Consider the following 144,179-nt stretch of genomic DNA (forward strand, 5'->3'; position numbering starts at 1 on the left):
TACGATCTGGTGTTCACCCCCCATGAGCGGTACAGCGTGCCCGTATCCCGAAGTGCCAACGTGCAGGGGTATAGAAATGGTTCTGATGGGGATCCACAACGTTCAACACCAGCTCCAAATAATTCGTGACTTAGCACTGGAGGGCGACGTGGCGCTGTCCAAAAGAATTTTGTTTGGAAGACACGAAAATCGGAGCCAACTCAATGTTTAAAGCAACAGGGAGCCATACAAGGCAACGCAATGGGCAACGCAGTGGATGTTCTTTAAAGGTGCCATGAAGACAAAATACAAGTTTGTTTTAGTCAAAAGATTTTCTGTTTTATGTGTCCCCAGCGCTTTTCCGGATGCAAATGATGTTTTATTCACTGGGAAATTAATCAATTTACGTTAAAATTTTGATTTTCCCGCTAAATCGTGTGTTTCCGTGGTCTGAAATGACATCACAGGAACCGAACGCTCTGCATCCGATTGGAAAGCCTTGTTTACCCTTACTGAACTTAGCGCCACATGCCGTAAGATGACATGTCATCACCCCGATACAAAGGGGAAACCAAAAGAAATCATCATCATCATCATCAAGCCTTTTTCTGCTTCTGGTTTGTTTTTGACCGTATTTGAACCTGGCTTGTTTTTGTTGAGGGAGAAAATAATCATTTCGTGAAACAGAATGCTCGCTCAACAAACATGGCCACGTAATACACCGTTGCTTGCGTCAATCGGCAAGTGTCGTCTAAAACTACCCCAAAGCCCCGCAGTCCTGTGCACCTAAACCAAGCATAGTTCGCGCAGTACCAAGAGCAGTACGCATCGGTACTTCTATGTTTACGTGTGCTTTTGTACCTTCCACTGTCGGTCCCATCATTCTTACTGCTTTAAAAAGAATGTGGCCTAAATTTAAGCGCAAATAGCCCGTTCGGCAAGCTTATAAGGTCTGCCTAATTTGCGTTTGCTTTTGCCGGCCTCTGCCAATCGCAGAGCTGGCTGGTATGACATCATAGGTTCTGTTCCGGGAAATGAGCAAGTGGGTCGCGTGGCCTTTCCCTTTTGTCCTAATTATACAGCTTATTTGAGCAAAGTTTACGTTGAACGTGGTGTCAGTATGATTGTAACGAGGCAATCTTTTGAATGCACCAAACTTGTGTTTTGTTTTCATGGAATGTTTAGACATGTTGCAAGAGCGGTGCTACAACTGTATTCACGCTTGAATTACTTGAAGAGATTGCTGAAGTTCAAGCCTTCACCCCACCCCGTCTAGACACATCTGGCAGTGGTCACTATTCAAGATAAGAATGGCGCCTCCCTCAACACCCCCTCCACCTGGATCGCCGAAGAGTTCGCTATGGATCTGGAAATTTCCCAAACAATGTCCTCGATTACAACCATGGATTCCTAGCCTGCCTGTCGTAGCTTCTTGTCGGGTAAGGTGGCTCCCGCAGCCCTCTGGGTACTCAGCGATCATCACCCACCCGGAACATTGGCTTTGTCTGGACTCCAGCTCACTCATCAATGGCGGGCAACAACTATGCCCACCACAAGACTGCACCGTTTTTTCCAGGTCCCCGAGGACGTTTTGGACATTCCGACTGAGTCCACCCCTCGTCGCCTTCCAAGACATGACGCAGCATTACCGCGATCTTAGACAATCCCCCCGCCACCTCATACTAATCTACTGAAACACGAAGAAACTACTCTCCGTCGAATTCACACGAGCAGTTCACCTCACCCCCCAACCCCGGCTACACCTCCTCTATCCTATCAAATACTCCGCAGAATGCAGAAATTGTTCTCAACCGGGCACCGTAACCCACACCACCATCGGGTGTGCTTACAACCCAGCTCTCCCACCTGTTTCCTCCCCTCTTCCCGTTCCCGAGCTGTGGGTGAACCTGATGACCAGCGCTAACCTGGACGCCTAGAAACTACTGGCCTCCAGGGCAGAGATCGCCGAATCGTCACGTGGGCTCCTGTCCTGAGGAACCACACCCATTTTTCTGCGATATAAAGTTCTCTACTACTACTACTACTACTACTACTACTACTACTGCTACTACTACTACTACTACTACAACCACACTACTACTGCTACTATGGAACAACAGCAACTACTACTACTACTACTACTACTACTACTACTACTACTACTATATACTACTACTACTACTGCTACTGCTACTATCAGGCAACAACAACAACAACAACAACAACTACTACTACTACTACTACTACTACCACTACTACTACTACTACTACTACTACTACTACTACCTGTATAATAATCCACGGCGACAGGTATCGATCGAAGGGTACTTTCCTCCAAACGTGCTGACTCCTTAGTTTTTGGTTGCAAAGTAAAAATAACCGCGGTCATCGGCAGTTGGAGTTGGAATGACCGGATTACAGAGTAATGCCTTCACTATGCAGTACTAGTATAAAAGGGAATGGCGGATTGGTGCCCGAAGCAGTTAGTCCTAAACACTGATATATGCCGTCGTTTGAACGCACTGAAATGCAGCACTAGTCATTTATGCACTTACTTTAGCCCTGTGACCCACATGAAATCAATTTGATCATAGTTCTGCATTTTCCAGGCAGGCACAATGGGCCTTAGACGTGTACATGCGGTGCGGACAACTTAAACACATCTCAGCGCGCAAGAATGATCGATCTCCTTTTGAAAGAAGTCTTCCGTTAAAGCCCGGCTCACATTCACGGTACATCACCAGGAAGGTTCACGCCTACTTCCTGTGCCCTGCGGCTGAATTTCAAGCAAAACTGTATATACAAGTCTCATTATCTTCGACGCAGAGCCACGGTCCCTGCTTTATCATACCGGCATGTTCAAAGAGCGGACCATTATTGGATTTGCGGAAGTATCCACCTGCAGTGCTCACCGCGACGGCGTTCGTGACTGCGCCGCGATTATAACCGATGCGTACCTCTTTGGGGGTCAGGTACGCTCGCCCACGGGAGGTAGAAGAAAGAGGGAGCTGCACTCGTGACTTCATGACCTCTGCTTCCGAGCACATGTCCGTGACAGGTCGGAACCGACCACCTCCGATGATTCGAACGGATAAGGCCGAGGCACTGCTGTCGTGGACGGTGCCTATACTAAATAGCAGCACCACAACTAATTTGCTGCTGCGACAGAAATTCGCGCGTGGTGTTCGGACCAAGGGACGTGTGTTCATTGAGTCTGGGTAAAGTTCCTTGAATTCTTTTGATGCCTGAAGAAAAGAATGGGATAAGGGGGAATGAAATTAAGGCAGGGATAAGCAGGAGTGTAAGGACTAGAAGAAGGCGCTTCATGTTCCCTTTAATTTTTTCATGATAGGAACGTACTAATCAATTTTTGTGTGGTCACAGGCGCAATTAGATGGTAGATTCATGCATTGTCTGATTTGTGGTTGAGGCTATAGACTTTTCGATGTGTTATGTCATACATCCTGATGAAGTGCAGCGTCATCACAAGCAAATTCTTATATAAATAATCGAAACTCTCCTCTTGATGTCCGAGGAACGAAAGTCAAGCATCATCGTCCTCGTGCAGTTCTTAATTGTCATTGACGTTAGTCACTACCGCAACTTTTTTGCCTTCCTTCAGCCGGTCTCCTCAGGATCTCTTGCATTTGCAACGTAACGAGCATTGAGATAAGCAGCTGGCTTCACGTGCTTTGGCCTAACCTACAAGAAGTAAGCTTTCGATACCAGGTTTCCTTGTCCAAGCTCACCTCAGCATTTTTTGCATACCATAGACCTCGGCTGACTAAGCCCGAACCTAGCCCTCAGACACGCCCAAACCAGAAGTGCAGAAGCAGCTGCCTGTGCTAACCATCCGCGTTTCACTTAACATTCAGTTCCCCCTCAACTTCAAGCCCATGAACCGCTATGAGCTGCAAACATTGCATAATCATCGTACCACATTAAACTTTAGATCACGTGGGCCACCCTTTGCGTTTGTTCAGCCATCTTGCACGCATTTATTTGGCGAGTAAAAGGGCGTTCGATAATGCCTTTCCCCTAGGGCTATCTTCCCCACCAGTTTGCGGGCCTAGATTGTGGCTATGCAATGGCAAGTTCACTGGACTAAAGTTCTGTGACTGCGAGACCGCTTAACTGTGTATGTCTTTATTTTCTTGTTTTGAAATTGTCCCCGTTCTTTGCACCCTTTTCTTAAAATTTTGACTCAACATTTCCATCTCCTAGAGTTTTGTATATAAAATTTTCTTGCGTCTCTTTACAAATGTTTTCTTTTTTGTTTTCTCTTTACTGATTTTCTAGGATTCTTTACATTCACCCCACATCACTGTAACAATCCCCATCAGGCATAGGAAGCCCTCCCCCCAGCAGGGCTGACCTCACCCGTTCCCATTAAAGACCTCTCGATCTCTTTGTGCACATATTCAGTGTCAAGGGAAAAAAAATGCCGCAGCTTGCACTAGTGGTGCAAGGCTGGAGAAACAGCGGAGCTGTCGGCCCCTCTCCCTTCATCGGAGACCCGGCTGTTGCACTTCACATGGATTTCCCAACTTGCCGCTGAAAGTTCTCCATCACTGGCATGCCCGGATCGTTTTGTCCGCAGGCTGTCACTTCTCTTCCAAAGCGGACCGAGTTAGCACGCGCTAGAACCTGCGGCAACCGGCTTCACGAGCTCGGCGTCTGTGCTCCCCACTTCATTTCGCGAACGCACGTGAGCCGGCGAGGAAAATAGTACGCGAGACATCACGCCGCAAACTCTGGGCAGAGTGTTCTCGAATCTCGAGCTGGCCGACACTGGGTGCTCCTCACGATGCGCACGCTTACGTGCGCTTGGTATTGTCCTTCGTTATTTTTTGCGAGCTCCTCACGCGGCGCAAGCCCACGCGAAAGCCTGGACGCCGCTGGGTGCTCCTCACGAGGCACAGGCTTACGTGCGCTCGGTCTTTTACGGTATGTTTTTTAATGCGAATGCATTTATTAGTCCGGGGTTGTCTTGCGTCCATCGAGCGGCGTGCGCCTGCATTCCTCCAGCGCGAGCGCACGTGAGCGCGCGCCTCGTAGTTCTGCCTTCGTCGTCATCGTCGTCGTAAATGCGAATGCATTTCTTAGTCGGGGGGTTGTCGTGCTCCGTCGGCGTGCGCCCGCAGGTGTTATCTCTCCGCGCTCAATGCCGAGCGCATGCGCTTGAAGCGAGCTGTACTAGTTTGCTCGAAGCGGCAAGGACGGCGAGTACTGCGGTGTTAGTCTCGTGTCTAACGTGTATGGGAACTTGATATCGCACGCCGTTGCCACGTCTCCCGTTCGAGACACGTCTCCGTACAAGGACTTGTACACCCTTGCCTACACCGGAGACGGAGTCTTTGTGGTGACCGTGTACCTCGCGGCTCGCGCCCAACCTCGCTCGAGACGCCGTTGCCGCGCAGCTGGACGCGGCTATGGAAAGTGTGCGCGTGCGCTCCAAACCCTCTGACCCCATAGTCTTGGTTGGCGACTTCAACGTTGACGTGCGCAAGAAGAGTGGCGAGTGGCTGGTCGAGTACATGCAGACCAGGCACTCTATGCATTGTCTCTCTGCCGGCTTCGACACGTGCCCCAGTACCATTCACGGGAGTTGCATTGATCTGGTCTTTACGCGAAACTGTGACGCGCGTATGCTTCTCAAAGACCCTTTGACCGTGCACTTTAGCGATCACAAGGCAGTGATTGTGGCCGTCAGGTACAACGATAACACAAACAGGTGCTGATGAATAAATGATTACGTTCACACTCTCGTCATTAATTACGCCATTACTCGCAACACACTCATCGGTGCACCCAATGCGTTCGCATTTCTGGGCGATTCCCTTCGGGGAGGTGCGGGGGAATTTTTTCTTTTCTTGTAACGCTCGACGGCATAACTAAAAGCTTAAACAGCTCTGCTATGAAAAGCCTATTGTAACCACGCAATTGGTGAAAATGAAAATTCGGAAGGCTACGCGTACGACAGCATGAAGCAGCATTGTTATCCACAGTGACGTCATTGCGGTAACTGGAGCTTCAGCCGCCCACGGCGCATATCTACCCACCGCGCCTCCCAGGTAAACTAAGGCTGTGTAAAGGTTTGCTGACGGGCCAGTAGGTACGTTGTATTGCGAATAAAAACAGCGCAAAAGACCGGAGGAAGAATGGAGCCACAAACCACAGGCGCTGCCTTACAACCTTTTGGCTATAGCGATCACCATCCACCCAGAATGTCGATTTTTCTGGACTCCAACTCGCTCATCACTGCAAACATTATCCACAAACGCGTGTGGTTTGTGGTTCCTTTCTTCGTCCTGTCTTGCGCACTGTTTCTCTTCTTTACTTTCCCTAAACCGTTAAATAATGAAGCGAACTACACAGCAAAGCCGCAATTATAAGAACGACAAATTATCCTCAGTGTACCGTTAGACTGAGCCTAATTTATCGCTCATTAATCTGTTTGAATCTGCTCATTCTGTACACAACGAAGGGGGAAAGAATATAATGACTGGCTGGGTTAACCTCTCTTCGTACCGATGACTCCAGCACAGTTTTTCAACATTTTAAACGCGCAAGCATTTCTTTGCGCTGTCAATGAGGAGAACAGTCTAAAACGCTTGATCCCACCTCACTCACTAACAGTTCGCCGTCCGAAACCCCACTTTATATGACTTTATATGATGAGATTCGGGTCGTCATTTAAAGAAGGTGTCTTGGGCGTCTTGGAACACAGAAGGCTTGGTGAAAGTCAGCTACGCCGCGGGCCCGCATGGTTGACCCGTATTTAAAAGCATTAACAAAATCACGCTTTACGAGATTGCATATAGACCAGCGTTGAATAAGATTAATACAGGCGATTCAGGCTATTTTTTAATGTGGAGGAACTTAACTACGACGAGATAAACATCTCCCTCTATTCTACATTTATTGCGATTTCGTTCCGGGCATCGAGGGAGCAGGTACCTCGATTCATAAATTGCTTAATTTTGGGGGAGTACAAAAGTGGTTAGCGCATTCAGCTTTCTGAAGCACCGCTGAAATTGCTTCTTTTACGTTTACATGCTCCTAACTGTTGACTGTAAGAAAAGCAGCTGCACAGACAAATCCGATCCCGTTATTCATTCTACATCGCCTGTATAGGATTGGCGCTTCCTGAGCGATCGTTAAGCGCACGCAGGAATACGCGCATAGCGTAAGGGCAGCTCCGGATGCGGGCACAGGCACCATGACACCATCTACAACACGCACGGAGCTCAACGCCTTCAACGATATAAAGCCTCTGCACTGTTTTGTCCCGGTGCGACAACTAAAGAAGCATTGCCACCTTCCGATGGTCTATGCCCGCTAGACGCCACTGAAATTACAAGGTATATGTGGCCTTGCAACAACAACAACAACAACAACAACAACAAAAACTATGCGGAATGGACTACGCGCAAACTGTTTTAACCTTGGTGGTGTCGTTGGTGCCGTGCGTGGCGTAGTACACACCGAGGGCCACACACGCGCCACAATGGGGAGACCGCCGTACTGTACAGCGTCGGCGCTGGGGCGCAGCGCCGGACACTTGTCGTCGTCTCGCGCGATGCTAAATAAGGATCGGGCCGCGAGAAGAAGACAAGGGGGGGGGGGGGGGGGGAGGTCACGAGCGTTCAAGGGTCGTCCTCTGCTGCCGAGGTCACGGGGATAATGTCGAGGGCCCGACCGGCCACAGCCGCCCGCAGGTGCGCTGCTGCATGCATGGGCGCCGAGGCAATGTGGCACCGTCGTCGTCGTCGTAGTTCGCCGAACCGACTCGGCATGCGCTAACTGGCAGAAGGGGGGGGACTGCAGCAGCGCTCCGGGCGAAAGCAGGGACGCTGCGACCAAGTCATTAGCTCGTCGAATCTGGTCCATCCGCGAGGCTGACCTACGAAAGGGGCGGCGGGGAGAGGTGATTAATTTCGATGCACGGGGTGCGCGGGCGGCGCGCTGTGTGCTGGCGTTCCTTATGCGGCCACGGTGAACTTAGAGGTGGGGATAATGATGATCGCAGGGAGACCCCGTATAGGGCACGCGGCGCTCGTAGCCCCACTCATTTCATCGCAGTAGAGTTCAGGCCGAGTACTGACTTTTAAGTGAGCTCTACACTGACCTTGAACATGCCACAGTAATATCCAGCGTGGAACACTTCCAGTGTTGGGTGCGTGGTGCCGAGTTTATGGACGAAAACGAAGCCAGCGTGGTAAAAGTGCGATCACCGAGTCGCGTCGCCACGCGTGGCTGGAAAGAGGAAAGCGACATTTCGAAATTGTAGCGGAACCATATAGGACAGTCTCAATTGGTGTTTCAAACACTAATTCCAATGTGGGTTAGGCGCGTTGAAGAAACAAGGTCTATAGCTGAACATGAAGAGATGTGATTCAATTTCTACCCCTTCGGTCATTCAGCGTACTCCGCAATCTCTCCCACGCGGGAGTCGCGTGTGTGAGTGGTCATTCTGCTGACGAGAACTTCATTGTCAGGAGAGAAATTTTGCCAATAAGTTGGGACTTTTACTTACTCTGCTATTGGGGATATTCGCTGCCGCTCTTGGCAGCCTAGTTGAACCATTTAATGGGGACCATATCTTGAATTCAGCTAGCCTATGCCTTTAATATCAACTCAGTGGTAGAGCTTAGCTGAGATCCGCAATGTTCTTTTATTGTCATTATTCGTCAACAGCTGCTGCCCAAATGGCCACACCTGATGGTTCAGGGGCTCCATTTGGACGTGGCATTACATCGTCACGACTGCAGCTACTACGTAGGAAGTGCCGATCAGAAGTCAAATCAAAATCAAATCAAATCTTTTTATTTCCAGAATGAATTCTGGACGGTTCCCTGACTAAAAGCTGTGAATCAGCTTGACGAAGGCCAGGGAACCGTTCCATTACATAGCGGCCAGCGTGAACACTACAGTGTACAGTGTTTGATAGCAGGTCGCCAGAGAAACACAGAGGAAAAAGGAAAAAAAAAAGGTAAGAGTTTGTAATAAAAACGAAAATAAAAAAAAATCACTCAGTAAACATAGTTTAAACATGAGTTAAAATATATACATATACATATATATACTCATATACACATATATTACACACAGACGCATATATATGTGCGCTTGTAATGGCATATCAACAATACACAGTTATTCACAATAGGAACACAGCTTAACACAATGCTAGAGAAAAGTACACAACGATATGTAATACTATCATCCATATAATGTATCATGCCATATATTATATAATGCCATAAAACTTCAGATAATGCCGTATATATAATACCATAATGCCATAAAACTGCAGATGCGCAAAAGTAGTTTTTTTTTGCAATAAAATAGTTGGATGTAAACATACGAAAAATGCGGTATTTATATTTTACAGAACAGCGAAGTAAGCTCACCTTTGCTGTATCTGATTGTGTGATTGTATCTGTTTAATATGCTCGGTACGTTATGAACCAGGGACTGTAATTTTTAATTGTTATGGAAATATGGCACAAATCACATATCCCTGTTTTTGGCCTGTATAGAAACTTCACGACAATTTAGTGAAGCAAGTTGCTTTATGAATGTGGTGACAGCAGGTGGTGAAAAATACATTGTATGTAAAAGTCTGTAGTCAAAGGTGCGGTCCAGGCGGATAACAAAACAGACGGAAAATACCTCCTTTGTGTTCACAATTGTCTGTTCATTCTATTTCCCATCGTTCGCTGATCTAACAGGGCTATCTCATGCCTAACGATGATACTGTGGCCGAAAGCCCCTTAAGATATAAATTAACCACACCTTGCAGTCCTTCAAGCGGCTCTAGACGGATCATGGTTATGTTCTGAAAACAGCACTTTCTTGCAACACCAAAGATAAACGCGGAGCGGGCTCATAACACAGTTTACGGGGTATGTCTGTACGTGCCTTTTGCGTTTTCATCCTTAACTTTGAAGTAACGTTACCTGTTGGTGATGAACGCAATCTGAAACCGCAATAACCACATTTTCTAAATGCTTTTGATGCGTTGGCTATTGCAGGGGAGATGTTGGCACGGTGGGAAGTAGTCAGGTTCGTTAAAGGAATTCTCGTGAAGTTCTCTCTCTCTCCCTCTCTTACCGTTTAGCTTAACGGCGTTCCAAGCAACGTCAAGCTCATTGTACGTTGGGTTGTGTGTTGTACCTCTGGTCGACGTTTTCCAAGTCGAAGGTGGCAACGTATAGACCAGTGGTTCTCAACCATGAGTGTACCGAGGACCCCTTTGGGGCTTCCAATGTGATGGAGGACCCCACGAGGATGGTGCAGCTGGAAATATTTTTCGGGGGAAGGTGGTTAGACCACCGGTAAAGTAAAACTAAAAAGAAAGAGAGCCTGTCGCAAACATTGTCTCAGTAATTTTTTAGTTTATCCTTGTCATTTTTATTTTCGTTTTTACGTATTATTATATCGATTCAGCGTGTAAATATGGACGAAAAAGACTGAAAGGGGGAAATTCGGCGATTAGAAAATTTCGAGCGGTGTTCTGAACAGATGCACCCCCTCCACGGGGGGGGGGGGGGGGGGGGGGGGCACGGAGCCGTAGGGGTTTAATTTCGAGAGCTCCCGGGTTGCATTCCCATCCCGACTTAAAATGTGCTTGACTTTCCTTTCAAACCAGACACTTTACTTTTATGTGGAGCATTAAATTGCCTATCGAGAGGAAAAGCCGGAGTCCAGCTTTGACGTTCGTCGCAGCGATGCGGCTCCTGAAGTGGCCGACGGCGCAGAGAAAATAGAAACAAAGAAATCGAGTCCAACAGAAAACCACGTAAATGTCGTCTGTATGCGAACCAAACCCAGGCCCCTAGAATGTGAGTTCACCACGCATCCCCCATTAGTTCGATTACTAAAGGCAGGCTTAAGAAAGGCAGGCCTGATGAATGCGTTGTGCACTTCGACTTCGAAAACGTCGAAAGCCGGCTCATGAAACCCGGCGCATAAGAAATCTGACACTTCGCTAGGGTAAAGATTAGGCAACCGCACCTTGAACCTGAGCATAGGCATAACAACATCACGCGCTTAGTTGTGACAGAATTGGTTCTGTCATACGGCATAAGACAAGGAAACGGCATAAGACAAGGAAAAAAACATCAAATGTCCTGCCGGGGTTCGGTGAGATATGCTTGGCATATAAAACAGCATCTACTTATGTACACGTGCTGAGGACCTCTTTAGCTGTTTTCTGAAACCGCTTATCGTAGATGCAAAGTGGACCTGCAGGGACGACACGTTGGTTTTTCCTTTTTCTTTCGAGTTCATCCATAGCTCGCTTCTACGCTTCCGCGTGACTCGCTTTACGACACATATCGCGCCTGCTTCGTTTAGCCATTCGTTATCCCTTGGCGGCTGCGATGCGCGAGGCCACGAGAACTTGCCCATTAATGTCTTCCGCACGGTTACCACGCTGGTTTCGACTTGTGCTCTTATCGGTGCCACAGTTGCAATAGGGCCGGTACGATGGCGCGAGAGTCCGCGGGTGGTCAGTGCGAGCGTCATGACACCGACAGCGCGTGCGGCGGTTTGGTTAAAGAGTCAAGCACTACCACGAATACTTCCGGAGATTAGCCCGCAACTGTTTGCGGCGATCGGAGGAATCCGTGGCATTATAAACAGCGTTTGGCCTCATCGGATTACCATGCAGTTAACCCTTGTATTTGTGTCCGAGTCTGCGGCGCAGCTTTTCTTTTTGTTTTGTTCCTTGTGTCTTGAGATTTGTCCCGAAGCAAAACCTGTACAGTGCTTTCTTTCCCTCTTCTCCTCTAACTTGTGTTTTGGTAAAAGCAGTGCAGCAGCTTATGGTCGGAGCAGCTCGATCTCACAACAGTATGTTCAGTTTTATGTAACCTGTTGATGTAGTTGACGGCGAAAGCAGGTCTTTAGAAAGAAGCGTAAAGCCATGATGGGGGTTTGGGCTGCAAATGGATAGCTTCATTAAAAGGGGGCGTTTATCATGTCGTATCAATTGCTGATGGCCCTGAGGCCCAGCGGGAGTTAGGCTACGAAAAAGCAACTTCATTAAATGCGGATGGTAATCACGTGGTACTAGGCGCTCGCACATCGTACTCAGGCGCCAGATGGTTTTAGTCGTGCGAATTTCGAATGCCTAAAATCAACTTCGCCACCCTGAGTAAAAAAAAAAAAAGTGTTATTTCACGGCGGCCAATAAAAGTCAAGCTTCCTAAAAATGCCTGGGCAAGACAGGGACAAAAAAAAATGGCTGGCGATTATGATACCCCCTAATGCGATATATGGGTGCAGCGGCAGTGCGCTGAGGCAGCACTCACTCGTGGGTCCTCCCGACGGCAGCGATGATGAGCCTCTGTTTCGGCGGCGCAAAGTGCATCTCAGGAAGGGACCGCTACCCGTGTATTAGGCAGGAAACGCACATCATTGTCACGTGCACGCCCCACTCACGTTTTCGCCAGCGTCGCGCAGACGAGTGTCTCGTTCGGCCACAGTATACTGCCTCCCCCCTCCCCCACCGCACACTTTCGGAAAGCGCTGGTGCCGCCACGGCGAACCACCCTCCCCTCACAAGTTCGCGACACTCTCATCCTTTGCTTTCTTCCACTATTCGGTCTTACCATCATTCGCTCGGTTACGCCGACAACGCGGCTCAGCCCAGAGACGGCCACCAAAGGGCTGCTCCCTAAATTGAGACTGGCTTACAGTGCAAAGATGACTTGAGAAGAGAGAGAGGGCTTCAAACAAGTACATTTAACCATTGCAAGACGGACATGGATATGCAACAAAATGAGATATAATTAGCCTGACGTGGCAATCATACATCTACAAGCACGTACGCTGTAAAATTATTTACAGCCTTAATGGTGTGGATCACTCTCTATAACTAGCACCCTTGCACCCTAGCAGAAAAAAACAAAATACCAGACAAAATAAAAAGTATATCTTCCATCAGGGTGGACTTAATAATTAAAGGGAAGGTGAAGCGGTTTTAGAATTAAAAGAAAAGTTGACTAGCAGCAAGTACACATTGAATAGTTCATGTGTACGGAATATTTTCGCAATACATGCAATAGAAGCGGCGCAATGAGCAAACAAAAGTGGCCCGATGCCCCGCCCCCATCTCGCCGCGCGATGCCGGAAGACCGAATTCGAGCGCGGGCGAAAACCGGCTGAAAAACGTCATACCTGGACTTCCGGCCGGATCGGCCGCCTCGGCCATGCTCTTTTCGCCGTGTGTCCTTGTGAATGATACTTGTTGTTGTGGTTGATAGCACTCATTTCAAAAGTATGCACGAACGCCAAACGAGGCATACGTTATCATGCCGTATTCCTAAGCAGAATAATGCCACGCCGGGATGCTTGATAACATACGGAAGCGACAGCCGAGGTGGCTGTGCTTGATGACAGAGAATATACTACACTACGTTAAATACTTTGTAAACCGCTCCAATGCGGTTTTTTTTTATGCGACGGTCGTGAATGTTCACATTAGATTCGAGATTTAGGAAGGATGGGGAATACTGCTGTACTTTGGCCGGGGATGTTTCGCTCCATTCCAGAAACCAAGTCACATTTGTTCAGGAAATACTTGTTTCGTTAAACGCATCGGTTTTCTTTCCCTATGGGCTCAGGACAGTGTTCAAAAAAACAATTTTTTGGCTAAACTAAAACAAGGGGCCAATCCTGATAGAAGTTCTCTCCCGGCTAAGAGGTAAACAGTATTCCTACAAAGTAAAAGAACCAAGACAACCAGATTACTTATTTTGCAAGTATACATGTCACGATAAGGTGATGTTTGTCTGGAATTAAAAAAAAAACCACTCCGAACCACCACCGTGCCATAATTTGTGTTGACTGCGGGGGCCTAATTTTTTGCCCAAGATTCCGTGTGGCATGCATATTATAACCTGGCAAGCACTTGTTGTCACTGAACCTCAAGTGGGATCCAATGATAGTCGGTGATATATATATATATATATATATATATATATATATATATATATATATATATATATATATATATATATATATATATATATATATATATATATATATATATAATGATGATACTAAAAAAATTAGGAGCGAAGAGTAAATATACGGCCTCTGTCCGACTAGCGCGGTAAATGCTTAAATCTAGAAATGCTGAAACAGGCCAACGATTCATTATCACAAACGTTTGGTGATTGTTACCTTAAGTAACGGAACTACAACGTAACTGCCTTGTCCGACTGGTCTGTTAATTATAACGAGTTGGCCGTAATATTTCAGCAGAATGCGCAACGCACAAGCGAAAATCAAGCCCTACTACAGCCAATAATGCTGAGCAGGAACTAGTATGCTGCAGTGTTTTCAGAATAAATGCATGTGAAGCAGTAAGACGCCACTTATCGAAGTGCAGCTAGCCATCGCGGAGGCGCCGTAGCGCCGCTGCCGAAATGGCGCGCGCGTGTGAGTCTGTGTACGGGGATGAGTAAGGGGGCTGGGGTGGGCGACAACGAACAAAGGAAATGCGGAAGCAGAGTCTGCTTGTTGGTTTATGCGTGTACCGGCAAGATGTGTCTCGCATATATGTTTACAGCGCATGAACGTTATTTTTTCGCGCAGTGCACGTACGTGCTTTTCGTTGGTAGATTGTTTATAAAACGCCCATTAACCTTCGGCATAAATGGTTTTGTGTATAATAAGAAACAGTTAAGGCAGTACCTAATATTAACATAAGGCATAAAATCCCCCTATGCTGGTTGCCTTATTCAAAAATATTTTGATGGAACCCACTAATCGACGTCACAGTCACTGCTTTGGGGTTCTCTGTCGTGTAAAGCAAATTTAAGCTCCAAGATAATTGAACCAACAGCACAGGAAATTATAAAACAAACTTCCAGTCATGTGCGAAAATTAAACTGCAAGCTAAATTGCCGCAGAGGCAACCGTGCGATCGTTCGCAATGCTTCCGACAACCCGCGCGGCCGAAGGGTGTCCTCCTTTGACGTCATGACGGGCGCAACCAATCAGGGGCGTCAAAAGACGAAAAGCGCGCGTCTTTCAAACGGGGCCGCGCTTTTTGCAAGATAAATGCCACTTGGACTCGTGTACGATAAATTTCAATGTGATATTCGGAATCAGCGCGCAAGAAACTATATAACTGTTAATCTAACTCAAATTTTTTGGAAAGCGCTTCAGCTTCCCTTTAAGGTTCAAAATACGCAAGCTCTTTGGAGAAAAATGGCAGATGTGAGCACAGTGGCATGAAACCAGCAATTAGAAAGAGCTGTTTTTTTTTATCTTCCTTGTCTCTGGGCACGTGGTTCCACTTGTCAATCGTGGTCTGCACCAAGTTTTTTTTTTGTTCGGCAGCAGGCGGTTGTCCTCGATGTGCTTCAAGATCTCGGTCGCGGCGCAAAAAGGATCGGGCGGTGAACCGAGAGCAGACGGAGTGCACCACGCAAACGACACGTTCACCACGCCGGCGGACAGGCCCGTGTTCTCCGTGGTAGATAACAGCCAACGTGACCTTCCGAGATGGTCAATCTGCATCTCGCATATTTTCCTAGTTTCTCGTTTGTTGTCCTGATCTCCCGCCAGGAGGGAAGGCTTTTTTTGGTGATCGGACAACCTTTTGGCCGATGCGACGCACGTACAGCACACAATCTTTACCGAATTGAGCGTTTAACAGCTTGTCGTAAAAGCAACCAGTCGAGAACCAAGCCGCTTGCGGAATGCACACGCCACAGTCAGACAGAAAAGGGCCCACTGCAGTGTTTACTCAGTCGCCTCTGTAAAATCTACCTAGGTTTCTCGTACAGCGACAAAGTCCGGGTGATTGAAAGAAAATAGTCGCCTAAGCTCTGTCTGTTTTTGGCGATATCTAAACCCACAAACGCCCCAGGCTGCAAAGTTCAGTTGCTGAAAAACACCATGGGCTAAGCACTCTCACAAAGTCATGAATTCAAGCTCAGAGTGCAGCGATGATAGCTTGTATGAGGTGGCACCGGAGAGCACATGGCGATACCACCGAGTCGTTCCTGATGCTTGAATGTCTTCGCGCGAAGACATTGACTGGAGCTTGGATTTGCAGACCCTTGTCCGTTAAGTGCTCAGAGCTGCATTGCGGAAGACTTTTTTTTTGGGGGGGGGGGGGGGGGGGCGGGGGCGGCTGCAGTATGAAGAATGCTCATCTGAAAAGATGAAGTCCAAACTTCATAAACTTCGCCAGCAGAAGTAGGAAGGGCTCCAGAACTAAAGAAGAACGTGTGGTGAATTACATGGGTAGCGCAAACAGGTTGACTTGGAGCAAACCCAACGGTCTGCTCGAGGCATGGCTCCAAGGACTTCACTGACTTCACAGGCGAGCTTTTTCCCCACAGCTACAGTGAACTCCACAGCTGATACGTTTCATGTCTGTTCCTTGCAAAAGGGCGACGAAACGACATTTCTGGCTAGAAGGTTCTGTGCCTTGACAAGAAGCTCTCGCAACGACGAACTCCGTGGCATCCACGAGGTGCTCCAACAACGAGGTGCCCCAAGGTATGTGCCACATCGGAACTTGTACACGTTCTCCAGCAGTGACCCCATTACGACGGAACTCTTCACATCAAGCGTAGGGCAATGGGGACGAATGAACCCTACTACGCTGCACCGCAGGAACATCGGTTGCACCGCAGGCACGGAAGCAGTGCTGAGGTGACGACAATGTGCTGTATTCTGCAAACGTACAGCAGGGACGGTGTTCTGTGCAACGCCATCAGCGAGCATCAGCACAACGTCGCTGTTCAGCGAGTACATGTTTCCACTCTGGATCCAGGAATCATCCGTTTCTCCATAGACGTAGATAGCCCTGTACCATAAGGTTGAAACGCCTCGTGAATGCAAACCACCCCGGTGGCCAGCAAAGCTTCATGGGGACCTAATTTGGCTCGTGTGAGCGAACAAGCAACCGGGCTCTTTACCAGAAACTTGCCACACTGCAGCTCACCAGCTTCCCTTAGTTGCAGCAAGTCAACATGCACGCGGGCGACATTAGAAACTGTTCATTGAGATTATGACCATCAGATAACCGATACTTTTAAAGGCATCTCTCAAGTCGCGGGTGAAGTAAGGGTGGCTACGAATGACAGCATCCAACAAGCTTACACGTTCGCAAAAACGAAAGGAAAGTACGGTAACAGCTACCGCCAGGTGATGTGCCTTGGCTCTAACTCGGCTAGCATCTGGCTTATTTATTTCATTGAAAGAAACTCCGAGGAATCCCAAGCACTTCTTTTTAGCTGTGAATGCGAAAGATGTAATGGCCAGCTAATTGCTGCAGAGTGCTCCTTCGCGTGGGGCTGGTGTCGAACTGATAGGAAGTAGTGAGTAGGCCTTGAGCCTGTAAAGGCAGCTGTCATCGTAACTGGGAGAGAGAGAGAGAGAGAGAGAGAGAGAGAGAGAGAGAGAGGGAGAGAGAGAGAGAGAGAGAATAAATTTAGCGGAAAACGGCGATGTTAGCCGAGCCACCGCGCTGTCTTGCTACGCCAGATGATGTGGGAAAAATAATAATTATAAAAATGGAAAGATGTCGGATGATGGGCACGAAATGCTCAGTCCCATACAAAAATAAGTTTTTCACAAACCTCTGTCCAGTTCTCTGCTCTGAAGAAACACCAGGAGAGCTTTGGTTGCACGTGCAGCCTGACTGTGACCCGACCTATAGGGGAAAAAAAAAGCCATCAACTCAAGTCCCGAATCAAGCGGCCTATACGAAGATAATATGAGTTTCTGCCGGTGCACGATACACTTTGAACACACGCACATAACACGATGGATGTCTTTTCGTGTGTCACATGTGGAGAAAAAGGTGAAGATGCCTGATGAATTTTATAGAGGTAATGCCATGTGTAAGCCACATTCAAGCACACACTGGGCAGAATTCGGTCTTGCTAAGCCCTGGTGTTATCCTGAAGGTGCACTTGGGATCAATCAGGTGAAAGGGTGCGTATTGCTGCTTTGCGTCAGTCCAGACAGGCGTGTCCGTTTTCCACGTGCTCAATGATGCGATTTTTGCCGCATCTTTTCTCGTGAATGGGATCGGCAGAGCTTGAGTACAAATACTTTGGGCAGATGAGGCGCCTTGGTCAGCTGTGGCGTTGCCGGCAACTCTGCAGTGTGCAGGGAGCCACTGCAGTTATACGCTGATCCCCCTTTGTATTTCTTGTAGGTGCAAACGATTGACTTCTCAGGCCAGGTGTTCTTTTCGGAGGGATTTTAAGCCCTCAAGTGCTGACTTGGAGTCTGCAAAGGCTGTGCCAATCGTAGAATTTCGAGCGAAATCAGCTGACATTCCTGTTTAAAAAGCGGTGTACAATGCCTCACTCTGAGTATGTTACCGTCTGTGTCGATGGAACGCTATGGTAGGCTTCAGAGCGCGCACATTAGATTCATGCAGTGCAAGGGTAGGGACCTCTTGCTGTTGAAACCCGTAGTGCCTGCGCTTGAAGTAACTCATCGATGGGTTTATTGATTGCCTTATAAAGCGCTTTCGTATGCACCACTGCGGGTATGTGCTGTTCTTTGGGTGAACATCACATGGCTCTGACTTTTGCGCAGGATTTTATGAATGGAATTTAGAATGGCCTGAGCCCTGTCTACAACATGCTTATTTGCCTGTTATGCCTGGTGGTCTGCTTGGTCGTTGCCTGAAACAAAAAGGCAGTTTTCGAGCACATCTACGCTTGCGTGACGTAAGATGTGGGCGCGAAAGCGCTATCATCATCATTCGCTGTGGCGTTTTCTTCTCCGCGACTAGAGAAATGACTGTTTTCCTATTGCGAGACCTACATGAACGCAAGGTGTAAATGGCCGCGTTTTTTGCTCTGACGAACGCACACTCGCCGACAATTTAGCATTTTTGAGCCACCGTGGTTCCACTGTCTACTGCGGTTTACGCGTGCCTCGGGGTCTGCCGCGTTTGCCGGAATTTTCGACCTCCACACCCGTTGTCACGTCCTCCCATCGCAGCGTCGCTTCAAAGGGCGTCCTTAGCCGTGACTGGTGTCTGTATACGTACCTGGTGTCGGGTGCACGCTGATCAATGAGGGCGTACCCCGAGATGAGGCCTCGTGCTGACTCTCGCCATTCTCCCGAATTGGGTGATTGGGGCACGAAATTTTTGGTAGTGGGGGGAGAGCCTGCTGCTTTCCCCCTGCCCCTATACAATCCAAAGTCAGGTCGATGCTCAGTGGACAGTTCCCCCTCGTCCTAACGCCAGGGTGGTTCTGACCTCGCTTGCCCCTTGAGGGGTTTCCATGCCGCAGTATCAGGTTGGTTTAATTTCGACCCCCCTGGCGCCTATACGCATGACCTTTCCAGGTCGATGACGTTAGACCCAGAAGCGGCAAGTTTGGACAAACGTCCAGCGCGTACCCGGCGGTCTGCTGCTGTTGCATATCCCTAAATTTAAGCTTAACGGTGTGTCAAGCACTGTTGCTGCTTCACTTGTCGCCTCCGCTTTTGTGTGATGGCCTCAGTTGCGGGCACGGCTGGCGAACACGCTGAAATGTCGCGAGGCTAGCGTAGTAACGCCGTAGCGTTAAAGACCGTCAGCTCGGAGCTCATTGAAATAACGACATGATTGAAAGTCTGCGGCATAGCCATTATCGTGTTCAACCTGGATGCGTTCAGCTGCCGCTACAGCTCTTTTCAGTACGGTACACAGCGTCAACAGCACGGTACACAGCGTCAACCACCGCTGATGTGTTGCATCTATAACACCAACAAAAAAATTCCCTCGCACTTCCCCGAGGGGGAGAGTGTGTAAGTGCGAATGCCCGGTTGTTGATTGTTGAATGCACGGTTGATTGCGCGATTACGGTGGATATCGTGATCTTGGAGTGGAGAGGAGGCGCCCAACACCCACAGTCACTGAGCGGAGAGAGGAGGAGGAGAGTAGCGCCCGCCGTTACGGCGAGGGCTACACGAGCGCCCTCACGCGTCGGAATGCGGAGCGCCCGCTACGCGAGCGAGAGCTCTCCCGCCCGAAGTGGAGAGGAGGCGCCCAACGGAGGAGGCGCCCCATAGCGGAGAGAGGAGGAGAGTAGCGCGCGCCCATCTCCTCCCGTTGCTAGGGAAGACGAGGAGGAAGACGAGGAGCGCGCGCACCCGCAGCTGTTGCTATGCGGACGACGGCGGCGGACGATTCAGGCTCGCTTAAGAAGTGCATTCGCACTTAAAATTAGCAGTGGCGTAGCTCGGCTATGCCAGGAGATACGTAGCGTGAGCTAACGTTCAGCTGGTTATTCTTAGGTTTCCTGGTTGTCCAGGATTAGCTGATTATCATGCTTACTGTTGCTAAATCAATTTCCAAACCAATCTAATCCAATCCAATCCAATCCAATCCAGTCCAGTCACTGGTCCTCGCGCATGGCTCCTCCCGCAGCACGGCTCTCCAGGAGCCACGCGAAACGGCTATCAAGCGGCTCCGGCGCAGCGTCGGACTTGGCTACTGCGCAACGGAGGCGCACAGCTAGGCATGCGCCGGCGCCAGTGCGTCTGCCGCGGCTAGGACGTCACTCCTCTGGAATGCGCAGACCAGCGAATGGGCAGACTCAATTCTCTACACACCCGTACGCCAATTGGATTGGGTTTCAATCCAACACTATCCAATTTATTCCAATCCTAGCCAAGCCAAGCCAAGCCAAGCCAAGCCAAGCCAATTCAATCCAATCCAATCCGATCCGATCCAAACCAATCCAATGCTCCTCGCGCTTGCGCAGAACGGCCCTTCAAGCCCCACGCGAAATTGCTCAACCTCGGCCAGTGTAGCTTACGCTACGATATAGAGCTCTGGCAGGAGTCGGAGAGTAAAGTCGAATATGCCCTACGCCCACAGGCAAGCTCTATGCTAGTTACTCGGTGAACAAGACGCCCCACCTGGAACGTCACCTAAATAATACCGCTGAGACATATGCCATGAAAACATGCCAGGAGGAGGAGGAATAAATGTTTATTTCTCGAGCGCTGGTGATGCTGTTGGGGCACCTGCCCGGTGGGGGGCGTCCATAGTCCAGGATGCCCTGCCCTTGACTGGCAGTCCAGGCCCTCTTCACCAGTATGCGTTGGGTCCCGGGGTTCGGATTTTTCAGGCAGGCCACCCACTGCTCGTAAGAGGGGGAAGGATTGGGGGGTAGGCCTGGTGTTTATCCGCACTCCCATACTTGATGGTATAGGGTGCCGGGTAAGGGACAGAAATTACAGGTGGCCGGGTATATGGTGGGGCAGATGGCGTGGAGAAGGGTGCGATAACGATAGGAGTTTGTATTCTTCTCAGGCTGGGGGCTTCTTGTCTCTATAACTCAGGATGTGGAGCCGGGAATATTCGTCTGCTCTGGCGATTGTGGGCCAGAATATCTCCATATTTTACAAGAGGTTCTGTTTCGGAAGCGACAGGCGATGTTTGTCCCTCGTAGAAAATGGCCCGGTGTACGCGCAGGAAAAAAAAATTAAGAAATGGTGGCATGTTTCCTCGCTGTCGCAGAACCAACCCAGGAGGTTGACGTGCTTCCCTGAAGATTATAAAGTGCTCCCCTCAGGAGCTCCAGGAGAGAGGACTCTGTGCGGGCAATCAATGAAATTTTCGCTATCAAGAAGCCGCGAGCTGCTGAATAAATGGTTCTGCAGATATACAAGTGTCATCGATCTGGAGCCACTTGTAGAGACCGCAAAGCATCAGATGAACCTTCCCATTGGTAGCCAAACTTCTGTTTCCATCTCTTGCACCTCATTATACATGGTTACCCGGTCGGTAGGTGAGGTTACAACGTCAAAGAACGATATCAACGCTTACAACGTCAGAGAACGATGTCAACGGATGGTGCAGACCTTCTAGGCGTTCGTTGGCACCACTTAAATGCTTAAAAGGAAAGAAGGGGCGTTTGGTGTTGCTTTCACAATCGTCGGTACTTACAGGAGCCATGAAGAGAAAATACAACTTCGTTTAATTTGAAAGAACTAGGATTCAGTATCTCACTCAGCTCCATTACAGCCAAAAAAAGATGTTTTTTAACGAAAAAAAGCAAGAATTATTTAAAAACTTTCAAATTTTGCGCAACAGTGACGTGTTATGAGCAAGAATGACGTCATACGTGCCAACAATAAAACATAATTTTCGTGCGTTAATTGCACGTTAGCATTCAAGTGATGCGGTCAAATGGAACTAGAGGCCCCATTACAGACGTCCAGTCATGTGTCGTCGCTACAGGTGAGTTAGACGGCTGCCAATCGCACAAACAAGGTTCCGTGACGTCATAAAAAAGTTGCGGGAAATCGGCTAGGGTGTCGCGACTGCTTCACACGTTTTCTTTAATATCTCCGTTATTTGTTCGAAGATTGCAATGATATTGGTATCATTGTTATCAGGACTAAGCAGTCTTTCTAATAAACCCAACTTGTATTTTGTCTTCATGGCTTCTTTAACGAAATCGCCGATTTTCAAGAATGCATGCTGCATGCCGGCATGCGTCCGACGGACAGCCGCGCCTCCAGCGGTCGAAGAGAGCAGCATTGCACATAAACACTGCTCCTTGCCGTGCTTCTTATACCATATGACTGCACTATCGGTGTCTTCTTTTCAAAGACGCGAAAAGAGAACAGCTTGGACCCGCTGTAGTTAGATGCTGTACGGGTCGGCACAGTACTGGATATAGGCAACGTGCCCTTGAAGAAAGAAGTGAACCGCACACAAGTTCAAGAAAAAACAAGGTCCACCGCACAGAAGGCTCTCAATCACACTGATGTCCAGGTCACAAGGTTCACTCACCGGAGTTATCACGTGGAAATCAACGTAAACGTCACAACAGTTCATACACGTCAGTTCATATCTAGGACTATACTTGGAGGCATGTTCATCCAAACTGCCCAGGCTGCGCTGTGGCTTCTGAACGTACTATTTTCCTCGCAGGGAAACACACAAGTGTTACAACTTAATAAGGAACTACACACCATTGCTCGGTGTTATTGGTGACCTTGATGAAATGAGTCGACCAACGCAGGAGGAAAGCTTCTTCCCCAGCGCCACCAGCTCATTCTGCAGGCGCTCTATGGCCATTTTACGAACGCGCCAGAGGGGTACATCGCACGCTGCTTTCATGCCTGCAAGGCGGCCACACCTCGCTGGCGCCAAACAACACAGGCACCCACACACAGCAGAAAGCTGACGCATGGATCTCTCGATTTTGTCTCGGCTCCCAGCCTAAGCTCAGACATTCTGCTGAGTAAAACCCAGAATGTGGCGGCCACACCGCACTCGAAGACAGCATGCTCTAGATGCTCAGTGCGTCCGCATTGCGGGCACCGAGCAGAGCGAAGACGACGGACTCTCCAGAGATACCAAAACAAAATATTTCGGTCTGTCTACTTCAACCACCCAGTGAAAAAACACGTGAAGATTACTTGAACACGCAGTATATGTACACAAGAGCGTTCCAAACTAGTAGATGGCTCACAGATGCCCACATTAATATAAATGTGTAACCGGGACAGCCAGCTTTCTTTCAATTAAGAATACACGTCGATTTGTTTTACGATAGCAAAAAAACCAGTTGAAAACTGAGTTTAAAAGAGGCTGGTTAGAAGCAAACACAAACAGAAAGATGTCGGCTCGAGCTTTTCCAAGCGCAATAGAAGCAAAAAGCCCCAACGGATGGCGCACTAGCTGTTCGAACGCGGGAAAATTGAATTGACCAAGCGTCAGTTGCGCTTGCATATTCGGCACAAAATAGCTCAATTCCAGCATCGACAGTAACTGTAAACTTGTATTACGCTGCCGTTTATTCGCGATGCCAATGCATTTTCTGATATTCCTATGGTGTAGCGGGGACCGAATTCAGTGCCATGGCCGCAACACTTAAGCGGAGTAGTCGAACTATTCTAAAAGAAGAAAAAGCAAGGCAAAAGTAACAGGTTACTTCACCTTCCGAAGGATTTGGTAAGAACATAAAACACAGTGTCAAACGAGGGTTGTGCTAACACATTCTCTTGTCAGTCTTGGTACGTGGGAAGCACTTTAATGTCTCCGATTCTTATTAACTGGATGACAAGTAGGGATCATAGCATGTCATTCTACGTTACCACACTGCAATGATGACATTATCGTTCTACAGTACTGTCAACTCATCCGCCATTGTCTGTCACATGAAGGAGTCGGACCGTGGTGATAGTAACAATGACGGGGAGTCACGACGTGCATACACTTAAGTGCGGACATATTTTGGCATAGAAGCAGTGTTTTGCATTTTTTCCTTATGACAACTGAACAAAAAAAAAACGGTGTTCTGTGAAGCACCGGTGCCTATCCAGACGCCGAACGCCGCGAGCGTAGGCAAGCAAGGTATGTCTTGTCGAATACCCCAGAAGGCGAGAGTGCCTCGCCCGAAAAGTAAACAGTTTCGCAATTCACCCGTGCCAGACACTAGGTATTAGGCGGCAACTTTCTCAAGCGGCCGTCTTCTTATCCCTTTGAAGATGACCGAGTAAAGCCTCCTGATAAGCATCTGAAAGATTTATTGCCCCCGATACCGGAATGCGCGTAGCTACGAACTCGGGCATCATTGTTGGACGCGTGAGGAACAAATGCGCCCGCTCACGCCTTGCACGTTCCCCTCAAGGCGGCGGAGGAGGCAGGACCTTGCATCTCCGTGAGCCCGCTCTATATCTACGTTCGCTCGCGGCGCCTTTGAATCGTGACGTCACGGGGCAAGCCTCAGCATTTTCGCATGCACGACTAGCCGGTCGGAGTCACGGCTGGGCTGCCATCCCATCAATGGAAGAAGAAGGGACGTGGCCCGAGGAGAAGGTAAGAAGAAGGCAGTGTCTCCAGGCCCCCTTCTCCGGCTTATTAAAACCTGCCCGATGGCGCGTTTTTAAGTGGAGGAGGAGGGGACGGCCCGCCGCCGCGCTGTCTCGCGCCGAAAAGGCAGCGTGCCGTCGTCGTCTGGCGGGCCGACTGCTAGCAAGGTGGTGCCGCGACGCACCACCGACTCTCTCGCCGCTGCTCTTGCCGCCACGGCTTCCAATAGGCGACCGCCCTCGACGACGCAACCTGGTTCCCCCCTCTCGCCGTTCCTTCTTCGCTTGCGCTCGCCGGCCTGAACAGCTTATTCACGCCGGACCAGATTTCCGTTCGCCGGCCGTCTCAGAGCACTGTGGCCGCGGCGTGGGGTAGCCGGCGGCTGACGACAGCACTTTCGGCGCTCCGCGAACGAGATCGCCTGACTGACCGGTGAAGTGGGTGAAGCTTTCCTCTCCGGCGTGGTGTGATGTGCTGTTCCCGAGGATACTTCAGACGACAGCTTCAACGGGACCCGTCAATCTTGTTGTAGTCTGCTGCTTGCGCCACTGCCGACCGACGTCTTCGGTTCCGTGTCCTTTTCTGTGCTGGAAAATGAGTGTCCCGGAGCTGACGACGCTTGTCGGTGCAGTTGACAGCTGAGTTGCACGAGCCTATCACGTCTTTCCTGTGGTAAGTGCCTGTTATGTGTTGGTGTACCTTCGAGGGATCAACCTAAGTCGGAGCGGATGATGCCGCTATCGAGCTTAAATGTAACTACATTGTTATGGGTGAGCTTTCTGTTTCAAGGATTGCTTTAAAACTGCGAGTACAATGGTTCTAGACCGTGGAGCTTATTGCTGGAATTCCTTTGCATATCTTACAGACTCAGGGGGATGAGAAGTCGTTACCGCTATACCGGACGGTTCGTTTTGGTTTTCAGGATACTATTTGTCTTTTGGCACAGTGATGCTAACAGGCTGGCGCTAATGCACGACCATTTAGGTGAATTTATGACAAGCTTATGTTAGAGGGTTCTGCTGCTGCCAGATAGGATCATTCTTTAGCTCCCCGTTGACAGAGCGGATGCAAGACACGTTAATCTTTTACGGTTTCGATTATGGCTGTAGCGTAAACGTGGGGTAACAAATACAAACGTCACTCTCTCATCTCACAGAAGGTAACGCTAGTTACCTTTTTCAGAGTTCTGTTTGAAGCGTTTCATTTCCCGCCGTTCACAAACATGGAGAAAGTTTTTTTCCCGCGCAAAGTTGTCTCCTGGGGACAGCTCGTCAGTTTGTGTACTGGGATATTGAAACAGGACGGATGAATCGTACCATGAATAGTAAGTACATATCTATGGTGATATTCATCTAAATAATTGATGACTTTGGTTCGCCAGATCTTGAAAGAGTTACTAGTACGGTGTCAAGGATGGAAGTGTTACCATTCCCCACCATAAGAAATGTCATTATCAGCTTGTTGATTACCTGGAGCCATCGTCCGATCTCATCTTTGCCTTAAGATCTGTGTCTCTCTCTACTTGTCACACCGTCCTTCGCTGGCCAATTAGGTTACATGACTAGCCTAGAGCCACTAGTTAAATGACACTATAATAGCCATCTCACCGTCCACCATAGCTCACGTCAGGCGAGAACTCAAACGCACAAGCCACCGCGGTCTAAACCTCCTTTTCATCCACAGCATCGATGGAAGTGGGTTTGAGCTGGGTTAAAAACGGACCCTATAATTTCTGAGTTGCCGCCAACACCGCCGCTACCAGTGGACGGGGCAGGAAGGGACTTCACCGATGTCTCGTTGGCTGAATATCTCCAGCTATCGTTCGTATATGCGAAGCAGTCGTGAAAGGGAACTGTGATGCATCGGGAGAAAATGCCTTTGTTCGCGCACGGTCGGGGCGAACCGCGCCGGGAAAGTTTCGGTCGCTGCTGCTCTCGTGACGCTAATGTATAGCCGTCGCGTGAAATCTGCGCTGCAGCCGTCATGCCTCGAGCGTGGATGTATGCGAACTCATTGTACCGCGGTGCGTGTCATTGCACGGGGACTCTCGCTCGCTATTGTGTCCTGGAAGCTTAACGTGTCCAGCGGCCAGGTTGAGCTGAGAGACGTGCTTGGTCCGTCGTGGTCGCACCCGTAACTATGGCAGGCGGCTGCGACGGAGGCCTCTGTTATTACCTGCCTGTACGGAGCACAAAACATGATCACGATTTCTCAACAAACATTGCGTGCGTGCGCGTGTGTGTGTGCGTATGTGTGCGTGCGTGCGCGCTTTTCACGTTTTCTTCGCTCGATTCCGAGATCGGATGTGGGTGGTACGTACACCTATAGATACACGGTTATTATAGGAAGTAAGAACTACCAATAATTAAGGACAGTATGCTGAAGCGAATTTCGACCACCTGACTCAATGTTGATTCCGCTCACTCGAGGTTGATTCCTCACTCACTCACTCACTCACTCACTCACTCACTCACTCACTCACTCACTCACTCACTCACTCACTCACTCACTCACTCACTCACTCACTCACTCACTCACTCACTCACTCACTCACTCACTCACTCACTCACTCACTCACTCACTCACTCACTCACTCACTCACTCACTCACTCACTCACTCACTCACTCACTCACTCACTCACTCACTCACTCACTCACTCACTCACTCACTCACTCACTCACTCACTCACTCAGAGCCTCACATGAAGGCGAAGGTTCACAACATTTGCGAGAAGACTCCTGCGGAATGCTTATGGCGACACCCTTCCTTGATTGAGTCCTTTGGTCCCCTGCATTACAGGTCCAAGCACGGGGGTGGAGGGAAACATGGGAAGGGGTCTCTAAGAGGACATAAAACGAGAAAAGGTTCCTGCTGGAGAGACGGGCCATACCCTGAGAAATAAGGGCGAATCTAGGAAACAAATACGGCCGATGAACCACTAAATGTGGTTGTATAAGCAACGCGTGTTCACCGTGGTGGCTGAGGTGCTCATTTTGTTGTGCCTCTGAAAACCGTGGTTGTGGGTTTGATTTCCCCACCCGCAGCAGCTGTCTTTCTGGTGGAGGCGAAAACAAAACCGCTCGTTCTTCGGAGCTTTCGTCACGCGTCAGGTGGTCTGCATTGAACTCATGCTCAGCGCAGCCCAGCACGTGTTACGATGCTATCAAGGCTTAAACAATGAGAAGGTGTATACACGCTGGATTTCAGTTTAGCGGCGCACTATATAGGCAAAACCGAAACTTCGATGATCAAAGACACGTACGCGCTTTGAGTAAAAACACTGGGTAGGAGGAGGAAAAGATGGAACAGGAACGTGGCGGTGAGCACTTGGACTTCCGGGTGCATGTCCTGTTGGCCAGGGTGCTTTTTTGGGGCCGCAAGATCAACCACACTATTGAGTTATTCTTTTCATCATGACGTGCGCCTCCGCATCTTGCAGCTTGAATGTTTCCAACTCAATGACTTCAACGCCGGGGCCTTGCCACGGCGCGGTCCGCAGGTGTTCAAAGGAAGGATGCTGGGAACCGTGGAGGAAAAAAAAAAACTGGAAAAGAAAAAAAAAAGAGGAAGGAAGACGTTGCCGGAACGAAAGGATGCACTTAAGGGCAGGAAATTGTCCAGAGCTCGCTCGCAGCGATTCCGCCTCACAGCCCATGAGAAAACTCCGCGCGAGTGAGCAAACGAAACTCCAAACCTCCAAAAGTCGGGAGAAGAAACGGCCCGAGTCGAGCGCGTGTGTTCGTGCAGTTTGTGCGGAGGAGGAAGCGTGTGTATACAGACAGGGCCAGCTCGACGAGCAAAGGGAGTTTGTTGGCGCGAGAAACGACACGCCCGCTGGAGGCGCGCCTAATTACGCCTGTCGACGCCGCTGCGTTCCGACGGTTGCGTCGGCGGCATCAACGGGGAAGGAGTCGGAGGCGCGTGGTACAAGAACGGACGCGTCTGTCTGCCCCCCACGAGTGCGCTTGGCCCCGATGCGCCTCCGTCCCTGAGAGCCACCCGGCGGAAACAGCGCGTTGCCCCGATGGTTTCTTTGCGCGGCAATAACGTCGTTACGGGCTCGACGGCGGCGCGAGTTTCCTTATAGTTTAGGATTCCCTCGAACGGCGTGCAGACGCATTGGTTTAATGGCTTGGCAGTGGGCGGAAGGCGCAAGTTTTGTTGCGGCGAAATTTGCTGGCTCTTCTAATGGAAGTTGTGGAAGGGATGAGCCCGTAGGTCATCATCGTTACCTTGACGATTCAAATTGTATTCTGGGAATCAAAATTCATTCAGAAGGAAAACCAGGTGCTGCGTTTTGGGTTTACATACAGGGATGCCGTAAACGCGAGTATCGAAGCAGGGTTCCCGGAGGGCGGTATGTTATATTTTGCGGTTTCATAATAGCATGTCGTGAGGATCAGCGCAGCGGCGTCGAGGTCGTTACACGTTCCGGACTCAGCGATTGAAGCAAATAAACAAACAAAGAGCGGCAACTGTCCTGGCCACAGGAACAAAAAAGCGTAAAGAATGATCCGGCTCTCGGGAGGAAAAGACGGACCGAAAAGGGGATACGAGGACTGGCGGAGATTTTGCAATTGAAGTGGTTTTCTTCCTATTAACGTGGTCACGGGGAAAAAGAGCTAGGTGAGATATTACGCCGAACAGAATAAGAAAACTTTCCGGGCCCTAACCATTCGGAAAGTATCACGCTGTACATTAAGCATCCTAAGCATAAACCGGAACAGTTTAACAGAGCGGCAATGTCTTGGAGGGCCATACAGGCCTTTGGCGCGCTGCGTACGTTATTTCTGGATAGTAAATAGACCAAGCTGTTGGTGAGAGGTCTGTGAGAGGTCTGTAATAGTGGTGACACATTGCTTCGCTTATACTCGGTTGCCACATTCCCCCGAACTTTGAGATTACCTCAAAACACCTTTATCGTGTAAAGTTTTTCAGATAGAGTAGAACAATTTAGATCTGGGTAACAGCAATGAAAAAAGTGCCGTTGGCGTAATAACTTCCTTATTAAATTCACCGAACACAACTAATTTGTAAGCACCAACACTGGTTTACCTCCCTTTCATAGGCGAGGCCGTAAGAAGAAAGTCGATGACGTCTTGGGCGGCTCCAGCGACGCCGGCACTCTTGTTAGCGAAATATACGAGATTTTGATTGAGGAAGAAACGCGAAGGTAAAAAAAATGAAGAAAAGGAAGGCGAGATGAGGGAAGAAAGATGCCGGAAATATTCTCATTTTTCTCCGTCTAAAGTGAGGCTTACGGGGTAATTGTACGCCGCGCATACAGGCAGTCGACGTCCGCGAACGACAACAACAAAAAAATACAGTGGTTCGTTTGTGCAGCTAGTCAGCCTCGTTGAGAACGGGAGAATAAGTTGGTTCCGTGAGAGACCGGAAGAAGTGGACGGCGGGAGGACGCGGAAGCAAGGGCGCCCGTTTCCCAAGGGCGGTCTTTTCTCCCGCTGTTCGCTGCGGACGCGTGCGAGGAAAGCTTGCGGCGAGGCGGTTGGAGCTGAGATTGGCGGAGAGGAATGGGTTGACGGATGAGCGCCTGGTTATTTGTCCTATGTACGTCCTTCATCTCACAACTTCTTACGTCTTTCAACACGGTGCGTTGTTTTTCCTCTGTTAGGGGAGGTTTTAAATGGTACATGGAAAGTATTGTTCGCCCAAATAGCGGTACACAGAGGGAGCGGGGAACTTGTACAACTCTTCGCATAATATGCACAGTTTAATTACAGATTAATTGTGAGGTAACATGGCCGTGGGGCTAAATATGAATAAATAATATAAAATAAATATCAATAAATCTAAAGTAATGAGGAATAAACATGCCAAAAACGTCCCCTTAAGCAAACGAAACGCTAGAAGAGGTAAAAGATTATAACTACCTCAGACAGAAGGTTAGTGATGACCCCATCCACGAGAGAGAAATCCGGCGCAGAACACGTAAGGGCCGGAGAGCACTCGGCCAGCACTCCCAAATAATAAAAATTATATGCTATCTCTTTCGCTCAAAAGAAACATCTACAACCAGTGCATACTGCTGGGGATGACATACGGAGCTGAAGCTCGGCGCCTTACCAAAGAACTGGAAAGCAAACTTAGGTTTGGTCAGCGGGCCATGGAACGAATAATGTTAGGAGTAACTATCAGGGACCAAAAATGAGCTACGTGGATCAGAGAACAAATTAGAGTTGATTGATCTGATTGTGGGGTTGAACGCGCCGACGCTACACGGGCGATGAAGTGCGCCGTAAGGGAGGGCTCCGGATTCATTTTGACCACCTCGGGATCTTCAACGTGCGCCGAAATCTCGAACACACGGACGTTTTTTTTCTTTTCGCCTCCATCGGAAAAGTGGCCGGCGTGGCCGGGAATGGAACCCGCATTCTTGTGCTCAGCAGTGGCCAATAAGCCACTGCGGCGGTTGCAAACTAGAGTTGACGATGCCATAGTTAAAATAATAATAATACAAAAGAAATGGACTGGGCTGGCCATGCAGTGAGAGGAACGGACAGCCGGTGAACAATTAGGGTAACAGAGTGGATACCAAGAGACGGGTTTAGAAGAACGGGAAGGCCATTAACCCGATGGAGGGATGAAATAAAGAAATTCGGGGGTAAAACGTGGACTCGAGCAGCGCAGGACAGGAGTGGTTGGATGTCCATGGGGAGGCCTTCGTCCTGCAGTGGACCTGATTAGGCTGACGATGATGCTGATGCTGATGGCTGGTATCAAGAGTAAAGTCACAGAAGGTTTTACAGCCGGCCCAGACCACGCTTAAGGGGACAGACTTAAGGCTTACGACTTCCAGGCTCCTATAAGGAGCGGGGGGGTGGTATGTCTCCATTCGAATCTACAGTTTTCGAATCGGTCCCCTTTCTAGTCTACAATTTTTGAATCTGTTGTCACGCGGAGACTATGCGCGCCTATAAAAGCTGGTGGGCAAATGACATGTGCAAATAATCAGTAACGGAGTCATTGCGATGACAAAATGCGTGGTTTATTACTAGAACCGAAGGGACAGATGACATTTTGTGGCAGTGACGGACTAACCTTGATAAACAATGGCGATCATTAGTAACTGCAAAAGATACACTACTAAACTCCCCAGTTCGTCCTGGCTTCTCTGAAAGACCCTTGAAACACTGTTTTTGAACACCTCGAGTGTTTTTCCAACGTGGCGACTTAAAACGCACCCAGTCCCAAACGAGGCGACCCCGGGGCATCCGAGCGGGGAATTACGGCTCTACTCATATCAGAGAAAGCTGCTCAAAGCGTTTCCTTTTCTTTAGTGCGGTAGCATTGGTTGTGGGCCAGTGTGACGTCACAGTTGTATCACTGCCATTGGCCGGCTTCCTTCCTGTTGCAGCAATAAACGTATACTATATGAAAACTATAAAGGAACACTGCAGCAAATGCAACGCAACTATATATATTTAACAATGCACTTGCGGTGAGCAAGTCACAGACTGCTATTCGGTGCTGCCAATCGCAGTGCTTCAAGACACGACAGTGATGTTTGTTGTTCGAGGAAAGGAAAGCTCTCAGGCCTTTTCCATTTCTAGACAGTACCGGTAGAACACCTTCAAGCTTCTTTTAAAGCTGTGAGAATCCAGGTTCAAGGGACAAAGACCTCCACAGAAAGGGGCGACCGTGGAGGTCGCAAGCTTTAACGGCGACTAAGAAGAGAATGATGGAGCAGCTCGAGCGAGCCGCGCACTTGGTCGATAACCGGCACTGATGATGATGATGATGATGATGATGATGATGATGATGATGATGATAATTATGATGACGTCGTCGGTGCATCAGTGATGATGACAGCAAGGTTTACACAGAAGGGTTTGGTGAAATGAAAGGACACGAGCACGGCGAGCCATTTCAAAACTCACGTGCGTCGTCTTAAGGCGCCTGTACTGGTCACGTGCGCCCCTTACACGCGTGGTAAAAGCAAACACACCGGAGCCTTAACTCTTGGAGACAATTACTCGTACTATTTCCGCCTTTCCGCTCCGTCGTCTCGTCCCAGCACGCGCGCGTCCACTCTACGCGCCAGGAAACCCGTGTTCCTCCTCGTAGTAGCAAGACGAAGCCACCGGTCACAGCCGGCTGGTAAAACGTGCGAACGCATTAATTCCCTCCAATGCGACGGCTCGTTCGTCTCGCTTGCGAGCCTTTTCAACACGTTGCCAGTCGGACCGTGACTTCGTGGCCGCGGGTCAGCGCCACGACGCGCCTCGAGAAGCGAGAGCCTCTCGCGCCTAACTTAACCAGGGACGCCTTCATCTCGCGCGATGCCCTCCCTTGCCACGCCAAGCTCCGTGCTCATTGGAATTCAACCGGCGCGTGTGCGGCAGCGTGCACGTATGGGACTGGCGTCTCCGAGGGTATACACGCGTGCTCCTGCGCGCGTGACTTCGGCCAGCGCGTCTGCTCTGGACGTCGTCTGGCTGTCATAAACACGTCCTGTGGCCGTGTCTGACGAGGGCCTTACGAACGTGGAGGGCTGCTAAAAGGGTATCTGGCTATGTGGCAGCCGTCGGGAAGTGTCTCCTACTGGCTGATAAAGATAACAAGACCGAAACAAATGGCATCAAGGCGTGCGTTCGCCTGTTCTGGGCTCCGCCGCCGAGCTGTGGTCGTAAATCGCCGCAACTGCATTCGTCTAGCAATGTTGGCGAGGCGTTCTCATTTTTTAGGGAGTGGGAAAACGAGGCGGGAAAGAAACCAACTATAAGGCTCAATGCTTGGTCTCAATAATGGAGAGAGAGAGAGAGAGAGAGAGAGAGAGAGAGAGAGAGAGAGAGAGAGAGAGAGAGAGAGAGAGAGAGAGAGAGAGAGAGAGAGAGAGAGAGAGAGAAGGCTCTTTATTGAAGATGCAGAAAGTTTTGCCGGCGTTTACAATCGCCTACATTCTCAGTGATGGTGCTTCTATGAAGACCTCTAGGAGGACCATACAGAGAACTTAAGTACCGGAAACACAGGCCTAATGAATTCGTTCATTACAGTCACAAATGACGTACCACAGTTGTTCTTTCTCACCAACAGGTAGTGTGTTATCTAAACGGTATATAGAAAATATCCAGTGCAAAAGACTGTTCCTGGATTGCGTACAGACCGTATGCAGTTTCGCCACAGTATATATGTTGATCGCTGGCACACAGAGATCACTTTTGTTTGCATTCGTTGTCAGCGCCACTGTCTTCTCAAGTACGGTTGCCTTGTCGCTTAGGCAGTCGATTGATCCCGGAAAGGTTATCAGGTGAACATAAGAACGCCAGAAAAGAAAAGTACCTGTGTGTCCCGTTACCTTCTAAGATTAAGATTGCAGGACGACGCTCCTAATGGACTCACTCTCCAGGCAGTTTTACAACTACACCTTGTTAACGGCACGCCGGACGAAAACGCGGCGTATACAGAGACGGGAACTCGAGCAATCTAACAGCCGTCACCCGAGCGGTGGGATTGTGGAATAAGGTGGACGTAAATCATCGTAATGGTAACCGCTGTCTTTGTCGCCATTGGGACAGTCAACAGCTTTGCATGACACTGGTATGAGATAAGCCATTTGTACTTGGCGTTCAAATGACGTGAGTACTGCGTGCACCACACGGAGCAAATATGTCTGAGCCGCACCGACGATCTACGTGCCGTACCCTTCAATGTATGCTCCGTACCGCTTGGCGGAACAACGTTTCTACGGCTACGAAGACGTGTGGGCTACAACATGTGAGGGACCCGCCGCTGTGGCTCACTGTGGCTAAGACGTTGTGCTGCTGAGCACGAGGTCGCGGGTTCGATTCCCGGCCGCGGCGGCCGCTTTTCTGATGGAGGTGAAAAGCAAAAATGCCAGTGTGTACGAGATTTCGGCGCACGTTAAATAACCCCAGGTGGTCAAAATTAATCCGGAGCCCTCCACTACGGCGCGCCTCATCGCCTGTGTTGCGTTGGCGCGTTAAACCCTACCATCAATCAAATCAATACAACATGTGAGGGGGTTCGTATCGCGAAAGGGAGCTAGCAAGACATCAAGAACACAGTGCCCGAAGCATACTCTCCGCTTTCATCACAAATGGATCCCACTGGCTACCGACGAACAAGGGCCTATAACAGCACAAATGTATCTAATTGCACCGATATGGTGTTTCCTGAGAAGTGGATAAACACAGAACGTGGCCGCGCTGTCAGTACAAAATTCGCCGCGTATCTGCTCGTTTCGCGCAAATGTGTTCGAAAAAAGATAGTCTTCAGCCATCTCCCCCGCCAACCTCCCACGCTGATCCCCTTATTTCTCGCTCCCCCCTTAATAAATGCAGCCGAGGTTTGCTGAATTCAATTCAATTTTCCCGCGTTGGCTCTGGTGACGCGCCACCTGTGCATGGGGACCTTTTACTGGTGCACTTGGCACTCGAGCCACAAGCATGGGGCTCGTGCACGAGCTCTTCCTGTCATTTTGTGGTTAGAACATTTCTTTCGTTGCGTTTTGTCTATTTGTCTAAAAATAGCGCCCACGTCTATTTTTAATTAAAAGAACGCTGATAGCATTACGTAGCTAAACGTATTCATGTTTTGGCTCAAATGCGCCTGATGCTTTCTTTTTGCTACAGAATGTTGGCAAGTATGGAGAATGCCACCACACTCGGTATTTTTGAAACGTTATGCCTGTATGACCGTCTTCTGCAAGAATTTCTTTTGCTCTTGGCTGAAGGGTCGAATCGAGCGACAGAGGTACAGACAGGCAGGGCAAAATTTTCCCATTTAAGTAGACGAAGAAGAGCTATCGAGTTTAAAAATTAAAAAAAAAAACGTTTAAATTCGTATGGGTACAGAACCCGCCGATTCCAAGTTGTCTTCCGAGTGCGTTACCACTATTATACGTGACCACATTTCTAGCCATGGAACAAGAGTTCGCCTAGTGTCTCTGCTCCACTACCTGCCCGCATTCGTATTCTCACTGACTCCAAAAATGCTAGTTCAACAAGGCTTTCTCTGACCATCCTACTGTCCACCAGATTCAAGCTATGGTCAACATACTCGCTCAGAATGGCACTAAAACTCGCCTTGCATGGATACCGGGACACATGATGCAGGGACATGACAACCAGACCGCGCACTCTGCGGCTAGGGAGAGCCTTCTCGTACCCCCTCCGCTGGATGACCAATCCCCTGCTGCTGTCTCGCCCAGTCCTTTCGCCTGCAGCTGGACCATGCTCGCCACACGCGCCGATGCCGCCTAGCATCAAGCACTCCGCTTGGCTACCTACACGGCGTCCCTTCCTTACCACGTCCAGCCGAAATTTTCATTAATAAGACTCTTGCCAACGCTGCTGTCACTCCTCACATAATATACAAATGGATTCACCCTGGGACGTCACTACCCCCATGTTGTCCGCACTGTTCAGCGACTTCTATCGCGGACTTAAACCATTTAATCTGGCACTGCAATGCATTCTCAGACCATCGATATATTATCGAAAATGCACTCCCAAATGGTTCTTCACCAGCTAATCCCCCATGCCATGACCCCCAATTCCTTGCCGCGCTAGGCACTTTTTCCCTTGAGAGCGGTCTGGCTCGAGTAGTGTGAGCCGGGGCCTACAACCCATTTGGTCCCTCAAACTGGACAATTAGATCCTCAATGGACAATTAGATCCTCTACGGCCCTTGAAGATTCAAGAAGTGTTAATCCTCCCTCCCTGCTATTCCCATTTCCCCCCTCTGGCCAACCGGCCGCCCCTTCCCAATAAAGGACTTTACTACTACTACCTAGTGCGCGCGGCGCTGACGTCATATCGCGTGACAGGTGAAAATGACGACCAGTGAGTTTAGGACAGGCGCAATCCACCCACGGAGAGCTGTGGTCCTGGGTAAGGTCTGGCGGGAAGCGTGACCTCTATGCTCGAAAAGACGAAGCAACGAGAGCGAATATGCTCAAACACAATATAGCGGTCAAGAAGTTGTTAGTCAGAGTGACAAGGCTTTCGCCTTCGAAGCGCGTAAGCAGACCTAAGCGCCCCGATATTTTTTCTACTAAACACCTATCCGGTTTTTGTGTCTCTAATCAAATGCAATCAAATACAACCATTTTGTAGGATAACTTATCAAATGCAACCATTTTGTAAGGTCCCTGTTTCTCGTCAACGCCACCTATCCTTGCATTTTCACCCCGAGTCCGTGTCTTAATGCCCATGTAATATTTCCCCCTTAAAACCAATGCATATCCTTGCCCCCCTCCCCCAGCAACGGGCACAGCTTGTACAACATATGGCTGCAAGTGAGAACAAAGTGCATGAAGTGTTTACTTTCTACGTACCAAATAACCTTTCCCGGGATCTGAGCTCGTGGGTGCACGTTAAAGGGGCCCGACTTTGCTCTGTTCAAAGCGAGCCATCGTGGAGATTTATAGTTGTCCCTCCGCAACCAGATGGCTTGCCTCGCGGTTATGGCACGTGTCCCCCATACCAAGGACCGAAGCTGTGCTAACTAGTTTCTGCCGAAACGACCTGCGCACACGGGCCCCATTAGGGCAGATGGTGCCTGTTTCGTTCTCGCCACCGGGTTTGCTGCTTCTAATCGAAAATAGGGCGGGAGATGGCGTGGGCGACAATTATACCGCCGCGGCACGGTTGACGCCTACGTCTGCTGGCCCCTGCTTTGATGTCTCACTTGGCCATGCCTATAAAGGCGACCGAAATAGTTGGCGCGTGGGATGCTTTCATTCCAGTGAAAGCCAGAGGCGGTGGTAAGCTGGACGTGCGCCATAAGCCAACATTTGAGATGATAGCGGAGAGTATACGGGCACTGAGTTCTTGATGTCTTGCTAGCTCCCTTTCGCGAGACGAACCCCCTCACATGTTGTATTGATTGGATTGATTGTAGTGTTTAACGCGCCGACGCAACACAGGCGATGAGGCGCGCCGTAGTGGAAGGCTCCGGATTAATTTTGACCACCTGGGGTTCTTTAACGTGCGCCAAAATCTCGAACACACGGGCATTTTTGCTTTTCACCTCCATCAGAAAAGCGGCCGCCGCGGTCGGGAATCGAACCCGCGTCCTCGTGCTCAGCAGCGCAACGTCTTAGCCACAGTGAGCCACAGCGGCGGGTCCCTCACATGTTGTAGCCCACACGTCTTCGTAGCCGTAGAAACGTTGTTCCGCCAAGCGGTATGGAGCATAGTTTGAAGGGTTCTGCACGTAGATCGTCGCGGCTCAGGCATTTTTGCTCCGTGCGATGCACGCAGTACTCACGTCATTTGAACGCCAAGTACAAATGTCTTATCTCATACCAGTGTCATGCAAAGCTGTTGACTGTATGTTTCGACGTTCGGCGGCATTTCCAAAGACTAACGTGGAAAGCTGGGTTGGTTGGTTAATGATGGCTAAATATACGACATCACTGGAAAAAAAAAAGAAAAAAAAAGACTCTGCGGACAGAAAGAGATCACTTTTCAGAGGCTGTCCTTGTGGTTGTCAAGGTTAGTCATAAGCCCATTAGGCGAAACAGTGTTTTGCAATGGAACTCTTGTTTTTTTTTTCTTTCAAATTTTTTAGCTTTCGATCAGTTTGGAGATATACGGCACCAGTAAAAGAAAAAAAAAGACGCTTCGGACAGAAAGAGACTACAAGGACAACCACAAGGACAGCCTCTGGACAGTCGTATCTTTCTGTGTGCAGCGTGTTTTTTTTTTCTTTTACTGGGGTTGTATATCTCCAGATAGTTCCAAGGCAAAATAATTTGAAAAACAATCGAGAGTTCGATTGCAAAACAGTGTTTGGTTTTATGTGGTTATAACTAACTTTGACATAATGCAGCAAAAAGTAACCTCCCAGCCCGTTTGATACGAACTTTGCCAGCACCCGAAAGACACCTGTGGATGTCAATGCTATTGCGGGGATAACCGGACACTTTTTCCGTCATGACATTGTGGGGCTGCCTGCTGCGCATTTCGATTAAGACTGCCGCCGTGTCAACTAGAAGCGCTAGTATGTTTCAAAAAATAAACAGCAGTAGCGTTGTAGCATACAGACAGAATATTGAATAAGAGTGCGAAGCTGGGGGAGTCTAATCATGTAAGTATGAATGGGTGCCAAAGCTCGAGACGTCAACTAAACTTCCATGCACGTTTTCCTGTCTGTGAGGATTTTTAAAGTTTAAGATTCAGTAGGAATAGCTTAAACTGTAGTTGTGTATAAGTAAGGACAGGAATAGCTTAAACCAGCGGTTCTCAGCCATGACTGCCCCGGGGACCCCTTTTATGCTTGCGAAAGTTATGGGGGACCCCTTGACGGAGCATGTGTTGGTATGTGTCATAATGATGCACTTTCAGCCTAAGTCGCCCACACACTTACCACATGCCCGCCTGTTCTGCTTGACGTTAATGACAATGCACGTCACAATGTTAAACAGTTGGTTCTTGAATCTAAAAAGTCTTCTAAACACCTATATGCTGCCTTTTTTCTTTTTGTCTTTTTTCTTTCTCATAGCTGGCGTGCTGTGCAAAAAGCAGTTGTTAAAATGTATGCTACGCGGAGAAACTAAACGCACATGTAATGCGGCGAAGCCACCTGTTTGCATTGCAAGCAAGGGCTGGCGAAAATCGAGGAAAGAGTGGCAGGGGAAAAAGTTTTGAGGGGGGGCTTCGCGGACCCCTAAAATGCCCTCGCGGACCCCCTGGGTTCCGCGGACCCTTATTTGAGAACCACTGGCTTAAACTGTAGTTAGTGTATAAATAAGGCAGAAGGCTTTCTCGTGATCGGCGCGAAATTAGACTTTTAAAGCTCGCAACAGTCACTGTGGCCTTCAGGGAGGATATACGCGATCAAATAAAAACACCCTGCCATTGAGCGGTTTACGCCCCTTAAATATTGCACGTTTTAGCTGGTGTCTAGTCGCTCATTCGAAGCGAGGACTGAACTTCTGCGCGCATTAAAGCGTTCAAGCGGAGGTCTCTACGCAACATGACACACATGTTCGTACCTATTGTCTTCCCTGCCGGGGCAAAAAACGAAACGGGATCACCGCGGCGGGATATCCGGCGCGGTGGGTATTAATTACGCCTAATTGTCGTAGTACGCTAACCCTCGGGTTGTTGGCTGCCATTGCGTGATTGCCACACGGCGCAATTGAGATGAAGCAACGACGAAAAAGTTTTGCTCGGCCACTTCAAAATGACGGTGATTAGCGTTCGTGTGTATGACCCACGCCGTGAATGTGTTTGCGTTTTGCCTCGCCTGGGGTTACAGCCAGTTGGAAATGGCATAAGCGTTAAATGATCTAGTTTTCCTTAGCTAGCTTTTAAATCTTCGCCAGCGTAAAGTTTTAAGGAGAAAGGCGTCTTTCTAGCGAGATACGACTCACAAGACGCGTGCCCGCGTAAGATGCGGCCACAGTAGGCTGCGGATTGCGTCATGTGCGCGCAATAACAGCGCACAGCTCGTTGGTCCGCTAGGAAGCGGCCCGTGACGCCGTGCTCCCATTATTCCTCACAGCGCGCCAGCTCGGAGGAGGACAGGCCGGCCGCTCTTATTTTATAGCTCTTCGGCGGGCGAACTTAATAAGCCTCGCGTCCGGCGTTGGGCGTGCTGCGAAGACGCCGGAGAGGAAGCGACGGCAGATGCGGCCCGTGCTCGTCCAAGCGCGTCGACCGGAGGCGAGATTGGCTGCAGTAGACGAGCGCTTTCTCCCGCCGCTCTCGTCGGGGGCGGCGGCCGGACGTCGAGAGACGAGTTCGCGTCCATCTTCCTCGGCCCAGAGGCCCAGAGCACCTCCGCGCACGTGCCACGGAGGCACGGCGGCGGTATGTTCCTCGCCCGCCCCGACGGGCCCGAACGATGTTCGCCGAGGAGATGCGGCCGTATTTGTCGGATGGCGGGTTACGGAACGACGACTCCTGCTTTGAGGGGGAGGGAAATTATTGAGCGAAGCGAGTGTTTTAACGGGAGAGCAGTTTTGGTTCCGCTGTCGAGCGTTACCTGAAAACTCAGCCCAGCCGAGCGCACGTGAGCTTGCGCCTCGTGGGGAGCGCCCGGCGTCGGCCAGCTCCACATTCGAGAACACTCATCTTCCGAGTGTTCGTGGCGTGATCTCTCACGGGCTCTTTTCCTCGCCAGTTCACGTGCGTTCGCACCTGAAGTGGGGAGCACAGACGCCGAGTTCGCGAAGCTGGTTGCCGCGGGTTCTAGCGCGCGCTATAACGCGGTCCACTTTGGGAGAGATGTGAAAGACTGCGGACAAAACAGACCTGGCCTGCAACTCATGGAGAACTTTCAGCGGCAAGTTGGGAAATCCATGTGAGGTGCAAGAGGCGCTGGTCTCCGACGAAGGGAGAGGGGCCGCCAGCTCCGCTGCTTCTCCGGCATTGCGCCATTTTTTTTTTGTCTTACTCTCGCACTGTCACAGTGGTGGGTTTTTGTGCAACTAAAGATTGCAGAAAATTTTATTTTATGGTTCTAAAATGTCCGATCGGGGTAATTCCAGTGGCTGCTCTGCCCTGCGTATCAAGCGACAATAAGAATGGGCTAGCTTGGAACAGTACTAAGGTCCCGTGTTTGGCATCTGCGGAGCGCACAGTGCACGGTGACGTTCTGCTTCTTTGCTCGGAGGTGCAAGAAATAATGGCAGCAATACGCACGTACGGGCTGATTTGAAGTAATCTACTGAGACCGAGGGCCGAAACAAGATTCTAGAAATTGTTTTTTTTTTCAACATAAACGTAAAGGCAGTCGAGGAGTTTTCTTTGAACGTCAACCCCCCTGTACCCAGCCGCAGCAAGCGGATATCGCAGGCGCAGGTGTTGATGAGTCCCTGCTGCTGCCCTTTCTGATGCTGTAACTCATTTACAACGAGAAGTATTAATTTCAAGGCCCTATCGCGGATGTTCAAGAGAAAATGCGTAAGTAATTTATATTTTAAACACACTCCTAGAGCCCTACCGTGACCGCCACAAAACGTTAAGTTTAAATTTGCCAAGATTCTGCACCGACCGTTTGGGTGTAGACGACTTCAGTGTACAGTACATGGGAGGAACACTCGCACAGGCTCGCACCTCCCTTCTGCGACGGCTTTGCGTCAGCTGGCGCTGAAGATCACGCGTACGCCTCGAGGAGGGACCTTTCTCAAGAGCGAAGGCGCTGATTCGGCCCAGAAGGGCTTAAAGGCCGTCAGCCCTGGCCAGGCGCTGACTGGCCCCCCTTCCTGATTGCGCGCGCGTGCGTCGTGGCAAAATAAAGGCACGGCCTCATCTGCATAGCGGCCGGGCCGCGTAAGCGGGCATGAATGAAGCGATCAGTCAGCGGGCGAGAGAGCGCCCCAGACCGCGCCGACGCGAGTGGCTGCGAAGACGTGTAATAGGCACTGTCTCAGTACCTAAAACATCGCTATAACGAAATCTCCGGGTCAGTAAAACTGGCTCCGTTATGAGTGATACCATTTTGATTTTGATTGTAGGGATTAACGCGCCGCCGCAGCGCAGGCGATGAGGCGCGCTGTAGTGGAGGGCTCCGGGTTAATTTTGACAAGCTGGGGATCTGTAACGTGCGCCGAAATCTCGTACACGCGGTCGTTTTTGCTTTTCGCCTCCATCGGAAAAGCGGACGCCGCGGCCGGGAATCGAAACCGCGACCTCGTGCTCAGCAGAGTGATACCTTAAAAAAAAAAAAAAAAGCGGACATGATGGGCTCTTACCACTGCGTGTTTTGAAACACTTCGAATAAAGCGAAATTTCAGATAAAGCGATTTTGTTATAGCGAGGGGATTACTGTGTATACCCTCGGAAGGAGCTGGGAGCAAGGCACCGCGGTTACGAAGCAGCCGACCGCCCCAGCAAGAGGACCCTACTGACTCGGTGTCATTGTATGACTGCAGCAACGTGCGCATATATGCTCTGGTTTATGGAAAGTAGTTTCGTATGTACAGGCTTTCACATATGTGAAAAGAGAATTTATTAATAACGCATATCAGGGCGCAGCGACTAGCAGTTAACCCGATCATTCAACACGTCTGCACAAAAAAAATGTCTGGGGTGGACAAGCAAGCTACTACATAATCAATTCACAGAAACTTCACAGGTGTTCAAAGAAAGAGTTCCGAAACTATCTGAAACTCGGAACGCAGAGAATTTATTATAAAACCACATATCAGGACGCAGCGACTAGTGTTAACAGCGCTGCTCGAAAAACAGAAAAACAAAACCCAAACAGTTTCCAAGTACTCCGGGCAGTCAACACTTTGCACGACAAATGTCTATGGTGGTAAAACAAGCTACTCCGAAATCAATCCATAAAAAGGTCTCATGCGTTCACAGAAAGAGTTCATAAATTCGTTGAAAGTCAATACGGCACAATAGTGATGCTCAGGATGTTGCTCATGAATGTTCGAGTGTCACGTATATGCTAGTAGGCAAGACATGTTAGCCAGGTATTATGTGAAAGAGAAATAGCCTCCCTGCAGACGGGGCGGCTGGGGGAGGGGTAAATATTAAAAAACGAACACTTAGTTAATTTACACGAATGTTGGTGGGAGGTCTTGTTAGTCCAGAAGTTCCTGCACATTTTTTTCGTAGATTTGACGGTGCGGTGTTGTTCAGATTTCAGAGGTGGTGTTCTGCGGGCATTTTTAACACTCTGAAAATGCCATGTTGCGAGCTAACAAGCTTCAGCCAAAGGAAGCAAGCGGGTGCTGCTCCCGGCCGGTAGGCGAAACTCTGCTGGCGAAGCTTGTCGCGGCAGACTTATCAAGCGTCGTTGAGCAAAAACAGAGGTTGTGGAATCGTAAGCAAACAGCGGCACGGGTTAGGAACAATGAGGGGCGGAGGTACACAAGAAAAATAGTATTGTGAATGCGAACGAGAAAGGTCAAAAATTTCTTATCCCACAATCCCATCTCTAACACCCCTAGATCGTACATACAATGCCATCCTATCCCACTATCTGCACTCCAAAAGGATCTATCTCCGCCCCATTCTATTCTCAGCAACCAACAGTCTCATATCTGGCGCCGGCTTCAGACCGGTACCTACTTACTTTAACCACACGGTTCTCTCTCACGTTTCTCCATCACTCTTCCAACACGACTGCCGCACTTGCAACGTCCCTCTCACTACCTACCACTTGGTGCACTCATGCCCAGACAACCCTAAACCTCTCCGCAACTCATCACCTGAGCAGTGGGAGTCTGCGCTGACCAGCTCAGCTCTGGAGCAACAAGCTCTGGTCGACCGGGCACTGGAATCAGCGCGGGCTCGCGGCCTCCTGGACTTGGGGGGCTGACCGCTTACGCTCTCAGTCCTTTCCCTTTAAGATAAATAAACTTTTATATCTCTCTATCTCAGCAGAATTGAAGCTGCTACTGTGAAATTGACCGAAATCATTCGTGACTGTACCTGTCGTCGATAACGACGAATTTGACTAAGGGGAATGCTAGTGGAAGCGCTTGAGCGCGGGAAGGGCAAATCACTTCCCTATTCTTAGTTACTTATTTTTCCGAGTTTATGGTTCTGTTAATATCATTTCTTTTTCATATCCTAAATTCTTATTTTAATACTCCCGCTGTTGCGCCACTTGCGCTCGTATTTTAGCCGCCACTTCGGGATCAACGGATATGTGTTCAGATTGGCGTCGTTTATGCTCTTGGTTTCGCTCGCCAAGCGCGACTCTAACGTCAGCGTCGGTCGAGTTACTTGGCCCGTACATTTCGTGAAACTATTGCGAGACCATAATGGCGATAGAGACGGTACTCTGCACGAACCCCCCAAATACACGGTGTTTATGTTTGAAATGCATTTTAGTACGGTCTTCTTGGTTACATGGTGAGACGAAGCGCGAAGAAACGATGACGACCAGGAGGAACGAATACCATCAACTAAACGTTTATTGAAAAAAAAAACACGAAAATATACACGAAGAAAGACACAAATTAAGATGATGCATCTTTTGGCCCAGACACAAGCGAACCTCCTGCTAAGTAACATACAGATAGTCCTACTTCAAGATTAGACACAGATACGGAGGGGGCACTTACACACTTATCACGCTTTTTCGCAATGTGAGCTGCCTCCGCGATTTCCAACTCGCCCAGCTTTCTTTGTTACCTCTTGGTTACGTCCACTTCTCCGACAAATTCCTTGGGAGGCGGGTACGCCATTGCGGTGTACTATTCACTAAGAGCAGCGCCGGCGAGTTTTCGGGATGACGCGCTGTTCTCAAGGCTAAAGCCTTATCTGTCTTGATGACTTCGGCATCGACAAGAGCGGTACAAATACCCAAGTAAGGCCAGATGCGAACAAAAGCATGTCAGCCGTGTATAACAGATCAATGATGAAGATTGATTAGTGATTGATGGTAATCATAAGTAAGGTAAATTGGATTATGGTAGCTTGAGGTGAAGTGAGATTATTAATGATTGATTAGTGATTGTAGCAATGACTGGTGAGGTGGAAGCAAAGGTGGTTGAGATGGATGGTGGATTAAGCATTCATTAAGGATGAATGAAATAGCGTGGTGGCTGTGTCGATGGGTGGACGTGTATGTAAAAGGTGCCAGTAAGCAGACTTAAATGAACCCCGATAAATTTTCATGGCCTTTTATGTGCCGTGTACAACGCAAACGAGCTTTTGTGTTAAAGTTTTATGAAAAAGTTTATTTTGGTTGACATTCACCTCCATCAAGTCCCTCTTCTTGGGGTTGGCTTCCCCTCGATGAGAATACCCTCGCAGAGAAGCACTCTTTACAGGGAGCTCCCAAACTGGGCGGCGGACGGCGAAACACAGTGGTAGCGTTACTTGAACATCTGTCGTTTTAAAAGCATCTTGTAGCGCTCTTGCTGTTTGGCTTCTTCTTTTACGATCAAGCGTTCTCTTTGACATGCAGACAGCTGTGCATCAAGACGATATACGAATACGTCAGAAACGTTTTTTCACTTCAACAACGCAACGGAATATTCGCCACAGCTCAACACATCGCGCTTCCTGGGTGGGCTACCCCGCGCACAGCAAATTTTGAACCACCCAAGGACAGCGATACTCGGAACAATCCGTCTCACCTGTTTTTTTTTTTTTTTTTTTTTGCTTCCACATAAACGCCCATTGTGTTTTCCACGTGATGCCTCCAGTAGGGCCCGCTTTCACCGCGCACGTATATAGAGTCATCACAGTTTATCCGCACCATCCTGACTGCTATTGACATGTCTCCCGTCGCCGGACCATCCCCTTCCCCGTCACGCGTAAGCGTGTAAACACCACGTTTGCCCCCATCCATTATTTGCCGCCGTGGTCTTGGTCGTCGCAGCGCCGCGCGTTGTTCCTCTCGAAACACCCTGGGTGTTCTTGCGAGGCCCTCTTCTCTCAAGGTGCCTCCTCCGGACCACACGTGTGGGCTCGCAGCACTCGTTGTTCTCTCCAAGTCGAGCAGGCGAGAGTGACTGGGACGGAAGGCGGAACACATTCCTCACTCACGAAGCGACCAGATATCAAGGAACCTAGCCGCTCGCTCGCTCGCACAACTTATTGCTCGACTCGCGCGTTCGTGGAACATCCGTACCTCCTCCGTCCGTTCCGTCTGTATACACCTCCTCCGCGTACCCGTGCAGCCATTAAAGCCCAACTTTGTCCCGCATGAAAGCGAGGAAGAGAATGCGTATGCGTATAAGACGATTGGAAGAGATCGGGGCGGCCCGAGTCAAAGAGAGCGCGCACGAGCGCCGCGGCTACCCACAACGACGGTGTAAAGAACTGCGTACGCGGAACGTATATAAAGGTACATACGTTGTGGACATGCGCGCACGCGCCTGCGCACGGAGTACACGAGGGGGCGGCAGGCGAATGGGGAACCGATTTCGACAGGAAACGGCCGGGTCACGACCAGAGCCTCCGCCGAGCCCAGACGTGAGGCGAAGAAGAGGGGGGGAGGCTGCGAGGGCGGAATGATTGTTGCCAGCGTCTTTTTATTTTTGTTTTTCACGAAAGTCCACTTTATTCTCTGGTCTCTTATCATTGTTGTTGTTGTTGTTTGGTTACCTGCTTTCTTTCCCCGTCTAAGAATTCGTGCGTGGTATTATCTGCATCTGCGGAGGAGAACGTAAAGGGCCCCCGAGACCATAAAGTCAAAAGAGAGGGAGGGGGGAGCGCTGGAAGTGAGAGTAAGAAGGAGGCGGAGGGAGCGGGGCACAAAAGAATGCCGCCCACGCGTGCCCGTGTGCGTGTGGTGTGCGGCCACACATTTCTGCGTCTGTGTGTGTGGTTTGTGGGGCTGCATGCGGGCGTTCCCGGCCAGTTGTTTGTTGCGTGATGAGCTGAGAGCAAATTCGTCATCGTCTTCTCCGTATATGGCCTCCCCCCGCCCCGCTCTCCATAGCGCATCATAGCCTCCCCCGCTTTCCTGTGGCGGCCCCTTCTACCAAGTTTGCACTGACCGTTTCTTTCAAGTTGCGCGTCTTTACGTCTCACGTGAAGGAGCTGTAGCACTAAAGGAGGGTGAACGTCAGCTTCGTCGAGTGACCTTCAATTACAAGGCTTCGTTCTATGAACAAAAAAAGGAGAACGTCCTTTCTATTCCCTCTCGCGAAACGCCCACGCAACGATGCTACCCAAGATTGAACCTCGTGGAATGCGGCGCGTTCTGCTACGCTTACACGCAGGTATTTAGCCAGCGCGGCACCGGACGTGAATGATGGGCAGGGTGTAGTACGAAGCAGCCTCGACGACTCTATACGGCCAAGTGCCACACTGCATTCTTCTTCGAGTGGGGCAGCTGTTGAAAGCATTTGCTTTGAAAGTGATGTAGTAAAATCACTGGTTGCTTCCAAATCGCTTCAAACTGACCCGGAGCGGAATGTTCTCAAACCCAAGTTTGTTCTTTTTTTCTTTTTTCAAAATATATGCCCGTATTATTGCGAAATGGTGATAGTGGGTTCTTCGACAGCATGAGTGAACTTGTTGTGACTTTTAAGGCGAGAGCCTTAGATCTCTTCGTTTCATGGAACGCGTGAGGTGCAAAACATTGTTGTGAGGTGTACACAAAATCGCACGGAAAATGGGAGCGCGGGGGGGGGGGGGGGGGGGAGCTGGGCATCATGCGCCGGTAGAGGGAAACAACAGAGTGGGAGGAGATATGGGAGACGGCTCAGAAAGAGGGAACCACAGAGCTTATTTAGGTAATCTAGGGTATCGGGAAAGCATCTGTTGACATATTAGAAAAGCTGGTCAAGAGTATTAACGATAAAATTGCCCTACAATAAAATCACCAAACAAACAAAAAGTCCCGGGGCATCTCCACTATCGTAAGACCTGCGAAGGGGGGAAGCATGCAGATTATAAGTGTATTCTTGGTGCTTTGGCGGTTTTGCTAACGGAGATGAAACCATTGGGGGTACAACAGGTGTACAGCTTTGCCGCGAAAGTCCAACTTAGACTCTCGGCGGACATTTTCGGAGGAGAAGATTCTGTGCCACTGGCCTTCTCAGTCATCCGCGCAGAAGGCGACTAAGGAACTATTACGTTTTCTACGGGCGACGAACTTGAACACTAGGCTATAGACAGAGAGCCTCCAGTGTCAATCACTGTCAGTGCCTCAGTGCTGGGCATACGTGTCTGGTCCAACTTTTCCTCTTTTTTTCCGCTCTCTTTTTTGCCCATTTCCCCTTTCCCACGTGCAGGATAGCAAACTAGGCTCTAGCCAGGTTAACTTTCCTGCCTTTCTTCTACATTCTTCCTACCTTCCTTCTCGTGTCTTGAAGCGCGAAATGTTCTAGCGCGAGGCGTTGGGAAACGAGTGTCCCGGTGTTTTATTACCGTGACCACATGGTATTACGACTATATGAGACGCCGACAGCCCGAGCCCCTAAGGAGCTTTTCCCCTAAAATAGCGTAAACTTTAAACAAGTTCTGAGTATCAACGTAAAACAGGTTCATAAAACAGACCTAGGTTAGTCCATTGCGATTATCCAAGTTACAACAAAAAAACAAAAGCGAAGAAAGAATTCAGAAAAACAAAAAAAAATGTAATTCGAGGAACACCAAAGCAAGTACAACTGTATTCGATTCTGCAGTTTTGATACACATACCTTTTTTTACACATATTGTATATCAACCTATGTGCAAACTGTGCCACACTTACCCGTTACGCAGTAGCAGGCACAGGTTGGGGCTTTTCGTTTCAGGGGCGAAGCCGCTTAGGGGCTGTTGGCGTCTCCTGTCGTCTTTGTAGTCGTAATTATCGCCTCATGTAGTCACGGTACTAAAACACCGAAAAACTCATTTACGCCTCGCGCTAGAACGTAATTTGTACTAACAAAAACACCGGGACACTCGTTTACGCCTCGCGCTGGAGCGCTTCGTAACGCGTACTAAGACAACACCGGGACACTCGTTTACGCTTCGCGCTAGAACGCTTCGTGCTTCAAAGACAAGAGACTTTTACAGCAAAGCTGTACACCTGTACCCGTTAACGGTTTCATCTCCGTTGGCAAAAACTCCAAGGCGCCAAGAATACACTTACACACTGCATGCTTCGCCCCTCTCCAGGTTTTACGCTAGTGGAGATGGCCCGGGAGTTTTTATTTCTCTGTATTCACGTTTTTTTCTCCTGTCACCAAAATAAATGAAGGCAAAGAGCCGCGCCCACGGAGTGTGGCCCGCTGCCACGCGTGAGAGGTGAGGCTATTGATGGGGGTGAATGGTGGCTCCTGGCGACGGCGGGTGAGCGGAAGGAGCTTCGGAGGGCGCTGCCCAGGGAGTTGGTCGTGAAGGGCGCGGTGGCTAAGTTGAACACCAGATCAACAGAAAGTCCACGTAAGCTTTCTCCTTCACATTTTAGAAAGCTGTGAGCATCCACTGTAACTTCTTGTTTTGGACACTCGTCTGCATTGACAGCATATTTGATCGTATTACATAATTTCCGCGCTTCTACAGTTTCGCGTGATGCACATCCTGGAGATAGAAATCTCCTGTTCGACTTGTGCATCGCGAAGCGTGCCCAAGTCCTGAACGCAGCGCCACTTCATAACATCGTAACCATGAAGCTCCGATCGGCCCGCCGCAGACTGGCAGAAAACCTCCCAATCTCCTTCTCGCCCACCTGTCTGCACCTTCCCCCAACCCTCGCCTGGTTTACAGCCGCTTTTATTGCCGTGGCCATTGAGAAAAAAGAGCAGATCCGGTCGTCGGCCCTGCTACCAAGCTGCATTCGGATTCCCCGCCTCTGTTATGGACGCGGTAGGCTGCACCCAAGAGTCGCACACGCTTCGTTCCGCAAGAAGCGCACCAAGCCTGTAAGTCTGATTGCTTGCGGTTGATCGCGGGGAATCTCCACAGCCCCACAGGATGAAGCTTTTGACAAGTGCTCCAAATCTTATCAGCTGTTTACGGGGCTCTGCCACCCGGTCAACTTATCGAGACAGCAAGATGCTTGTGGGTTATCCCACTCTCTCTTGTCATTATTAGGGCCTTAGATCTCTGATCAAACGTAAAAAGTTACCGTAGTTTACTTGAAGTCGTCCTCGTCTTTGTCCTTCAACACGGATGGTACAAAGATGACCGCCGCTGTGAAGAGAAAATTATTCGACATATGTGTGTAAATATAAAATAATAAATAAAAACGCATTCGGGTTCATGTGGGATTTGAACCCAGTCACCGGCAGAGGAGGCGAGTTTTGAAAGCCAGAGCACTAACCATTTTTTAGTATTCATTTCTATTTTTTTTTTCATTGCCGGACTTTGGGAATCACATATAGCAACGCATGACGACACAGGGCAACACGAAGTAATAAGAAGCCACCACCCGCCCGGGTCTTCCGGCTGGCGTTCTCGTTAAAAAATCCCGCCATCTCCACGAAGTGAATGATGATGAGAGGGGCGAAGCAAAAATGCTTATCGGTAAAACCGTGAAACATTCGCCCACACATCATATAAAGACTCGACACGTCAAGCTTTCCACCGCTCCGTTGACAAGCCCGTCGACGACGTCGATGTTTGTGGTGGTTATGTAGGGGTTGTTTTGGACGATGAGAATCTCCATGGGTAAGTTGGCGAATTCGGTGTGTGACATTTTAGCCATCTTGGCCGTCGCCTTCTTCATAACGTCTTGTGTCGCGTACCCCCGGTACGTGTCTTGAGCTCGCAGGCGACGAACGACAACCTCTTCTTCTTCCTCTTCTCCTTGTTGGGTAGCAACGAACGCGTTGAACGTTTTGCCCTCTTCGGCCAATCTTTGCTTGGCCAATCCCTAGGGGGATCCTGCCACAATCATCATTAATGTGCCGTGCCGTATACAGCAGCAACGAGGGACCGGACAGGGCCCGAGAAAGAGGAGCTTCGCCCCTAAAAGTTATTTCAGTGTAGTCAATGGTTCATCGGAGTTATTACTTAGGCGTAGACTCGTGGACATTGAGGCGTTCAACATAAAACAACACACTTTCACGAATAAAACTGTCGCGCCGGCCGAGCATCCACATCACCGAGAAGCCATGCCATACGTGCTCCCCAAATACTGTAAAGACCCAGAAGCATTCGCATATCGTACGGTACGCCCTCCTCGTTTTAGGTTGGGAGGATGTGGGCCCAACGGAAACTCTTTATGCAGTGCTCGGTGTAGGATGTCCCAGAATGACACTCCCATCCATCAGTGTAGGGACACATGTTCTATGGTTTCCGGTTGCTTGCAAATCGTGCAGTATGCGCCCCACAATAATTCTAAACCCTTATCCTGAAGCCAGTTTGAACTGTAAGTGTCCCGGTATGAAGTTTAAAAAGAAAGACATCGCCCCCCCCCCCCCTTCTTGAACTGGCGTTTTTTTTTTTTACCCAGTTAAGAACATCTTGCCCCGGGCCTCCAGAGTACATTGTTCTGAGTCGCGGCACAGGGAAACGGTTATCGCATACATCTTTATACAACTTTTTACGGGAAATAACACTCAGGGAAATAAAATCGCACCGCCAACGCAATTTATCTAAAATAACCGAAAATTCCCCCCTTTATGCTCCTTGTTGACACCACAAACTTCGGAAACGCTTGACCTAAGCGCACCCGGCACACGGTTCTTAAAAAGGGGTGGTCTATGTCCCACACACAAAAAAAATGAAATAAAATAAAACGACCCACTAACTGCCGCAAAAACAACCGTGCCAGTCCCAGCCCACCGTCTCGAACACTTTTAAAGTACGTTATTGCGCACCTTTCCCACGTCGAGAACGAAATAGACACTCCAAATTCCCGGTGCATTTTCTGAACGTTTATACGTGAGCAGCATTACTTGCATTACAAACCATAACTTTGAAACACAAAAATAAATTGCACACAGTTGCCCTGGCAAACATAGGCAAGTTCACCCTTTTCTATTTCCCCTCTATCCCGTATCTCCTGTGCTTGCGAACGCAAGTGTGGATCACTATCGCTACAGTTCTAAAGGAAGTTTCAAAGTGCTCGACAAGTCCGATTTCCCCGCTGACGTCAGTAAATAAAGCCCTTCGATCAGCTCACCATACTGTCTGACACCACGATAAAGTTTTAACATTCTCAATGGAAATTATGACACTTTCTTTGTACTTACAGAATACTGCAATATCGTCTGCGTACTCTAACAGTTTGACCTCAGCCTCAAGCAGCGTAAAACCTCTAATTTGTTTATTTCCCATTTTCAAGCGCAACAAAAAAGAGGTGACTGAGGGGGAAGCCCTGACGCACCGAACGTACCGAATGTACCGAATGGTACATTACACCGAATGGTACAATACACCGAATGGGTGCCCCTGGGCATTTGTTAACATTGACCTTGTGAAGCGCCTCCTGTACGGCAGAACAACACCCTCCTTTATAACTGTACCTATATTTACACATTCGAAAATAAAGAAAAAAGTATCGTGCGACACACAATCGAACGATTTCTCGAGGTCGAGTTGAAGAACTGCGACCCCGTCACGCATCGAGTCCCAACACTCGAGTACGCACCTGGCTTTATGTATATTAGTAAATATTGTGCGGCCCTTGACACCACACGCCTGATGTCATTAACTGTTGTATTACTATTTGCGCTCTTTGGTCAAGCACTTTCATAAAAATTTCATAGTCTACATTGGTCCAAGAGTATGATGTAACTTGTTTGATTTTCTCTGCGTTGTCGGTTTTTGGCATTAATATCGCACGTGTCTCGCTGGAAGTAGGATGCACAGACTTTAATTTAAAGGCCTCGTTAAGCACTGCACCTAAAAGGGGCGCCAACGCGCCCACAAAAGCTTTGTACAAAGCCGCACTTGACCCATCAGGATCAGGGGACTTGCCCGGGTTCCAGTTCTGTATTGCAGTTTATCTTTCTTTACAGATGTTATTTTCCTGTTCTAGTATGTGTTTAGTTTCATCGTCCAGTCTGGGTAACTCATCAACAAATGCTTTTTTAAAACTCTCTAAATCCACCTTTCGGTATGCAGTGATTCCTGGTAGAATTGAGAAAAAAAAAATGCGCGCCAATTCATCCTGTGAAGGTGGTTGGAAAGCGAAGCTGTAAACGACACCCACAACGATTACCCATGCGACGTCCCTTGAATTCACGCACGTGGCCCCACAAAGAGTGAAACCAGACAATTAAAAGCACTTAACCACATCCTTTATTACTTCAAAGAGATATTCTTTGCCAAGGTTAAATCAATGCTTCATTCATGAACGGTGGTTGCTTGAGTTGTGTTGGTGAAGCACATGAGTGGAAACTCTTTTTGTATAAAATTAAAGGAAGCTTAAACCCGGTGTTAGACGATCTCGCTTCTCCTCCGTCTCTTCCGCCGCCGAAGGAGGCAACGAGATAGGCGGCAGAGACGGAGAAGTGAGATGCCATGCGTTGGTGTGAGCTTCCTTTAAAATGTATAACTCCTAGCGCATGCGGAAGGCGCGCACACGCCGCTAAACGTGTCGTGGGTGGAGCTCACAGCGACGTAAGAGGTCACGTGACGCTATCACGTGGCATTCAGCGAGTGCGCAGCGGGGTAAACAAGATGATGTTCTCGGTAAGTGCAATGTCTGTCTGTCCCCCCCCCCCCCTTCCCGTCTCCGCGTGGACTCGTAGCTCAATCGGTAAGACAACGGGCTGTCACTCCGTTTCTCTAGTCGTTCCAGGTTCGGTTCACCGCTCTTTTATTTGTTCGCGGGAGTTTTCCTGACACCAATGGTCGCGACAGAACTGTTGGGGTAGAGGTAAAAAGCTTCGCTTTAAAACGCATGCTTGATGTCCTTCGTCTGTGTCGCTCAGCAGCCCTTCCATGCTATCTCGCTTACCAGGTTACGCCGAGCATGCGCCTTTTCCAAGCCAAGTGCACGCTTGGTGGGCAATTCCCCTGCGGCTAAAACTGATCCACTCTGGCCACCACAGCGCTAACATAGCACCCGGCCGGAATGGAACGAGATTTAGCCTGATGCGTGTCCCATGGCAGGCGAACGTGACGGTGCATGCGTAGAACAGGTGCCCACGTAGGAGAGCTCTCACTGTGAGGAAGCTGCTGCGGGAATTGCGGCCAGTCTGCCCTGTCGGGGTAGTTCACGTCAAAAGAAGGAAGGAGACTCACACTAACGCGTGAGACTTGAAGGTAGCGAAGCTGTACGCAACCTTCGCGACCATCAGGACGGAATTTAAGACCACAATTGCAGCCGATTTGCTTCGTCTTCACTGACGCAATGACCTACATTCCATCAATGCTGTTATAAGTGCGAGCTTCTCTCATTTTTTTGGAAGTGATAATCATTGGGCATCACCTTGGGGGGGCGTACGCTATGGCGTGTCTTTCTCGTTCCGAGCAAGTGTTTCTACGATTACGGCGAACGCTGGAGTTTTTTTTTTTTTTTTGTCAATCTTGGCCAATCTCCCTACGACTTGACGAACGTGCGCGGAGAACGCTGGGCGGTCGTTGCGAGGCACGCACACGCGAGCCCTAGGCATTTTCTTGGTTTTTTTAAACTGCCGGGCATCCGCCGCAATCTTGGCCAATCTCCCTAAATGGGTATGATTGGCCTGACGAATCTGAGCAGGGGGCCCGGGACGCTAGGCGGTCGTCGCGAGGCACGCACGCACGAGCGCTAGGCATTTTACTTAGTTTTGTTGATTGCGGGGCGGTCGCCGCGAGGCCCGCGCTCACGTGCGCACGCTCGGCAATTTCTTGGTATTTTTAGCTGCGGACACAAATAATTTGGATTTTCTAAACAGCTTCGCTGTTAAAAGACGGAGGAACGAAACCGAATAAAGAGACGCAAACACGATACAATAGTGGAGAAGTCTTTGCTGGCCTTCGCCTTCAAATCACGTAAGTGCCAGTGGAATTTTATTCCGCGATAATTTAAAGGCCCTCATGGTGCTAATCACATATTTGTTTCTTTTCTACATCATACATATTTGGCCACACAAACAAGCCCTGCATACGCCTCGAAACAGTGTTTGGTGTTTCCTGTTATACTTGTGGAGAACAGCTTGGGGTGTTCGCATAGTGTCTGTTACGTTCATTGATTTTACCATGTAGATTGGTGCGTACAACGGTTAGTATACGGCAATGGTTGCTTCCGGGCCAAGTAGGGTTTATTACCCATGGCGAGGCTCCACGGGATCCTTGACCGGTTGTTCGACGTGGGCTTGCTAAAGACAGAGCGCGAAACTGCACCAGCCTCGTTAGCGCGTGACACACTCTGGCAATTTTGTACCTTTTCAGAGCTCGCAACGATAGAGTTCGTTCTGAGGGAGTTTTAATCGCAGCTGTATGGCGGTACACGTCCGTTTCATTGCAGACTGAACTGAGGCACGTCACTGTCCCGTGAAGCATACGTACCACGTGTAGACTCACTCCCTATCTCCGCCTACCCGTGCGGGCGGACGTCGGGCCACCTCACATTTTTCCGAAGCTGGGAGCACGTGTGAACCATGGCGATCGAGAAAAAGAAATGGTCCAAAAGCTCACGTGGCGGCTTCGTGGAGTGCCCTGGGTGGTGCTAAGGAACGTGGGTAGTTTGAAGAGTGTGGTGCTATGCGCAATCCGGCTGAGCACTGATTTCTTATCTCCGATAAACACGCGGTCAACGTGCGCTTGTGAAACTGTTCTCTGCTGCGCTTGCTCGTTTTTATGTAGACTTTTCGAATAGCGCTCTTCAACTTAAGCATTGGCATCCGCGCGTACGCTGAATTCAGCCGTGATACTCCTGCTTGTCGAGAAAATGGCTGCATCCGGTGATAAAAGGATTGCACCTGGTGTAGAAAAGTAACGGCGATATCTGGTGGAAATATTTTCTCAGCGGGACCCTAAAAATGAAAGCCGCTCCACTCAATGTGAAAGCTGTCGGAAGTGCAGTGCAGTGATTCGCCATAACGGGCTGTGGCGCCGTTATCCGTTCACTGCTAGCACCCAATGCAATTCAAATTTTCCGCCTTCCCAGTGCTCACGCGCCCCCTTACTTCGCTTACTATCGTAAAAGCCAACACAGCGAGCGTTCCTAAACAAACGAACGCGGGCGTTGCCGGTTAATTACGTATATTTTGCCTCAAATGCACCTACAGCTTTCTTTGCGCTAAAAGGGAAGCGCCAGCGCGCGTTCACGAGTTTCGAACGCTTATGACTATATAAACCGCTTGGTTTTGAAGCCTCTGGGTTACGCCTCGACGACGGAACGCCGTGTGGCTCTACTTGAGGCCAGCGAGCGAGCTACTACGACAAGGGGAGCCCATAAAGTGCTCTGCACGTAAGATTTCACACTTCTGGCAGAGACGCTCTTTAAGGGCCAGAATGACGTAGGGAGGCCATATCTCATGAATGGCCTATGACGACAGTAACTACTGATACGGCCATTACGATGAAGATCAAGTGACCCAGATTTGTGTGTCCCATTTCCCAACTTCCAAAAGTTTGCTCGAGGGGCAGTCCGTTGTGGTTAGGATCCCGTAACTGCCCCTTAGCAAATCACCCAGAGTATGGGGAGGCACTGTAAAGGTCTTGCTCGTACGCAGAACGACGAGCGTGGTTGGTGCGCGCTGCCATAGAGCCGGGCCCTAGTTGTTTAAACTGCGCTGGGTCAGGGAACGTGCGTGACGTTACAAAACACGGACGGGCACAGCATGCCCCGAGAGGCACCGCATCGCGCACGCGCTTCTGCTGTTCCGCCCTTGCGCCGATTTCCCAAGCCGCCTTACATTTTTCCGCGTGACTCCTCCGCAACCGTCGATCCGAGGAAAGTGAATTTCCGCGCACTGACAGCCACGCGTTCTCTCACGCACGACTTTTCGCCGCCGCTCCTCATTCTTGGCGGATGCGCACGCCACAGCAAACGCGCTTTCTCCGCCATTCGAACGCACCTGCGTGCCATGCAGCAACAGAGAGGCGCCAGGGAGGAGTGCGCACCCAAGACGCCGGCAAGGGGCCACCGTATAGAAAGTGGAGCGTGCGTGCGTTCGGGATGAAAGAACCGCTGTATATCCGGAAGAAGAATGGCGCCGTTGCCTTTTGTCATATTCCGAGGATGCCCTTTCATTGTTTCTCTTCGAATTGTGCGTTTTCTGGGACGGGAGCGGAAGGGACTGAGAAGTGTGCACGGGTATTGAGGTACTACATACTTTAGAACGACGCCAGTGGTGCTGATGCTGACGAGAGTGATGGCGATAGTGATGTCCATCACGTGCCTATACCAATCGTCATCACCACGGGTGTTTACTAACTTGGGCTGTTGGGGCTGTTTGTCACGAAAGTTGAGGCGACGAAGCGAGATGAGAATTCCGGATTAAGAAACCGCATGCGGGCCCACCGTAATGGGGTAATGAAAAGCTATAGAGCGGAGCCATTCTTCCTCTTCGTTATACTATACCGACTTCTGCAGCGAGGCAAAAAACTCCTCTGCTCGAAAACCTTCCAAAAACGCTGACCTGACTTCTGCTACGCTATAGCACTGCCATGAACGCTCTATTCTAACATTGCACTTTGCAATGTAAGGTGACGTGTATCTTTTGTACAGTGAGCGCAAATAGCGGCCACCGTCTTTTGTTCTGGGAGTAATTGATGGGGCACGTCGGCAAAAATTTGCGCCCTCGATCCGTGGGCGCAGAGCGACGGAAGAGCAGAGGACAACCAGGGGCGTTTGGAAAGGGGGACGTAAAGTCAAGCTCCGAGCCGACGTCGGCACTGGATGCCGCGGCGCTGCGGTCGCATCACTGCCAAATTTGCTTCCGGGAGAACGTCCAGCCAAAGCGGCGACGGAACTTGTCTCACAGCGTCTCGACGAGCCCTGCTGTACGCGTTCTAAAATGGAGTGTACAGATATTGGAGGACCCATTTGGAGAAAATCAGCATGAAATGGGAATGACAGCGACGGAATGCCGATACTTACTTACAGCAAAAGGAGCGACGGGCAGCCAATGCCGCTCCCATATGTCGTGCAAACGTAACCACTGATGTGTTTAAAACGCACAGCACGGTTGTTAGGGTGTGTGAGGGGCGTGCGAGAAACGCAACCGGAGCAAGGGGTGCGCATCGGGCCAAATCTCAGAGTCGCGATGGAGAAGGAAGAGATGACCACGCATTTCGTAAGGTCCACCAACGGGTCTTTGATTAATATTTTGTTTAATTCATGTAGAGGGAATTTGTTGAAACTAATACGAGGACCCGCTATAGCTAAGTGCTGCACTAGTCGCCGAGATAAAAGTATTTGCAGTGAGTCCGGTGTAGAGGTAAGGAACACAAAGTTCCTTACTCGCATTTTGTAAGATCTACCAACGGGTTTTTCATTAATACTTTATTTAATGCATGTAGAGGCAATTTGTTGAAACTAATACGAGGACCCGCACAACTGCGCAACTGCAGTTGTGGTGGTATTTCAAACTACTGCATACCAGCCACAAGGAAGGGTCTGTGGTGCAATATCATATCAAGATAATACATTAGAGCTGGCTAAGGCCCCTTTTCGCCCTTTTAAAATTCCGTTTTCCCGCATACAGCTGCAAAAACATGTACTCCGCTGGCAATCAATGGTACAATTTCTTAATACCTAGAAGGGCGCCGCCTTATGCTGCGCTGTTCCCAAGTCGGCGGCTGACTGCAGCAAAATATACTCCGTAGCTCGCACATCAAAGTGGACGGCTCCCGACAGCTATACTTTTGATTCGAACAAGTCATTGTTGGGCCGCGGAATCATTAGTTATGGAGTGCTTTGCAACCACAGGCCCTCCTGTCAATGATCGTGCGTGAATTGAACATTTATTTACGTCGTTTCCTGCTACTAACACCGCTACGAAGGTTTTTCTGTTACGGGCTTGTCAGGTCCCGCGCTGCACGACACGGAATTTCGCAGCCTTGCATAACTGTTCGCTCAAAGCTGTTGGGCAGAGTCCTTGAGCAGGACGGAGTGCTAACGACCGGAATCTTTATGAAGGCGGCCGAAAAACCGACCAGAAACCCTTACTCATTCCGTCGTTGTTCCGCTGCCTCAACAATGGACACCAATGTACTGGGCTCACTTCTTTTCAACCCGCCTTCTCCTTTCACTGTCTCTAGCGGCACGCGATAGACACGCAGAGTGCCGTTTCCCCTTCCTCGCATCTGCATCTATTGAAGTCCTTGGGCATAGTCACGCACTCTAAGGGGTTCATGCATTCTCTCACAACACGTAGCGAAGGACGTCTTGTTATACCATGCTCTTACAATTTTTTTTAGTTTACAGGCAGTTTTTATAAAAATTACACAGCTCAAGCAAAACTCTCGCACGTTCATGGACATTGCAAAGAACGCCTCACACAGATTGGCCGAGCGGACATCCGCCACTTGGGCTATGGCAGGAGTAAGCATTCAACAGGGCAATATATAGCAATTAAACATAGCAACATAATAATACAACAAAAGACCAATCAACACAACCCAGAAAGGGCAAGTACAATTTTTTCCAGCGGAAGAGAACGAGTGTCACCAGACAATCCATTCCAGAGTTCGGCAGTTAAAGGGAAAAAAAACTAAATTTGGATGCGTTGGTTCTGCAATGGTAAGGCGTGATATTAAGATGGGGATTTCTTCTAGTAATGGACGGTGAGGCAAATGAGATGCATGCACTGTCAGACATGCGATACACGGAATGTACAAAACAGTGAAGCAATTTCATAGAATCATTTAGTCGGCGCGTGCAAAGTGTGGCAAGTTCAAGAGAGGACAGGACAAGGGAAGGCGAAAAGTAGCGGTCATAGCGATTGCAAATAAATCTGATCGCTTTTTTTAATGGTCTCGATAAATGTCCAGTTGAGCGCCGCAGAGTGCCCCTTCGTGTCGGTATGTCGACGTAGCAGCCTATGGCAACTGGCGAATCAGCCGTGAACTCTGCCAGCAGCTGTCATCGCTGATGGTCAATCCCACTCAGTGACACTAAGGCGTCAGCACACGGCGACAGCGGGTTCGACGTCCTAACGCTCTCTTACTATGTCCCCCGAAGAAAGCTGGCCTTGCGACAATGTCTTGCAGAGAAAGGTGATCAAGTCGAAACTCGTGCCTTATGGGGCTGCCAAAGGAGGTGAACTCAATACCGCTCACTCTCGCTGGACGCCTGCACGAACGGCCAAGCAGACCGCGCCGACTACTGCCCGCGCGGGCTTGAATGTCTTCGCGGAGACAAAGGCGACGGCGGCCTCCGCCGCGGGCGAAAGAACTCGCCCGGGCGGGACAAATGCACGACAGCGAAGAAAGGCAGGGCGACACAGCTGCCTGCTCGTGCTCGCCTTAGGGCGGGCGTGTATGCGCGCCAGGTATGCGGGCTGCTGCTGCTGCTTCGTGAGCGACGCCGGGCACGGCCGCGCTTCGAGAGAAAAGCCTCTTTGCGCGCGTTCTTCTGCGAGGCGTTGCTCGCGTTTGTTTCCTAGCTTCTTTGCTCGTCTCGCGGCGTTGCGGACCGAGTAGCGCTTCTTTTGTCGCGCGACGCTTATCGGGCCGTGCGTCGCATATGCGCCTTGCACGAGAAGGAAGAAGAAGAAGAAGAAGCCCGGGCTGAGAGGAAAATAAAGTCAGTCACCCCGTTCGTCGTCGCTGTCGACGTCGCCCTCCCGTGAGAAGGAGAAACGGATCGCGAGAGACGGGGCCGTCGCTGCCTGCGCCGACCAGGACGGCAACTCTTCCTTTGTTGGGACTGCACGCCATTTCCCGCACGCTGTCGTTGTCGGTGCCCGCGACGTGGCCGTTCTAGCACAAAGCCGTGCGAACTGTTCCTCCTATCGCGCAGCTTCTCGTTGTAAGGGACAGTATATGCGATGCGTCCGCGTTTATCGCTCTATGAAGCTTCCTTTATGATCGATGATGGGGCGGCGGGGGTGCGCACGGACAGTTCCGCCAACGCGGAGGTAAATCCAGCTTCCGTTACACGGGCTGAGCAAATGGGGTGATCGGCAATACCTCGATATGCTCGGCAGTAGCGCCGACCGACGATGCCCCCTCATCTATGGCCTACGGAAATGTATTCACTATAAAAAAAAAAGAAAATCGATGAGGCCCGTGTGTCGAGATTTCGGCACACGTTAAAGATCCCCAGGTGGTAAAAATTAATCTAGAGCCCTCCACTATGGCGTGCCTCAAAGCCCAAGTCTAGCTTCAGCACTTGAAACCCTGAAAACGTGAATTTAATTAAACCAGGTGCCATGAAACATGCTGGCGGTTTATAGCCAAGGTGTTAACAACATTACGGTCGCCTGTTTTGTTTTAGCCTAGCGTTTTTTTTTTCTTTTAAAGTTTCTCTTGCGTTACACCTTTTGTATATGTGGAACGTTGAAAAACGACCTCCGAGCCACGCGAAGACGGATGGCCTCCGCGGGTTCTCGGTTATCTCATTCGTTGTTCGAGCTTCAAAATGAATGCACATAAAGATGAGTGCATAATCGGGACTGTAGTGCGCAATAGAGATTAGCATATAGAAACAAAGGATGCACACGTACCTGTCCTCCTCTTTCTCAACTTCTCGTCGTAAATTATGCGAGCGTTCAACCTGACCCCAGTACAAGCGTTCGAGTAAACCGCACTGTAGAGCAGCGCACAGCCCGAGTTAATGTTCTCTGTCCGCTGGTGACTCGATTTTAATTCGCAAAATGGGGCTTTACGCGCTGAAGCTACACCATGTTACATTTGAGGCTGGTAGTGGTGGAAAGTTAGGAACCAATTTAAATTATTCGGGGATCTTTAGCGTTAGCCAAAATATTGCACACAGGTATACTCTTCGAGAGTTTTTGGTATCCGTTGTGCACATTACTTTCGCGTCTGGGAGTAAAAACCCATACTTTGTGCTGGGCAGTGCATAGCCGTACTGAAGCGATTACGCTACTTACGTTCTGAGAAGGGCGCGCGTTTTAAATCGATGCTTGACGTAGGTACTTACGCGCAGATATAAGCCGGTACTAGCATTAATGAAACGGGTCCCACTCAGTTACAAAGGCGTGCGTGCATTTGATCAGAAACGGGGCAAGAAGGCCGCATATAGTTCTATGGGAGGGCCGCATAATGAAAGTTATATCGGAAGGCCGCATGAGAAGTCCGTTTTAACTAGCTCATAGAACTTAGTCCCTTCTCAGCGTTCTATTCTCAGAAAGCAGTTCACCGTTCTTGAAGTCTAAAGGGTTTGCAAGTTTCATTACTCATGCCGACACTGTAGTTTCTCTAGATGGATGAATGGCGAGGCTCCTGCTGCAACCCTGATGTCTGATATGCACCACTCATCAACGTAGTCACCCCCCATATGGTGTAGCAAGCCTTGTCCCTAGCAGGGCTGACCTCACCAGTTCACATTAAAGAGCATTCTCTCTCTCTCTCTCTCTCTAAGGGAGAATCTTTCTGGTTAGGTTTGCGCGAATGGCATGCGCAAGATTGCACACGCTATGGCACAACCCTATTGATAACACGTTCACATGAAGAGGCTCGGAAGTTTATACTAGGGTTCATGCATATTGGTTCTGCCCAAACAGAAATATTACAAATGGTTAGAGTATAGAAAGAAAAAAATGGTTGCCATCCCGCCATGCGAAAGTGGATGTCCAGCAAAGCTGTTATAAACTACTACAAATGGTGATGGAGGAGGGTATGAAGTGTTTCTCGTCGTCTAGACGGGCTTTGGTGGTTGCGCTCGTCTAGTGTCTCTAGAGTAGGGTACAGAGCATCGGCACTCTTTTTTCGTACTGTTCCGTGCCGCCGCCATAATCATTGGTGAGTTCGTATTACGTGACCTTTGTTTACACTGCGACGGTGTATTTTGTTGTTTATGCGTTTTAGTCGGTCAACTCTGGTAGGCTAAGCTTTTGTCTGTCCTCCATGCTCTGCGGCTGCGCTCTACTGACGTCTTCCCGAATGCGAGTCAAAGATAACGCGTTTAACAGCATTTCAGCAGCAGAAGTGTGTCCAAAGATTCGGTTTTGCTGCATCTTCAGTGGTGGTGCTAACAAACTACCCCGTCGAAGTTAACGGCAAGGCCGTGGATGCGGCAGTATCGCATTACTGATAAACGACAAAATGGCCGCCGTTTCTCACTTGCGTGCCTCTGTGGCGGTACTCCAATACCTTATCTACTGACATTACGCCCGGCTTCTCTGGCGGCAAATGCTGGGTCCCGCCCAGCCTGCCGCATGCGCTCGGCGTCTCGGGCAAGAACTACTCTATTTAGTGACACTAGTCCTGCCTGCCTTCAAAGATAATCTGCAAAACATAATCTTTACCAGGAACACATGGCGGGGAGGCTCCCATCCCTAATGTAGCTTCGATGCTTGTTTTGTAGTTCCCTTAAACGAATTGTGAGCTCTATACTGTATGCCTGATTAGGCTGACGCAGGCGTTCGGCGTCTTACGGTTTGGCGCCTTGGCGTTTTTGCCCGCGAAGATAAAACCACTGGGGGGTAGAGGTATACAGGTTTGCTGTAATATAGGCCACTCTCTGTATACATCTTAATGGTAACTACATACACGGAAAGATGTCCGACGAACAGGAACTAAAATATTAGCGCCGTTAAGAAATGGGTTGTGTATAATATAGCCTAGTTTTAGAATCAACCCGCCGTGGTGGCGCAGTGGCTAAGGCGTTCTGCTGCTGAGGCCAATGGCGCGGGTTCGATTCCCGGCCGTGGCGGCCGCTTTTCTCGAGGAGGCGAAAAGCGAAAACGCCCTTGTGTTCAAGATTTCGGCGCGCGTTAAAGATTCCCAGGTGGTCAGAATTAATCCGGAGCCCTCCACTACGGCGCGCCTCATCGCCTGTGTTGCATCGGCGCGTTAAGCCTCGTAATCAAATCAATTGAAAATCAGTTAAAAAAAGGAAAGAAGAATGCCACTGATTCTAGCTATTAAACGTCAGTTCAAACACTATTGGCGCGGATAGAGGGAAGAGTATAGGCAGTGAACCTTTCCCAAGGAAAATTGGTAAATTCTGGCGGTGACTCATAAACAGTAGCGTAAATATTGTGCCGACCAGAGGGGACGCTATACCTTCCTAAATCAAATTCTGGAGCGGTCTTGTAAAGAGTCCGCTCTTCGAATTTCGCAACACGAACGAGATTCAGTTAAAGGCACTTAAGCCGCACACATGTCAATCGAACGTAGTTAAGAAGATCATGTAGTTCCTGTTCATCATGTTAAAATTGTGCAGAAGTTATATGTAAAGTAACGAAAGAACCTGCTATATCCACTTATAGCAGCGTCTCTCACATCTTTTGTACATCCAGTAATGCGAATTACCTAGAAAACATTATGGTTTCCCCAAAACAAACGAGCACCGAAAACTTCCTCGTTTATCATCTTCAAGCTATGAACACCTAGAGCATAGGCGTGTTCAAGCCCAAGCCACTGGCGTGCGTCGTGGCTTGAAAAGGGGAGGGGGTAAATGCCTCTACTGTAATTATATAATGACTACCGCTAATTACGTATCTGCGGCAAGCTGCGCATTAACCTTACGGGGCTTAGATGTTAGCTATCGGGATTCTCAGCCCCTTTGAGGGCTCCCCAAAGGAAAACAAAAAGCAATAAAACAATCCCATGACCATGGAAAGTACGCCCGTGGCACGGCCGCTGGATGAGAGCGCACGTCAGTGGCCTTTCATCCAGCGGCCGTGCCCGTGGCATCCCAGGTTTCCTACCTTTTAACTTTGAAAGAACTCCTTGCAGATATTTCTTCGCCTGTCCTTTTTTGCTTTTTTTTCTTATTTTGCATTTTGCGCTCCCCTTTGAGGGTCCTGCGTACGCAACTGTACAAACTCTTCGCAAGGCAGTTCTCCTTAAGTATGGGCTGACCCCATTCCTTCGGTAGGACAAGTGAGGGCGCCGAACTAAATGTGTGTAGCAACGGAACTTTTGTTTCGTCTTTTGTTTTCCTTCTCGAGCGACCGGTAGCGCACAGCGGACATAATCGAAACAATACATCATCGTTCGACGCGTGAAGCAATAGATTACGCAAGGGGCGCCGTGCGTGCACGCGGAGGGGCATTGTCTGGCGAGGCGGACGCACACGGCAGTAGACAACCGCTGATTGAAAACGGTAGCCCCGGCCGCGCAGGAAATGCGTCGACTTCCTCGTCCAAACATCCGCATTTGTCGAACGCCGTTCAGTGGATGGGCGGCGTTCTTTCGGCATGCATTATGACATGACGGCGTTCGCAAGGACAGTAGCGCGCCATGTGCGGCTCTGATGTATTTGGGGGCTTTGCCTCGGTGGGCTACCAAGCGGGCCTGTTCGATGGCCGTTCCCGGCAGTTCTTTCCTCTCGTACGCCTGGCGACAGCGAGTCTCTCAACTTTTAGCGCAAGTTGTCCCTCCCACAGCAAACGTATACCGCGCGTGACTTGTATCTGATATTGTCCGCCTAATGCGCCGTTTGGTAATTTGTGCAATCGCAGAAGAATATAATGTATGCCTGGCCAAAGCAAATTATTCGACGAAGTTCCAGCAGCAGAGTTTCGTCTGCCTAATAAACCCTGGTGATGGGGAGTATACAAGCCAAAGAGAAAAGGCATTGAACACTGCTGCAGAGTTACTTTGCGACTGAAGTTCCTCCTGAATCCCGCATGTGCCCCTAGTGAACAGGGTATGATGAGTCTGTTATCCTGTAGCGTACTGTGCCCCTAGATACTGGAAAAATTCGACGCGCCACGTCGCACGGCCGTCATGATCATCTTCTGCTCACTAATTTACAGGAGGAGGAAAAACTTTTAATCCAGAGCATGTCAGCGCGAAACGCGCTGGATGAGAGTGGCTTCCTCATCACGGGATTCCATATGCTGCCTTCGCCACCTGGCACCTGGTAACCAGCCGTAGCTGATCCTTCAAGGCGGGGCTGGACAGCAACATCTCCCATCGCTCGCTAGGGGTAAGGGTGGGGTTCTTAGTAGAGGAGTTGCGGATGGGGGGTGGGTGTTTTGGGCTGACGTCGCACTCTCACTAATTTACAGGTGACTCGCAGCTTGATGGTGAGGAGGAGGAAGAAGAGGAACAAACTTTTTTGAGCAAACAACGTGGTGGTAGACGAGGAGTGAAACAATGAGGGTGATCGGCATCATGAAGGGCCTTCGTCCTCACGGTTAGAGAAGTATTTTCCAGATCCTCCTGATGAGATACCGGGATGGATGAGATGAAGGACATACAATTTACTGTAGTTCTAGCAAGTTTCTCGTAATCTTAACGATTGTAGTTTTCGCGAAACTGTGGTAAATTTTGCTTGCTCTCTCCTTGAGAGCAAGCAATGGGCAAGCAATGTTGAGAGAAAAACTTTTACATCCGACAATAATAGCTCAATGCTTTAACTTTACATGAAAGATGCATAGACTGTCGTTGCGGACGGTTTTGCCTCCTTACCACTGAAAAACCTGACGTCGTTCTCAAATTCGCTGTCTGTCTGTCTGTCTGTCTGTCTGTCTGTCTGTCTGTCTGTCTGTCTGTCTTTTCGTTCTTTAAGACTTGGTAACATGATCCTCGCATGCTCTGAACTGTTCTGCATATGCGCAGTTAGGTACTTCTATTGACTGCGCTAGTTAAATCGAGCAAGCACAGCAACGTCACTCCGTTCAGTGCTAATAAGCTTACAAGGTCCTGTCCTGTCCTGTCCTGTCCTGTCCTGTCCTGTTACCGTTGCCCCCCAAAAGTCAGTTATCCAAGGTCACCCTCAAATAGTGGCTCCAGCGTTTCACACCGTTCTACGAAGCCACGATAAAATGCAAACGAAGTAGAAGTCCTCCAGTATCTCGGCTACCGTGTGATTAACGGAACTTACCTTCTCTTGCCAGAAAGCAGAGTATATATCAACTCAGGCCAGAGCATGCTTCCTGCGAGCCCAAACATCTACGCCTGGGCTTCGCAACGGGATCACCGCTAATACCTCCCGCTGGTGACTTCGTTTTCGAGACAGATCACGGTCGCACTGTTTATATCGCTTGCAGATCACCGCGCATACGCCTGCCGCGGCTAAAATCAAGCGGGGAAAAAAAAAAAATGTCCGAGGACGTGGACTGGAACAAACCGAAAACGCGGTGCAACTCGCCCGACGAGCGAGCGGCGGTAATTAATCTGGGTCCTTTCCTGTAGATTCACGCGATTAGTTTTAAAGGCGCCACGCGCTTTTTCATTAAATATTCAGTGGAATCGAAACAGCCGCCTGCCGGTCGAATTCGTCGGAAAGACGTAGAGCGTAGAACGAACAGTACTAAGCAACCGTGCGTTCTGCAAAAATTGCCTCTCGCTTATCGCCAATGCGGCAGCTTTTAGAGTGGGTCATGCAAGGATAACTAAAACAGCATTTTTTTTCCCGCCTGCCCCGTACTTAGTTTATGGACATATGTTTGTTTATTACGTGCTCGGCTTTCTCGCTTTTTATTTCCTATAGTCTCCGGTGGTTCGCTCTGGTTAGCCTCGGCGCCGCAGGTTTCGGAGAGGCTTTAGCGGCCGCTTCTTAGCTGTCAACGCGGCGTAAGGCCGAGATCGATAAAGCCTGTGCGCGCTTGCTCGGAGGCGGGGGCCATGTGCACGCACGTATACGAAGTCAAGGCATGCACGTGATCGATCGAGCAGAGACCGCCTTAACGGATTTAAATTGCGAGGCGCGTGCCAGCTCTACTAAGCGAGCTCTCTCTCACTTAAAACTTATGCAAGGCCGACTATACATGCACGATTCGTTAATACCCCTTCTATCTTCAGGAAGAGATGTTCAAGATTCGTGCGCCTCTAAGCCGCTATATTATTTCCCTCTCACTCTCTTTCTCGTTCGCTCTTTTGGGGTCTGATGCATCATTTGGGTGGTTTGCAACAAAGTATATCGCCTCCGTACAGCTTAGTTTTTTGGGGCCGACCCCGGAGTGCCGTCCCGGCAGGATCTCTCCGAGGACTTGCATTCATCCGGCTGCCCCAAGGAGTTGAACATCCTCAGTCAGGCGGACTATTGCTGCCAACACCACCCCCTACCCCATCAGTATACCCCTATCCTTACTGCTGATCCATCACAACCCTCGCCATTCCTATTCATTTAGTATTTCTTTTCTGGTCTCCGCTGCCACAGCTGTAGCGGTGTTTGGCTGATGTGTCTGGTCTCTTGAGGTGTACTCGGCTGACTCTGATCGACCTGTTAGAAGGAGGCGGACGGAGCAAGCATTGCAGCTTTAGCAGCGATAGTTCAGTACACTCGTTTTGTTTGCCAGAAGGTGAGGGGATGGAAATGATGATCAACGACGAATCGCCTGACCACTGCGCCCGTCAATAAATCATCTCTGTGCAATCCCCTGTTTTTAACAGCGAAGCTGTTTAAGCTTGAACTTGGTCCGCTGGCGTTAGCAAAAAAAAAAAAAAAATGCCAGGAAAAAACTGCGCCGTCTGTAAAAGGTGCACCACCTGATATAGGGTATTATAACAGTGAAGCCGGCTTTTGCGCCTGTTTGAGTGTGAGCGCAAGGGGCATATGAGCATGCGCACCCCTTATTAGACAATTTTAAAGGCGATAGTCTTTCTCGCGCTACTAAAACGCAAAAAAAAAGGCCCAGCTTGCACTGGTGGTGCATGGCTGAAAAAACAGCCGAGCTGGAGTCGACCTACCTTGTTTCCCCTTGGGATCCACTGTCAGTGTGGGGGACACCGACTGGAATGGCCTCGTAAAATCCGGCTAAAGCAGGCCTCACCCCCTCAACATTTAGCCTAGAAGAGCAAAAACATCGCAAAACGTAAGAACTTAGCAAAGTAGCAAAATCTAGGAAAACCTGGCTTAACCGGAAGAAGCTATAGGTCAACCCGAGCTCCTCTGTTTTTCCAGCCTTGCACCACTCGTGCAAGCGGCACCAATGTTTGTTCCCACTCCGAATTAACCGCTACTACAACTAATGCCGCAGTGGCTCCCTCCATTCACTGCTCTGAGAGAATAAATTTTGGGGGCACGAGAGTATGGCGTCAGGCGCCGGTCATTCAGGAATGGAGGAAATTGGGCTTGTCTGGAGAAGTTGCGAAGTTTGGTTTGTAGCAGTGATTTCAGCATAATTCAACCAGGTGGCTTGGAATGGCGCAGAAGACTACGAATGTTTTTTTTTTTCGTCGTTACGACCAACATGGGCGTGCACTTCGCGACGTATACGCGCACCTTGCGATGTTGCTTTTTATGACATTTCACGTGACCTATAGACTTTCTGTTACGCCGTTTTACTTCGGTAGGTGGCTCGCATGCACTGAAATATGTGTAACAGCGCAGGCGAATTCATATGGTAAAATGCGGGGACAATAGATTGAGGACGGCAGATGAAACACGGGACGACAGATCTTCAATGGGTACGGCAGATGAAAAGAAATTCAAGACAAGGCGAACCACTAAAAAGGTGGATTTCAGTTAGCGCAATTAGACAACAAATCAACTACCCCCCTCTCGAAACGACAACGAGAGGAACGCGAAGATTTGCAAAATCAAGTCCAATACAGAACGAACCAACCCGCAGGCGAGCAGACCCACATCACAAAACTTTACGGTGCACATTAGGTATATTACTTATTTGGACGGTTGACTACAGTGCAGTTGTGCTGTCTAGTGTTTTGCTGATACGAGCGTTCCATGGCTTTTCCTATCGTTCAACCATCGTCGTCTCAAGGCGGAGGGGTGCATGATTTTTCTGTCTAACTTTACACGTCCATCCTCCCCTTTCCAAAACCAAACTGCTTCGACCGTATACCGGAATGATGATAGCGCGGGGGGCCCAGGTTAGATTGTGACAACGGGAAGCGTTTAATTTTTGTTCACTTCACCGGCGATCATCGTAATCATCCGAGGAAGTTGACTTTTCTGCAGTGAGTTTTGGGTGGACTACAGACGACATCAGTCCGACGCTGACAGCTTCGCTTTAAATTAAAATCACCCACTTCGGCAGAATGGCGTCTCCAGTCATGCAATGAATCATCACACATCATTTGCTATCAGTACAAATACATACTAGGCCATAATGCCACCTTCGTTAAAAAGGTATTCACCAGTTCTAGCTGCGCACGAGGATCGCATTCGAAGAGTTGAAGCTCGAGCCAGAATTGGTACGTAACTTTGAGAGTAGAGACTTCTTGGCACGTGTCACCTGTTACCATTGCTGTGCGTTTTTTAGGAATCAATTTGGTGCGGCTTTCCCTTGTTACTTCGCCCCTAGCCCTCCATATTTCTTCCTTGTTGTTTTTGGTGGTCGACCAGCGTGTGTAAAACTGCCCCTCTCCACCCCCCCTTCCCCCCCCCCCCCCCACCCCCGATGGAATAAATCATTTGGTTGTTAGTAAGCGCTTGTATTTGTCTCGTCTTCGCTTCGTCCCGTTCATTGCGCTGCCCTCTACTTTCAAAGCATCACCTTCATCGCCCCAAATGTTGAAGTTTTCTTGCATTTAGCACGTGCAGCTTTCCCGCTTGTAGCAGTCCTTTCAACAGTGACTACTCTGCAGTTATTCAGCGAAATGTAAAATATTTTCGCACAGCTAATGTTGGGGGTGAAAACTAGCTTTGTGCACAGCTTCAAGTCTAGCACGTCGAGTGACTAAGCTCCAGAGCCACGGAAACTATCCCATACAAATGCATGGAGAGTAAGATTTGACAGCGAATTCCACAAAAAATATTCAGAATCCTGGAGAGTGCTTTTAGAGTTTTCATCTCAGCGTTGACTTCTTGCTTTATGCCAAATATCACTTCCTTGAAGTAGTTTTGCTGGGTTCCTGAGAGTTCGGAATTTTGAGCCAGAAAGCTGAGGATGTGTTTCAATCTGGACAACTGGCCTCAACGTTATAATTGCTCCTGGGTTATTTCCAAGCACTACATTGGGCTTGGAACGCCCCCTTTCGCCGGAAACCTTCGAAATGTCCCACTCGAAGCACATTCACCAAATTTGCGACGATGTGTCGCGGAAGAAGCGCTTCTAATGTCTTCATTGATCCCTAACTACAAATGCTACTACTTCCTTTACAAGTACTACCGCGATAACGATCATGTGGCGTGGTAGGTTAACAAGGTCAAGGTGGGGCACTAACCGCTGTTTGTCACAAAAACCGCTCTCCCTTGTAGCGGAGGCGAAGCGGCTAAGTACCGTCCGCTTAATGGTCATAATTTTCCGGGATTGCCTAATTACTTCACACCCAGGGAAGATTAACGGCGGCGCTTTACTGATAACCGCAAAAAAGACAAAAAAAAAAGGAGAGGGAAAGAGAAGTCAACATGAAAGATGATAAATATAGTTTGATGACCCCGCGGAGTCGATCGCAGCTTTAAATTTTCCCGCCCCCAGACCGGCAAAAAACAGTTATTTCGAAACATTCGCCCTCCCTGTTTTACTGGCGCTCGCGCGACACTCATTTATCATTGCAGAAAATTTAGTTGTGGGCGTGGTAGAAAATATGAGTCGTGGCAACTGACCCACCCCGGCAGTTTTCGCGACGAAGCGCCGTGATAAAAGGGCGCTATTAAGGAGCTGGCCCGTTGCACGTTCCTTCCGGTTCTTTTTATGGGCGTAGGGCGCCAAGAAAGCGCAGTTTTGATTTGCGCACGATTGCTGCGGAAAAAAAAAAATGTATGTGGTGGGCTGGCGCGAGCTTTTTACATCGAAGCTGTTTATGGATATAGGTCCGCGAATGTTACAATGTTGCTTTGGGCTTGGGTTCCGTGGATTGCACACAGCGGAGCCAAAAAAACGCATTTTGGGAAAGCCGACTTTATCGCGTATGGTCAACTAAGAACGGGTGTAGCTCTTGTTTTACCAGCATTTTACCGAAAGCCATATTATGACGATTGGCCGCAAGGACTACTTCATCATTTCTTCGAGTTTTATTTACTTGTGATGAATTAACTCACAGTGAAGTTCTAAACGTTACAGTATTTCCGTCTGCTGTCGACACATGGCCGTATACGGAGGCTGTGTGGTTATAAAGACAACCGCACCTTTGGTTTTACAGAAAGTCCCATGAAAAATTATATTCAAAATTAAAGAATTTCATTTACTTGTGATAATTACTTAGCTGAAGCTGTAAGCGTACTAGTGGTAAAGAAAGCGGCTGCAGCCGTTGTTTTCTGAAAATATGTAGCAAAAAAGTATCAGGGAATTAACGGCTGAGACGACTATATCACTACGGCGAGTTCTATTTCCTTTACTCAATTTGTTAATTTACAGAAACTTGTAAATGGTAAATAATTTCTGTTTGTTGGTAATACATGGCTTCGGGAGGGTGAGCGAGCAGCGCTTATGTGCTTGTCTGGTAGGATCAACTCCAGTGTTTCCGAGCTTAATGAAGTGATCGCAAAGCCAAAGTCACTATCATTAACCAATAATGAATACAATAGATGCGTAGAGGTTTCGGAAGTGTTTTTACTTGAGGGGGGGGGGGGCTTAATCAATCAATCAATGATGATGATGATTTCGTGGTACTACACACTAGATAGCGTTTTATTTTTCGGCGTCTGAAATAGACGGTCTGTTTTTTATTATTATTTTTTTTTTCAGAAAGGCACGCGCTGGCTTTCCAAACTTAATCTTAGACGAAACACCAAATATTTTACGTCGCAGCTCTTTACCCGCTTCAAACATCCTGTTGTAATAACTAAATTCGTTATATGTTTGTTAGGGAAGCTATACTCGGTTACAACTCAAGAACGGCACCACCTCACGTAGTGTATCACTCCGCCAAAGCGCCGGCACCATGACGTCAGTGCGCGCGCGTTTTGAAAGGGGTTTGCTATGAATGCGTGATATCGTCTTCCTTGTGTCACGCAGCTTGTTTGTCGTCACTGGAGTCGTTTATAAGCATATTAAGTCCAAAAAATCACGGGAACGGCTCACGCGATGTTAAAAATATTCCCAGTAACGCCCTACTTGCGCCGCGCGGAGAAACATCCGGCTATGGTGATAAGGCACAGCGGCAACTTCCGGTGCCGTTCTTAAGTTGTCACCTAGTATAGCAATCGTACCCTCTGCGTGGCACTTGAACTGCATTGTACGCCATCACGTGTGATACAGCCGACATGAACATGGAGAGTAATATTTAAATTACTCTAAGGAAACAATTTATTCACCTGTTACTAAACTGCCAAACTCAGTAACAAGTTACAAGCAGACAACAAACACGGCGAATTGGGAATTACGCAACGATTAGCCTTTGCAGGAGGGTCGAACGTCCTGGCTAAATGACTCGAATGGTGCCCAGACTCAACAGAGCCTCGCACTTTGTAGCACTCCAGCTATTTTTTTGTTTTGTTTTGTTTTGTTTTGTTTTAGAGCCGTGATTTTTCTAATCGTGCGAAGACCGGCAGGGGGGATGCTACACCCATTCATTTTGAAAACGGGGGGAAGGGGGAGGGGGGTTCGAGCCGCGTTATACCCCCCTCCCCCACTTCCGGAGCCCTTGTAGATATGTACGCGTTCTCTAACCATGTGTGGTGTGTGCATTGCATACAGTTTCACTGGTCACGCATGCACCTTCACAGAGGAAAATATGATGAAGTCGATGGTTGGACGGCATACCGTCTGGTCAGGTAGCATACTTCAAAACAAGAAACACAGGTCACTGACCAAGTCAAAAACAAATTGACGTTTCGGGAGCGCTACGGCTCCCGCTACGGCTCCCGTTTGTGAACAAGGGAGCCGTAGCGCTCCCGAAACGTCAATTTGTTTTTGACTTGGTCAGTGACCTGTGTTTCTTGTTTTGAAGAGGAAAATATTGGGTCGTAATTTCTGTGTCGTCATACAGTCGGTACGACGCTTGTCTAAAACACAGATTTCGTACTTTAAGCCTTATCCTTCCTCGCCCCCGAGCGCGATTTGAAGAGAACTACTGCGGTGTTGCCCAGTTTAAGCCCACCCCTTCTGTCTCCGACATGTTTGTTAAGAGTATGTTTCGGCAGTTTTCAGATGTAGCTAGTTTCAGTTGAAATATCGCTGTTGGACAATCGTTTTACCGACTGAACGTTGCCCATTCTGTGGCTTATGTCTTGAACCCTGATTAACATTGTATTAAAACAGTCTCATTCTTATATTCTATAATCCGATCTGGTGGTGTTTGAAATAGGCGGCAATAAGTTTCCGGAAACTGTAGTTTATGACTTGATGTGTGTTTTCTGATTAAATACCAATGCTTAGCGCATACGCTCAATAAGAAATGCATATTGACCGTCTTTAGTAGCTATAGCCTAGTTTGCCACAGCTTGTCTAGTTCACGCTAACGTTAATACACGTTTTTATCTACCTTTTCTCCTGAACGTGTTTTTAACCAAGTCAGTCTTGTGTGTGTCAAATGTGGACGAAATACCGTACGAAAGAGAGCTTACTTTTCGACGTCTAATTCATTCAAACAAACCCTGTCTAGTATGGTTAGTGTTGCTTGTTTATCTAAATTAAGATAACGCGAGAACATTTCGGCACCAAAGCGAAACGGCACGGATGTTGTTTTGCTGAGAAGCTTACGTCAAGTCACTTGATTCTCTATCTTCCAGCGCTTCATGATTGATGCAAGCGCCGCACGCAGCTAACATACAGGGAAGCCGCTCAAGACGTTAGTTTTCAGGGCTAATACACGGTTTGCAGCGAGCAGTCAGAAAAGTGTGCCAACTAGCCTTTATTATAAGCCCCGCTACCACCGCGTTACCGTGAAACAGCTGCGGCGAAAGGCGTCTGCTACGCGCGGAGGGGGCTCGCGCGGGCTGCGCGGGCATTTCGGAGCCGACAGCAGCGCCGCCGCATCGGGATGAATTCTCGTTGCCTCTACTGCGCGCCGATGCTGACGCCTCTAGGCTTCTAGCCACCGTAGCGGTGGTTCGGAGCTCGGCGCGGCGAGTCACGTGATGGGTTGCCAAGGCTACGGTGCAGCTCCGGTCAAATGAAGGGCAAATTGCTGGAGACGGAGAAACTCGGTTCTTCTAGGTTAGCAGAGCGTTACTTTAAAATTTTTTTGGGGGGTGGGTGTGCGTCCGTTACGGACACCGAAAAGTGAGAGAGAGAGAGAGAGAGAGAGAGAGAGAGAGAGAGAGAGAGAGAGAGAGAGAGAGAGAGAGAGAGAGAGCGTACAGCAGATAAGAGTTTCATTGAATTCTGGATTTTAAATGCGGACCACTTTAGGGGTCCGGCTTGCCGTAGATCGCCCGCGGTCATGGTATCGGCGTCACACACCCAAACAGAGGTAACGAAAAGATGTTGGCTTTTCCATCTTTCAGCCTTCCGGTCAAAAGTTACAACAATACTTGAACAAGAGGTTTATATAGGCAGAACCGTTCGAAACTCCTGCAACCTCTGGCACTGGTCATATCTGTCCCATTATCAATCAATGAGGTCAATCAATCTATGAGGTTTTATTTCCACCAATGTTGCTTCAGAAAGGGAAAGGGGACAGAGACAAAGCTTCGACCATGCAGCTTGACAGAGCACCGTCCAGTGGGCGCAGCAATGACAGGCTGCAAACTTCAGATGTACATTGAGAAAAATGATCATACAGAGTCTAAGTACAACAAAAAAATGACAAATGCGAACCTAAATAAAGAAATTTGTTGGTTAGACGTGCCAAATGCAGCCGATCTTGTCTTGGTGTGGTTGGGGTGTCATATTTCATATTTCACATAAATATTGTGTCGTACACCCAGCAATGTTCCAAGTAGTGTGGACCGTTGAAAACCTGGCATATAGCTAGATTACAAAAGTGAAATAATAGCAGATGCGTCGATATTTCGAGCACCACGCCTCACGGAAAGCTGCAGGCCATTTCTTTTTTTTTTTCTCTAGTTCCCCGTCAAAAGGTACCGCTCGTAGTGCTGCACCTCACTGCTCCCATCTCCTTCTAAGTGAGTGAAATGTGCTCTGAATATAATATGGCACACAAAGCGAGCTCTAATCTTCAATAATATCAGCGCGATAATACTGTGCATTACACTAAAGACCTTTTAAGTTTCTCTTCATCAATTACATAGGACGAGACGAAAGGTGCCATTTCCACTTGTGTTGCACCCTTCTAAATGGGGAACATTTATGCCGTTTATAGGCCGTACATAACACTCAGGAAACTTAGCCCTCGTTAGGCGACAACAGATACTGAACGAAGCGCGTTACTCGGACGTTTTAGGGCTGTTAGAAAGTTGGAGTCCTGACGCGTAAATTCCAGTGCTATCAGGACTTTTCCTTTACATAAGTACTGAACGAGTCAATCAATCTTTCTTTATAAAGACGTGTCTTAAGCAGCGTAATGGGACGCTACAGGGCATGTCCCTACTCATTTTGGCGCTTGCCAGGCGCAATATATCCACGCAGAACTTCAGTGCTATCATGAAAGCAAATTTTCGACGCAAACACTATCAGCGACGACGTTTGCCCGGCAGCTTCGCTTTCACGAAAAGGCTGGCGCGTTCGACTTCGCTGCCACAAAGCTCTCAGGCCCCATTAGCTCCTTTCAAGAACTGTCTTCGACGGCAAAATCGATCTTGATAAACAACGCATAAAATGGTCTTCATCCGGGCTGCCAAACCTGCCCCTAAAGCCTCGCGTATTTATAAACACTCTTCCGTGCAACCCTTATCTAACCGAAATGGGCTGGTTGTCACTATTACCGGTAGCGTGTGGCTCTGCGCGCCTTTTGAGGAGCTCTTTGCGGGGACCTTCTCCCCTCGGCGTCGTGAGGCCTGGTAATGGCGCCTATGAAGCTCGCATCCAGGCGGCTACCGGACTGCTAGTGTGTGGCCCGAATGAGCAAGCAGCCGCTCGCAACGTGCGACACGCTCCTTATCTTTTCGCCTCCGCCACCGGGGGCCGCTGCATCCGGCACCGGCATAAAAACTGCCAGGGAGGAATCTTGGGAGCTCCGCAAGGAGGGAGCCCGCCAGCTGAGTCACGTGCGCCATCGGAGCGCACCTACTACGGAGCTTCACCGGGGGGCCATGCGATAACCTCAACACGCTCCACCGTGCGATCCGCTCCCGCGACACTGCGCGCGTAAAACGTACATGTGCACGTTGCTGGGACGCTGTCGGAAGGGGGAACATTGCCGTGTCGAATGGCCCTGAGCGCGGGCTCCCAGGCGGAGCTGAGATCGCTGTGCCAGCGACCTCGAGGTCGTGAGTTCGCTTTCTTGAGGCATGCGTGAGGCCGGATGCCCTAATCGTAACGGGCTTGCCTCTGCGTTCCTACTGCTATCCCACAAAACGCGGGAAAAAGTGAGGTGCGGCTGGGATTAAACGCCGGTCCGGAGTAGCGTCAGCTCTTTGCCCTGCTCCTCGCTAACAATTGAACAGCGGATGAAGATGCTTATCCTCGCACTCCCCTTGCATAGAGACTCATGGGAAGTCGCGGACGCGTGCCTCGAATTGCTTGACTAGAAAGAACAGTAGTAATGCTTCAAGCATCGGAGATTTAGGCTTTCCGGGAACACCCAGGAACACTTTACACGCCTATAGGATGGCCGGATTTGTTTCCGTTGGTTTTCTAGTAACGCTATGGAAAGGCCACATATAGCCCTTGGAAAATTTTCCCCCCTCTCAGGGTACCAACCATTTTATTAAATGAGTACTGACACAAAATTTCTCGCATTCAGTTTTTATGCTGTAAAGAATACCTATTGGCCCAGTAATTACGAAAATAGAACCGAAAGCCGTCAGCCGCCAACACAGAATTAATTATAGCACGTTTATCGCAACCAGTTTCAAATTCGGTCGCCGCGCGGGAAAATGGCCGCTCGAAGGCCAGCCTGTAAGCGGGCCAGTCTGACGTCACGGTCTCATCCGTGACGTCAGGGACGTTCGCCGCATCGTCTGCTACGATTGCACCTGGGGCCGAATTCTCTAAAACGACGGGGCGTCGTTTTGAAACGACGGGGTAGCGCCATGCAAATGCATGTGTTCTGGGGTTGGGGCCGTCGCTTTGGGGTTCTCTGCAGGTGCATGACACAGCAGAAAAGCGCTGTGGCAAGGGCGCGAAACGACACCCACTGCCCCCCGTCGTTTCACTTGTCGCTTCGCGCCCTTGCCACAGCGCTTTTCTGCTGTGTCATGCACCTGCAGAGAACCCCAAAGCGACGGCCCCAACCCCAGAACACATGCATTTGCATGGCGCTACCCCGTCGTTTCAAAACGACGCCCGTTTTTTAGAGAAATCGGCGCCTGGTCCGCACTCGCCCGCGCAGTCGAGATGTCGTCTGAATCGTCAGACTTGGATGAATGGCTGCCACCCGACAGACACAGTGACTTTATTTGGCCAAGCGATTAGGCCAGCGATGTCTTCGCCGTCGTCCGTTTTTTAATATCACTGCGGCTCGAACCGGCGCAGACCGTGATAGCAACAGCTTGTAACCACTCTTATAATCAATCTGATCGCGACAAAGAAGTTCAACATGCGAGAAAGTAGATGTTAGTGTAGTTAAAAATTGTGCTAGGGGTTGTTATCAGCGCTGAAAAGCGGCGTTCAGATATTTGCCGCGATGGTAAGCCTGCGCTGACCGGAAGCGCAGGTTCGGCGCTCCGACCCAGCACTGCCGGCACCGCGGTGCGGCGAGCGGCCGAAAGATGGCGCCACATGCGAGCTAGAATCAAAACAGGCCACGGCAGATGTCTTGGTCACCGATCGCTGAAACGGCAATTATCGCCAAAATAAAGCTCCGTATGCGAAAAAGGGGATGATAGTGCGGGGAACAGTTGTGTAAAGAATGGTCATTCGCAGTTGTACAGATACCGGCGCTCAAATATTCGCCACGATACTAAGCCTGAAGTTCCCAACACCCAAGCTGACCCGAGCAACGCTGAGCCCGCTGGCTTGGGCGACAGTTCTTGCGGCCGCCGCCGCGTACGAACTCAGTCCGCGTTTATCGCTGTATGTCGTCGCGTGGAAAATAACTCATCTTGGCGTCGTAGTTGATTTACTCGGACATGCTTCCACGAGCAGTACTCCGCGAGCTTGCATAGCACAACTTGGGCGAGCTCGGCGACGCGCACCGCCGCGTCGCCGCGGTGAGACAACGCGCACCGCGCGGTGACGGCACCGCGCAGTTTTCGGCACTAGTGCAAGGGAACACCATGCGCCGGCCACGAACTGAAGAGCAAAGACGTCGAACACGCAAAGTGCGCAAAGTTTACAAGCATTGCTCACACATCTACACCCGTACGTTTCCTGCCCAAACGAATACCACCGACAACAGCAGAGCGCAGGATATCGTTTCCGGTACCGAAAACGACTATATGACGTCACCCTGAACCGGCCAGACACGCCGGCCGATGTATCGTCACGCCGAAAGCGAGTTCGCTAGTGCTGCCGATTTGTGGAAGCTCGCGGACGGGACAATCAAAATCGATTTTAGATGTGATTCCGGCCTCGGATCGCTGCAAAAATTTCTGTGAGGAATCTGTACAAACTAATGAAGCCAATTATATCATTTTTTAGGCGTAAAAACTTGGTGTCAGTACTCCTTTAAGGTAAAAACGAAGATACGAGCGCCTATCTTGTGAGGTGTTTTGGAAATTTTTGGCAAGGCAATGAAGAGCTTGCTCACTTTGTCAGTGCCTTCAGGTGTGCAAAAGAAACTTATCCTACGGAAGGATTCGAAATGAGCTGCCTATGGTGTCAAGAAGACTCACCTTCTCTTCATGTATAGTTCTGCGGTTAAAGCCCTGTTGCATATGTTCAAGGCCGTTTCCGCCCAAGCTCCATCGCACCATTCTTGAAAGCCAATTTAAATAAAGTTTTCATAAGATGGCCGCGTAAACTTGAGTGTTTCAATTCAATAGTCAAATCCAAACTTATCGCCCCAATTGTGCTTAAATTCACCGTATAATTTCTAATTACTTTTGGCCAAAGACCTCTCCTAGCTGACATGTAAAACATATCATAAATAGCTTTGGCAGCGTTGCATTTAGGTACGGTAACAAACTTCTACTTTTTTCTCAAACTCGCTTGAGGTGGATTTGGCTCATTTCGAAATAAAGAACGCCTCGTATGTACTGCTGCTGCAAAAAAATAACCAGGAAGCAAACTCTCCTTACAGCAAAAATTAGCGTACCTACATTGTGGGTTTGAGCTACCGATAGTCGCTCGCCAGCACTAGTCCCCCCACTTGCTTATAATGAAGCACAGCTGTCTTAGCATAAACTGAACGACATAATTTCGAGTTTCCAAGTGAAGCGAGTTTCGGCCATTTCGTCTTCCTCGTAGACATAGCAAGGCATAGTGAAGAAAGCAAAACCAAGAAGACGCTTAAGAATCCGATAGACATTCCAAGCCAGCAGCTGTGCTCTTCCAATAATCCCCCAAGCCGGCATGGATTCCAAGGCGGAGTTTCCTCTGTAGCCTATACTTATTACGAAACTATATGCGGTAAAGGAGCAAAGTGCCACGGGTACGTCGTCTGCTTCCGCCACTCCCGGTTCCAGAGCTCTGCTGGCCTCCGCTCCGCCGGCGGCTTTCACGTGCTTGTGCGCGTGTTGTTTGTTTGTCACAAAGCGCTTACCTCTTACAGAAGCCCCTGGTAGCATCCATCGCTGTTAATTGTTGAAGGCACGATGCACATGACTCTTTTCTTTCTGTGGAAACAGATAAACAACATGCACACATACACACAAAAGCCGCCGGTGGACGGGAAGCCAGGAGAGCTCTGAAGCTCTCGAACCGGAAATGGCAGAAGCGACGACGTACCCGTGTGCCTCTGCGCTTCTACCGCTTGCCTATTGTATCTCAATGTCTCCAAGCTGCGAAAGCGGGTCACCGTGCCGTGAATCGGGTAGGATTTCAGTGGACATCGGTCTAATCACGGACCGGCCAGAGTTAAAATTCCCCGCATTTCCCCGAGGGGAAGAATGTGAAAGTGCGAATGCACGAGTTGAATTTGCGCGGTTCGGTAATGTTCGCGAAAGAGAGATCACACACACACACACACAACTACAAAGAAAGAAAGATGCATTTATTCACAGACACCTATTTGTGTTGTCGTTGTACTTGATTGCTAGAGCGTATCTCAGCTTTGAAATTTCGTATCAGTACTCCTTTAAGCGGGTGCATTAGCCCTTCTCACGCCCGATTCTTGGCCAATCCCCCACGTGGGTATGTGCCATGTCAGCGGCCAGGCAGCGCGCGCCCATCTCCACGTGCGCGGACATCGCCGGTGGACGCAGGTTCAGGGTCGCTTAAGAAGTGCATTGCGCTTAAAACATCGTCCGCCGGAATTATCGAACGCGGTGAAAAAAAAAATCACGCATCTCCACGAAGTGAATCATGACGAGTGGGCGAAGCACTGGGGATCGTTCTTACCGTGAATCACCCGTGGCATTGCCCACTCGCGCATGTAAATGAGGTACAACGCGTGTGTACAGTATATACAATTCCAATCCAATCCAATCCGATACAATTCCAATCCCATCGAATCCATTTTAATCCAATCCAATGCAAATCCAATCCAATCTAATGCTCCTTGCGCATGCGCAACACTGTGTACACGGACGCCAAGGCACGGACAAAGCGAGGTCCTAAGGTGCTTCGCACCTAAAAAAAATCATCGCGTGTCTGCTCGCTGGGCTGTGAATGTCGTTGAAAGGCAATAGACTTTTGCCATCCCTACCACGTAACTCCCTGTCTTCTCTACCCCCGCCCACCACTCCTCCTCTCTCCGCCTCTCGCGCTCCTCCCGTGATGAATACAATGGAGGCTTGCTCAAACGCGCTTTTATCTGACGTGTCTTCTACACCGTTCTTGACGCGTTATTTCTTCATTTCCTACCAGGCCTCTACAGGCACTTCCACCCAGAAATTCGTGACGGTAAATGTAAACACTGCCCCCAGCTTGCAAGTTTGGCACACATGCTTTGGTAATGCCCTGCTATAAGAAAAAAAAGACTTCAGCAGTTCAGAGGGAACATTTATTATCAACACCAAAGAGCAGTGGGAGACCGTGCTGCTTAGCGAGGATCCTGACATCCAGCAGTGGGCCGTCCAGAGGGCCGAAGACGCCGCTAGGAGCCAAGACATCCTGGCCGTCGTCTGAAGTACACCGCCCATAACTAGGCCATTCCTCTGGACACAATAAAGTTACTTTCTCCTCCTCGCCACAAGCAATCCATTGTGTATTCCTAATTAAAGTAACGCTGGCAGTCTCGCTTATGTACTTACGCTTTGCCTGAAATATGCCCGATGTTTTTCTTTGCGCTGAACCATGTGGACATGCGTGGGTTATGACAGCGGTTCATTTACGGAGAATCAAACAGATACGCGGCCAATTTTATCGCCAGGCAGCAAAGAGGCAGACAGAAAGACAGGCAGAGAAAGAGATTAAGCGTTTATTGTGAGAATTTACAGTATTCTTGTAGGGGTGGCTTCCTCTTCATAGGAATCCATGAGCACCCTTAGCATCGTCCGCTCTCTCAGTGACTAGGAGTCCGAGAGGTGGCAAGTATAGTTGAAAACAGTGACAGACAGACAGACAGACAGACAGACAGACAGACAGACAGACAGACAGACAGACAGACAGACAGACAGACAGACAGACAGACAGACAGACAGACAAATTGTTGCGGTTAGGTAGCTCAAGAGAGACTGTCGCCTTTAAAACAAACGGAGACTTCAAATCGCCGCTATGTTAAACTATCAGGAGTCACAAGAGCTCCTTAGAACCCATCTCCGTTCCTTATTAACTTAGCCCGGGGTAGTTCTTTCTCAGGCAATTAGTCGGTCACATTTGGAGAAACAGCACGTAGCACAATGTGAAGACTTAAACAATGCGTTTGAGGTTATTCATCCCGTTTCCTCTAACCCGAGGTGGCGGTGAGACTAAGCGGACATTAGTTTTAACCCCGCGACATCTTAACAAAACTCAAAGCGGAAGCTCGCTGCAGATTTGCAACCACGAACTGGCGGTTAAGACGTTGGAACTGCGAATCTCCCCACTCTTCATATTCCCTTGACCACATTCTGAGCAAAATAAAGGTTTTTTTACTGTCTTCGCATGCTCGCGCTCATCACCGTCAACCCTTAAGCGGCGGCTATTTAGTTAAGTACTAAAAAGGTAAATATGGTAGTAAAAAATAAATATAACTAGAGTTACGCCGTAGGGACAGGGGAGACGACATGAAGTGATTGTTTCGCATCTATAAGCTTCATTTCGTTTACTGCTTGTTCCGCTCACTTTGTAGTCGACGTCTGGCGACAGATCTTCCGCCGATCTCCTAATTGCTGTCTGAGTTCATAATACACCAGCTCCGAAAAGCAAAAAAAAAAAAAAAAAGCAAGAAAACAAAACGAACTTCTGAAAACACCCACGAAACAGTCCGAACAGTCAAGCCAAAAGCAAACTCCGATTGGGCAAATGGATATGGCTCACTTAGATTCATGAAGCAGCTGGATCTGTATCATTTTCGATACGAACTACGATCTGCGTACACGACTGCAGGTCGTTATCTCAACCAATTTTCACGCTACCTCTCTTTTGTGGAAATTTTGCCGAGTTTTCCTTGTCACTGCAGTTTTATTTGACTTGAGTAGAATACAAACACTTTGGCTAATTGGTACATTACGGAAAGGAAGACTTTTCGTAAAGCGATTGCGCATCTCTAGTGTAAAGTTCCTTGCTCCCCGTGTTGGGTTTTGTATTTTGGCGGTGTTTTTGGCTGTTTTTTTTTGGTTGTTTATCTTCGTTTTGTGCCCTAGGCTAAATGTGTTTCTTTACTCAAATAAAAAAAAAATACTCCATCTTTCCGTGGGGAACCCTGATGAGGAGGCGAAGCATCATGGGGGTTCCGTGTGGTTCCATTGTGTTGCCGTTATGTTGAGTGACCTGGTGTTTAGTAGCGCCAGAGGGAATTCCGCGTCCGAGTCCACACCGGTGGCAAAGGCACGCAAGTACGGTTGTGTTACGATGAGTAGGCGGTGGTTCTCGAGGCGCCGAAACTCGTCCATCATGTTCTTGTCGATGTTGTCGTCTCTGTGGTAGAATCGGTAGTCTCCGTCAGCGTTGGTGAGGTAAAGGTTGTTGACGTTGGTGCACCGGCTGAGAGCAACGTACACGCCCTCCTATTCGCAGCTTTGTCTTCTCCTTCTTCTTCAGCGGTTCCCCTACGGGAAGATGACTACGGTGGTTGAACGCGAAGCTATCTCGTGATGGATTCTTTGGTTGGCCGATCCCTAGGGGCATCCTGCCACAATCACCATCAGAGGCGTGCGGACGAGGCACGGACGCGAGACATCCCCCCGAGCAAGAGATGCTTCGCATCTAATGATCAGTTGCTAGTCTGCACCCTGTGTGTCTAGTCGTATTCTCTTGTGTCCTGGTTTTATGCGCAGTGTTCCTTTTCGTTAGCTGATTTATTTCCAAATTCTGTATCTGGTTCATTTCGAAAAAAAAAAAAAAACTCCTCATATGTTAACCGCACCCGGACATCTTGACTGAGCGTTACTTTGCCGCCGCGAAAGTTGTAGCAGATGGTCTGTGCGCCGGTTCACCACGAAGGCGATGCTTTTATAGGTACGCTTATAAAACCTCTCTGAGACTTTCAAACAATTAATTTTTTTCAACCAGTGACAAAACATGGATCTTTACTGAGTTCCTCCCAAAATTTTACGTTATCGTAACTACCACCTTGATATGCAGAATAGTTGGCACAAAGGCTCCAGTAGACTCTTAGTACAAGGAATACGCTTTACTCTCAATTTCCTTAGCTTTGACACAGCGCGTTTTATTTCATACTTCTACAATGACGCACTCTGCGTTTTTGTGGCATTCTATATAAATTTACGGTCACTTAAACCTTTCAATCCAAGCCTATGACGAAGCTAAGGCGAGCGTGCAGCATGATGGAGGCCCATGACGACACAGACGGCCTTGATGGGAACCGCATAGACCCTAGCGCCAGGTTCCTCTCTAGTGTGTATAGTAAGAAACTCTATGATAGGCCGGGCACAGTGTCGGAGCGACATATTGTTATGGTGTATCAGCTTCTGTGCGTCGTTCTGGGCAATAAACGTCGACGGCGAAAAATGCTGTGTGGTTGTCTCCGAGACTAGTGAAAGCAAGCGTGGAAGTTGCACGTTTCTGATATAGTCGTACGTGGTGTTTCCAAGAATACCTTCCCCACGCGCTTTCTTGTTTCGGTTTCATTATTTAGGCAATTAGCTTTTCTAAATAAATGCTAATTTACCTGTATAACGGGACAGATGTGTTTTTATTGAAGAGTTGTGTTAACGGCTGAAAAATGATAACTGGCGAAGACTCTGCAAATGTCCCTCAAAACAAAACTGGGAGAGGCATTAGGAACGCTCGAAGCGCCGTGCACGTATAGCCACGCAAATAAAGATTGAATTATTCCGTATACGATGACGTCGTCTGCGAGATCGTACTGCTTACACGCATGGTGTTTGAAGGAAGCTGTCACCAACCCGGCAGTCTGAATTTCATTCATTTTCCTGTAGTCATTTGAGAAATTACCCATTTTAAATTAATTTTTACCGAGCACAGTTTCAGCCGATTGATGTTCTGTATCTGAAAAAAATTCCGCTAGCTTCACCCCATTAAAAATGTAATTATTTACTTTAATACTATTACAAATCACAACGCGGTAAATTGGGTTCAGACGATATAAACCGCTATAAAGATTTTCAATAAACAAACTTGAAATTTCGTTTATTAAGCTTCTTTCACAAGGTTAGTGCCCAACCAATAAGGACGCTTGTCTAGGGACCTTCGAACGTCATCAGTCAGATGACGCTCCTTTACAACGTATTTGGATGTTACAACAGAGTTGCATAACGAATAAGGGGTCGTGTAAGCTGCCACTGGTTAGTACAAGAAAAGTATACTCGGGTACAACTTAATAACGACAACAGAAGCTGCCCCTGCGTCTGATCACCGCAGCCGGCGGTTCCCCCGCACGGCGCAGAGTGCGCTACTGCGAGTATCTAGCACGGGACACGAGTCGTACCCGTTATTTTTCGCCCTTAATCTGCTTATAAACAAATCACTGCAGTGATGACAAAAAAATAATAAAACAACGGAAGGAAAAGCGGACGATGTCAAGCATTAAGCGCAATCTCCTTACAAAACGCGCGCGTGCGTTGACGTCTGGTCCGTCGCTTTGGACTTCTCCGCTATGGCTATTCTCTCTTGACTTGTGCCCGAGTATATACAAACCCCGTGTAGGAGTGGTCTAACTCGGAAGCGGCCCGGCATGCGGTCGTTCCTCATTCCAGGCGCAGTCATTTGAGGTGCCACGACGCTTCCAAGTTTGGGCCAAGTGTCCCGAGTGTGTCCGGTGGCCTCCTTAGGCCGATCTGGAACTGACGTGCTCGGAGTGACCGATGTTCGGCGCCGTCCAGGCGGAAAAGAGGAACAAAAAGAGCGCCGCGCTGATCAGTGTACGTGACTACTCCGGCGGCGGCGGCGGCTGCAGAGAACACCGTCCACCGGTGCTTGGCCCCGTTTCATCCGCGCTGCGCGCGAACGAAGCCCGTAGCCTGAGAAGCCGTTCCCGCGCGGGCGGCCCCGAAAGGCTCCATTAGAACGAGGCATTCTTCCCCGCTCGCTCCCCCTTTGCTTTGTCTCTCTCCCTCCCCCTTCTACGTGCATGTGTTTGTGCGCGTGTATGTGTTACTTGCCGTCCATTGTCCGGCCCGTCGAGCCGCTAAAGCGCTCTTTGTTTCCAAAGTGTCTCTGAGAAGCGAGTCGCTTCACGGGTTGCCTCTCGTGTTTCTTTCTCTACTTTTTCGGTTTATTCTCTTTCGAACAGCCCCTGTCTCAGGCTGCTCTTTTGAGTTGACCGCGTGTGTGTTGTAATGCGCGCGATGCGCTGTTCCGGCAGCCAGCTAGCCCGGACAGCGGTAGCCGGAACGGGACGTTTAGGCCTAATTCGAAGGCGCTCCTGAAAGGGTGTGATTAGCGCGTTTCGAGACGCGTGACCTAAAACGCGCGCATGCGCCACCGGTGGGTGATAAACGGAGGTGGCGTCTGCCAACTGTTTGCGTTCGTGCCTGGCTACGCTTAGGCTCGGAAATGGCGCTCTCGTGTCACACGTCACTTCATATACGACGCGTCGCCTCTACGCCTGCAGCTTAAACATAGCCGTTGTGGTTGTTGTTGTTTTTGCAGAATTGAGACTAAGCTTGTAACGCATAACATACACATCCAAACTACCAGGCCTGTACGCTATTGATTTAGAACTCCTGACTTCTTGGACCACCTGGACTAGGTGGAGGGCCTGAAACGTGTGAGAGACGCGAAATCACATGCACCTGTCTATCTGCAAGAATGCCTAAAAGAAAAAGAAAAGGTGACTGCGGGGTTACTTTTCGTTTACTGGGATTGTTCAATAATTTTAATTTGGTCAAGAAACCTCGTGCAATGTGGAAGGAATACCCGTAGCCTTTCAATGGTCGCGCGGTCTAATTCAAAGTAAAAAGGAATTTTGACTTATTCGCGCTGTTTTCGTAAATTGCCTACCGGAAGTTTCGAAACATTGGGTCTGCATTGGCTAGCCCAAAGGGTCAAGCTAAACCGGAAAAAAATCAGAACCCTTCCACTCCTCTGTAGAGGGAAGCCACCGAAGCTGGCGCTCAGGGTGGATTTATGCGGGAGTTTAGCTGCGCTGGAAATTTTCTATATTTACTTATATGGACAGTGGTCTAAAGACAGTGGCCTACGTCAAAAACTAAGTAGTAAGGACACACATGATTGGTGGGAAGAGAAAATTTCGTTTTACTATAGCGCGGCTACGCCAATCACAGCGCAGGCCTTTAGAGCGCCGCACAGGTTGCTGCCGAAGAGCGCTCGGCGTCGCGCAATGTCATGGGCGGAGGGTGACGCCGCGCGTGGCGACGAGTGTACGCAATTCGGGAAAGAGGTGGCGGCCGTGAGGAAGTTGGTACTTTGGGTCTGAAACCACACTCCCTCCACATATGGCCGTGCTTCACTGAGCATCACAATGCCGGAAAACCAAGCTTACACCGACATCCTTTAAGGCGGCTTCACCTCTAAACGCGGATGCATTGATGGAAAGACGTTTTTGAAGCGAAACTTTTTATGCTTCACTGATGGCGTTCGTAGGCGCGCCAAAGCGCACGGCACGAAAGCCAACTTTCCACAACGGGATTCGCAAAACGATGTTTCATATATTTATGTTAGCCCTCTACCCTATCCCCCTATTCCTATGTACTCTTTCCTCCCTATCCCACCTCCCCCACACCAGCAGGCGTTCCGGTGTCCGCCCCTAGGCGAGACAATTTACGCCTGTTGGTGGACCTTCCTTTCTTGTTTTTTTGTGCAATAAATACATACATACTTGGATGATAGGCGAAGGCCAATCAAGCGCCTAAAAAACGCTTCCCGTTGTCGGAATGGAATCTGGGTCACTCACGTTATGAAGCCGGCGTCTATCTGACACGGTCGAAGCAGTTCAGATTTTGGACTTTGACTCAGGTTGCGTGGTTGACTCAGGTTGACTCAGCTTCACGTTTTAAACATCTTTCTTTAGAGAGGGAAGCTTTGATTTTCAAGGAAAATATAAGCCGTCTTAAATCAAAATATTGAAGCTCTAAGAGAGAGAGAGAGAGAGAGAGAGAGAGAGAGAGAGAGAGAGAGAGAGAGAGAGAGAGAGAGAGAGAGAGAGAGAGAGAGAGAAAGACATTTTTAAAATTTTTTCATACGCTGAAAACACGACGCTAAGCAAATTGCTGCCGCTCCCGCGGGAACCTGGCATCCTAGTAATATACATCGCTGTAAAACGCAGTTACATTTGAATCTCGCCTGTGCCGCTGGTATACACGCGTTTTGGAAGGATTGATTTGTTTTTTCTTCCAGTACTTAGCATGCCTCGCCTCACGCAAACTTTCACCGTACATATGTTGCCACGCATCTCCATCACCGTCGTGATCATGAAATTGTCGCCACTCACTGGGGGACGCTCCTTATTACCGCGGGGGCGCGGAGTGCATGGTAACTGTAATCACGGTCTCAGTAATCCCAGAGCCAGTTACCCCGCCCCTCGCTAGTGTGGAGAAGGAACGAAGAACTAAACGACCACGGGAGCAGCTGACCGACGGGAAAGCAGATGACACTCCACTGGTGTACGTCCCACTTGTATCGCGATCTCTCTGCCAACGGGTAGACGAGTTATTGACCTCAGATTAGGTGAGCGGAATCATAACCACTAGGAGCGGTACAAGCAGAGGAGAAGAACGTGATCAGAGCAGAAGTTGTAGTCACTCGGAAACACCCTGATTCCTTTTTCGAAGGGATCCGTATGACAAAAAAAAAGTGGTTGCGGCTTAGCTCAGTTAACTTTGGATATGCAAAGCAAAAGCTTTGCTTAGTCTGGTTGAGTCTTGGTTTCGCTTGGTGAACCTTTGATGTAGCTGTATACTGCCGACCATGGCTCAAAGCCGTTCGGTCCCGTGCAACACTCACAGAAGGAGTTCCGGCCCCCATTTCATTATCGGCGAACGCGGCGTTCGTATTTTACAGCGAACGCGGCGCAAGATGAGTCACATAGCCCGAGACGTCACAGCGGCGCATGCGTGGAAGGCAGCGCGTTTGGTCGGGTGCCGATCAGCTGAGTGGCCACTCCCGTTGCGGCCGTCTCCGATAAGTCGCAGAACGACTTACATTGGGGAGAGCGGGCCCTGCGAATCACGCGGTGTGCTTCGAGGGGTGCGTCGCCTGGGGTGTGTCTCCGGTCAAAAAGGTTAACTTCCGCATCCTCCGCGAAACCGCTGGACGAAAGTAGTAAAGCTTTGCTTTAATATTTCACCAGGTGTTCGGGGAATGGACGAACAGGAAGGGACACGCGGCCTCCCACGCAATCCACTACTCACCAACACCAGCAGCAGGTATACGACACACCACCCGACCTCCACTGCAGCAGAGCAGTCACTGCGTTGCTCTTACTCCCACTGGCGACGTATTGCGTTTACGCCTCTTGACACGCTATTTTACACTATTGGCCTTATCGCGCCCCTTGTCTTGCATGATTACCGGGACGCCATTTTCCATTTCGTCTACCATACAGAAGCAATCCTGTCTGCACTGCGCAAAGATAGGCTGCAGTCTGCTTAACGTGATCTAAAACGTGCCTAACCACTGTTATTTACGCAAGAACGGTACGGGCATTGATTAACAACATTTTCGCAGAAAAATGTCTCGGCTTAAAAAAACAGAAACATTCAGGTTGGCGGGGGCTAAATCCCAGGCCTTTACTAGTTAGAGCCGTAGGATCTACCCACGGTGTAAGAGTGGCTCTACCTCAAGGCCATGAAGATCGAACTGCCGCCCCTACGTGTAGCAAGGGGTCAATTAAATGTCCCTAGTGTTAAAAGAGAACAAGTAGATGGCGCTGGCGCTAGCCGCTTTCTCTTCTATATCATATACGAAACGGAATAGCGCAGCCGGGACTGTCAATTGTTACTAATCGTTTCTCTCCATGTACTCACGTGAGGAGTGCAGTGCGCGTCAGGCTTGCCTAGGGCAAGCGAGTGCACGGCTTCGGAGCGTGCTGGTAACATCTTCTAATGGCTGCTCGGTTGGAGATAACTTTCCATTGCGCGTGCGCAGATCTCGGATGGGGTCGGGCCGGTCGTCCTTTCGCATGGACCAGTCTAATTTGCCGATGCCACCACCCACGAGGGGAGCATGTCTTCGACAGTGACAGCCGTAAGCGGTGATAGGCCAGGTACACGCGTCGTTTGACACGGTGCAATATTACCGCGAGAGTTACGCAATCGCCCGAAGCGACCTGCGCTAATCTTCTGAATCTCACTAGCAGCAAACGAAAAGCATGCAACAAGAATGCCCTGCAGCGCTTTCGGTCGAAACTTTTGTGTGTTTGCGTAACTGTCTGCGCTGATAATGCATCGCGTCAAACGGCGCGCATCTCTCCCGTGCATGGAGGAAAGAATACTTCCGTGCCTCCGCTTACTGGAGAACAAAAGCGCCCCTCGCGGGTGTTGGCGTCTGCAAAATGAATGAGTGTCTCGTACTACAGTGTACTAAAAGATCAGGTGTGTCATGCGGGGGAAAAACCAATGGAAAGCGCGGATCCCTTTTGCCGTGAAAAAATTGTACGGAGCAGCAGACGTCCCCGAGAGAACTCCTGTTGCAGCCAGCGCCACCTATACTTTTTTTAATCAAACTAAAAAGTTGTTTGACTGGATTTATTAAACTTTATATCATAAAATAAAGAAATTGGACGATTTAGGGTGATAACTGACGAATAATTTAACGAACAGAATTTCTGAAACCAACTGGAAAGCATCGGCCGCCAGGGGCGCTGCTTACAACAGGAGTTCCTCAGCAGAAATTTTCATCACAAAAGGAACCCCCCTAATCGGGCCCGAACGACACACCTATCTCTTCTGGCACACTGTACCCATACTAAAAGACAATAAGCTCGAGGCTGTCGGAAGTCCGCGCATGCGCCCTGCCAAACTATCTCCAACCCAGAAGATATCAGCACATCAGCACATGTCGCCAGAATGTTCTGGAGCCGCGCGCTCGCTGGCCCTATACAAGCGCTACGCGCACCTTACGCAACCACCCCGGTTGGTGAGCAGCGAATCGTAACGACGGTGACGGTTTACCGTGACGTAAGTACGGACCATTGGGGATCAAATACTCTCCAAACCAACCAAAACAACTGCCGTCTTGCGTCAGCGTTTATGTAGCCAGGTTGCGGCTGTCGGTGACGGTGCATGCCTCCTGCGCTCTTTGCGCACGTGGTCTGAGACATTTTGGCTTGCCCTCCTCCTGGGGCAGCGGGCGTCTTAGTCAAGCGCGTCACGTACGTGGATTTTCTAGCTTCCTGCGAGGGCCCTGTTCTCCCCATTCAGGGAAGCTGCGAAGCACAGAGGCGGGTGACACGTGGGGTTGTTTATGAGGCCCCGTGGCGTCGTTTGGGTGTCCCCGAAGCACACTGTGGCCAGACGGCTCAGTTAGCGCTAAAAATGGTTGGTGACCTTTCGGCGAGCACGCCGTTGAGTACATGGGAGAGAGGAAACATTTCACAAGGCGAGCCACTACGCTATTGGTAGACAGCAAGCAAGAAAGCACTCCACGAATTATTTGCCGGTGCGCGCAGCTTGGATTCGATTCTTAGGCAAATCCTCTGTGTAGTCGCATTACTTGGGAACATTATTTTCAAGGCCTTGCCGACCCACGGGCAAGGCCTTGTGAATGCTTTCTTTTTTTAACAGATTACACTTGATGAATGTATACATTCTAGACTGGTATGTTCTTAGCCAATCGCCCACTTGGGTGTGTGACTTAAGTCCGTACGGGCCTGAGGCAGCTTTCAACAATGACCCTGCAGGACTATGCAGCAACTATGTGTGCTCTGTCGGTGCTGTTAATACTCAGGGTAAATTTTGCAAGACATGATGGATTACTTTCGCCCCTGTGGGGATTTTTCGTGAGCTCTTCTTGGAGATAGCGTCTAAAATTCTGAGTTGCGCGTACGTAGCATGACTGTAGCGGTGGCCGTAAGGGGTTTCCATTCTTGCATCGGAACTAGCGAGCCGGGTTTCAATGCTCAGTACCCAGTACTCAGTAGTCAGTCTTTTCATATCAGCGCTAAATGTGTACCCGCACGCACACGCACACAAACACACACACGCGCGCACACACGAACGCACACACGCGCACACCCGCACACACAAACACGCACACAAACACGCTCACACACAGGCGTACCTTTTTCTGGAAAAAGAAGGCGCCGGACATTTTGGGCCGTATTGCAAATGCTCTAATAGTGGTACCCATCTTAACGCATTCGGTGGTTGCGATATAACTCGCGAGGTGTAAATATGGTTACGTCGACCTGAACCTTTAGTAAACCTTAGAGGGGGGGGGGGGGGGGGGTGCTGAGCTGAGCCTAGGTGTCTTGCTCAGGGAAGGAGGTCACAGGGTTTGACGTGTGTTTAAACTTTCATAAACGCGTGCACGTGGTTTTAATCAATTCTTATCCCTGTGTAAGGCGCCTGATATCCCAGTCTTATAAGACTGGGATATCAGGCGCCTTACACAGGATCGGCGCAAAGAACCATCATTTGTATCCCGTTTCTGGCTTATGCATTAGTAACACCACTGGTAACCCTGCGGATGGGGCTGCAAATAGGGCAGCACAGGCCTCATGGTTCCCGCATGCTGGATTTGATAACAAAAGCTTCGAACTTATTGTCCCTCTTAAGGGTTATTAAAGGTTAATTTTGTACAGAAGTGTGATAAAGTACGCAGATTTCTTTTTATAAATTTTCCCGCTACTTTTTTGTAGTGGTTCGCCTTCCCGGATACACCGGGTACGACTTGTATTTGTAAGCATAGGAAAGTGCTACAGCGAAGCTGTTTACCTCTAGTCTGTGTACGCATGCATTCCCCTCCCCTCCACGTTTCAGAGATGAATGGAAGTGTCACTCCAGAGCTGGTAAAGGTCTGTGTACAGTAATCGTTTTATGGAGCAAAAGCACGGCGAGGACATGGCACGAGGCGTTCCATAGCGCCAGAAATGGCCATCCACAGCGGGACACCGCAGGTGAAGGAAAAACGCAGCCAAACGAGCGGACGGACAAGCAGCGGATTATTCAGCGTCATCGTCAACTCTCCCAATAGACGGCGGCAGAAACGAGCAGCTCCGAAGCCATTCTAAAGCGTTAAGGCGGATCGCAAATGTAAAGATTTCACCAAGTATATATATTTGGGCAGACTGAGGACGTCACACGAGTGGAACATTTTTTTAGTCTCACATGTTCACGTCGTGAGGGCGTTTAATCATGATGGCGGCAACCGCCCATTAAACCGCGGAACTACGGCAATAAAATAAAAACTCCGTCGAGCCGGATTCGAACCAGCGACCTATGGATGTCTGTTACCGAAGCCTCTACAGTCCACCGCTCTACCAACTGAGCTATCGACGGCGCGTGCGCTGCCTTCCAGTCTATTTAATTTAGCGCACTCAGCGGGCGCGTCTGGGACTGGAGCAACTATCTTCGACTGGTTTCCGAAGACTTAGAGCTTTGAAGAGTTGGCTTTTACTTTGAGGCAGACTTCTTAATTATGCTGAAGCATTTGGCTGAAATGTTCAAAATGCCCTTCCTGAAGCATTCTTTGCACGTCTTCGCCAGGGTAGCTGAATAAGGCAATGCAGTCCAGTGACCCAAATATTCCCGTTAAACTGAAATTCCCAATACCGGCAGATCCGGACTACAAAATACGAATTCCTATAATGTCTTAAAGGGAACGTTCCTTCGTATACATCTCTTTAAATTCTTTATATCAGAGTCCTTCTATGGTTTCCGAAAGAATGAACGTTATTTCTCAAAATTTCATGTACGCCGGTGCGTAATACTGTGCCGATTCGGGGTTACCTGGTTGAAAGCACCAGTTTGATCTGTAGCCAAGTAACCTTTACAATTTAACTAAAGAACGTTATCTGCGCAGATCACTTAGCAATGCATACAACGAAGGCGGGGTTTTCGTTCAAATAGTATGCTTGTATTTGTCATAAGCTGAATTAACCTCGTTGGCCGCATGGATCGGTCCCTCGAGTATATCGTGGTGACGCTCAACTAGGGCACTGTCTTGGAGTGTACTCATACACGCTCGTGCACACAGAGCGACCCATTTTAATGTTTGCAGACAGTTTTTCTTTTGCAAAGGGATTGTTCCGAAGAAAATTTCAAAAATGAAAATTTTAGCCCACGGATTCCTGATTTCACGGAAGCCCGAGCGCATTGTCCTTTAGTCCTGGTCGCGTGTACGTATACTCCACCGTCCCATGCAATAAACGTCGCCGTACTGAAGAGGTCACGCGTAGACCGGTACGCGCACGCAGCCAGCGGTCTGCACGCAAGCGATGGCCGACGACGCTTCCTCGTCTCCGACCCGCTTCATTGTTCTTCGCCGCCTAAAGTGTTCTTTGTTTTCGTGGAGCCCCCAGACCGCCGCCCCATAGACTACCCAGGGGTATTGTGGTTTTCTTTAGAATAAAGAGGGTCTCCCCCTCATCGTGCAGGTCTGCGGCTACTCATCGCGCTTGTTTTTGTTTACGCGCGACTCCCAGGCGGCCTTCTGGTGTTGCGTGTCCACCAGAAGCTGCGTGCCAGACTTCGGTTTGGCCCAACGGTAGTCCATTTCTAGCGGGCTGTCACAAAAAGAAGTGCAATGCCGCCACGCCGTGCGGATAACGTCCCGTTCGATGCCCCGTGAGTCACGAACGCCTGAATGGGCCGGTTTTATTGAGTAGCATACATTAGAAAGGAGCACTCTCGGGTTTTTGGGGTTCGGATCGACCCAGATTTTCTTCCTCCGCGTTCTAGGTTGGCATTTTTGTGCACTGAAAATAAAAACGAGAAACCGCTGACGACGAGTAAGATTCGACGGTTGCCAGTAACAAAGCGAGGAGCCCGCGCTCAAGAGTGGAGCGTTTTACTCCTTAGGACACGAACATAGGCGTCGAAATGAATGAAAAATTCTCCCCTGGCGAGCTTTCGCGGCCGCAAAAACCGGTCGAAGGAAGTTCGCTGCTCCAGTTTCTGACGGCGCCCGCTGCGTGAGGTAAATTAAATCGAACGAAGGCCAATTCCTGACCCGTCGATAGCTCAGTTGGTAGAGCGGTGGACTGTAGAGGGTTGCATAACGCGGACATCCATAGGTCGCTGGTTCGAATCCGGCTCGACGGACGATTTTTTTCGCCAAGTTGAACTGCTGTACTCCGGCTTTGTACGAGTAATGTTGTTCAGGAGAGCGGTATTCGTAATAGCCGTAGTGTACGTCTTTATGTAAACCCCTAAAAAAAGCTCCATCGATTCTGCCAGGGAGTTTAGCTCCACTTTTTTACTCACAGTGTTAATGCGGAGCCTGCACATCGCAGGTATACGTAGTGATCTGCTGTGTCGCTGTGAATACAGGTATGAAATTTACATGTACCAACAGCTCTTTAAAAACTTACGCAGTTTAACGAAAAGCCGTTCGGGTGTGCCATGCATCTAGGGCAGAGGAAATCGCCTTCTGCCGGTGAAAAGTTGTCACCGTCCGTTTTGAATGTGGCTTAAAGCTGTGGAACATTAAAAAAAAACGCCGGGGTATATAGGCTGAAATGATATTGTGGGATGAACACGCTTCAACAAAGTTTATTAGGTGTCGGCTTTTCTCAAAGCGAACACGGCCACCAAAATTCCTCTTCCGGGGCTCAGAGCATTCGAGGAAAAATAATTAGATGGCGCACAGAGCCTGCAGAAACTGAAGTCTGGGGCCCCAGCAGACGGGAAACTAGTCGAACAACTCAGCTCTTCGGGTGTGGGCTGCGAACACTAAAGTTTAAAGAAATTGGCCGCGTATCCGCTCACATGGATGCAAATGTCGTCGAAAGAGGACAGTCTTCTGCCCTGCCCCGTAAATGCCTCTCTCTCCCATCCACATCTCACGCTCTTACCCTCCCGCGTCGCTCTTCCCATGATAAACACAGTGGATGTGGGTTTAAATCAATTCAATTTTACCGCGTTCCACTGCTCCGGCGCCCTCTACTGGAACCTTTCGCTACTGTTGGACTTGGAATGCCTCCACGAGGTATCGGCTCGGGCGCAATCTCTTTTTGTATTGTTGGGTCAAAATATTGTTCTCAACACGCATATTTAATTTGCTATCGCAAATATCAAGCGTACATTTATTTTAAAATAAAAGAACGCTGCTTAGAATGAGGTATGGCTTGATGGTTCGCTTCAAATATGGTGTTGGTTTTTTTCTACTCAGCAATTTTGACAGCTATGAAGTATGGTACCAGGGGCGGTATTCTCGAGTTTTGTCCCTTTTGCGTTCCTTTAAAAATTGTCCCTTTTGGCGAGCCCTGATTGGCTAAAGGTGAACAACCAGAAGTGACGTAACGCAAGCGCGGCAAACCTACTGCCAACGCCCACTGCTTAACCGGAAGTACGTCATGATGAAAGGGACTCAAAAGGGACAGTTACGAGAATACCGTCCCAGATCTGTTGGTTTGGAAATGTTTTGCCTATGTGTATAAACTTCTCGTTTCAGAATTCTTTTATGTTTTGGCCGGGCGGTTGAATTGAGGGACAGACAGACAGACAGCAGACAGACAGACAGACAGACAGACAGACAGACAGACAGACAGACAGACAGACAGACAGATAGACATACAGACAGACAAACAGACAGACATGTAGACAGACAGACGGACAGACATGTAGACAGACAGACGGACAGACAGACAGACAGACATGTAGACAGACAGACAAACAGCAGACAGACAGACATGTAGACAGACAGACAGACAGACAGACAGACAGACAGACAGACAGACAGGCAGACAGACAGACAGACAGACAGACAGACAGACAGACAGACAGATCAAAATGTTCGGGTCTGAGTAGCCCAAGGAAACTACCGGCTTTAATAAAGTCATTCTGGGATCGGCTGTTGGTTCAAGTGTAGAAGGAAATAAAGAAAATAGGGATCCCCCAAGAATTACTGCCAGTGTGTTTATGCCATGCATGTGTTCAGCATTTGCAAGCAGCAATAGTTAGACATTGCGGTTATGTTCTGTAGCATTGTAGTATAATTTACGTCTAGCTGGGCGCAATGAGTCGGGCTTGGTATTAAATGAGAAAACTGTATTAGCGTTTATGAGGTTGCATGTTTCTTCGAAACCCGGATTTCGTTTTCGGTTTATGTCTGAATCATAGGCATTTGATTAGGTTGGGGGCCTTGAATCTCTGTTTCAGCCACGCGCAGCGCGAGGCTGAGAAAATAGGCGGCGAAAAAGTTGATGTTGCGCATGCCCGGAAGTCGCGAGCCGGGGAGTTTTACATGAGCCCGGACTCGTACGCCAGGAAGTGGAAACCGCAGTGTGGGAGAAATGTCGGAGGAGGGCTCTAAGAAAGGGCGACGCCGCGCGCGCGAAGAAACGGCGATGGCCAACGAGCGGAACGAGCTTCGGAGTATGCTGTCCAGGGGTCTGGTCAAGCGATGGCAGGCGCGGCCGCAAGTCTCTAGAGGCGCACAAAACATTAGATAAAAAACAATCAGTTGCGTGGAGACTACTATGGACTGGGATATACCCCAACTTCCTACTGTACAGTCAGTATTATCCAGAACTGCACAGCGACAAATGTAAACACTGCACAGGAAGGGCTGACCTGAAACACATGCTATGGGCCTGCCCTGCAATCACCACCACAGAAAAAGCAAGAGGAATGATAACTACACCGGAGCAGCGGGAGACGATACTGCTCAGCTCGGACGCCGAGGCTCAGTCTTGGGCTGTCCGAAAGGCCGAGGCAGACGCCAAGGAGCAGGGGCTCCTGGCCGATAGCTGAAAAGGGGGTGGGGGGGGGGGGGTGGAAGAGACTTCCAGCCTACCCCAACCCTGACCCAATCCTGGGCAAACAATAAAGTTATTTCTCTGTCTCTCAACGAAGAGTCCAACCGCAGATCAAGAAAGGTCCAACTAGGCTTTCGCCTTCACATTAAAGAAAAAAAAAAGAAAAAAAAAAAACAAAAACAAAAGGGGTTTTTCTTCACACGACCAAATCAACTTCAAACATCCACATTTCCAACCCCTGCCCTCCTATCACTCTACTACCCCGAGTTGCACTCTAACCGATGCCCTCTTTGCCATAAATACGCAGACCTACCACATGTGATTTGGTTTATGAAATAAAAAAAAATACTGTTGTGCTCCTTCTACATGATTGATGCGTGTATTGTCTTATCCAGAATCGTCCCTCTTTCGTGATTTTTGAGTAACCGTTTTGACGCAGTGGAATCCCGGTTTCACGCGGGCGCCGTGTGTCCAGACATCTTAGATGTTTTCGGTCGACCAAGCGGTCTTTGGAGAAATGCATTAGATTTCTGACAGATGCCACCGGTCCCACGAAAAAAGTTTTCGCTTTAATAACGTTTGCTTCTTACCGCTTGAAAATGCCTAGTAGTTTCCCATTTGTTTGGACACAAATGTTTCACTTATTTCCTGCGATACAACAATCGTAAGGAAGTGTGTCGCCTTAAAAAAAATAGTATTCAGATAATTTAAGCTTATTGAGCAATGTGTCTGCCTTTATTGTTTGTGGACAGTACCGATGAAATTTCTTTCTGGACGCTGCCGAATGTTGTTTGCGAAAATAGCAGATTGAGAAGAAAATACACATGAGAACGAAAAGGCATACGCCACCAGAGGACCTGCAAACGCGTTTTTTGCTCCGTATTCTTATTTTGAATTCTAGGGCTTTCGGGCGTCGTTATAACAGCCGCACTTCACAGTATGTAAAAGAAAAAAAAACTTATCTGTTTTCTAGAATTTAACAAACAACCTTCGTACTGGTTCGTTATTCAAAGGTGGGAAAGTGGTTTGGCTTTATAGAGTTTGGCCTTTTATATTGCCTTATAGACAAAACAAATTGTCATCATATGAGTGAAATCGCCTCTCGGTGCAATGCGCTCTGTAGAAACCTGTGTGAGCATGTACTAAGAAAAGTCTTTTCTCTCTTTTTTCAGGACCCAGCGACAGCTTGGCGAGGAGAGTGTGCGGAGAGCGGAGCCCTATGCACCGACATGGGAGCCGAGGTTCCCATTTGGGTCGGAGGCGTCCAGAAGTGGGTGACCGGCGTCAGCCGCAGGACTACGTGCGACGAAGTGGTGCGCGCGCTTCTCGCATCGGGTCGCTCCTCCCGCAAGAGCAGCAGCAGCCACCACGGTGACCCGCAGCAGTACGCCCTCGTCGAGGTCTGCCCGAGAGGCATCGAGCGGCGCCTGGAGGCCGACTCGCGCATTCTCAAGCTGTGGAATGCCGAAGACGACGTCCGGCTGAGCATGCGACGCGTCCGCTGCTGGTCGTCGACGACGTCGTCGCCGACGTCCGACTCCTGCGTCGCCGAGCCACCCAGGCACCACCACCACCACTACCACAGGCGGCGGCACCATCACAGCCACCACCGACGAACTCAGACGTCCGGGGGCTCGAGCTCCACGACCACGACGTCGTCCAGCGCTTCGCCGCGTCTCCTACGGACGGTGCATCCGCGGAAGCTGTCCGGGGGCGCCACCTCGCAGCCGTCCTCCCCGCACCAGCAAGAGCAGCACAGCGAGGAGCTCGCCGAGCTGGTGAAGCTGGTGATTTGCCAGAGCGAGACGCTGGATCGTCAGGCGGCGTTGCTGTCGCGCCACGACGCCGAGATCGAGCACCACGAGGCCAAGATGCACGCCATGCGGGTGCGACAGATGGGCCCCGACTACATGCTGGACGGGTACCGACCGGAAGTGTCCGAAGAAGACTCCCTGCAGATGTACCAGGCCACGCTGGAGGCGTACGACCGAGTGCTTCAGCTGTGCCGGCGCATAACGGCCGAAGAGGAGAAGGTTCAGCGGCTGAGCGCCGAGGTTCGGCAGCGCACGTGGGAACACGAGCAGCAGAAGAGGCGCTCCGAGGAGCAGCTCAGGGCGTCCCGAGAGGGATTGGCGAAGATGGAAGGACTGCGCGAGTTCGACCAAGTCCTTGAAGAGAAGATGCGCGTCGTGGCGGAGCTCGAGAGGCAGTTGAGGCTCGCCGAACAGGAGGAGGAAGTGCAGCTCCTGGTTAGAAGGACTCAAATGGTCGGACCGCCGAGACCGGACAGTGTTGCCCCAGTTGGTTCCCTGGTTGTAGCTGCAGTACCTATGTCAGTGGCCTCGCCAACGCGATGCTGCATAGACGCGCAGGACTCGAGTTCGGACACGGGGGTCAGCTCTATGTACAGCTTTGAGGAGGTCGGCCACGTGTTGGACACGCTGGTGTGATGTTCATCCGGTGCAACGACGTGGTGCTCGTGAAAAAGACTAGTGCGTGTCACGTGTGTGTGTGTGTGTGTGTGTGTGTGTCTGTCTGTCTGTCTGTCTGTCTGTCTGTCTGTCTGTCTGTCTGTCTGTCTGTCTGTTTTATACTCACGGGTCTGTTGCTCACTACGAACCCCATATTTTAGACAGCTTTATGCTAAAACGTGTATTTATATTTATTAAGCGACGCATTTGATTCAGGAATGTTGAGTAAGAGGAGTTTGGTTACTATGCGAAAATTATGCCAGTGCAATCTCTAACAGCGCTTTTGTTTATTTTCTGTGACAAAAACTGAAAGTGCTAGAGACTCTTCAAACATGCTTCAGTGGTTGAAAGCAAATTAAGGTTCCAGTAATTTCACCCCATCTGCGCACGAATTTTAATTAAGGACATGGAAGAATGCAGTCAAACACTACTACTAGTATGAACAAACAGCAGCGATTGCCCGTCTCTCCCGAACTCCGGTGTTCACCACAACCATTGCATGTATAATGACTCGGTATAATTGACTCAATTTTGTACAAAGCACGCAATGTTGTAATCGTTCTGCTGGAGGATCAAAAGAAAGAAGAGCAGTGTAGCCCGCACCGCAGATGCTGCAGCCCGTGCCTTAGTGTGACTGAAAAAGCGCGTACGTGATGCTAAAGCCATGTTCACATGTTCACAGGGAGGGGGGGGGGGGTGCAACCAGTCTCTTCCTCACAGCGCCGCGTAGCACATGGCTGCACGTCACGCACCCTTCATATGTGGTCGGGGCAAGAGGCAAGGCATCGCGGGAACGGTGGATGGTTTGTTCAAGGTACAAAAAGATGCCATTTTCGGCGGAGATTTGGAGTGGAAGAGAGTGTACATGTTTCCTCTCCCTCAAAACCAGTGTCGCACAGGCATCCCTTGTGAATGCACCTTAAAGGGGTCATGCAGACAAAATACAAGTTGGTTTTATTCCAAAGATTTCGCGTTTTGTAGTGCCCCCAGTGCTTGTCCGGCAGCAAACGATGCCATATTTACTGAGAAATTAGACAACTTAGGTTAAAATTGTCGTTCTCCCGCCAAATCGTGTGTCTTCGTGGCGTCTGCAAGTAATTTATGAGGGCGGCTATTCAAACGAACTTGCGTCTGTAGGCTCTGCCACGGCCGGGCTAGAGCGGCGGCGTGCGCGCGCTACAGCGCGCGCCGCCGTGGCTCTGCAGCCTTGCTTCCGGTCAGTCCTCTCAGATGGCGCTACCATAGTCAGCCGCGAACTGTTGTCCGCCGTTGCTTTGTTTTTGACCGTATTTTCACCTGGCTTGTTTTCGTTGCGGTTGAAAGTAATCGTTCCGGGAAACATGGGGTATGCTCGACAAACAGGCTCACGTAAGACAGCTTCGCTTACGCCGATCGGCAGGTGTCGTGTGAGACAGCTCCAAAGCGGCGGACAGCTGTGCAGCTAACACAAGCATATATTGCCGAGTACCAACAGCAGTTCGCATCAATACTTCTATGTTTACCTGTATTTTCGTAACTTTCCTTGTTTACCCCGCAATTCTTACTGCTGTTCAATGAATATGCATTGCATTTAAGCGCAAATAGCTAATTCGGCAAGCTTTTAAGCCCTGCTTAATTTGCGTTTGCTTTTGTCGGCCTCAGCCAATCGCACAGCTGGGCCTATGGCATCATAGGTTCTGTTGCGGGAAATAAGCTAGTAGGTCGAATGGCCATTCCCTTTTTTCGTAATTATATAACTTATTTAAGCGAAGTGTGCGGTAAAAGTGATGTCAGTATGATTCTAACAAGGCAATCTTTCGAATGAACCAAACTTGTGTTTTGTCCACATTGCCCCTTTAATCAGAAGCATCTGACCAAGTGAACAGCTCAACATAGGAACACATCGACAGTTTTTCATAGCGTGAACACACCATTTTACATATTTTTATTTTTCATGTGAACTGCTTTGACGCTGTTTGTGAGTGTGGAGTGCGTTGGCTGCGTACAATGCAGAGACACCCTGCCCGTAGCTCTTGTACAGTTGTGAATATAAGAAAAAGTTTGCCTGTAACGAACAAAGTATTATGGCAACCCGGTGCGTGACGGAGTAATCAGGGAAGTTGTATATCTCTGTGTCACGAAATACATTTGTGCGTGTTCAGCTCTGATGAGCGTTGCTTTTATTAAAATAAAGCGAGATATTGGCCTATTTAAAGACAGAACCTCGGAGTCCTTGTATTTCTTTCACTTAAACTCTGCCTGTTCGAACACGGTGCAGCGATCATCGGAACTTCAATCCTAACGGCGCTAGTAGATGAAACATAGACATTTTAAAAATGCGCGCGAATCCACCCTGTGAAGGTGGTTGGAAAGCGAAGCTGTAAACGACACCCACAACGATTATCCACGCGACGTCACTTGAATTCCCACAGGTGGCTCTATAAAGTGTGAAACCAAAGACAAGTAAAATGCACCTAACCCCACCTTTCATTACTTAAAAAAATATTCGTCGCAAAAATTAAATCATAGCATGAGCCACGAATGGTGGTCGGTTGAGTTGTATTGGTGAATAACATGCGTGGAAACTTTTTTTATAAATTAAAAGGAAACTCAAACCCGGTGTTCGACAATCTCACTCCTCGTACGCGTCTGTGCCGCCGCCGACGGAGGTGACTGGATCGGCGGCAGACACACAGGAAAAGTGAGGTGCCATGAATTTATGTGAACTTCCTTTAATTTTTACTCACTCCTTCGCATGTGCAAGGCGCGCACACGGCCGCTACACGTGCCGTGGTGGTGGTGGTGGTGAAAAACATTTATTAAGACTATATACAAGTGAGAGATAGGGGCGGCCTTAAGGGCCGACCCTGTAGAAACTTTAGGAGGAGTCCCTAGTCCAGGACCCCTGTGGCTTCCGCGGCGGCGCGCGCAGCGGTCACGAGGGCTCTTTGGCCCTCCAAGGTCGAGCAGCCGAGCAGGGCAGCCTCCCAGCTCTCACGGGTAGGGGGGGAAGGGGACGTGATTGGGGGGACCGCCGGGTTGGATGGGCATGCCCACAGCATGTGAAAAGTATCCGCAAATTGATGATCACTTTGTGGGCATTCCCCGGAGAAGGTCGGATTGAAGTGCTTTAGTATCGCCGGGCACAAGACCGTGTTAGTGTACAGCCGTAAGAGCCAGCGCTCGTCAGCCTTAGTCAGGCCCGGCGCCGGAGGCGGAAATCGGAGCCTGTTCGATTTGTACATCGCTGTGATGTCGCGAAATGAGCTGACCGGGTTAGGTTCTGGATCGTCAAGAGTTGGAGGGCGAGAAGGGTCCCGGGAATCAAGCGCGCGGGCTGAGGCATCGGCAGCCTCGGTACCACCTAGTCCTGCGTGAGCTGGAGTCCAGATGACGGATCGTGTATTTGGGCGGTCCATATAATAACAGCCCTTGAAGATTCGAGCAGCGCGAATGGTGATGCGACCTTTCGTAAGATTTTGGCACACCCGCCGCGGTGGCTCAGTGGCTAAGGCGTTGCGCTGCTGAGCACGAGGTCGCGGGCTCGATTCCCGGCCGCGGCGGCCGCTTTTCTGATGGAGGCGAAAAGCAAAAACGCCCGTGCGTACGAGATTTCGGCGCACGTTAAAGATCCCCAGGTGGTCAAAATCAATCCGGAGCCCTCCACTGCGGCGCGCCTCATCGCCTGCGTTGCGTCGGCGCGTTAAACCCTACAATCAATCAATCAAGATTTTGGCACGCACTCCGTGAATCGGTAATAATCCGAGATGCGGGGTCCGCTGCGGCGAGAGCTATGGCGACTTCCTCCGCATGAGAAATGTCCGGTGCTCGAAAAGTGAGCCCTTGAACAGGCACGTTTTGATGTATTACAGCTGCCGTGTACCACCCCCCGTGGTGAGGGCCAGACGCGTCCGTGTAGAATACTCCAGGTTGCGGAGCGCACAGCAACGCGACCGGTCGCGCTATGCTATCACGTGGCACTCAGCGAGAACGCCGGGGGTAAACCCGCAAATGTGCTCGGTGAGTGCACCGTCTGTCTCCCCCGTCTCCGCGTTGGCTCGTAGCTCAATCGGTAAGACAACGGGCTGTCGCTCCGTTTCTCTATTTTTTTCCACGTTCGATTCCTGGCAGTACCAGTAACTTCTTTTATTTGCTCGCGGGTGTTTTGTGTTTACACCAACGGTCGAGACAGAACCCTTGGGGGGTGAGGTAAACAGCTTCGCTCTAAAAAGACTCGTGAGCCGCGCAAATTGCGGCGTCCGTCGGCACACATGGTTGCCAGCAAGCGAAGCACACCGGTGTGCCTACTACTTATGCGGGAGAGCTTGATCGCAACGAACGTGAAGGAACCTAATGATTTATGATGGAGAACTGCGGTGGCCTTCCTCGTTTTGCCCAGTGCTGCCCACACCTTCTGTGTGCTGGGTGCCCTGTGCGCCTTTGAATGCGGTGTATGCTCGCTACTGGGCCACTACATCCTCACTAAGGCCACAACCCGTCCTGGCCTCGTGAAGAAAGATTTCCGTACTGGGCTGCCACCTTTTGGGAGGCGTTTTAGATTCCGTTTTGCTTACTATTTCAGTCACTCGCGGTCTTCCTGCGGCCAAGGAGCTACTACAATAAATAAGGGAAGAGATAACTCCAAAGAAAAATTAGGGTTAGCTCTTGTAAACCTAGTCATCAGGAGCGAAAGGTGAAGCGCATGCGCAGACCGCCCAGATGGCGAGCCATCCATGGCGAGATTGCGCGAGCGACCAACTAGGTAGCCAATAAACCCTCGCGTAGTCGCATCTTACCGTAGCGACGAGGCTCTGAGGGAGCACAGCTGCCACGCCTCTGCGCAGCGGACCCCGAGGCATGGCGTCACATCTGCCACACTCCCATTCCGGCATCTCAAGGTCATTGCGACGAGTTGAATGACCTTGCGCGTCACAACGTAGTAAAGCTTTCGCTCTAAAAATAGGAGAAATGCAAGCGACATGGTTTTAAACTGTACGCCGCCCGCCGACCGTACACTTCAATGTTAAGCAATACAGTGTGGGCATTTCTGGTTATATTTCTGGGTATTCCTGCCTAACTTCTGGGTATATAGCAGCGTGACGCGGCAGCGCTCTGCTGGAGCATGGCCCGGGTACTCGCTTTTCGCACTTCGCGCCGTGCGCTTTCGCACCATGAAAAAAAAAAAGACTAAAGGGAAATGCGAGAGAAATGTCAGATTTAGTTATGTCGAAGCAAAAAAGGTGTGGTTTGTGTTTGAACCAAAGACGAGAGAGCTGCACAAGATGTGAACTTTCTGTTTAAAAATTGTTATTTGGCTGCCAGTGGGCCTTTAAAGGAGCCTTTGCACCCTTCGGAATGACCGGAAACCTAAAAAGCCATCTCACCTGGCGAGAAACCTTGTAAGATTTGAACACATAATTACATACACTGGGGAGGTTTTGTAGCCGCCTTATGAAGACAACGTGTGATGAACAATTAATGGGATTCTTTGATGCAACGTTTAAATCATGGACAATTTTATACCTTGCAAAGTAATTGTTCGTCACAGAAGAAATTCATTGCTACTCATGATGAAATATTCAACTTGCACATTTCGATATGTTTTAACGTATTGCAACGCGTTGCGGTAACTAAAGCTCTGCAACAGCTGTCGAGCCGCACTTAGCGGTGCATTTAAACTTTTTGTATGCTTTGTGAAGAATCGCTGAAAACCTAGATAACCGCTACAAGGCCAGGCACGCTTGCACGCTTGCAAGTGGGCACGCCGTGGCTTAAGTGGGGAGGCTCGTGCAGGCACTCTAGTAAAAACAATTGTTTCTCCCTTGTTACAGCTGTGGCAGTAAAAAGACATTTTGCGGGGGCAAGGCATGAAAACAGAAACCAAAAGGAAATAAATAAATTTCTCACTCTACAAAGCCGTCTCCGTAGGCTTCGCTTTTACAACCCCCTCCCATCTCCTCCCTGACTTTGCCATAGCAAAGCAAATTCAGTTATAACATCCCAGAATAACATAGGTGTCCAAAAGTTGCGCATTCCTCATGGTTTCTTGCAGGGATGCAAGGCGTGCTTACTTCATAGCCACTTTTAAGCAGTACAAAAAGCTCGCCTCTTATGAAAAGGTCCGCCTAATGCTTCCCGAAATTTGACCTTATTGTGTTCTTTACACCAAAACAAGTAAAAATTTGAAATGAAATATTAACCATGTGCGGGCTGAAATGAGTCCCAAAACATAATATTGTAACAGCCACTTGGAGATATTATGATTGCACCTCCATTATATGACGCATTTTTTCGAAATAAGCCAGGTCCAGAAACCGAAACTAAGACGGATGAAACTGCAGTGACAAGAAAAAATCGTCAACTTTCCCCTAAAAAAGGGGTGGCAGGAAAATAGTTGAGATAATGCCCTGAAAATGTGTACGCAGATCGTAGTTCGTACCGATAATGATTCTGCTGTTTCACGATTCAAAATGAACCAAATTCATTTGCCCAATGGGAGTTTGCTTTTGGCTTGGGTGTTCAGACGGTTTCGTGGGTGCTTCGGAAGTTTTTTGTTGCTTTTTGGAGGTGGCTTATTATGAATTCAGCCGGCAATTAGAAGATAGGCGAAATATCTGTCATCAAATGTCAACGACGAAGTGAACGGAAGGAGAAGTGGATGCAATGAAACTGAGAGATGTGAAAATCGATTTCATTACGTCTCATGTGCACCCGTCCCTACAAAATAACTCTGGTTGTATTTATTTTTTATTTCTAAATTTACCATTTTATTACTTAACTAAATAGACCCTTCTTGTGAAGCGTTTTGGAAATTTATGGCAAAGTAACGAAGAGCTTGCTTACTTCGTGAATGCCTTCAGGCGTGCCCAAATAAATTATCCTAGGGAAGAATTCGAAAAGAGCTGCTAATGGTTCCAAGAGGACTCACCTGCTCTTCAGTTATAGTTCTACTGTTTTTGACGCCCTGTTGCACATTTTTGATGCCTCTTTCACCAAAACTCAATCGTAACATGGTTGAAAGTCAATTTAAACAAAGTTTTCACAAGAATGCCGCCTGATCTTGAGTGTTTCAGTTCAATATGGGCCAAATTCAAACTTATCCCCCAAATATTGCTTAAACTAACGGCGTAATTTTTAATTACTTGTATCCATAAAATTTCCCTAGCTGACATGTATAATATTTCATATAATAGCTTTCACGGCGTTGCATTTACGCGCGGTTTACACCTGTTTCTCAAATTCCCGTTAGCTGGATCTGGCTCTTTTCGAAAAAAAAGAACACCTCATACACAAAACGTGCTTCTGAATCCACACTCTGAGAAACCCATGCAATGCGGGGTTTCATCCATGCTACAACAACTTCCGTCGACTATTTTGGCAGAGACTGTTTTTGCTAAAAGTCGGTCCACTAAACAAATTTACAACGATAAGGCAGGAAGCTGTTTCCGTAACCGAGATAGCATTTCAGTCAATTCAGTAGCTTCCACGATTTTGAGTTCTTAGCCACTGGATTGGCGTGGAGGCTAAACGTAAGGTCAGTTCAGAATCCTTCAAAATGTTTGCACTATCCGAAGTACCTCTCAGCAAGTCGTCTTGATTGAAAATGCTGCGCATGTGTCTTCATGGTTCCACTGTTTTTTAGGCATCCGTTTGTAACGATGCCATTGGACGTGCTCCTCCCCCACTCACTGACGTCACGGGACCGGTCGACCCAATGGCAGCGCGCGTACCGCCTGTCGCAAACCTGGACGACGCCCTTGCAAGAAGACGCTGCAGCGTCCGTGTACCCAATCCTAGAGAGGCAAGTAAACAACAGCAAAAGCCGGCGGGGAGCGTGGAGGGTAGAGCGGGCGGCAAAGCGCGTCCAGTGTTGATCCACTTTGGCTATGATCGCTGGCCAGGTCCGGCTAATCCCTCCCCACGCTTCGCGCGGCAGTATCCCGCCTTCGCCCACAGTGGAGGAGGCCTACGGGGGCACAATATCAGGAATGAAGCATAGATCACATCCTTGAGCCGGGCGGCCGTACGCGATCCTCTCGCAGACGGAGAATTGATTTTCATTTGGCTCCTCGGGGCCATCCGTGCAGGCTTGTCGCGTGAACTGCAGAGGCGCCGAGGCCCTAAATGGGATCACGAGTAGGCTGCTTGGGTGCAAAGCGGGGCACGGGGGTCTAACGGTTTTCCCCTTTTCAGATCACTCCTACGGTGTCGTCGCCGTGTATATAAGGCCGGTGGTCACCGCTACGGGGCTTCGTACGTTGACGGCAGCGTGTACGCCGGGACTCTGGTCGCGCCCATAACGTGACCACAGCTAGATCTGCAACGTGTGCCGGCGGCTTCTCCGTGGCGAGTGGGAGATTGACGGTAGTGCGGGCGCTATTGAAGTGGAGCGTCGGATCGTAAACAACAGCGAGTCAACGCTCCTCCAGAACAACCGTCCCTACTTTGCCCCGCCTACAGGTAGCAGACGACATGGGGCTGCCATTAGTTTGGGCTTCCTTCCTCCAGCTGCTGGTCGTGTACGTTACTCTAGGTGCCGCAGGTAAGAAGCACAGCTACCACCTAATTTGCTCCTAACCATTGTAAGGTCGCAGACTTTTTGATAGCACACCTGTCTGATGGGTCCGATCACGTTTTTCGAAAGCACAATGAACGGTACATGGCTACAGTGACCACTTTTGATGGTAGAAGTACTAATGAAGTGTGGAATTGGTCTGCAAGTGCGTGTGCCGCTTTGTGCTAATCGTGGAAAAAAGTCCGGCATGCAGTGCAACTGCCTCTTTTCAGGAGCGGGTTTTCAGTCTGGTCTTGGCTTCAGTGATCAGCGGAACGAACAGCCAATGTTTCTCTGACCAATTCACGCCATTTCTTCCCAACCGAAAGTTCATCTAATTACTGCTTCCAGCTTTAAAGGCCATACTGTTTTGAAGGATTCAAAGGCCGAATGCTTTCACCGCGTGCTAGGACCAGTGATGCTTGACCTTAACCGGGATCTTTGACAGTGAAGTTCTCCACTTGCAATGAAGGAGGAAATATTACAGGAGCAGGATTTGCAGTTTTACAGTTAGCGGCATGCTACATGACTGGTATTCCTCGGCAGCAATCGGATTACACAGCTAAGTCGGTCATTAGAAAAAAACTTATTATACTTTTAGGAACTGCCGTACCTATTGCGCCCTACACGTCACCGGGGTCTCCCGTGCATTCCAGAGCACAACAAAGCTAGCCGTAACAATACCTACCAGCGTCGAGACTCCTCAGCACACCATGTTAGCCCAGAAAGTACAGTTTTCTTCAATACGCGCTTTTGATGGCCGTCGCGGCATGTCCGCAAACAAGGCGAAAAAAGTTCCGCAGAATCCAGCCAGTCCATGATGACAAAACCACTGCTACACGACTTAAGGTATATTAAGTATTATTAAGTAGCGGTGCACCAGCATATTTTCTGCAACCAAACAGAAAGCGTGAACATCACGGTCACTCATAGGGGGGTTTGCAACGCTTTAAATTGAGTCATGGAGGATATGATAATTGGGTGGGCGCTGTGGTTTGTGTTGGCTGTGACGGGCAAATTATAAGTCGTGCAATGAGATTAGCTGAAGTTGCTGTGTGAAGGGCCAAAACTATACGCCCCGTTTACACCGCTTGAAAGAAACAATTCTGCACCCAGGCTCGTTCTAAAACAAAAAAAGAGCCAGCGCGTTCCTCCTTCGCTCCTGCACCTGTGGTCGAAGCCGAGAATGAAAATATTGCTTGACAACATTTCGGCTGGTACTGGCCATGTCTTGAAAGCAATAATTTACACCGGAAAGAAACATACATGGTATTGAGGCAAATCCTTTGACAAAAATAGCTCATCAATACGGTTGTTGTCCGCATACACTTGTGAGGGTCATGCAAAACTCCGCGATAGACGCTGTTTGTAATATTAGCATAGTCGTAAGAGCGGTCAGTTTGCCGGCGCAGCTATAGTATTCCACATAAGATAACGCAGTCAGCGGCACTGCACTTACATGTGCCTGTGCTATCGAACCAAAAATACTTTAAATACTGAACCACTCTAATATCTTTTCTAAATCCCTTTTGTCATCTTTCCAGCAATGCTTCACCTGAGAATCTCAAGAATATAGATAGTCGTGAACATTTCAATTTGAACAATTACTTTCCGTAGCATGCTACACAATAAAGAACACCCCGAAATGCCGCATTTATAAGTATTCAAACCAAAAAAATTGAGGGTTGGTTCAGCCTTTGCAAGCAAGCACCCAACAAAGAAATTTTATGCCGTCTTATCGTTTCATCCAGGCTACTGAATATAGCAATAGTGTACGCCTGAAACTCAAAGAAAAGTTCAAATTCTGCATGTTCAGCCATAGACAAATGCTAAATGAGAAATATGGGTAACAGGACAACATGAAGCGGAACAAAGAAAATCGAAGAATGTAGCTCGTATATATCTAATCCTGGTGAGTCCGAGATATATTTAGAAAGTGCTATCATAATAACTCAGTATTGTTACTGAACTACTCGATAATCGGACATTAAAAAAATTAAGCTAATCGTGTGTTGTGGTAAATATTTTGTTTTTGTCTTTAGCTTGTTAAAGGAGCCATGAAGAGAAAATGCAACTTCGTTTAACTTGAAAGAACTAGGATTCAGTATCTCACTCAGCTCCATTACAGCCACAAAATATGTTTTTAACGAAAAAAAGGCAAGAAGTATTTAAAAGCTTTCAAATTTTGCGCCACAGTGACGTGTTATGAGCAAGAATGACGTCATACGGCCGAACAATAACACATAATTTTCAGTGCGTTAACTGCACGTTAGCATTAAGTGATGCGGTCAAATGGAACTAGAGGCCCCATTACAGACGTCCAGTCATGTGCCGTCGTGACAGGTCAGTTAGGCGGCCGCCAATCGCACAAACAAGGTTCCGTGACGTCATAGAAAAGTTTCGGGAAATTGGCTAGGGGCTCACGACTGCTTCACACGTTTTCTTTCATGTCTCCGTTATCTGTTCGAAGATTGCGATGATATTGGTATCATTGTTATCGGGAGTGAGCAGTCTTTCCAATAAACCCAACTTGTATTTTGTCTTCATGGCTCCTTTAATGGTTGTAGGATGGCCTTGAGGGACAGCGCTCGGCTCACATTCGATGAACTTTCAGTCAGGGATACACAGTTGTGTTGGCATGGGAGAAGGGATAAAAGTTATCAGTGCGCAGTTGCTTTAACAGCACTCGAAAACAGGGGGATAATATTTGAAGCATCAAATTCTGAATTCCTTAGAAGACGTGTCACAGCTATTTTCTGCCAAAGGTAAAGCCAAAGGTAAAGCCAAAGGTAAAGCCAAAGGTAAAGTTGTAAAGCCTTCAGGGGCCTCGGCGAAAAGTAGTCTCGGCTACGGCGCTGCTTGCAGTTTTTCTTGTCACATGGTATCGGCACCGTCTACATGGACTGGCGCCATAGCGATGTTGGATGGTATCTTAGTTGTAGCTACTACAATGCTTGAGTCTTTCTTGTCACAAGGTATGGGCACTGGCTACATGGACTGGCGCCGTAGCGATGTTGGCTTACACAGGACACGTATGTAGAAGCCCCGTGTGAGTTAGAGTTATCCGTTTTGGAGGCTTCACTTTATGCGTAAAGTTACCGCGGGTTTAATTAATGAGAGCTTACTGACGGTAGCTGAGGCCCAGATTTGTGGAGTACCATAATGGGTTGATTTCGAAGCTGGCGAGAGTTAATGCCTACCACAACGTTTCGGTAAGCTGGTTCCTGCATCACATAAACAGTAAAACTGCGCGAAACAAACAAGAGTTAAAAAAGAAACCTGTGCAAGAACGGCGTTGGCTACATGTGGTGCAGTGAAACTTATAGATTTTTTTAATTTTGTTTGATAGCCCACATGCGTATTTTCGGTGCCTCGACGGCGCCGAACTATTAATTTCAAGATGACTGAGCGTCTCAATTAAAGCGGCAAGATGCTGCGTCGTGCGCCTCAAATGATGTAAAATATACTGACCCTCCCTTAGTTACATTAATTAACAACGCAGAAATGATGTAGAGGATAGTAAACAAGAAAACGACATCAAATTAAAGAAAAAAGAAAAGGATAGTGGCGTAGAATTGAATCCACTAGACTTGCGTCGAATCTGGGGGCTACTGCAAGCGATGGTTCCAAAAAAGCTTGGTAACAGTGCCTCCGAGAATACAGGTAAAGGCCAAGGTGAACGATCGGTTTTTATTCGGCGTTGACAGCAAGCTATATTGTTGAGGAAATTGAACGTCGACAGTTCGATGTGTGCGCATGTCTTATCTGCTTCTTCTTCGTCCCTGTGTGTTTCAGCAGTTACACCCTTGCCTAAGTACCTGCCGTGTTCCGAATGTACCCCACCGGCCCGTGGATGTGTGTGCACTTGCAGGGCACGAGTCCGCCTTTGACGAGGACTCGTGGTCTCTGGGAGGAGGCAGTCGCTGGGGAGACGTGCAGAAGCGCCAGGGGCTCATTCCGTTCCCCAGGGTGGGCCGGGCGGCAGCCGCCGCTCATGACCTGGGCCCGGACGACCTGATCGCGTTGGACACGGACTCGGCGGCTTCGGGCGGATGGGCCTTCCTGCTGCTGCCGTACAAGCGCCGCAGCAACACCTTCACGCCGCGCATCGGGCGCAGGCGCAGGTCGGTAGGGAGGGATAGGAGGAGGAGTATACTACTTTCACTAGATAAGGTTACAGAGTATCGGCACTCTTTTCTCCTATTGTACTGTGCCCCCGCCGTGATCATTGGTAAGTTCGCATCACGCGACATCTGTTTGCACTGCGACGGTTCATGGGCACCGCCATTTTGGTGTTTATGAGTTTTCTGTCGCTCAACTGTGGTAGTCACAGTTTGTCCTCCCTGCTCTGCGGCTGCGCGCGACCGGCGTCGTCCCGAAGGCGAATCAGAGATAACGCCATTCGCAGAATTTTAGCTGCAGAAGTGTGTCCGAAGGTGCCGTGTTGCGGCGTCTTCGGCAGTGTTGTTTACAAAATACTCCGTCAAAGTTAGCGGTAAGGCCGCAAAAGCGACCATCTGGCAACACTGATGAACAACGGCCGCCGTTGCTCACTTGCGTGCCTCAGTGACGGTACCTGACACTAGAGTATACCTTTACTGACTCCTGAGTGTTACGTCGGGATGCGTAGTGGCCGCCGCGGTTTAAGGACTGTGCAACACTTCCGATAAACGCTTTCACGCTTTCCTTATCACGTCTAGAAGCATTGTGAAAGCTATGGTCATCGCCACCATGCAGCGGCACTGCGTGATTTGCTCGTTGCAGCCCGACTATCGGCCTTTCGTGTGTGCTTTGTTTTGTGTCTTCCTTTTTAAAGTGGCTATCGAATGCGTTCATTGCTGCAACTAGAGGAACGCCCTCCGATAGCCGCTACACCACTGTAACGACGTAATTAGAGTGATCGAAGAACGCTGAGACCGGAAAAGAGACTCAAATAATTTTCTTGAGCAAGATTCAAAGTTATCTGATGGGCATACAGCAGGAATTTCTGGCTGGGGTACTTTGTGACCACTCACTCTAAGTGCTGGGTGTGTTTGCTGACTACTTTCTGAATGTATTTAAGATTTAGAAAGAAGTTAAAAGAAGTGTTGCAGAGTTCTTGTAACTCTGCGTCGACTGTGACCACCCTATAGTGACCAGGAGTGCTTGGACTTCCAGGTCCGAGCTGCTCAGCGCACCCTTCCACTGCTCATGACTATCTACATACGAGAAGGGATCTTGGGGGCACGCCCACATAGGGTGGACATGTGTGGTCGGGTCTCCACAAAGGAGGCAATTTGGTGAGGGATACTGAGCGGGGTAGGTTCGGCGGAGCCCTGCCCAGCAAATGAGGGTGATGGTTTGCAGGAGTCGCCAGATGAGTTCCTGACTGTTGGTGAGCCCTGGATGGGCGGAGGAACAACGGCGTCGGGACAGGCAGTAATGTGTGACTGTGTCATGATGGGTGATTAGTCGGTAACTAGGGGATCGCGCACTGTGGTAGGGGGTGAGGATGATCCCGGCACGGATTGTAAGTCCTGGGGCCACATTATGGGCCGCCTTGATGTGCTACGCTACACAACTAGCTCGCCTTTCCAGGCCATGGACTTTGTTCTACCGTTGTCGCGCGGCAGAATTTGGGGTTATTCAAGCTAAGACACTCGACTGAAGATGTAATTGTGAAGCGAAATTGTCGAATTGTGACATTGTGTCTGTGAGATCGAATGCAAAAAGTATATGCCGTATTTTCATTCGAAAGCACACTGAGTTGTTTCTGAAGTCTCGATTCAAATGGAACTTTTTTACTTGAAGCGACAGTGAAACGGTCACGCTGTGACTGTGGTCAATTACGAGGTTTGAGTTATGACATTGTGCTAATTTTTCAAATTAAATGAATGTCACTTCGGTAACCCATAACTATACGGTGCTATATTAGGACTTCCCGGTGGCCGTTGTGAAAATAGTCGGTATCATTGGAAATGCTTGCAGGCGTGCTGCAATATAGTTATTGGAGATTTGCACCCTTTCGCCTCGCACATAAACAATGCGGGCTTTGTTTAGACAAGCGTGGGAGAATGGAATGCAGCGGCGCTCTGCCGGCATTTATCACGAACGCTAGCTGTTGTAGGGACATTGAAATAGGTCGAGAACATTGTCGGCCAAGGAAGAACAGTCCAGCATAGTGACCGAAATCTTCACGCCTTATGAAGGTGGCCGGTATGGCATACGGGAGAAGTGGGAAATGCGCGCTTTGCTTGAAACATGGGATAAAGTAGGCGGGGCTTGGTCACGCGTTGGTAACAAAACATGAAGGAACAAATCAGAGGACATGGTTCGCGGCAGTATATATTTCGTGAAACGTTTTTCCTAAATTATGATACCAGAAGGTTTGAAACAACTGCTTTTTCTAATGGTTTATGTTGGGTTTGCTTTGTGCACAGTACGCGGCAAGACACATGTTTGACGCACACGTCGGGTGTGCATATGTGGCTTTTCATGTTTTTATAGCGAAGATTGCTATGCCTCACTGATGGCCTTGACGTCCGAGTAAAACACGCTGCAGGAAAGCCAGCTTTCACAAAGGGTACATCAATCATACAGCAGGTAACGTAACAATCGGATGTCCTCCTAACAGACCACCTAACTATCTTTGCTAACCTAACAAACCTCTCATAATACGCGAGATATAGTTTGGCAGCACACACGGTGAGCGATGATGATGATGAAATACATTCTCTAAGCAGGGTTAGATTTAGGCTTTAAACTTTGCCGCAGTTTGAGTTCTGGACTTTCGGAGAGTGGAGTTTGGACTTTGGCATTGACTAAGGTTACACGAGAGGAAGTTTCGTATTTTAACCATCTTTTGTGAAAAGGGGCTTTGATTTTCTTGTACTTTCCCATTTTTGTACATTGTACTGCCCGATGTTTCCACGCGGAGCAGGGCCCCTGGAAGATTTCAAGTGTGTTGCCTCTGCTCCGATTTCTCTAAAAGAACGTAAAAAAAAGAATGCGCCGATGTACCCCATACAGTTGTTTAACCAGCACAACTGTTAGGCGCGATCGGTGTTGTACGCAGGACGCGGAGCCTACCAATTTCGAAAAAAAAAAGAACTGTGGTTAATTCCTCTGTCATAGGAATCGGGAAAACAGGAAAGTGAAATGTGCAGAGAAATCGTCAGATGAGCCTGATTTGTGGGTCGGCGGCTGCCTTGTGGGTGTGCTTGGCGAGCGACTTCCTGCTGGCCGGTCGCTTCCGCAGAGGCGTACTGGCGTCGTTTCAGTGACGGATATGACGCCAGTGAAATCTTGGTGTATCCCGGCATAAAACACTTTCGTGTTAAAATATAAAACCCTAAAACGAACAACCAGAAGTATAACGTATACTCTTTAGTGCTAGAGGTTAGTTAACCGCAAAAAAACCCTGTGTGCAGGGCTGCCCCCTTTACAGGCCGCGTGCTTCGTTGTACTGGCGTCATTCGTGAATCCCGGAATAAAACACTTTCGTGGTAATAATGTGCGGTCGGTGTTCGCGACTGCCACTTCGACGCTGCCCTGCCCGCACCGCCTTCACCCCTGCCGGCCGTTGTCGCGTGATCTGTCCTTCACGCTCACTGGGACTCTTCCCATCCCCCTCCGGTGTCAGTGGATGCAAAAGTGTAGCTTTCTCTCCTCTTATCCGGCCAATGTCTCTCCTCTTACTTCTCTCCAACCGGTTTCTTTCCGCGCATGCGCACGAGGATGCACCGGAGGAGTTTACTGAGCACACGGGACCGCCGGATTTTCATTTCGGATTTCAAAACTGAAAGTAAACAAAGTCACGAAAAGCGATTTCTACTATGAAATCGTCCGTGAACTCCGACGAACACTCAGAGCAGTAAGCTGGCGGTCACGCTGCTTGTGGAGGAGGGCTATTATGGTTGCTCGTTGATTGAGGTAAATGCGGGAAAAGACGCGTAATGGGAAGCAGACAAGCACGCACGTATGGAGAGAATGCGTGCAATTTCGGGGTCACAGCTTTACACTGCCATGCCAACAGCAGTCGTCCCCCCATTCAACTATAGCTTGCCCACCCACATATTCCCAAACGCTTCTCCGCACAGCGCCCCACGTGACATGTCTTCGTGCGATTCAGAAAGTTAATTAAACGTGGTCATAGGCTGCGCCCCCAACCTAAAGCCACCTAGAACGTACCGAATCTCTACTTATAACAGAAAAACAGTGCAATAAATTGAGTTCTTCCGCAATAAAAAAAAGAATTGAGTTCAGAAAACAATTGCAACGAAAAATTGAAGTACACCCCCCGGGGCTCCAACCCAGACCGCCAGTGCAAGTACCCAGACCTCTACCTCAAGGCCACAGAGACCGAACGCGGCACCGTTTTAGCAGCATCTCAGTAAAATAGCACGCGCACTGACATCTTACATGTCACGTGGGCCCTGTGCAGCGAAGCGTTTGAAAACACGCTACCCCGGTTCAACTATAGCTTGATCAGTAGCATCTGAATGTAGGAGATCCTTTCTATCCATCTCGTCATACAGGACGTGAGCAGACTGATATATCGCAGGCGTGGGACATACTCCACGATGAAAAGCACACAGGAGAGGCGAGGGGCCTAACAATAATCATTACGATCTGCAATACTAGCTGCAAATGCTATAATTTCCACGCCGAGCAACTTTGCCCGGGAGGTACTCTAGCCGTGGCCCTTCGCGCATGCCTGGTCGCTGGCTTGTGATATGCCTGCAAGCTACGCAAACAAGGAGATCCCAGGACGTCACTATACGCTTGAACAAACGTCGCAGGTCCGTTGGCCGTCCCGATGACAACGTCCACAAGCAAGACGGTGGGTCGTCGCGGAACGAGCTCGATTGGGCCTACTCGCCCGCCTCCCGGCAATTTGTCTCCGTGGTCCGCAACGGAAGGGGGACATTCGTGCCCAGGCTAGGTAGGTATACGCCACTGTACACCGTCTTGGATAGTGTCTTTGTACTGACCTCGGTTAATGGGACTCTTGCGGACACCCGGCACGGGGAGTTTAGACTGGAATCTTCTTGCTGAGCTGTCGGACTTGGCGTTTCTGCTTACGTCGAAACGTGTGCGGTAAAGATACGCAGGATTCTACATTATATTGATCATGCCTGCGTAATCTGGAGCAGTGCTGTCGTAATTTTCTCGCGCTTCCGAATATGCTGGGCACCTGCTCTACGAAATCCGCTACAAGGCCGTAAGTTCGCTCTTTATTACCTACGTTCCAAGAGGTTTCGCGGTACATGAGCATAGTTTGCTAGTTATTAGATGTTTTTGCTAACGACAATGTTAACCTTGTTCGCATGCTCGTGAAGACAGAGGACTGTACTGAAGCTGACATGAATCTACTAGACTATACTTGACATGGCGTTGTGATCGCTTGTCACGATCAAGCATGCTCAATCAGTATTTTCTCTGAAGCCGCCAACTTGTTGCCCTTCAAAAATCGGCGTTAATAATTCGTTAATAATTCTGTTTTCGTATCTCGCGCAGGCAAGAGGAGGCCCATGGGAGGCTACGGCGACGAAGCCGACGGCGGCTGGGAGAGCAGCTTCGAGCTGGCGTCGTTCATGGACGATCCCAAGCGCGGATCGTTCACTCCGCGTATCGGACGCGGCGCGTTCACTCCCAGGATCGGCAGGACGCCGTTCACGCCGCGCATAGGGCGCTCCACGGGCAACGGCGACAAGGGCACGGACGGCGACGACAAGTCCGCGCTTCCTTCCTCGTCAGCGTCCAGTTCCCAGGGCAGCGCTGTTTGAAACGTGCCCGAGGAAGCGCCTAGGCTTCGGCTTCTTCCGCCCCGAGTTGGCAGGTCCATGCAGAGGAGACGTACGTCAAGAAAGGCTTAGATTGGACGCGCCTTTCGACCGAGGTGAAGGCGGAAATTAAATAAAGCAAGCTTGCAAAAAAAAAAAAAAAAAGCGAAGGGAAAAGCACAAAGCGGGATAAAAAAAGTTCGCCGCAATGCACAAAGCCTCAGGGTCTCTGGGAGACCCGATTTCCACTCAAAATAATAAAAAAAGCAATCATTCATCGGTTTTTGCTTGAATTCTTCCACGGGCTGGAGCAAGTGGCATAGAAAGTTTCCGCTCACACCAGGGCAAAACAATGAACAATGGGAGAAAAATCCAGTGGTACATCTCATGTGCTCACGGTGTCCTCTGTGAAGAAGTCTTGTCAGGTTTACCAAACTCAATTTGAAGGAGGACAAGGTCAGAGTTGTTAAAACGGGAGAAGCTGCAAGATTAACTGATGATTTTGGTCTTGATAACGGTTGTTAAGGGAGTGCTTACAGCTAGATGTTCCTTGTGTCAGATTTTGTTCACAGTAAAATATTTGGAGGATGCTTAAGCTTAACCTTTAGGCGTGGAAGGCGATCCAGTCATCAAGTCCCGTTCGACTAGCATTATCAGCTAGCCTTGGCTTTCACAAGCAAAAGGAGTGCGGGCGTTGCGGCCTGCGATATAAGCATGAGCTGGAAACATATTTATACCCACAAGAGTAATTAAAGAAGTAGAGGATGTTGTCTGCTTTGATAGGGAATGTGTAGGGATTACAGGGGCGAAGAAAGAGGAAACAAACGAGAAGAGAACGATCCCGATCCGTTGGGTACGTGCCAGTACTGTAAAAAGCAAGAAGAAAAGACCAAAGAGCCAACGAAAACGACGCAAAGAGAAAACGGCCACGACGGTGGTAATGATGGGACACAATCGCACCAATGGAGGCCTACAGGAGTAACTGTGGAAGGCTAATTATGAAGGTAGCAAGGCATTTTCCCCTCTAACAGCGTGCATGTAGGGCAAACAAGCGCGATTGGCCTTTCAGTCCCAGTAGTGCTGAGAAGAAGGCAACGACGCTAAGGGAAAATGATCATAGGTATTATAATTACACAATCGCACCAGTGAGGGCCTACGTGAGCAACATGGCATGGTAATTACAGAAGTAGCAAAGCACGTCTACCCTAATGGCATATCTTCTTCTTCATCATCCTCATCAGCTTGTCTACGCCCGCTGCAGGGCAAAGGCATCTTCCACAGATCTCCAATTATCCGGGTCCTGTGCTAACTAGGACCACAAACTTCTTGATATCATCGGCCCATCTAATTTTCTGCCGCCCCCTGCAACGCTTGCCTTCTTTAGGGATCCACTCTGTTACCTTTAATGACCAACGGTTATCTTGCCTGCGTATTAAATGCCTTCTTACATGCCCTAATGGCATAGATGTGCCGCTAAAAATGATGACTCGACAAGCCTCTTGGTCATAGTAATACAGGGGAAGAGAAAACGACGCAATGAGAAAAAGATAATGCCGACGGCAATTTTTCTCGTTTCATTTCTGTGAAGGCACATAATGCAGTCTTCATGAATCGGGAAGAAGCGAGGATTTCTGGCGCGGAGAAAAAATGAGAAGAGGCTTAGCTTGGCTATGTCAGGATATACGTAGCGTGAGCTAAGGTTCAGCTGGGTATTCTTGGGTTTCCTGGTTGTTTAGGACTAGCTGACTATCATGCGTACTGCTGCTAAAACGATTTCCAATCCAATACAATACAATTCAATCCAGTCCAGTCCAGTACAGTCCCGTCCAGTCACTGCTCCTCGAGCATGCGCTCCGGCTCGAGCGCATCAAGCGCATCAAGCGGCTCCGGCGCAGCGCCAGACGTGGCTACTGCGTAACGAAGCAGAGCTAGGCACGCGCCGGCGCCAGTGCGTCTGCTGCGGCTATGATGTCACTCCTCTGGAATGCGCCGACCGGCGAATGTTCTCTACACACCCGTACTCCAAATGGATTAGATTTCAATCCAACATAATCCAGTTTAATCCAATCCAATCCAATCCAAAGTCCAGTCCAATCCAAGCCAATCCAATCCGATCCGATCCAAACAAATCCAATGCTCCTCGCGCTTGCGCAGAACGGCCCTTTACGGCACACGCGAAACCGCTCAACCTCGGCCAGTGTAGCATACGCTACAAAAAGAAAGTAAAGCACGAAAATGCGTGGCACCCGGGTAGCATACATGGCAAGAGCTACTGATGACTTAATTGTTTATTTTGAAAAATCCCACGCATTCGGCATACTCCGTGCGAAACCATACAAGATTCACAGGGTTTTTTAAAGCACAGACTAAAACATGCTCCATCTAACCTCCGCAATCTTGCATACACAACTCTCATCAGACCTAAAATTGAGTACGCATCTGCCATTTGGGACCCTGACAAAGCATACTTAGTTGACAAAATTGAATCCCTTCAAAATCGTGCCGTTCGTTTAATCTTTTCAGATTATTCACGTCATACCAGCGTCACGGCTCTAAAACATCGCGCATCTTTACCTATCCTATCAGATCGACGTAAACTGTCACGTTTATCATTGTTTCATAAACTGTACCATCACTCTTCACTTCATCCTGATTTCTTTTCATCGACACCGACCATCTTTCCCCGACGGGACCATGCCTTAAAAGTGACACGTGTGAAATGCCACACTTCCAAATATTCACAATCCTTCATACCTCGCACAATTGTGGATTGGAATGCCCTACCATCTCACATTGTAAATTTTACAGATCCGACCAAATTCCAAGAACTTTTACACACTTACTTCGTATGTTAATTTTACTAAAAAGTGCTTTTATAGGTTCTAGAGTTCCTTCAAGATTTTTTGTTTGTTTTCCTTCTTTCTTGCTTTTTTTTTGCCTCACACCCACTTGTATTTATTTGTTTGCCTATTAACGTGCTGCTAGTATTCTTTTTTTTTTTCGTTCTCAATGTATCCTGCCCCCTATGTAATACCCTCCTAGTGAGGGCCTTTAGGGGTATTTTTGAATAAATAAATAAATAAAATCAAGGAATCATGTGGTTTAAGTGATCCCAAAAGACAATGATGTTTAAACGCCTCTAATACAATATATCCCGAAACAAACTAAATTCCTAACTAACAAATCACGCCCAAATTCCTCCAGGAATTATCGAAGAATAGCGCAAGAATTTTAACTGATCGCCATCTGTTTGTCGTTGTATGGTTCTGGGTTCGGTGTAGTGGCGAGAGTAGTAGTACAGTCAAACCCGGCTATAACGAACCCGGATAGAGCGAATTATGCTATATATCGAACAAAAATAATTCAGTTACGGAAATACATGGGAAACATATTCCTTATAACGAAGTTCACATCTGATATATCGAACTCTGCGCGCCTAGAATGGCCGCCGAAATGCATGGTCTCGGAGCGGCGATTGAGATGTGGATTGGCCGCGACCACGGAGCAAGAGTTGCGACTTAGACATTGCGCCTCGCACGGAGCGACATGACGCCCGACACTTTCCGTAACTGTTTCCGACGCGCGGGACTCACGACGGAACCCGCGCAGTCAGCGAGTCCAAACCAAGACAGCAGCATCGGTGAACTGTGGGAAGAGCTCCCCCACATTCCCGATGATGTCGCCAGTGAAAGCCGTCCGACGTTTATAATGAAGCGCTTTCGGCAGTCGATGTGCTCCGCCAATGCTTCTTAGATTTTGGAGGACGCGGACACGAACTGGTGCAAATAATGTTTCGTGTAGAGAATGCTATGCTAGTTGAAGCCGCCAAAATGAAAGTGAAAACAAAAATCACCGCTTTTTTCTTTGCAAAGTAGGTAGTTCAGGCGGAAAGTAGCTTTAATACTTGCAAAAAAGGATTATTTTGGGTATGGTAACGGCCACTTTACTGTGTTCGTTTTTGCATGCGGGGATGGTGGAGTTGAGGAGGGGGAGGGGGGCTCCCGTGAATTGCGAACTTGTAACGATAAGTTCGTTATAGGCGGGTTCGGCTATATCGAACTATTGGATATATCGAACTAATCGGGGTCCATATTGCGATTCGCTATAAACGGGTTTTACTGTAGTAGTATGTATGTATTGTTGGACGCGGCGGACTTAGCCTTGCATAACTGCCGGAAATTTCTCCGCCCAATCGTCCCCAATGTTACATCAGAGACACGAAATTGCATCACACCTCAGTTCTGTGGAATGCAAAAATCCCAGCAGGAGACGAGACACCTCTCTTCGCCCAATCCAGTAGTCCCTAAGGGAAATAATGTCCTCCGATGTAGCATGGGGCACTCCTAGCTTCCGGTGATCACCAAGAAAGTTCGTCCGCTCAACGTTGCTTTTGGAGCAGTTCATTATGTAGTTGTCAATGTCACCAGGTAAACTACACGAAGGGAACAAAGGGTATGAAACAATGATGATTTTATGTAGCCAAGCTGATTGATTGATTGTATACGGTGTAAAGCACCGACGCAACGCAGGCGATGAGGCGCGCCGTAGTGGAGGGCTCCAGATTAATTTTGACCACATGGGGATCTTTAACGTGCGCCGAAATCTCGTACACACGGGCGTTTTTGTTTTTCGCTTCCACCAGAAAAGCGGCCGCCGCGGCCGGCAATCGAACCCGCGACCTCATGCGCAGCAGCGCAGCCACTGAGCCACCGCGGATGGTATGTACCCAAGCTGGTGTACGGGCTGAGTCTGTTCTTACTCACTGTAGCAGAGAGGCTTCGGCTCTCTTCAGGTCTTTCGTCACGAATGGTTGATGTACCGGTCGCCACATCTGCCTCAAGTGCTCGCGAACGGTCTGTTTCTGTACCCGTTCGAAATCGAACCGCATTTGCACGATCCTTGCAGATGATAAGGCGTCCTTGGTAGGCTGTCAGCATGTTCGTTTCCCCCACACCGACGTGCGACGGGATAAGCATCGCGAAAATATTATGACTATGCATAAACGCGGACAACGGCAAAATGTTAATCACAGCAGCATCAAACAACGAAGAAATGGCGGTTGACAGCAGTATTCACACATTGCTCGAAACTTCCAGAGGAACTAGGCGCGATTAAAATGAAGAGCGAGATTCGTAAGTCGAGCAAATTTGATAGTTTTTGTAATATATACACCGTATTTCGTGCTGCGGTTCTTGCGTTTCTACTTGCTTATATATTCAACAGCACCAGGCTGCTGATTTGAGATGGATTTGAGATGCGTTGATTTGTGGCACGAGGTGTGCCGGAGCTGTGTTGTCATGTTTAGCAGACCTCGTACGTAGACGTGGTTTGGTATGACACCACCTCCACTCAATACAAGCATTTCCTCCTCCTCTTGATGTGACGTTGTCGACGTTGGTGGCAAGCTGTAGTCCAAATGCTTGTTAGAAGTAATTGGGAAGCCACTTGTTGGTATTGAAAATGTGCACGCCAATGTCTCTTGTCACTATCATCGGCATCGTCTTTTCGGTTGTATTGTCATCGTGAGATGGTGGGACCGAACGGCTATATTTAAGAATACGTGCAGGAAATATTAAAACCATAAGGCTTATCAATAGAAACGTCCAAGGACCCTATGCATTCGTATAAAACAATATACACCAAGACAATTTAACGTCCGCTTCCCTGCTTTGCTCAAATTTTCTGTGAGGGGATATTTTTTCAGGGCAATATAAGCCGCTTAACAACAAAGTATCAAGGCCGCAGGCCCTCGTATTTCATGCCTCGTAACACCCCATGTGTCCCTGTGGAGATCCGAAACCCTTTAAAGGCGGCTTCACTTTTACACACCAATACGTGGCTGGGACAGACAGACGTGTTTCATGCTGAGTCTACGTAGAAATGATTACGCGACCAGTCAAAGTGCTACCAGTCACCAAGGGGATATTATTGTGTTAAGTAGAACGATATATAATGTGGAAGTGGGCTTTCCGTCATGCAATGCATTATTGCAATAGCGCACGCTTTACAAATAAAAAAGGATGGAGGGAATTAAGGTTAAAGGGAGTGGATGGGGAGCTCCCGTTAGCGCCGCGCCTACGGCAGTGAGAGAAAGAAAATTCCCCCGCATTTCCCCGAGGGGGAGAATGTGAAAGTGCGAATGCACGGTTGTCGGCCCGCTTGCGGCGCTTGCGCTCGGCACCCGCAGCCCACCGCCTCGCCGCCTTCTCTTCCATTTCTTCCATCGGGTTTGTAGTATCACGTGTACACCACGCAGTTATCAAGCCGCTATAACGCCGCTGAGTCGCCAACGCAACGCCGCTGACGACGTAGTTTGAATGCGTTTAAGATATAAGGAGCGTTCCTAACTCTGAAATCAGCGTGGCTTCCGTGGCTTAGTCGGTAGAGCGTTGCGCTGCGGCCGCAACGTCGAAACCGGGCGCTGGATGCTGTTATTTTTTTATATAGTGTAGTGGCCTGGCTGGCGCGCCGAGAGAGGGTGTTGCGAGCTGGAGAGTAGGCGAGGGGGGAGAGGAGGCGCTACGCGAGCGCCCTCACGCGTCGGAAATCCGGCGCCGTTGCTAGGCACGCTAGCTAGCTCCGTTGCTAGGCTGCGGACGGACGGTGGACGCGTGATTCAGGGTCGCTTAAGAAGTGCATTAGCACTTACAAAACTACCCCCTCCCCTCTCGAGAACCCCTGTGTAGATGCGACGCATAGGGGGTTCACGTTGCAGCGTTGGACAGCGGAGGAACGGCGCTGGAACGATGGAGCGGAGCGGCGCAGGCACCGCGTTTTATAGCGCGCATAACGGTGAGGGGACGTGGCGGCGCCAGTGCGTCTGCCGCGGCTATGACGCAACACAATCCACTTGAATACAATCCAATCTAAATCCAATCCAATCCAAGCCAAGCCAAGCCAAGCCAAGCCAAGCCAATCCAATCGAATCCAATCCAATGCCCCTCGCGAGAGAGTGTTCGCTATCGGAGAGGAGAGAGGGTGAGCGGCGGAGAGCGAAGCTGGAGCGGCGAGGAGAATGGGGGAGGGGCGGACGCCGACAACAACGACGCCGACGCCGGATGGAGGGACAAGGCGGGTGAATGAGATGCGTGGCATCTAATAAATATTTTTATTTAACGAGCAGACACTGATGTGTGGGCCTCGCCTCGTGGAAGGCATCCCTAGTCCGGGATGCCTTGACTTCGGCTGGCTGTCACTGCTTGGGTCACCAGTTTGGTATGGGTATCCGGGTCTGGGCTGGTCAGGGAAGCCCTCCGCTGCTCTAAACGGGGGTTGGGAAAGGGGGTACAAGCTGGAGTACGTTGGCCCTCTTGTACTATAAGGTGGAGTGTGTGTGCCAGGCTGGGGACAGTAAGCACAGATGGAGCGTTGTTGGGCGGGGATGATTAGGTGGAGGGGTAGGCATTCGTCGAGAGCCGCCGCCAAGTTGTAGCTCCTTTTCTGGCATTTTGAAAATAAGGGTTAATTAGCGAAGCTGCATTCACGAAAATGTTTCTTCCCTAAATTCCTGCATACAGGACTACGTTGATCAGTTTCTCACTCGTACATTTCTTGACAACAGTTATTGAAAAAATTCCCCCGCATTTCCCCGAAAGGGAGTATGAGGAAGTGCGAAGCACGGGGTGATGCTATGAGGGGGAGTTTGTTGAAGTTTGGTGGCATTTTGCCCGTTAGTTACATTAACACCCCCTCGTGATCACGTTCGGCTTAACACGCCTCGTTTGTCCCTCTGCGGAAATCTTGGTGAATTAACGTGTATGTTCGAGAGGAGGAGCGCACCGCACCGCAGCTGCGAAGCGCCGACCGGAGTGAAGGGAGAGGAGGCGCAGTCACGTGAGAGAATGCAGAACTAGCGGGTTTGTAGTATCACGTGTACACCACGCAGTTATCAAGCCGCTATAACGCCGCTGAGTCGCCAACGCACGCCGCTGACGACGTAGTTTGAATGCGTTAAAGATATAAGGCGCGTTACTAACACTGATATCAACGTCGCGTCCTTTTGTGCCGTGATAGAGAAAGTATCAGTAGCGCCATTAAAATACTTAATTCCTTTTGTGAATATACTGGAAGTTCCGTAAATTGGAAAAAAGTGTCTGGGGTTCTGGCACGGGTGCTGGGACTGGACACCCAGTGTGTTTGAAGGTGTCAGCTGGCAAGTTACGCCTGCCAAGTATCTAGGTGTCCCGCTGGAAAATTACCGCGACAGCGAGCCGTACTGGCGAAGCCAGACAGCGGCGTTGCGAGAGAAAGCGGAAAAGTGGGAGGGAAAGGGAAAAAGTTGTCTTTGTTTGCGCGGGCGACGGTGTGTAATGTGTTTCTGTTCGCTAAACTGTGGTACGTTTTGCAAGTTATTCATTGTTCGCGTGCAAATGTACAAAGGTTACATCGTGTATGTGCTGTTTTTATCTGGGGCTCGACCTGGGAACGGACAAGTAGAACTAATCTTTTCAGACGTGTGCGTGATGGTGGTTTGTCACTATCGCATCTTTTTCTGCGACAAGTAGTCAATAGATTTTATTTTTTGCGTGAGGTGAAGGACCCCCTACTTCGCACTGTAATTCAGGTTAGGTTAGGTAGATTTCTGCCTCAGTTTGTTATTACGTCATCTTTGTGTTATACCGGAGGACTTCACGGATATCTAAAGGAAGTCGTACAGGCAACACAATTTGTATGTTCGCGTTTTTCCATGGAGTATTTGACTTCAGTGTCGAAGAAGAAGTTGTACAAAGATCTCGTTGAAATCTGCTTTCCTGTGCCACTATACAGATCCATGTTTCGAAGTGGACCAGGACAAAATGTTTTGAAACGTGTAAAAGCAATGGTTGTTCCGCCGGGTGTTAAAACGTTTTTCTTTAAGCTTCATGTTGGTGTGCTCCCGGTTAAAACGTGGATGCTTGAGAAGGGTTTGTTCGTGCCCTGGGGAGCAGACTGCTGGCTATGCAAGAAGCCGGAAACTGTTGAACATGTATTTTTGGACTGTTGGGATGCGGTGTATTTGTGGGATGTACTTCAGAGAACTTTGAAAAAGGAACTCCCCTTGGATCCTCATGGTATACGGTTTCTGGCAGTTGAGAACGATAATGGAGTGCCTTACGACCTATTGATGTTGCTGGTCCTCCACGGAATATGGAGGTCTCGATTGGCAGCTCGTTACTCGGACGTTGATGGACGGCCCGCGAGGCAGTATTTCTGTGAAAGCGTTCATCGCATTGGAGAAATGTGGAAGGGCCAACCTTGTACACCCGAGTGGCTGCAGGAAGTAGAGAAAGTGTTGTCTATGCCCCGTTTTTAGACATAACACGCTGGCTTAGGCAAAGCTAGCGTTTGGTATCTGTAGCACGTTTTTGTGATGTCTGAAACCGGTAATTAAAAAAAAAAAAAGTGGCTTAGTCGGTAGAGCGTCGCGCTGCGGCCGCAAAGTCCGCAGATCGAAACCTGGCGCCGGATGCTGTTTTTTTTTTATATAGTGTAGTGGCCTGGCTGGCGCGCCGAGAGAGGGTGTTGCGAGCTGGAGAGTAGTAAAGGGGCTTTAGGAGAGTAGGCGAGGGGGGAGAGGAGGCGCTATGCGATTCAGGCTCGCTTAAGAAGTGCATTCGCACTTATTCCTGGCCAATCTCCCACGTGGGTATGTGCCATGTCAGCGGCCAGGCAGCGCGCGCCCATCTCCCCCCGTTGCTAAGGAAGACGAAAAGCGCGCGCACCCGCAGCTGTTGCTATGCGGACGGCGGAAGGTTCGGGGTCGCTTATAAAGTGCATTCGCACTTAAAATCATAATGATCATTTGGCATGCACTGACAAAGGCGACCGGAGCTTCGATGAACTGTATTATTGAGAGGTATACGTAAGAGGAAGTTAGCTAGTGGTGCGACGAACAGTTCTACGAAGAGTCCCACCAGTAGTGGGGATAAGAGTGTAGTACAAGGAGTTCAACGAAAAGTGTGATAGGGAGTCGGTCACATGATTACGGCGGGTAATTAGGCCTGTGACGAGAAGATTGACGACTTGCATTAGGAAGGAATAGACAAAAAAAGCAGCTATACCACCTATAGCCTAGCTGGTGCAGGGTTGTTCCCGTTTTTATTTAGGTTGTTTTTATTTTTTTGCAGGAAACATTAATCTTTTTCCATTTTCTTTTTCCCCTATACCGCCTATTACTATACCCCCTAATGCGAAATTCGCGTGCAGTGCGAACTGCAGTCTTTTCGGTCACGGCGCATAGCTGCTGCCAGAGTTGCCAGATGGTTAAATTAGACACCAGATTTTGGAAATCTGATGAAATTTGGGCGCTCCTGGGGTTGATGTCCCGGAATGGCTACACCAGATGGTATCTGGCGAAAACTGGTGCGAAATATTTTTTGACATGGCTTGTCGCCTCAACTATTCAAATTTACGCTGTTTTGTTAGCTTTGATTTGCATCCCATAGGCGCCGCTACATTCTTGCCCACATCCGCACTCGCCACCAGGAAGCGACTATCATAGGGCTACTATAGAGCAGGCTATACAGCGCTCGCTGCAGCAGCACTTGCCAGTTCTGCAACAAGACATCGCAACCCAGCAGCAGAACTTTGCTGGTTACATTGAAGAAAGGTTTGCAAGGCTAGAGGAACGCTTGTTTGCTCTTGAGGACAGGCACCTCTGCCGGCTGCAGAAAGCAACCACAGCAGAGCCTACCGACCTCCACATGCACCAAGAGCTACCTCCAGATTATGACGAGGATGACTGTTCCCCTACTGACGCCTAACCCTCGCCAAGGTTCTACAGGAAAGACCACCGTATGGCAGTGGAACTGCCGAAGCTTTAAAAACAAATACGCCTTTCTTCTTCAAAGCATATCTTCGTCAACATCCCCTCCAGACATTGTTGCGCTTCAGGAAACGAACACACGCGCTCGCCTACCCGGATACGTCACGTACAGCCCTGAAGTAGGGGACCGCCTTCACACCCTCGTGAGTAAAAGACTAGTGGCTATACAGCACCACTTACAGCAATCCGAACCGGTCGCTATTCTGCTAGAGCTGATACCGCGACAAGTTAAAAGAAAAAAAAATCCCTTCTTTCTCCTAAACGTTTACTGCCGTCCGAGATGCCCGCCGAGCATCCTCAAACATGTCATAGAGCAGGCCACCTCCAAAGCAGCGAGCAACCCCCTGCTTATAATGGGCGACTTCAACGCGGCCCACCACTTATGGGGCTACAAATACACAAACCCCAGAGGCAACCTGCTCTACAGGCGTATTGAAGCCATGGACCTCACACTTATAATCGATCCCACGAAGAGTACAAGAATCGGCACGAGCTCGACAAGAGACACCAATCCCGATCTCACTTTCACAAAAAACATCCCCCATGCTACATGGACCAATTTGGACGAATACCATGGCAGCGATCATGCTCTACTGGCCACAACTTTACATGGGTTGGAGTACAAGGTCAGTACTGGTTTAGTCCGCCTAACGGACTGGACGAAGCTAAGAGAGACACGAGCAGGAAGACACCAAAGCGAGGAAGACAATTCCTCGACCATCCAAGAATGGATCGCACAGTTATCCCGGGATGTGAAAGCCCATACAAAAACATTACAGACTTCCACAACCACTCCTTGCATCGACGCCTTTCTCCTTCACTTATGGGAAGCCCGACGAAGCCTGTTGAACAGGTGGAAAAAGCAGCGCATGAATCGGAAACTCAAAAAGCGCATTGCTCTACTTACCGCCAAGGCGGTAGAATACGCGAACAAGCTTGCGAGAGAAAATTGGCTGACCCTTTGCGATGGGCTTCGAGGCACACTAAGCACCTCTAAAACTTGGAGACTGCTCCGGTATTTGATCAGTCCGACAGGCAGTAGGACGGAATCCCACCACAACATGACCAGAGTCATTCACCAATTCCCAGGCAGTGACGCGGATCTCCTTTTGGCTCTCAAAGCCCGGTACTTCCCTGCGCAACCGTCGGAGCCATTGCCGCCATACACCGGCAGCCCAAACGAGCTTCTCGACGAGGATCTCCATCTTCACGAAGTTACCGCGGCCATTCAAAATCTGAGTCGCCACACGGCTCCAGGAATTGACCAAATTACTAACAAAGCACTCATCAATCTCGACGACCGTTCACTGCTAGAACTTACCACCCACCTCAACAAAATTTGGAAGTCTGGCGCCCTACCCGAGGATTGGAAAACAGCGGAGGTCCGCCTCATACCAAAACCAGGCATACCACCAGCCTTTGAAAACTTGAGACCTATCTCTCTTACTTCGTGTGTGGGAAAACTCCTAGAGCATGTGGTTCTCAACAGACTACAACCGTATCTGGAAGACTCAGGGAAAATCCCGCCAACGATGGTGGGATTTCGTCCACAACTGTCAACGCAGGATATCTTACTTCAGCTTAAAGATGAAGTGATGGCCCCTGCGACTCGTGCCTCCCCCACTGCCATTCTCGCATTGGACCTCAAAGGGGCGTTTGATAACGTCAAGCACACAGCAATTTTGCAGAGGTTGAACACACTGGGATGTGGAGCCAGGGTTTACAACTACATCAGAGCTTTTCTCTCTGGAAGGAAAGCTGTGTTAAAAGTCGGGGAAAAAGCTACGGACCCCTTCTTATTAGGTGGGCGCGGAACACCACAGGGGGCTGTATATATCCTATCCTTTTCAATATTGCCCTGCTAGGCCTGCCGCCACTCCTCGACAACATCCAGGGGATCCGCCATGGCCTATACGCTGACGACATAACCATCTGGTCGTCCACAGGGTCGATCGGAGAGTTAGAGAGCCGCCTACAGGAGGCAGCGGATGTGGTGGCTGCTTATGCCAAGTCATGTGGTCTCAGCTGCGCCCCCCAGAAGACTGAGCTACTCCTGGTTTCACCGCGCAAAACACACCCTCCAGGTTCTCCCACTATCACCCTACGCCTAGAGGGCCATATCATTGCGCCATCTCCAAGCGTGAAAAGCCTAGGCATGATATTCCAGGCGGACCGCTCCAACACCCTCCTCATCAAAAAGCTTAAAACCACAACAGACCAGGTTACTCATATGATACGGCGAGTCACGACCAAAACCAGGGGTATGGGGGAAGCGGACACGATTCGCCTTGTCCAGGCCTTCGTCGTATCTAGAATTACATACGCTATACCTTACGCCCTGCTTAAAGCCACAGAGCTCGAGAAAATAAACATCATGATAAGGAAAGCGTACAAGCAAGCCATGAGTCTCCCGGCAAGCACCTCAACCGAACGACTACTCCGACTTGGCATCCACAACTCGGCCGAGGAGTTAATAGAGGCGCACCTGTCTAGCCAAAGATTGAGGTTAGGAGCAACCGAAACGGGGAGGTTCATCCTCTCACGCCTGGCGCTGTCGGCCCCACTCAGCCACCCTCCTCTCCTTACTGGAAACGTACCCCACTCTATTAGAAAACACTTCATAGTGCCCGTCTTACCACGCAATATGCACCGTATGCATCACGAGGATCGTAGAGAAGCCCGAGCCCGGGCAATATTTAGGCTATACGGAGATGCACCATCTACCGCCTACACAGACGCAGCCTGTTACCCCGGAAGAGAAGCCATGGCAGCCACCGTCGTTTTAAATAAGCAGCACAGGTGCAGCATCTCAATTCCCGGACACAACCCTCTCCAAGCCGAGGAAGCGGCGATAGCGCTTGCGCTTAGCCAAAGCGGCGCCAAAGTTATAATCTCAGACTCTCAGCAGGCGTGCCGCAACTTTGCCAACGGTCGCTTGCACGTCACAACACTTCGACTGATCAATCAGAAAATACCAACGAGACCAGTGAGGATTGTATGGGCACCAGCTCATAGCGGAATCCCCGGCAACGAGATCGCCAACCTCGTGGCTCGAGATTTGACCCGCCTAGCCAGCGCTGGTGAAGCCGAAGCCGAGCCCGAGCGCATGCAACCTCTTGTCACCTACCAGGAAATCACGCAACACTATAGGCTGTCCCGTAAAACCTACTCTTCACCACACAAATCGCTACCGAGAGATCAGGAAAGGTTACTGCGTGCCCTGCAGGTCAACACCTTCCCGCATCCCACCAGACTACACCTCTTTGACCGGACACATGTTTCTCCCCTTTGCCGCTTCTGTGGAGAGCCTGGGACTCTCAGACACATAGTGGGCGGCTGCGACAAGTCCACCCTAGACCCCCCTAACATCCACCTTTCCACAGAGCTTTGGGAGAGAGCCTTGGCCAGCTCCGGCCTCGAAGATCAGCTGCGCCTGATCACAATACCCCTGCACGGCAGAACGCCAACAACCCGCAAACAGACCGTAACAGACTGGCACAAATACAGAGAAGCCCTCACTGACCTGCCGACGCAAATCACTGACATCGAGGCATGGACGCGCGCTGTCAATGCGTCAGCGCGAGCAGCCACAACAGAAGTGGAGACAGACGAAGATACCCCGCACGTAGACAGTCGATTGGCACACCTAATGGAAGCAAGAAATTCACTAAAGAACAGATGGAAACGTCAGCGGCACAACCGCAAGCTTCGCAAACGCATCGCTACGATTAATCGGGACATTGAGAAGCATAGTGCGGTGCTGTGTAAGCAACAGTGGCATGCGGTCTGCCAAGAGGCGGATGGCCAAGTGCACAAGAGCCGCACTTGGCAGCTGCTACGCCACTTGCTTGACGAAAATAAGACGAAAGGAACGCAACAGCACGTCCTAGCACGCACTCTATACAAAGCACAGAAAGCGCTTGGCGAAGCAGAGGTCTGCAGACGCCTAAATAACAAATACCTCCCGTCCACCCCGCCGGACCCCCTCCCGAACTACACGGGTGCCTCAAATGCTCAACTGGATGCAGACATCGAGGAATGGGAGGTCCGTGCAGTGCTTCAAACAATCAACTGCAAGTCGGCACCGGGGCCGGACGGGGTAACGAATAAGGCGCTACGCAACCTCAACGACGCTGCGGTGGCGGCGCTGACGGCATACTACAACACATGCTGGCGCACCGGCAAGCTACCCAGAAGCTGGAAGAACGCAAGAACAGTGCTGATTCCGAAGCCAGGCAAACCACCGAACATCGAGAACCTGCGACCCATTTCTCTAACATCCTGTATGGGGAAAGTGTTCGAACACGTGCTAATGAATCGCTGGCAGGCGTTCTTGGAAGCAGAAGGACTCTACCCAGATACGATACTCGGCTTCAGGGCCAAGCTCAGCACACAAGACGCCATGCTCCTCATCAAGCATGAAGTCCTCGACCGACCAACACACACCCTGGACAACCGCGCCGTGCTGGGCCTGGACATACAGAGCGCGTTCGATAGAGTTCATCACTCAGCCATTCTTCGACAAGTATCACAACTAAATATGGGAGAACGCACCTTTGCCTACATTAAAGACTTTTTAACGGACCGTACTACAACCATCATTGCTGGCGACATAGAACTCCCAAGCAAAAGCCTCGGAAGCATCGGCACGCCGCAGGGTGCAGTGATCTCGCCGCTGCTGTTCAACCTGGTCATGATCGGGATAGCTAAACGCCTCCAAAGCCTCCCGAACGTCAAGCACACCATCTACGCTGACGACATTACTCTCTGGATGACAGGAGGCAGCGACGGCGAGATCGAAGCATCGCTGCAGCAGGCAATAGACGAAATAGAAGACCAACTCCAGGGCACGGGACTCGTATGTGCACCGGCTAAATCCGAACTTCTCATCATACCACCACGTGGAACAACGGCACAACATGGCCAACCAGATATCAATCTACGGACGAAAGACGGAGGAAACATCCCGCACGTTAAAACACTCCGAGTGCTTGGACTCCACATTGAAGCTTCACAACATAATGGCACTACCATTGCAAAACTCGACACGAAGATATCCACGGCCTTACGACTCCTGAGGAAGGTATCCACAAGACATGCAGGCATGAAGGAAGATACTCTGCGGAAATTGGTGCAGTCGTTCGCAATCAGCCACGTAGCCTACGTCGCGGCCTTCCACAACTGGAAAGCGGCGGAGCGCCGGAAGATTGACGCACTCATACGCAAAGCATATAAAGTAGCATTAGGCCTCTATTCACACACAAGCACCGAACGACTCCTAGAACTAGGAATACATAATACACTAGCTGAAATCGCAGAAGCACAGCGCACCGCGCAACTTGCTCGACTAGCACTCACCAAAACAGGTAGATCTATACTATTCAGACTAGGACTCTGCAGGGGGCTGCGGGAGAGTGGGGGCAGGTCGCCGCTGCCGTGCGGGCAGCTGCGCTCTTTGCAGGTCCCACCGGTTCCACGACATATGGACCCAGAAGCGGATCGGGAGCGTCGGCTAGCGAGGGCCAGGACTCTCACGGCCACATATACATCAGACATGGGCGCCTACTATGTCGATGTCGCCACCTACCCGGGTCGGCCGGGTACGTATGCTGCGGCCGTGATCGCGGCGACTTCCGGGAAGCTGTGCACGGCTGGCAGCGTGCGGGCACGGGACCCAGTACAGGCCGAAGAGCTAGCCATAGCGCTGGCGCTCGCGAACCCAAACTGCACAACGATACTGAGCGACTCGAAAAGCGCGATTATGAACTTTGCCAAAAACAACGTGTCTCCATGCGCGGCCAGGGTGTGCAGGACCCTCACACAAAGAGCAATGCCGGTGGTGCTTAAGTGGTTCCCGGCGCACATGGGACCAATGGATACAGGAGAGAACCGCAACGAAGGGGCAGATCGGGCGGCGCGTGCGCTCACTAGCCGCAGCGCAGACCACACCCCCCAACCCGCGGAGGAAATCAACGACGAAGACATGGAGCCAATTACCTCCTACAAAGACGTGATGAGCTGGTACCGTGAAGGTAGGCGGAAGTACCCGCCGCCTCACAAACAGCTCACCAGGCAAGAGGCAACGATGCTACGGCAACTACAAACTCGCGCAATGTGGACACCTGTAATCGCAAAACATGTGTGCCCGGACTTAAACACAAGCGACGTATGTGCGGTGTGCGGTGCCGATCGTGCCACTATGGCGCACATGTTATGGAACTGTGCAGTAGAAGACAGTGCTACGGACGTGCTACCGCCACGCCTAGCAAGTGCTGTAACACATACCGATCTTAACGCACAGCGGGAGGCTGTCCAGTTAGCGCTGGCGGCCCTCAAACGCCAGCAGCCGACGGCGCTGCCCCCTCACCGGGGCTCGGGCGCCTGTAGGTAAAGTGCAGGCCTTAATAAAGTTGTCTCTCTCTCTCTGATCGAAAGCGCTGTCGACGCGGCCCGAGCTCAAGGCATCCTGGAATGAGGACGCCTCTCTCAAGCATTTTCTGGGTTAATTAAAGTTTATTCTCTCTCTCTCTCATAGGGACAGTTTCGAGCACGCATTCCAGATAGGGATACTCTCTCTCTTTTGCTCTCTCTCTCGCTTGCTATGCGCGCATACGTGAGTCGAAGGAGTGTGGGAGAAAAAAATACATCACGTGACCTGCATGTCGTCAATTTGTTTTTGCCCAACGAGTGCGGGGAGCAGAAATAAAACCACTTGACTACGGATGATACGTTCTGTGCGACGGGAGGTTTGTTGTTGTTTTGTTCCTCTCCGCTGTTTCGCCGTTTCGGGCATTGTATATTTGTGCGCGGTGGTCGATGGTATCGCTCCGTGCGCGAGGCTGGCGCGCGCGCTGGGAAGCTGACACTCCACCGCGTGTGGTAGTAGTCAACCTTTCCATTGCTGCTGCTTCTCCTAGCTCTCCTCCGCGCGGTTTTTGCTCGCATACGGTGTTAGTTATATTGCTCCCATCCTGTTCCTAGCTATGTGCTCGGGTCGGTGCTTTACGCGCGCGCACGCGGATGGACGCTCTCACGTGTGGTGATTGTTTACGTTTTGGAAAGCAAACACTCACGATAAAATGAAGACAAAAATGTTTTTGGTCTTGTGTGGTCCTTTTAAGTACTCCCCTACCGAAGCACACAACGCACACGCTCTCGGGCATTAACCGTCCGAGTCGCAGTTTCCCATTCCAAACTTCCACTTTCCGCTTCGCCGGATGCTGTGCATGGTGTGCGCCGTCCGCAGTGCTGTCATTGGTGTCATCAGTGCTGCCACTCCCCAACACGAGGACCACAATGTTTGCTAAGTAGATGAATTATATTCCTTACACAGAACGGATAACGCATCACAGGCAGCATATACTTTGTTGTCGTGACGGTTTGTCTTTTACACATATTGTATGTAATTTTAAACATCATGTTATGAAGGAACGTTTGACATCCACCTGAATGCAGCCAAACATCTACAAAGGAAAGGCTTTCTAAGAAACTGCGCAGTTGAAGAAAAAATCGTCCTGGTGCAGGATTCGAACCCGGGACCACCGCTTATCCGGAGCAGTCGCTCTACCAACTTAGCTAACCAGGGCGCTAGTCATTTGCAGCGGGAGAGCGAATTGATCAACAACTCGAAGAGAAGGGCAGGTGTTAATTGACCAGATTTAAGTGAAATTCCTAAGGTGGAGTAAGTTTCCGTGAAGGAAAGTTTGACAGGTGGATGTCAAACGTTCCTTCATAGAACTTACTCCACCTTGGGGATTTCCCCTAATTATAAACATAATGTTATTGCTCCAGTAATGTTCCTGAAATTTTTCTCTAGGCTAGACTGCACAATGAATTGTCAAAGCAACTTCAGAAAAGAAAACAGGGAGAGTGATTCCGACAGTGGTGGTGATGCGTATCAACACGGTAAAAGAGCAAGGAAGTCGTACGACAACGGCAGGAAATATTTGCACTCGTGAGAGAAAGAATTTATGTGGCTGACTAGCGTGGAGTCGGGAAACGCAAGGCAACCGTTCTGCAAGCTCTGCCGTAAGCCCCCAAAGCCCCACCGTGGAACGCTGACAAAACACGGCCAAGTAGCGCCACAAAAGGGCATTTTGAAGTCGACATCACTTTCGCAGGCAGTGAACTTTCCGAAAAACTTTCAAAGTATGCCGGAAAAATTGAAGCGCGCTCAGTTGCAGCTAGCTGTGGCAGTATTCTGCCACTGCTCAACCGCAGCAATAAATCACATTCGTGACGTGATTAAACAGATTTGCACGGGCAGCACAGCTGAGCACCTACACCTGCCTCGCACGAAGTGCACTGCTTTGCTGAATTCAGTGATTTCGCCTTCCCTGAAAGATGAACTCATTTCCAACATTATAGGAAAAACATCTCGCTCATGTTAGACGAGAGCACTGACGTGGCGTCCAAAGAGCTCCTTGCGCTGTGCACACGCTATTTCAGCGAGTGGTTGGGCGAAACCAAGTCTGCCTTCTTGGGGTTGTACCCAGTTGTGCAGGCTACAGGGGAAACCATGTTGCAGGCTCTGACTGAATGTTTTCAACAGCAGAGCCGGTCGTTTGCAGACTGTATTGGGATTGCATGTGATGGCGCTGCTGTTATGGTGGGAGAGCACAACAGTGTGTGGTCGAGAGTTAAAAAAGGGCCACCGAATTGTGCCCTAAACAAGTGTGTGTGTGCCACTGTTTGGCCCTGTGCGTTCAGAAGGCGTTTAAAGTTTGCTTCAAATCTGGGCTTCTTGGTGTCTGAAATTCCAGGCTGGTTTTCACACAGCACGCTGCGACGAAAGAGCTACATGAAGCTTTTTGAAGCTCTTCGAGGGGAGGAAAATTTGGATGGAAATAGCAACACTCACTTGCCTTTCATGAAGGCATCCTCCGCGCGGTGGTTAGTTCGAGGACGTGCTCCTGGAGAACAGGGAAGATCTAATGCCTTTTTGCATACCTCTTCCAGGAATTGCAAGGTGGTACAAACTATTGAACACACCTCAGTCCCACCGCCGCATGTATTATTGGTAACACGTACTGTCTTCGGCCTCTCGCCAGCGCCACTGAGAGAGAGATAATGGTCATTAATCGCACTGGTAAGTTTGCCAGTGCCACTGCTCTACCGGTGCATGGCATTGTGACATGATCGCGGCAGAGGATAAGGGAATTGGTCAGAGGACGACAGAAACGCTTCGCCTTTAAGGTTATCAGCGGTATGCGAAACGACTAACATGGGCGAAATGTAGAAAATACAACCTCTATGGCCCCGTGCGCAGCCGGCACAACTATGGAACAGTATCGTGTGCCACATGATCATCCAAGTGGCCGATAGTGCAACCGAACCACTCCACTAAGGTACCTCATGTTCCTACTGTGCCACTTATAGTTCAATATACATTCTGTAGGGAATTGTGTGATTAGTCAATGATTCCGTACCCCTACGGGGAAAGAAGGAGCACTGAGAACGAGACTACCCGCACACAGCGCCGCATGTGCATGCTTGAACCTTGTACGTGTGTGCGTGTGTAGCCCTGCCTGTTTGTTTTCTTACAAGGAACCAATGAGCCCGACTGCTTCCCTTGCCACTTTCCACCCTCTCTGCGGTCAATGATATGGGTGAGGAAAACCCGAGACACTGCGCGGCTGAGTGACAACCATGAGTGACGCTTATCAGGCGTCCAGCGGAGTAATGTTGCTGCTGACGTAGGGACAGCGTCTTGTCACTTGGCTCATCTGCCACTCTCCCTGACGAAGAGCAGTTCCTCGCTTCTAATGTGACAAAAGTGTAGGATGAGTGAAGCGTTACGGTTCATTCGGCATCTTTGCCCCCCTTCTTCCCTCAATGAAAACCCCTCGCTCCGAGGTTTCGGACCAGGTGCTAGTCACCTCCCGAGGCCTCCAGGTCGCCGCGGCCCTGCGGGCAGCCGCCACCACCCCATAAGGGGGAGCTCTTTCAATAAATGTTATTTCTCTCTCTCTCTCGCGGGCAGCGTGTCATTTCCCGGTTGCATGGGGAGGTGAATGTCAGGCACACGAAAACAAACTTAAAATCGTGCGCCAAACGACCAGTAGAAGCAAGAGACGTACGATGCAAGGCCAGATCGGACCAAAGGACAATAGTGTCGGCCTCCCTTTCAGTGCCCTAAATGGTCTACCGCCGTGACAGAGTTTTCGCAGACGAGTTCCTTACTAACGTGACAGTAGTGACATATCATTTTATGAGAGATCCATAGGAATGGAGGTACGAGACTGAGTCCCTAGATCATCACAGTAATCTGGTCAACGAGTGGAAGACCATACGCCTTTTTGGGCGACGCGGGCTGGAGAATAAACCTTCGAGGGGATTCTGATGCGCGCAAAATATATGATTTTGGATACAAAACTGCAGGGCATACACCAGCGTTCGGCAGGACTTTTCATCAATAAAATATAAGGCGCTGAGCCGGTATACCGTCGTATAAGATCGGCTCGTTACGCTATGTACAGGAAGCAAAGCGTTTACTCGCATTCGGCGCTTGACCGTCCTTGTTTATATGCTGATGACGAGAAACTGTATTCTTGACAATAATTACAATGAGCTAGGCATCGGGTCTATTACGGCAACACTATTTCAGTTGAAGTTATGAAGATATTCCCTTCTTTACCACCTTGATTGCTATAAGAAATATGTTGACCATTCCTCTAAAAAGTACGTTTAGTACTTCTCACAAGTTTTTTTTAGAACAGTATCACGGAAGAACATGTAGTTTCGAATATACCGCCCATGATTTTTTTATTCCAGTTTAGTTTTCATTCAGCAGCGTTTTTACGCTCAATAATCTCACACAGAACAGAATATAACGCTTCCCGCATCAGCGTCGTCTGCTGCACGTCTCTTCAGTCTGCCATTTCTGACTGCCCACGACTGCTCCAGGGCAGCTCCGTAGTTTTTTTATTCGGCTCACAGGATTTATATTGAGCGCGTTGTCCTGTACTGCCCACAAGCTGCTAAGAAGTATTCTTGCTTCGCAAACAGGAGAAATCAAGCAAGACGCGTTTGCAAGCAGTGCACCACAGCGCCAGCTGCTCGCCCTGTCGGTGGTGCTCAGACGTCGGGTTTTCGCACGCGCCTGACCGTAAGGAGGAGACATCGCTGACGTCGGCCGGATAAAAGGAACGCCGCCATACATCGCGTGTCCTCTGCGAGAAAGACGCAGTGAGGCCCACGCATCCGTCAGTGCGATCCTGCCCAGCTGGAGATTGGAACGCACCTTAACGAGGGGCTCGTCCGAGAGGTGAAGCACAAGGAGCTCTGCGACCAGTAATCAAAGCCCCACAAGGAGGTCACCTGCTGGGAGATCGCGTGGCCCGACATCTCCGAAACCATCTGTGTTTCGGCGATATGTTTCGGAGAGCGCGCATTGCTTCGGCGTTCCGTGGTCAGAGGCAGAGTCCCAGTTATTGTAATAGACTTCCGAGAGAAAGGTGGTAAAATCCGCCGCAAACCAGGGTTTAGCCCTGAGGGAAAAGCTTCTTCTGTTGAACGTAAGCTGCGTTGCCCGTTTCACTGCGAAAACGTGCGGGGAGGTACATATGGCATTAAGTCTGTCCCAACTGAGCCGTATCAGTTGATGGCTTTTGAGGTGCCTTGCATGTCTGATAGACTGTTGGTTCCGGTCTCGTAACGTTCTATCTGTATACTTGGGTATGTGAAGCCGTTTGGCGAGGTATGCCCGTATCCGAAATTGGCAAAGTGTCTGTGTGGTCCTGGTAATGGTGGATGCACGACGAATTTATGCTATTTTCTGCTCGCCTTTAGAGCTCTATGATCGCATTCTGTGACAAAATAAACGATTAAAATTTCTCGCAGCACGTGATTAAGCTTACTAGCTCCGAATTCAAATGCGTTATGACTTTCCCAGACGGCACGCAAGTCTGCTTACGTGCTTTGAATGCGGAAGTGTTATGATTTACACCTGAGCTATCATAAAGTGACTTAAGTGCTCTGGGGAATGTTTTTGTTTTATTTTATTTGGTATTATATAAACGCAGTCATCTTCCCTTCGCCAGAATCGGTGTTCTCCGTGGCTGGGGTGCAGAATCTTTCGTTCGTGACGCACCTGTTCTCCCTAGCTGCGTGCCGGGGGTCGTGTTCTCCACACGCGCCGCGCTATGCGACGCTTTCTGGTGCCGTCCATTGCAGGGCCAACGGCGCCGGATCTTTTGACTCACGAGGCATACACGCGTTTGCTAAAAGTCATACAAATGCTGGCCTTGGATCCTGAAATATACCAGGGACAGGAGCGGGTCTGGTTGAGAGAGCTCCGTCAGCCCGAAGGTACTCGTACTTGGGGCCCGCCGACATGTCGGTGCAACTGCTGTCGGCGCAGAACTTGGTCACCGTGCCGTACAGAATGTGTATCTGATTGAAGAAGTCGACGGCAACCCACTCGTTGAGGTCCTCGCCCTCGCGCAGCATGACGGCCAGCCGCAGGTTACCCGAGCCCTGCGTGGCCGCTACCTGCTTGATCAGGTCATACTGGTGCGTGCCCTCGAAGATGCTCTTCTTCGGCTTGAACGTCTTGGAGGAGCGGCCCCCACTGACGACGAGGCAGAAGAGGAGCGAAGACGGTGCCACTGGGAGTACCGGGGGGGGGGGGGCGCATCAGCAGGGTCCCGCCGCGCTTCCGCTAAGTGGTACATGTGAATGGCGCAGTACTGGCTGGCGAGCACCACCGATTCACCGTCCATCCAGGCGACTTCAAAGCAGTGCGTGTGCTTGGTGTTGGACTCGCACGCCTTCAGGAGCGCCCCGTCCTGGGTGAACCCGCTAGCCTTATAGCCGCGGTGGTTGTCGGCCACCAGCACCTCTCCCGAGCCACTGAGGCACACAGTGACGGGGAAGTTGGCGATGCCTTGGCCGGCGATGTGACGGAGGTAGGCGCCTGTGTAGCTGAGCACCTTCACGCAGTGGGTGAGGTTGTCAAATATGAATATCTCCTCCTCCCCGTTCACCGCCACGCCGTTCGGGAAAGTGAGCTGGTCGGAGCAGACGAACTTGCGTAGGAGGTTGCCGCTGCGGTGGAAGATTATGACGCGCATGACGTGGCACTCGATGACCACCAAGCGCCCGAGGGGGTCCACCGCCACCCGGCTGGGGAAGCACATCTGCCCCTCGCCCCTGCCTACTTGAGCGAACTGGAACTTGAAGCGACCGTCCTGGTCGAACACCCGGAGGGGGTGATTGTTCGCGTCGGAAACGATGATGTCGCTGTACGAGCTGGCGGCCACCCCGGAGGGCACGCTGAACTCGCCCTCCATGAGCACCAGGGAGCCAAACTTGTGATAGAGGCTCATCTTCTTCCGCCTCATGCGAAAGGTGAGCCGAGGCCGCATCCGAGCCGTTGGGGTGTAGGGGGCGAAGGAAACTGCGGCTGGGCAGCAGAACGGTACGCCTTATTCTCCACGAGCCCCGCTTCCCCCCTCGTCTTCTCCACCACTTGACTTCTGGTGCATAGCCTTATTGATTGGATTTTCCACAGGTAGGCCACCCTTCCAGCTTTTGGACTTGAAGAACTTCACGGCCATGACACTCGGCCACGCTGCGCATCTGAAAAAAAAAACCGTAATGATACATTATTCACTTCGACAAATACTTTTGCTCATGCGCGACACATGTACAGCGAGCTTGTCTCTTCTCCGCCTATCGATGCCCAAATCGCTTGGAACAATAGCGACTCGCCAGGCATTCTCTCCTAAGCGTTCCCTCAAACTTTGGAAGTAGCATCTGGCTTGCTGGCTGCATGCATCGCTGAACCCACACCTCGTCACCAACAGCGCACTGCGGTGCACGTTGATGTCGACGGTCGTAGTACGCCTTCTACGTCTTCTGTGCGGCTCTAATATTGTTCCGAGCCTTTCTCCATATATTTCTTCACGCCACCTGGCGATCGACGTCTTGTCCGACCTTCACGGGTGTATCTAAGCAGGCTACGACGTTGAACTTCGGAAGTTTCCCGTAAACGATTTCATAGGGTGTTGTTCCGGTCGAACATTGAACGGATGTTTTGACCGAATAGGCGAGTAGGCGACCGAATAGGCGACTGTGTGTGTTT

The 144,179-nt window shown here is 49.5% G+C and overlaps 2 protein-coding genes, 2 non-coding genes and 1 pseudogene across 4 annotated transcripts; 4 read left to right on the top strand and 1 right to left on the bottom strand.

Moving 5' to 3' along the window:
* Positions 1 to 19,022: 19,022 nt before the first annotated feature.
* Positions 19,023 to 19,167, top strand: LOC144176077 (U1 spliceosomal RNA; annotated as a pseudogene).
* A 5,933-nt stretch (positions 19,168 to 25,100) lies between these two features.
* On the top strand, positions 25,101 to 103,185 carry LOC144175063 (ras association domain-containing protein 10-like). The gene is made up of 2 exons (XM_077704107.1): positions 25,101 to 25,477; positions 99,694 to 103,185. Exon 2 carries the CDS (start codon positions 99,751 to 99,753, stop codon positions 100,969 to 100,971), a length of 1,221 nt encoding a protein of 406 aa, XP_077560233.1. The 5' UTR covers positions 25,101 to 25,477; positions 99,694 to 99,750; the 3' UTR covers positions 100,972 to 103,185.
* Trnay-gua (transfer RNA tyrosine (anticodon GUA)) lies at positions 94,011 to 94,100 on the bottom strand. The gene is given in 2 exon segments: positions 94,011 to 94,046; positions 94,064 to 94,100. It is a non-coding gene; the product is annotated as a tRNA-Tyr (tRNA).
* On the top strand, positions 95,773 to 95,864 carry Trnay-gua (transfer RNA tyrosine (anticodon GUA)). Its single transcript is given in 2 exon segments — positions 95,773 to 95,809; positions 95,829 to 95,864. It is a non-coding gene; the product is annotated as a tRNA-Tyr (tRNA).
* Positions 103,186 to 109,203: 6,018 nt separating the features above from the next.
* On the top strand, positions 109,204 to 119,536 carry LOC144173405 (uncharacterized). The gene is made up of 4 exons (XM_077701849.1): positions 109,204 to 109,513; positions 113,397 to 113,649; positions 118,306 to 118,448; positions 119,024 to 119,536. The coding sequence occupies exons 1-4, from the start codon at positions 109,444 to 109,446 to the stop codon at positions 119,290 to 119,292; spliced, it is 735 nt and encodes a 244-aa protein (XP_077557975.1). The 5' UTR covers positions 109,204 to 109,443; the 3' UTR covers positions 119,293 to 119,536.
* Positions 119,537 to 144,179: the final 24,643 nt, after the last annotated feature.

The sequence above is a fragment of the Haemaphysalis longicornis genome, unplaced genomic scaffold (assembly GCF_048455015.1).
Source record: "Haemaphysalis longicornis isolate Haplotype H1 unplaced genomic scaffold, Haemaphysalis longicornis Haplotype H1 scaffold_3, whole genome shotgun sequence".
Classification (NCBI taxonomy): Eukaryota; Metazoa; Arthropoda; class Arachnida; order Ixodida; family Ixodidae; genus Haemaphysalis; species Haemaphysalis longicornis.

Coding starts and splice junctions, on each gene's coding strand:
- LOC144173405 (XM_077701849.1), top strand. CDS start 109,444: ATGGGGCTGCCATTAGTTTGGGCTTCCTTCCTCCAGCTGCTGGTCGTG. Junction 109,514..113,396: donor CGTTACTCTAGGTGCCGCAG/GTAAGAAGCACA, acceptor GTGCACTTGCAG/GGCACGAGTCCGCCTTTGAC. Junction 118,449..119,023: donor GACATTCGTGCCCAGGCTAG/GTAGGTATACGC, acceptor TATCTCGCGCAG/GCAAGAGGAGGCCCATGGGA.
- LOC144175063 (XM_077704107.1), top strand. CDS start 99,751: ATGGGAGCCGAGGTTCCCATTTGGGTCGGAGGCGTCCAGAAGTGGGTG.